Raw genomic sequence first — 144,179 nt, 5'->3', positions numbered from 1 at the left:
TGCAGGTCCCATCCTCACCTCAACAAACATTCTGGAAAAGCACTTTCTGCACAGCACGGGGAAGCCTGATGACCTTTACAACACACCAGCTAGCTTCCTGCTCACATTTACAGCCCCTCCACTATCAGCAGAGAGTGATTTCACACTTTACAGCATGAAGGGCCAAACTTCAGCCTTCTTGCTCTATAAACAGGCTTAATGCTTTCAGCAGGACATAACCCAGGTTGCCTGATACTGCTTACTGTGCAACCAACCATGTTAGCTTTCACTGGAGCTTCCCAGTGATTCTGATTCTCATGCACTGTTCTCCTTCCAAAGACATTCACATTGTTTCTGTGCACAAAAGAGTCAGATCGGAATGCAACACAAAATTCCTAATGAGGTGCAAAGTTGTGCTTCTGTTTGTGTTTTATCCCTGGGAGTAACAGGTCCCAGTGGTCAGCATTTTCCACTGGACTTGGCAAAGACTTGGAAGACATCCTTGGCATTGTCTTTCCAGATCTCTGGCAAACGTGTTTCATCCCACACAGAATGCTCTTTTTATTGATCACAGCTTTTATTGATTTATAGCTGTCTGTGTGATGTGCTTTGGTTATTTGCTGTCTCACTGACAGAAAGGGTCAAAATCTTGCAGTTTCTCTTTATACCGCTGCTACAAAACATTACAAGCATCAGTGGAGGCGGTCCTTTATTTTTATTGGCTTCAATTAAATTTCTTAGGGTCATATCCCAAGCTGAAGGTACAGGTGGAGAGGTCTTAATACCAGCACAGCAGTATTTGAACCAAAAATGTTCTGGCCTTGGAGAGTATCCTTACCCAAAACTAAACCCTTGTTTGATGTGAAGGCATATCAGAACACCTGTAACATCCCTGCATGGAGACAAAGGGGTTTCATCTCCTGAAAAGGAAATAAACCCAGTCTGAAAATCTAGCCAGCAGCTTTGTAGTTACCATTTTACAGTCATATCTGCTAAAACTGAGGATTTTTCTTTCTCTGGGATGAGGACTAACAGTGCCAGCTCTCGATATAGACGGTTCCTGTACATTTGCTGTAAGCTCCCCAGGAAACCTGGATGCTCTAGTCACTTTACAATACCTCCATCCTGTACAGAAATGTCAACAAAGGCTACCCTACCCAGGAGCAACTGAGTATGCACAAATTCTATACATGGTGCACCCACTTGGCAGGATCCTACAGCACAGAAGTTTGAAATACCTTCAGACTAACAACACTGGCAGCTCCTCCAACAGCCGTGCACACAGATGTCCCTCAGCTCCAACTCTGTGCTATGACCCATAGCTTCCTACTCTCTAGGTACAGGTTACATTTGGTATGTCTCACTTCTTGCCCTGGCCAGGTTCAGAGTTAAATCATAGAATCACAGATTCATATAATCATTTTCGAGTTAGAAGGCCATCTAGCCCAACTCCCCTGCAATAAATAGGAATACCTACAGCTTCAGCAGGTGCTCAGAGCCCCATCCAGCCTGATGTTGGGTGTTTCCACATCTGGATGCAATACTTCAGGTGAGGCCTCACAAGCGCAGAGCAGACAGGCAGGATCACCTCCCTCACCCTTCTGACCACACTTCTTTTGATGCAGTCCAGGATACGGTTGGCTTTCCGGGCTGTGAGGGTAAACTGCTGGCTCATGTCCAGCTGCCATCCACCAGTACCCCCGGGTCCTTTTCAGCATGGCTGTGCTCCATCATTACGTCCCCCAGCTTGTACTGATAATGGGTGTTGCCACAACACAGGTGCAAGAACTTGCCCTTGGATTTGCTGAACCTCATCCTCTGAATGTCTGCCTTCTGCAGAGCATCCCTCCTCTCTGGCAGCGTGCAAATGAAAATCAAATTGTAGCAAACTTGCTCCATGAGTCCCACTCTACCCTAAGCACTAGACACTCCTCAGAATAGCTAACCTTTTGCATTTGGAACAATTACAGCATCTGAAACTTTCATTCTATCTGCCTAAGACATTTCAAAGTACAAATATAAAACAAAACAAAACATTAAAACTAAGATCACCCACCCAACATTTAATAATTAACTGAAATCAGATAAAACCTTATCTGATATACAAGTTTAGATACAAAAAATATATTGATAGTATTTACAAACGTATACAAAATAATACAGTACTTATCTATAGCCTTTGTCCTGAAATGGAAGGAAAACAAAGGATTCTCAAGAGCAGAGAGGCAATTTCCCCTGGCAGGGTGAAGTGTGCCTCAATGACCATTTACATTTTTCACAATAGAAAAATACAAATGAATCCTCAGCCAGCTGCTCTCCTCCCATAAAGCACTTGTTTCTGGGATGTCATCTACAAGTCTTCCTGATTAGGGCAAAGATTTCTACCAATTACAGCGGGCTTTGAAACCAGCTTAAGCCTCTCCTGAAGCACACTTTGGGAAAACCATCTCATGCACCTGAGCCAAGCTTTTGCCTCCTTTGTTTCTCTGCTTTGAAACAGCAGTTATCTTACATCCCTAGATGCATTACTGGGAACTCATTTTAGACTGATCTTATTTTAGAAGTGCTGAGCACTTTCAGGGCTAGGGAGCAGCTGGGAACAATTCAGCCAGCATCTGGCCTTGAAAACTATGGTTCTTCTTAGTGGATTCAACTGGTTCTGCATGTGCTGGGATCACACTATGAGCACCGCCAAACCCCTGGATGCTGCTAAGCAGGGCTGAGCTACAGTAGCTGTTGTCCACAAAAAAATGCTGTGCAGAGCAGCACTGCTCTTACAGTGACAAAGGGAGGCAATTTGATTTTCATTTGCCCCACTTCCACAAAATGGGAATCCAGCCTGTTCAAGTGCACCATTCATGATTTTATGGTAACAGCCAACAGGAGAATCAAGACGAAAAGCTGCCCTGGACTTTGGCCTCAGAAAATAAAAGGCAAGCGTGGTAGGAATGTGAGCATATGTACAATTCCTTTCTGATTAGCAAAGCGATGTGTTTGCAGAATTTTCACAGATACACATCCACACTCTTCAGACCAGTTCTAGCTGATCCATATAATGTATGCAGAAGGCTCGGTTCTACCAAACAGAAACAGAAAGGAAGATTTGCTTTGGGAAAATATATTTTTTTTTTCCTTGAATATTAATCATTTCAGCTTTGATAGTGAAGTGATATGAGTAAAAAAAAGCCACAAATTGCTCCAGGGCTCTACACAGATGACTACTGTAGCAAAGACATTTGCTGGAGATAACACTGCTTAAGCTGAAAATCATTATACAGTACACAGTTAACTGAAATCAACCTGCTTGCTCCCCAAGTTTTAAACAGAATTAATGTGACAACCCAATTGAAGCTGGATCTCAGCAACTCAGAAAATAAAAGTGACAAATTAAAGCAAGTTCCATATGTGTTTTAATCTTAAATGGCAAAAAGAAAACTATTATGCCAGATGATAGGAGAGCAATATGGTCCCAATACACTGTTCATCTCCTTTACAGCTTTAACTAACGTTTGGTATGTTTTGCAGCAAGAAAAGCATGAGCACTGCTTTAAAAACTTCTACAAATATGGGATACAATCAGTATGTGCCACATGAATACACTGGTCATCTTCACAGATTGCTATAACATGATAAAAATCTTCACATTTTAAACTCAATAAAAAATCTTCAATTAAAAATGAAATTAAAAAAACCTATTCTTATACTAAGTAATATTACGAAGCTTCACGAGGTCACAGCTCTTAAAGGGCTGGTCTACAGGGTAAGTAGACAAAGGAAATACCATCATTGCTTTTCAACAGATACAGACTGAGGCAGACTGAGCCGTAAGCATAACACCCAAGGGCATCCAGAACATCTGTGGGAGAACCGGGAACCAGCAGCATGCACCACTCTTCTTCCACTGACTTCAGTGCACACTTACACCTCAAGCAGGTAGATGACGACTGCTTCAACAGGAAGAGATGAAAGACCACTGAAGTGCAACCAACAGAATGTGTATTAGCCATCGGTGCATGCCTTCTGTGCACCATGTGAGAAAGCATTACTGGATAATTGAGGATATGATGGTCAAAATGTGCACTAACAACTGATTATTGCACCTAGCTGGAAGAAATGACTGCTAATGGAACAAGAGCAAGATGTCTTAAGGAAACAGTGGATTGAAAAAAAAGAACCTTTGCTACAACTGATGCTAAACATTCTTCCACCATTAAAAAAGAAAAAAGAAAAAAAAAAAAAAGCCACAAAAAACAAACAAACAAACAATAAAACATAGCATAAAGAAAGGCTTTTTTATTTAGACCAATTGTTAATATTTTCTCCTACTACTCTTTCTTGTTCCATACCATCATCAGTTTTGCAGGTCATTTTCTCCTTCTCCTTCTCCTTCTTTTCCCCCACCTTACCATGTTTCTTTCTCTTGCTAATTCAGGGTAACAGAAGCAGCAACATGGTTTTCCTATTCGTCAGTGAAGAGATCTGAGCTATGCACCTCTGGGAACTGATGCATTCTTACAAGATCATGAGGAAGGCTCAATCACCATGTTGGATTGGACAGTTTGCACTCTGACAGCCACAAACTAATCAAACAGCACTGCTTAAAGCTTCAAAACACGAGAATTTTCCAAGTCATATCCATCCTGTAATTCCTAGGGAGGTTTTCAAAAAGGAGAAAAGTAATACTAAAAATGAAAAATGCTTTGAAAACTTTTAATAATCAGCATTTGTGTACTACAAGGAATAAATGCTAACAATATATAAGGTAGAGCACAAAGAAGGATCACACAAAGGCATAATGAGACTGATAAGAAAAATCACAAAAAGAGAGAGCAGTATCTTCTAACACATATACGAAACCTTTCACTTTGAAAAAAATTACAGCCTACAGGTAAAACTCCACTAGCTTGTGCTAGTATGAAATTAATTTTGACCTAGTTTTTTATTTGACATTATAATACATAATATGAAATTAAAAAGTCAAAACATATTTTTTTATCCTACCTTTTGAAGCACCGATACATTTCATTCTGACAACATGAGGATATTTTGATATTTGTCAGAAGTTTTTGGCTTGTTCTTCTTCTACCAACCTGGAATGAAACTGGATGAACCTACCATGACTTCAGGATAGATGAAAAATGCAATGGTATTAGGATAAGTTCTCCAGAAGTGATACAACACAGGCAGCTGATGAGGCAGTATAGAAAAGCAGAGGCAGGAACATGGCCAGTATACAAAGTTTGGATTTCTAAGCTCTGCTTCGTATCACTTGGACAAGACATTTGGACCTCAACATATATATCACACTGACTATGTTTATATGTACTGCCCAGAATCGGATTATTTTATCTGAAATATCAAAGAGAATTATAGGTAATGAAGATCCTTCCCCAGCTAAAGGAAGTCTTTTTAGGATAGCCCATAACCAATATCCACAACTCTAACAGCTGGCAGCAACACAGTCATGAAGCTCCATACTTGACATGTATATGCAACAGACAGATGCCATCCTTAATCTGCATTTCCCATAAAGAAACACAAGGTTAAACTACATAGGTAGGCTTAGCCTAAGGAGGAGCATCTTTTGACAACTGAATGGATAGGAAAGTATATGCAGCAGTAAGAACAGCACATACAAAAAAAGAGCAGAAACACAAATTACAGGGAGGAAAAAACTATAATTCCATCAATAAATGGTAGGTGGGCTGCAGGATTAATTATGTAGGTCCATTTTTTCACCAGTGATAGCAATTTCTCTAAGATTTTGCTATGGTAACTCTCTTTTGTGGGGGTAAGTAAATAACACAGCGAAAAATGCATTCCGGGGGCAAGAAAAAAGACTATTTAAAAGAACATTTTTCCATAAACACTCTACCAGACAAACAGAACTTGATAACAGTATCTTTAGAATCCAGCTCTTCACCTGGTAGCATTACAAATACAAAACAGTATAGGCACACAGCACAACCAAATATATTCCTGGCCTGGTCCACATCACCATTACATCAGTCCTCCTCAGTCTCAAATGCATATTCATATGACCTCAAGTAGGCCAACAGTTCCTTTCAGACAGGCTTTCCCTAGAGAGACAACTCATTTTACCTCCCAAATTGCTTCCAGTCCCTGAGAGTCTGGTGAGCCTTCCCTGTTCCAAGTCAAAATTCCTTTCCATCCCAGACAAATTCCTTTGCATCTCCCTAAAGTGGAGGTGACAGACAGTCCTTCTAGCAAAGAGCACAAATTCACCGTATCCCAGGTTTACAACCAGACATCTCTCTTCTCTGCTCTACTCTCTGCATCCCAGCTACACAGCGGGACCCATCTCTGGGCTTTGGCAGACTGAGATGCATGACTTCCACTTCCAGCAATTAACGATTAATGAAAAAACAGCAGCCACAACAACTCCATACCAAGATCTGAGACCATCTGTTATTTCCTTGTTAAGTGTACACATTCTAGAGTGACCAATCTACTTAATACGAACAGTGTGGTACATATCTCTTAAAGAAATTTTTACTGCATGGGCTCTGGATGGATTTCTGATGTGGGGAAAAGATGCAAGGAGAGCCAGAATAAACACTGGCTTGATTATTTTAAGATGTATCTCTGACTTAAGTCATGTCAGTAAATCTCACCCAACATACAAGAAGGTAGAGTTACACTGGGGAAGGCTTTTGGCATGTCATGGAAAGGATGCTAGAAAAAAATTCACATTTTTCAATTTAACTGTTTTTTAATGACCTATGCATTCACTCCACTTTTCACTTTCCCTGAATGGTGTTGAGCTACAACATGCAGCACAGCAGCAGAGAAAGGAAGGATTTGTTTACAACACATTTGGAAAAAAAAGGCACTGGCATTGTTGTGTGTCAATACTCACCCGAATGTGCCCATTTGATATTTTACTGACAGAACTGAAAGTATGTTTGAATTTCAAACTTGTCGAGATGGCTGGGATGCAGGAATTATTTTCCCCTGAGGGCAGATAAACAAGACGGATGGGCTAAACTCCGAATCGCCTAATGATCAAAATGCAAGGTAAGCTGTCATAGAGAAGGCTCTTCTCATCCTTGCTGACAGCATGAATTCTGCTGAAATATTTCTAGTCCTTCTGATTAATGGGCCTAGTGACTAATTAGTTCATGAATCTTGCTCACAAACAGAGCTTTGATGGCTGCCCAGTGTTCACTTAGAGAGGAAGACCCCACTGAAGTCAGACGGAGATGTGTTCTCCAACAAAACCAATCTGTGGATGATCCCGCTCCTGGCAGTGGGTGTGCAGATGCATCCTGGCCCTTCTGGTGGAGTTGCAGCTCCTACTCTCCCCCTCTGACTGCTGTCAGGCCACTGGTTTTGTGTTACTTCTGTGACTGCTGCAATGAGAAAACACATTTTCTCATGTACAGGAACCAGCCAGGATTGTAACATCTTCTTTCACAGAAGGTGAGGTCACTGCATTTTGGAAGAGACAAGATATGGTGCTAGGAGCACCCCTGAGCTGCATGGTGCTGCTCCGTGTTGTATTGCTCTTTCTAGAGGGAATTAGACCAACTAGTAGTCACCAACCAAAAGAGCAATGAGAACAACCAGGACCACCCCAGCCACATCTCTTTTCCTTCAGAGAAGGAAGTACAAAAGTCAAGCCCAGACAAGTTTCTGCAAGACAGACCAGCCAAGACACACATTTACTTGTATCAGAAGTAAGGAGAGTTCTTTGGCTAATACTTTCGAAAATAGTTCGTTGAAAGAGAACTATTTTAATATCCAATTAGTTCCAGTTTCTGCTTTCTTCCTTTCCTTGAAGAGCACTAGAATCAGTCCATTTCATTACTACATCAGGAAGACTTCATGTGACCTTATGGGAGGTTTTAGCAACAACTGCTCTATACAAAGCTCCCTACCTATAAAGCTACCAAGCGTGAGGTCAGAGCCTATGCCTACAGTAAAAGACACACAGACTTTGATTTTATAGTCCTTCTGAAGTACCAGTGGCGTGCTGGCATGTAAACCACAATATCTGGGGATTTTCTTTGCTTTTGTCCAGCTCCAAACCTGAACTGCAACACTGAGCAGAACTTCCTCTATCTACCCTGACTGGAAACATGCAGCGTCTTGTTTGCTGGTTTGATGATGAACATTATTTCTCCTGCAAACAAAGAGAAGACAGCATAAAATCCTATGCAATTAATTGGCTTTCTCTGATTAACACTGAGTACACTGAAAATACTTATACAAAAAGGAAAGGCCAAACCCCTGTGGTTCAGGATCAGCATGTTTAATCCATCTGTAATTGAGGCCAAGCACCAATCTCCCTTCTTTAACAAGGAGGAAGACACCATTCTGTTTTGTTACTAGGTCACAGACCTTCTTTCTGTCTCGCCCTTGGTTAATATAAGAGCAGTTAAGTCTTAACCTGGGTGAGATTTGGATCCAAGAGTGATGCTTCTCCATCAGGTTCTCCATCTGAGGACCGCTGCAATGATAACTTCTGCCAAGAAAGACAGATGCATGTAGTGAGGACAGAGAGTTGTCCTGAACCTGAACCTCATAGTCACACAAGCATCTGTAAGTCTGCTAAGCTATTGGAAGACTTTTCTTTATCACCTTACTTCAAGCTGAGTATTATCTATGCCAAGATTAGCACTACTGAGATCAGAAGTCCGTTCACCATTGCAAGTCTAAGCACAAATAATTCTCTCTCTGACATACAACATGTTCTCTCTTATTTTCTGATCAAATAACAGAAACACGACCTACTCTCATCTGCAAAGACTGCTAGTAAGTACTCAGCTGGAAAATTCAGCCCCCACAACAGCCTATATGACTGAAGACATGAAGCTATGAATAAACAGTCAGTCTAGAATGTTCTAGAGTTTAAAAATCAGCTTTGCAAATCATAATAGTTGTTCAGTCTTTGCTATAACACCCCTACCAGGTGTTGTCTTCACTGTTTATTTTGTGGTGGTAGCCCAATTCAGCTGAGCAGCTGTTAGGTTTTTATATTAATCTCAGTTAACTTACAATCTGCGGCCAGCTAGTCCTCCTGGTTCCTACCTGTGACAAGCAGATACTGTTGGAACCTTTCTGGTAGCCCAGAGAGAGCCCATCCACATAAACAACAAGGTATGTCAGCGGACTTATGATTAAGGCAGTTGTAGCAAAAAAACTGAAGTCCTTCTGTTAGCTAGCCACCAACATTCCAGCACTTACAAAATGTCAAAGCAAAACTTATACCAAAGATGCTTTCCAGCATTTGGATTTGTTTAGGCAACTCTGTAAGCATGCTAAAGTGGGGTTCTGGTGTGAAAGAACTCTTCTGAGCTGAGAGAATTAGAGGTTGGTAGAGACATGCATTATTCAGCTCAGTTCTGTTCTGATGACTTGTTCAGCTTGGTGGCTGTATTGCAAAGGTAAACAGGTTTCTAGCCATAATCTTGTTGTCTCTGAGCAGCAATCCATCTGTCTTTCATTTACAGTATCGTCTAGTGGTGTGTCTTCTTACCCAGGTGACACCCCCTTCAGATACTATTTTAATACCACTGAAGACAGACGAAACCCCAGATTTGCCTAAGCAAATTTAAAAGAGCTATTTAAAGATAAAGATGCAGCAAAGCTGAAGTTAATACAGTAAAGATTTCTCAGGAGGGCTCTTAAACGGAGAAATTACTGAGAAAGAAAATAATTCACCAGAAAGCTCTACCAAATAAATTGAAGTATTGCAGTTTCTAGATAGGACACCATGGTAAGGAATATATGCACATAAAGATCTCTCGGTATGGTAGATTTCAGTCCTGAGAGGCTTCCGTCTACTGAAGACAGATTTAAGTTTGACTCTAGTCTTCGATAAAAATATCTAATGCTCAATTTAGAAACTTCTCAGGAGCCTAAAGCTTGCCCTCTTTTTCAGACAGAGAAGTCCATACCTCATGGGATAAAGATGCTGAGAAACAGGCAGCAGGTCAAAGGCTGGAAACTCGAAAGCCTGCAAATATAAATGCTATGCAGGGATTTTGCATACTGCAGACTCTATTAAGAAAATGGGGTTTATTTGCCCTTTCTTTAAAGAGATAATTATCCATGCCATTGAGACAGAGTTCCTTGCAGAAAGAAATGGCTATTGTAGAGTTGAACCAGTTTTTCAAGTCTAACAAACAGATCTCCTCCTGAGGCTACATGGATTGTCTTGTTAACTAACCAAGAGCCTCCTTGACAAAGAGGATCTATACCTATAAAAACAAGGTGGTGCTCACTAGCCACTTCAGCGTGAGAAGACAGATGCAAAAACTGACTTCGGGAATGTGAGGAGTCTCCCGACCCTGGAGAACCATGCATGTGCAAGGATACTGACGGAGAGGAAAGACCCTGGACTGATTAAAAAGATCTGATCAAAGCCTAAAGAACACTCAGAGCCATGACAACAGTGAAGCAAGGTTAAGCATACACAGATGTTTTGCTGTTCAGTTTCAATCTCTACGAGACTTCTTGGACTATGTGAAGTAGAGTAAGTGTGTCTAAAAGGCTTTATGATGCCTTCTTGTTACATACTTGGCAAAGTAAACAGTAAATCAAAAATGCATGCAGAGTCAGAGCATTGGGAGGGGACTCGCTTAAAAGGCAAGTGTGTCTCTAGATGCCAACACTGGTCCAAATGCAGCTGGGGTCTGACCCTGTAGGTGAGCACAGAGAGGATCAAATTGCCCATATGAAGTAGTAGAAAAAGAGTGTCTACAGCCTGGTGAAAATGAGGGAAACTTGATAACACAATGTATATAGCTGGTGTAACTTAAAGAAAGCACAGTCATTTTGTGTCTAGCAGATGGGAGTCCAGGAGGGCAACCAGGCCACAGTCTGACTTGAAAAGGACACCATTATCTTCAGCACCTGCTGGATCCTGTCAACCCAGCACATCCAGCATAATATCTCAATAGAAAGAGGGGCACAGCATGCAGTGGAGCCACGATCTTCTGTCAAGTAGTTTCCCACTGACACAGCACTCCTACACTGCCCTATCTCGCAGAATCATAAAATTGTTTCAGTTGAAAGGGGTCTTTAGCAGCCAGCTAATCCAACTCCCCTGCAACAAACAGGATCATCAACAGCTAGATCAGGTTGCTGGTCACTGGTGAAACTTCTCTCAGAGCACAGCCAAGGTTATAATCAGACTCCAGAAACTGTATCTTTGGTCACAGCCCCAGTACCTAGCAGATTGCCTGATTCTCCAGATCTTTTATTCTCAGGTGATACATCCACATGCCCAGGGAAGCTCCCCACCTTCAAGGCAGAAACACCTGCAGAGCAAGCATGTAGATAGGCAAAATCCTGCCTCAGCCCTCAGCATTCCTTTGCCCAGAACCATCTTCTGACCGACCCACTGCTGGGACACATTGTGGAAGGATCAGTATGAAACCACATTCAAAAATAAGGCTAAATAACTGCACACAATGAGTACTAATCACATCACTCATGATACTTCTGGAAGATAGTGATATGATAAAGGATGGCATGGAAAAAAAAAAAAAACACCAAAAAATGAAAAACAAAAACAAAAACAAAACAAAAAAACACAAAAAACAGAGCAGGACAAAACACTCCTAATTTCCTGTCCCTTATCTTTCTTGTTGTTGTTGAGTGCAAGCTCTAATGTACAAAGGATATCCAACATTTTCCATCTGTACTGCACATAGTGCAAGAACGTGAAATTTCATTCAGAGCCTCTAGTCCTTCAAGCAAGACAAGCAGTCCATACCAAATGATAAATACATGAAACAGCAATTATTTTTTCCACCAAAATCTCAAGGGAAGGGGATGCTTTTAAATGGCCTTACACATTCAGTCCTTCACATTAATAACTCATCTACTGCTAACTTCTTTCACTTCAAAAACATTAAAATAAAACTGAAAAGGTGGGTTATGTTATGGTGCAGAGCTTGTGAGATAATAGTTATACAAAACTGGCCAAGACAATGAAAAAGACTATGTGAACTTGTGTCAAACCATCACAGAATCACTCAATTTTTGGAAGACAGGCACTCAGTATTCGTTCAAAAAGTAGGTCCCTTTAAAAGACATCAAGTATTTTTAGACCAAGATCTCTTCACATCAGTAATCTCTGCAGTATTTCAGACCTCTTGTTTTTTGTTCTTCTATTGTACCAGAAGTAAGGAGAAGACCTGAAGCATCTTCTATTAATATATAACCTCAGGATTATTTTTACTTATAGACAGCTATTTTTGGAAAGCTTCATGCAATACTTAGGAAAGATCATTACTTGTAAGCATTTTATCTGCAGTTTTGTTCTAAGTACACACCAAGGACAGAGAGATCTTAATATTTACTAACTAAAGAACTGACTTGCTATGAAAGGGGCAAAGAGCTCCAGAAGATATGGCTGAGGATACAATCTCTGCTGAAATGTGGGTCTGTTAACATGCAGAGGTGTATTTTATCTTTTGGACAAATCAGTAGTGTAGAACTGGTGCACAGTAGAAATGTTTTATGGAAGCAGTAGACCAGAATCTCCCACGTGGGATATTCCACTACTTGGAGTCATTATGGGAAGCTACACACTCTAACAGCCATTTATGAATCAAACCTGAGTCAGGAAGCAGGAAGCAACACACTCTGACCATTCCTATGCAGGAGGGCAGACTAAATAACATTCAAGAGACTGCAAAAGGGGCACTTGGTGAAGCAAGTCTTTCTGTACATACAAAAAAAAAAAAAAAAAGAGAAAATGAAAAATACTTGCAACAAAACTCTTTCTTCTAACTGCCTTAATCCAAAACACATTTGTGTCTTAGGAGAGACAAGACACTACCGCAACTTTTGGCCAAACCAAACACAGCAAGAGAAGCCACTGAGTTGGTCCACCCATCCAGCAGGAAGGAATAAAACTTATGCCGAGTATCTTTTGACCAGACACAAGTAAGTGAAGTTTAAAACTGTACCACTCTGGCAGCTAGACTTGAGACAGGAAAATCTCACACCTTCAGTCCTGGTTGTAGCCCAAACCAAAGTGCGGCTGGTGACGTAGCTGTACCACGTAGTTGGCAAAGCAGACTGGAGGCCTCCATCTCATTGCTTTTGCCTTGCTAGAGAAGAGGTGCCAGCACCAAGCCACAGCTGAACTGGCTGCTGGAAGGAGGCAGGATGGGATGAGGAGAAGGAACTGGCCGCATCTCTGTGTCTTCAACAAACAGTTTACGTCTCCAGTACTGGCCAGCTAAAGCCTCTTAACAGGAGAAACATAATTGAAGGTTTTCTCGTTGTTGTTTTATTGTTGGTGGTGCCATTTTGTGGTCTTGTTTTTCTTTTCATTAGGGTGTGGGTTTTTTTTTTTCAGCTCAGAAAGAATTCTGGTTCCAAATTGCCATGATAAACACTTCACTGTCTTTTAATGTAGTTTGAAACAGGTTTTTGCAATTCAGCTGTGATCATATCCCCAGCCAAGTGCCTATTACAGAAAAAAAAAACATGGGAGATTACTGTACAAGGAGAAAGAAAGTAAAAAAAATCATCATGTATGTGTATAAAATACAGGACACATCATCCTCTTTTTACATATTTACGTGCCACTAAGCATCAATGAGAAAAAAATAAAAATTAAATATTGAAAAGCAAATATCCTAAACCGCAGACAACCAAGGTTTTCCTCATGTCTAATTCTTAAATAAAGCATTTCAGAACACGACTGAGGTATATTATCTTCTCTCACAAAGACTGTGTATTAAATTCCTGACTGGCAAAGGAATTTTTATGGAAGGTTAATGCTTCCTGTAACATTTATCCTGGATAGTGTGGCTTCTCAAATAATTTTGTGGGCTTTATTTCCTGCACTGTTATAAAGCTTTATCTTCACTGTAATAGCTTTACAAATACCATACCTTCTCCCAGTACAAAGGCAGCAGTTTTTTCTCAATCTCACCACACTGGTTAATTAAACACACACACAAAAAAAAAGAAACCAAGTTAAAGTTATGTGTAGGGTGGACATACAATCCAGAACGAAAAGAAGCACCAAGTTGGTTGCCATACCCAGTGCTACATTAACTAGTCAAAGCCCTGCTTCTTGTTATGCCAATTAAATCTAGAGCAATCACATTTCAACCTGGAACCTGCTACCCTTTCACATTATACAGAACAGGCATTTGCTCACCTGCTCTAACACTGTCATAAAAAAAATTCTGGTGGCTGGGACTCACCAGCCTCTGCAGAGTCACTAGACATACCCTAACCAGAGTCACTACCCTAAGATGATCAGGGGGCTGGAGCACCTCCCCTATGAGGACAGGCTGAGGGAGTTGGGCTTGTTCAGCCTGGAGAAGAGAAGGCTGCGGGGCGACCTCATTGCAGCCTATCAATACCTGAAGGGAACCTACACCCAGGAGGGGAGTAAACTCTTCAGAAGGGCTGACAACAGCAGGACTAGGGGAAATGGATCCAAGTTGAAGGAGGAAAGATTGAGGTTGGATGTTAGGGGGAAGTTCTTCACAAGGAGAGTAGTTAGGCCCTGGAACGGGCTGCCCAGGGAGGTTGTGGATGCCCCGTCCTTGGACGTGTTCAAGGCCAGGTTGGACGGGGTCCTGGGCTACCTGATCTGAATGTAGATGTTTGGTGGCCCTGCTAGGCAGGGGGGTTGGAACTACATGATCCTTGAGGTCCCTTCCAACCCAGGTGATTCTGTGATTCTGTGATTCTGTGATAGACATATTCTTTAAGAAGTTCATTGCCAGAGAACAGGTGTAAATGGCAAAATAACATCAACTGCAATAATTGGGGATTCAGTTGTTGTGTAAAATGAGTGCAGTTGGCATGTTGAAGTGTCCGACAGAGCTGTAGCAGAACAGCAACTAAGACTAGAGTGTAAAGCTTAGCAAGAAATGCACACACACCTTCGTCTTCTACTTTCCTACTAGATGCTTTTTGGATGCATGCTGCCATTTTAGCAGGCAGAATTTGGGCCGGCTGATTTCTGCAACATCTGATGAGACAAAGATCCCCACAAAGTCCCGCTCCACAACACAGCCACCCCAGTGCTGCACAACTTGCCCAACACCATGGAGTAATGCAGTGGGAAGAGCACGCATGCCATGTGCAAGTAAGAAATGAACCCAGCCATACAGGCAGTTTCATCACGGATAGCAGAGCTTTGCAGGAACAAGCCTGGCATACCTTCTGTTAAAAAAAAAATTTAAAAAATTTTAAAAAAATCCTGAAATTCAAGTAAAATAGCAGATATGCATGCAAAAGTGTGTCTTAAAGCTATCCTTGACTCCTTCCACGTACTCCTTCCACGCTTTAGCATCAGTACTGCTGCAGCATCCCCTCCTCTGAAGTAGCCATCAGCCCCCCTAGGCCATCTTCATTCCTGATAACAAGCAGAACCACAGCTCAAATCCATGGTGATTGATGCCATCCCTGGAGTTGTTCAAAAACAATGTAGATGTGGCTCTGAGGGACATGGTTAGTGGGCATGGTGAAGATGTGCTGGTGGTTGGACTTGATGATCTTAACTCTCTTTCAGCCATAATGTTTCTATGATTCTAAGTCTAAATGTTTCCACCAGGAAACATTTCCAGAGGGACGAGAGCTGTGTTATGGTATGGACTGTGGATGAGTCAGAGCAGTTCTGATTTAAGAGATGTGGGGAATCAGTCACACCTCACAAACTCAACAAACGCAAGCATGAATTTACGGATGGTATGGTTTAAACGTGCTGGCTTATATGTCAGCACAAACACACCTTTTTAAAAACACAGTTTAGGCAAATATTTGTACATAAATAAAGGAAGTGGCCAACAAGGACACCATGCAATTGAAGTAGAAGCAGCAGGCAGCTAGAGGCTCTTCTGTTCAACTCCCATCAGGGCCTCATCCAGGTCCTGCATCACATCTGGGATGCCATAAGCCAGAGACACTCAGTGAAGGCCCTTGGGATGGTATGGCTGGAGCACTCTTTCTGTGAGGAGGGTCTGTGGGACTGGAATGGTTCAGTATGAGGCAGAGAGGGCTTGGGGCATCTAACAGTACACTCCACTCAACCATTGTGAAGCAAACAAAAGCTGCTGAAGATTAAACTAGCAGATAGTGCAGACCCAAACTACTCCCATCCTCCTTTTTTTCAGTTTAGATAACTGTGTTCTCATCTTGATACAAAGATACTCCTAGGGTCTGGAGAACTTCAAAAGATAGGCTGAAATTCAGTGAGCAGAGTACATGAAGGTGTATCAGTCCTTACTTCTAAGTCATGACTGAATACCGACACAGACCCATGAGATGTGCTGGACTCTCATGCATAGATCACTCTGAAAGTAATGCCTCCTGTTTATTTCCATGGAAACCACAACAGATAGAAACAGGACACTGACAGAATAAATTCTCAGCTAAAAAACAGTTTCTCAACATAGTCAGCACCATTTTCTTGCTATTTTGCTAGCAGCAAACAGGAACCTGCATGCCACCGTCAACAATCTGCACCAGCAGAGGTGACCCACTGTCACTGTCTCCACTACTGAAATACACCACCCACTGCCTCATTGTGCTCTCATCCATTGTTTGGTCTCCATACACATACACCAAGCATGGATGAATGTCAGTAGGTGCCATTTCCTCCACATGGAATTCAGTGGCACAATTATGTCAGACGCCATTCTGTCAGATTGCCCTTCTGCTGTTATCTGCAATGCGATACTGGCAGGAAGGTTCAGCCTCTATTGTAAATCACCAACATCTGATGTTGAAGGCCAACATCATAAAAAAGAAGGCATTACTTTCAGAGCAATCTATACATATAGCTGGAATGATAGGATATGCAGCAGTTACTATTATCTTCTCAGAAACATAAATCAAATGCAATTTGAAATATATCGTTGAGGTCCTATATCAGAATAGAGCATCAGATGATTAGGGAAAAAATTAATCAGTTAAAATTTCTTTACAATTACTTCCTATTATAAGTAAAGGTAATAATAATAATAATATCCTATTATAAGTAAAGGTAATAATAATAATAATAAAAATCACGTCCAACAAAATACTGAGCCAAACAGCTCCTCAGTTATGCTGACACTGCAACAGAAGTCTTCACTCTGAGTTGAGTTAGCCCCACTCTATTACCTGTCATGAAGTGGAATAATTCAATCTTCCATGCAATGATTTGATGACAAACCTCACAGTCACTTCTCTTCTTTATTTTCCCAGCTGTTTGAGGCTTGTGAATAGCATCACTACAGTGCAGTTTAGAAGGTGACTCACTGAACCCTTGGCCAAGAAAAAAAATACTGCTTTGTGTAAGTTGCTTTCCCAAAATTCACCACATTTCAAGCAGGTTTGCCCTCATAGTTTCTGTTTTTTTGTTGTTTTTTTTTTTTTTATTTTTGTATTTTTGTATTTTTGTTTTGTTTTGTTTTAATTAGACTTTTATTGGAAGGGGCTAAGGAAGAAAAAATAAGTCTTCTCTATCCCACTGTAAAAATCTTCACTAGCTGAAGATGTGGACATTTGATTTAATCCTGAGTTTCTCTTAAATCAAGACGTCATCTTAGGAAGAACCTGGCTTTGACCCAGTTTCCACAAACAGTACAGCAACTTGGGCTGATCTAGATTAAATGTGAAGAGGGTCATTGCTTTAAACGTAAAATGACACAGTGCAGCCATGAGTAATGCCATGTGTAGCACCACAGAAGCAGTACAGATGAGCTAACAGTAGGACAAACAGGTGCTTGGTAATGGGTGTTGCAATCTGTCTCCTTCAGCAGTATCGAAGACCTGAGATAAAGGAGGAGGGGGCATCTACCAGGGTTGCTACAAAGTCGGCTTTACTGCTACTGCCTTTATGACAACAATATAAAGTAACTCCCACAACACAGTGAAGATAAGCTCTTTAAAGAAAATATAAAAGCATTAGCTTGGCAATTCATCCGAACCTCATCATGCATCGTAGACATTTTTGAAGTTTAACAAAGAAAAGCACATCATTAAAGAATACTGCTCTATCACCATTCTTATGCAAATCCTTTCAGATAGTTGGGTGGAAAATTCCATCGAACATGCACTGAGAAATAAATGTTGCAGGGTGGAAATTTCAGCTATACCAAGTGCATCTATCACTTGTATAATCCAAACTACCGTATGTGCCCTGACTACAGAATTAGTATTGATCCATTCACCATGTAAACATCAAGTACTTTCTATTATTACTTGAAATAGCATGCTATCACAATTTCTATTTCCTCCCTCTATCTTAAATAGAAGTATTGCACATTAGCTCTTCCCTTCATGTACTTTTTTGCACAGCTATCTAACTACAGTGTTCAAGGCTGTGCTGGGTTTCCTGCAGACATCTGCAGTATTACCATCAAAGTACTTTATTTTCAAGTCATCTCTGATGGAAGGCAATACAACTCTCATTTACACTGAAACCTGTTACTGTGGTTTCTCTTGGTAAAACACTGAGTCCTTTGTTTTAAGATCTCTGTTGTGACTACCATTATGAAGGACTACTGCAAGCAGCTTCCCCAAATGTTACTCATACACCTCTCATGAGAACCACTAAGATATAAGTGGACTGCAAAATTCTAGATAGATATGTCATCAGAGCACACAGTAGTAAAAAAAAATAATCATGATTTCCATCTCATCTGTCTCAGCAAAGAAGCTGATGTTGCTAAGCATAGCCTTGCTGGAAGATGCTTGGAAGCATAATGCGCTTCACTTGTTAGAGTGCTTCTTTGTCTCCAAGCATGGTCAAAAATTTGAAATTGAAAGATAAAAGGCTTGCCTACATTAAAACTTTAAAATTTTAGACAAGAGGCAGTCCTAAAATCTGGAGACTTCACAAAGACAGCAATGCTGTTTGTTGGCTGCTCTTGCAGAACACCCATCCTATGCGCACTGCATGCTGCGTGCTGGGTCAGCAGTGTTTCACTTATTATCCTGTACATGAAGCATCTTAAAGCTATGCAGACAGAGAAAAACGTGATTCAAAGGTTGTTTATGGATTGCAACTAAGACTCCTTCCCAAAAAAAGGGATGAACTTTGGTGCCCACATCTTGCTGCTTCTTGGTGAAAGCTGAGTACTCTGTGCTCTTACTGGCTTGAAAATCCCCATCTGCAGCTTCTGAAAACATTCACACCTCCCTTCCTCTGATACGTATTGGTATCCACAGGTATAAATAATGCATCCTACTGAAACTTCAGTCACAGCTCAAGCTGTTGCAAAAATAGAAGTGCTGTGACACTCGATCCAGGCAAAGCCTACAAGGACTACAGTCCTTCCAGGTAGCTGCAAAGAAAGCATGGTCTGTAGGCCAACAAGGAGGCATTACAGCTGAAAACATTTCATTGATAATGCCCCGCTGCCTCCTTTCTGGAGCCATTGATTCGAGTCCCAGTCTGAGCTCAAACACTGTGCGTCAGATGGCTGAGATCATGTCTCCATGGCAGCCAGACCCCAAGACATTTACAGCTTTAAATGTCAAAGGAGACTTTGTGGACTGCATATGGGAGTCCTGCGGCCTCCAGGAGGAACAGCCACACACTGCTCAAAGCAAACCCCAACGCCTTTATTTTTCTCTCCAAAATGTGTGGTGATAAGCACGTTATGCAATATTTCCAAAAACGTCTGCTGAGGAAGGTGTTGCAGGAAGGAGAAAGTGGTATATTAAAAAATCAGTGGTCTCCTCTGCTTGGTGGATTCAATAAATGGTATGATCTGCTGATGGTCAAAGGCACTCATAGAATCACAGAATCATTTGAATTGGAAGAGATAAGAAAAGGTCACCTAGTCCAACTCTCCTGCAATGAACAGGGATGCCTACATTAGATCAGACTGCTCAGAACCCCATCCAGCCTGACCTTGAGTGTCTCCACGGATGGGACATCCACCACCTATCTGGGCAACCTGTGCCAGTGTCTCACTAGCCTTACTGTAAAAAACTTCTCCCTTATGTCCACTCTAATCTCCGTTCTTTTAGTTTGAAACCATCTCCCCTTGTTCCCCAGACCGTGTTTTGGGCACTTTCTCTGATCACACAGACTTGTGTGAGGCGTGGCTGTGCATAACTTCTGCATTGGGCAATACTCTACCTCACTGCAGATAAAAGAAATGGCGCCTCGTTGCTCAGAACTGCTTTTTAGACAAGCACTGACAGCAGAAACACTCATGTTTCTCTGCTCCCCATGACAGCAGCACAACTCCACAAAGTATCCATGAGAGATGAGTTTCCAACCTGTACCACACAGCCATGCAGTGGGCAATCAAAAAATGCACGTTCTTTCATCTCCCTGTTTGCAGTAAGACCAGAAGGTCTAATAAGCACATCGCTCACAAAGGCCATAATTCCTGAGGAGACACTGAGGATGCCAGGACTCTTTATTCTCAAGAGCACAACACCTCCAAGATTTCCCTCTGATAGGTCAACACAATAAGGCCTCTAGCCTCAAAGGTCACAGAAGAGCTTCTCACCACATTTCAGATGCAGGCTACCTGATGCCGCAGCACACCGACATGTCAGCTGCAATCAAAATTCCAGCAGCTCCAAGCCCAGAAACATCTGGACAATCTCAAGCCATGTAAAAGTGATGCAAGAAAGCAAAGGGAAAACAGGACCAGCGAGGAGTACTCACAAGCTGCCGGTACTCATGCACCTCCCATTACGAGATCATTTCCCTCAGCAGGAGGGACTCGCATGGAAAATAAAGGAATCAGACTGCACATGACCCTGGCTCAGACATCTTTCTTCTCAAACCTAGCAGAATGGCAGTGATTTATGCCAGTTTATACTGGCATATGCTGGGTTTTGGTGTGCTGGGGCTTCATTCCACCAAAACAAGAAGGCAATAATAAAATCTTGTTTCTGGGTAAAGTATGTAAACTTTAGAGTGAGACATGCTTCATACTGTTTATAAAGCATAATGTAGATCTGTGGTCCCAAGAAACAGCTGGTAGCCATCTTCTCAGTACGATTCTTTTTGCTTGACCCAAGCAAGAAGAACATTCTCAGAAAGGCAAGTAAGCCAGATCCCTAGGGTGATCAGAGGCAAACCTAAAAGTCAGAAGACGGTTTCCAGCTTGTCAGACATAGAAACGTTCAGACATTGACAGAAGCAAAATCCAACATTCAGCTTCCCAACAGTATCCCAGGACCAACAGGAGGTCCTCCAGCAGTTTCACCAGACCCTGAGTTCTCTGCCTGTTAGGAATATTACATATAAGCACAACGCCGGTGTCATCTGCTCTGTCGACCAGACATAGCTGCAGACTGCTGCAGCCATCTGTGACCAAAGTCAGAGATTGCTGAAAAGAAAACTGACGATCTAATAGTAGCAATGTGAGAAGACAAGGAGCTCGAATGCTCTAAAAATGTGAGGGTGAAATTTGGAGGCACATTGAAATGCACTGGCAGCTGGGCATGTAATTCCCTTTAGGCTTCCTGAAAATCCCAGTCTTTCAGGAAAAAAAATCTATAAGCACACCATTGAAAGAGGCAGAAATGAAGAGGCCACTGGTAGAAAAAAAAGAAAGAGAAAATGTGTATGGGAGATGCAGGGAGATCACAGCCCACATATATGAAAGCAGTTGTGCTTCACTGCCATTAGAAAAAGCTGACAGCAAGGATATATTGTAGTATGTTAGCCTACCATGACCAGTTTGGGTCTCTTACTTAACCTGGTGCCTCCCAAACTACTCTAATAATCACCCTGAGATGTTCCTAAGTATCACTGCTGTGCCTTCTGCCCAATTCACTCTTTGCCAGACCATCGGCTTTCTTTAATTTCCCAGATACAGTTCAGATGCCGTGAATCTCAGTAACAGAGACCTCTAGACCATCCCTTGTAATTTAGGTTTGTCTGTTTGCTTTCTTAAAGATGTGTTACAAAACACGCCGAAGTGTTCTTTTTTAATTAAGCAGTGTAAAAAAGGAAACCACGTTATCAGAAATGCTTTAGTAAGTCTTACTGTTAATCTCACACAAATGCTAACTATAAGGTCATAAAACCATTCTCCTCCCACTTAGGCTAAAATAATCAAGTCTTACACATAACCAGACACCCAAGAAGCAATTAATGCTTCTTCACTTACTTGTAGCCCATCTTCACCAACAACTGCTGCTTGAACCTAGCATGCTCTGTAAAAAGGCTGGCAGAGGAACACCTGTACCGCACCACTTCTCCTAACATTACAGTTAGGGTCTCTAAAGAATAGAGAGCAAAGGCTCAGTGCTCTCTGCTGCACTTAGGAATGTTGACTATAATGCCAGTTTTATTATTTAAAAAAAGAGAGGGGGGGAGAGGGGAGGGAGAGAACGAAATAACAGCAGAAGCAGAGATGGAGGCCAAGCCCCTTCACCAGCTCAGCAACTTTTCGAAATCACATCCATAGCCTTTAGCCATCAGTACAGCCCGCCGCTGCTCATCAGTGTAGTCTTCACTCCTCAAAAGTGGCAGAGCATAGAATTGTAGAATCAGAGAATGGCTTAATTTGGAAGGGAACCCTAAAGCCCATCCAGTTCCAGACCTCATCTGCCTCCCACCAGCTCAACTGCCCAGAGCCCCTTGAAGGCTTCCAGGGATGGGGCACCACATCTTCTCTGGGCAGCTGTGCCAGGGTCTTACCTCCTATGAGTAAAGAATTTCCACCTATGTCTAACCCGAAATTCTTTATTCAAAATGATGCATCTTGCACACATCAGGTGAGCTCTTCTGACGCCTTTAACACCATGGAAACTTGGGTTCTGGGGTGTCCCATTGTCTCTCCTCTATCTGCTGTTAAGAAGAGGGAGAATTCAAACAGCAACTTCTATTAGCACATCCACCCACTCACAAGGCTGGCACCTATCCTGGCTGTCAGGGTAGAAGGGCCTTTTGTGTTCCCTGCATCGGTCTCTGAAGTGAAATGCAGGCCATTATCCTACTGAATATAGGGCCTTGAGCTGTGACACAGCAGCTTCCTTCTCCAGATGCTGTACTCATTTCCAAAGGGTGTTCTCTGCTTGACCACTTCAAAACAACCACAAGCGTTCATTCAGGGTGAGGCACTTGGATGCACCTATATAAAGACCTGGGTCCATCACCAGCACTGCAAAGAGGAGAGACCACAACAACCTTGTGCGTTTGCAGGTTTCCAGCTGGCTTCCTCTTGGGTGCTCCTCACTCAGTGTGCAGCTTCCTTACAGCGCCCACACCTCACTGAAGATAGGAGGCCTGACCCTAGATGACAGCCTCAAGTCATGCCTGGAGTAGGTCCAGGTTGGATATGAGGAAAAAATTCTCAGAAAGAGTGGTGATGCAGTGGCACAGCCTGCCCAGGGAGGTGGTGGAGTCACCATCCCTGGAGGATCTCAACAACTGTGTGGATTTGGCACTGAGGGATGTAGTTGGTGGACATGGTGGACATTGGTGGACATTTGAAGATCTTGGAGGTCTTTTCCAACCTTAATGATTCCATGATATTCTATGATAATTTGGGCAGTCAGACAACTCAAAGTTTTGCTGACAAACCCAACACAGTCCTAATCCTACTCTACCCATTGCTAGGGTGCAGAGCACAGGGTGCTGCTATAAAACAGCTAATTCTCTCCTTAGACCTGTACTTCTCCTCTGTTCCATTGTGCTGGAACCCCCATCTGTTTTCATTTCTCCTTCTGCTGATTTCATCTAAAAGTCTCTGCATCTGAGCTCTGCAGATGTGAATTCCAGCTGCACAGGCATCCCAAAATGCAGTTCAGCTTCACCCACTATCCATCCTTTCCTGATCACTACTACAGCATCAACTCAAGTCATCTTGCTGTGGGGGTAGTTTCTGTCATGCAGATATATCATGGATGTGTGCCTACACAGAGGCTTTCCTCAGGAAAAAGACCACAAGATTATTCAGGAATGAACAGTCTGTGCTTGCTCTAAAAATAGGAGTGGTGTCAAGTTGCACCAGGGGAGTTTGGAGTTGGACATAAGGAAAAATTTTTTCTCCAAAAGAGTGGCAATGCAGTGGCACAGGCTGGCCAGGGAAAGTCTGGGAAGTCACCGTCCCTGGAGTGTTCCATAACTGTGTGGATTTGGCACTGAGGGATAGGCATGGTGGGGATGGGCTGGTGGTTGCGTGTGATGACCCTAGAGGTCTTTTCCAACAGTAATGGTTCTGTGATTCTATGGTGGTATTTGGTTCTCAACAACCTGAAATGAGAAACAAAGGCATACCAGTTGAGAAGTATTCTTTTTTATGTGTAAAAGAAACAGGGTTTTTTTTTTTTGTGCGTTTTACTTTTTTTTTTTTTCCCTTTCTGTCTGTGCTACTGTTTAAATGAATCCTCTGTAGACAGTTAGTTGGATCTTATGAAACAAGAAGGCTACATTTGGCACCTGCTGCATTACAGACTGTGCCTGTGAAATTGAATTTACAAGGACAAGACCAGGGAGAACAGCAAACACTGAGGAGCTGCAGAAATTATGTATTTGCCTATGTTATATTAATAATTTGTCAAAAAAAAACAAGCAAAGACTGCCATGCAGTTAGCAGAGAACACTCTCTTCAGTAAGTCTTCAGTGCTGGACCTGTGCTCTTTGCAAAACCAGTATTTTGGGAGAAGGGCTTTCTCTATTGCGTGTTGCCAACATGTAAGGAACAAAACCTGGTTGAATTGCAAGAACCACCATCCAGCTCATGTGCCTTAGACAGCGCCTGTGAGAAAAGGTTATGTTGTAACTGACAGGTGGCACATCAATGCAGCTTCAATCCACAAGACTGGAATCCACCCATGGCGCTAATTTGTACATACGGAAACATTACAGCCCTATGCAAAAAGAAGAGTGAGGACAACTGGCTGTCTGCTGCTGGGCTCCTGGGTGAGGGAAGTAATCCCATTACTGACTGAACATTTGTTGAAAAGGAAGAACCTTGTGCAGCTTTGCAGAAAGCTCCTCCAGGACTCCAGGGCAGTCAACTCTTTACAAGGGTGGATAATAGCAGAACAAAGGAAAATGATTTTAAGTTGAAGGAGGAAAGATGTAGATTGGATATCAGTTCCTTGCTATGAGAGTGGTGAGGTGCTGGAACAGGCTGCCCAGAGAGGCTGTGGATGCCCCGACCATGCAAGTGCACAAGGCCAGATTGGATGGGGCCTGTTCTAGTATTAAATGGGGAGGCTGGTGGCCTTGCATGCAGCAGGGGGTTAGAGATTCATGATCCTTGAGGTACCTTCCCACCCCAGCCATGCTATGATTCTATGATTTTATGACACACATAGCATCCATGCACATGCTAAGGTGTATGGAAAAATCCCTGGAGATGTTTAATAACCATGGCACTAAGGGAGAGTGGTTAGTGGGCATGGTGAGGATGAGCCGAGGGATGGATTTGGTGAAGCCAGAGGTCTTTTCCAACCTTAACAGTTCTGTGACTCTGTGAAAAAAGAACTGTGTGTTGCAAATGATGCTTTTCCAAGAAGAAAGCTTAATTATCCACACTGAGTGAGTGGGCAATTGCACGAGGGGTTGGTGACAGAGAAATTTTCAGAAAATGCTGTATTATAACACAGCGTAACACTGTGAAGAAGCACCAGTGACAACATAAGAAATGAGCGAGATGTACAGAAAATAATTATTAGAGAAGTATAAATAATTTAAAAAAAAAAAAAAAAAAAATCACAAGACTTGGAAACGATGACTTAGAAGCAAACAAAACCCAGACGCGTGGTCACAACGAGCCCGGCCACGCGGTCCCTCGCATCCCCGCCGCCGCACCACGTGCCGCGGAGTTGGGCTCGCAGCGGCGCGGACACCCGCCGAGGGACGGGACTCCCCGACCCACCGGCACACGGCTGCCGCCACGGGGCTCCCGCCCTGCGGACCGCGACCTGGTATGAGGCGGCGGCCGGGAGCCGCGCTTCCTGGCGCGACGGCAGCGGCACCCCCGTGCCAGGCGCCGCCTTCTCAATGCCCGCGCACTGCTGGGCCGTTCCGGGCCGGGCCGGGCGGCACCGGGAGGACGCCGAGCGCCGGGGGCCGTCCGGGCGGTGGCAGCGGCGGGCGCGCGCCACCTGCCGGCGGGCGCGCGACTGCGGCGCGGCCACGTGGCGCCGCCCGGCCGGGGGCGCGCCAGCGCGAGCGCGCTTTCCCGCGCCCGCCTTCCTGCGCCCCCATCCCCCTCTCCGTTCCCGCCCCCCGCCCGCAGCCCTCCTCCCGGATCCCCGCGCTGCCGCCCCCCGGCCCGGCCCAGCGGGGAGGGGGCTGGGGCCGCTCCCGAGGCGTGGCCTCGCAGGGAGGCCGCGGGGGATGGAAAGTGCCCCCTTTTGCCCTTCTCGCCTCCCTCCACCGCCCCCAACGAAATCCCAATCTCAGAAGTTTTCCTGTCTTCCGTCCCAAAGTTCAAAACCGAGAGGTGGCCGCAGCACGCGGCGGGCTTCCACGCGCGCCGGACCTCGTATTTCCCCGCCCCACCTCCGCCTCTCTTTGTCTCAGACACCACCGATTCACACAATATCCGTCCTCCTCAGGCTGTTGCCGCCTGGGCGCCCAACTCAGTGCATTTGTCCCGAAGAGTTCTGCACCGCACCCGGTGATGGTGGCGTTTGCTGCCAAAAGCGGCCTCGAAAACGGGGTTCTGCAGCATCCGCAGCCCGGTCAGCGTGCCCAGGGCACCCCGGGCACCGCTCGGCCCCGCGCCGCTCCGCCTCGCTGCTGCCGGGCCTTCCAGATGGCATTTTTTAGGGGGAGGAGGGAGCACTCTATCAAACCAAGTTCTGCAGAGGTCAGCCAAAGTAGACAAGGGATCAGCGTGGGGGACCTCAGCCAAGTAGGCTGTTTCCCACCAACACCATTCTTGCAGGATACTTAAACAAAGATAATTTTTAAGCTTTAATCCAGCACAACTGGAGAACCAGGGAATCAGCAGAGTCTGCGTTCAAGTGTCTGACTTGTTGGAAGTCTACAGGCAGTCAGTAGCCGTGTTCAAGCAGAGCCCTGGCATCAGGAACTACTGGGAAATACTTTCTCATCATATCCATCTTTTGAGATCCTTAATGCATGATTTCTTGTTTAAGTTCTGTTCTGTGTCACTACACAGCACAGGGTGCTGCTTACCCACCCACTGCAACTGCTGCAAAACTGACCTGGCCATTGGATTGCCTGCAGTCACTTCTGGCCTCATCATCAATCTGCTGCTGGATTGAGTCCTTCCACTGATTATATAATAGATTCATACACCATTGCAGTTGGGAAAGACCTCTAAAATCACCATGTCCAGCTTACAGCCCATCCTACTGTGCCCGCTGTCCACGTCCCACAGTGCCACATCCACATGGTTCTTGAACACCTCCAGGGACGGTGACTGCACCACCTCCCTGGGCAGCCTGTGCCACTACAGCATCGCTTCTGAACAGAAACTCTTCCTGAGATCCAACCTGAATGCTGTTTCAGACACTGAAAAACATTGAAAATAACCCAGTACATGCATGGAATACAGTAATGATTCCAGTCATTAGGATTTGCCTTAGCTTAGTACAAAGGTGGAAGGTTAAAACTAAGATATATTGTGCGTGTAGCCCATCTGTAATTCTAGCACATGGTAATTTCTAAGAATCGAGAAGAATTGAGTGTCATATCCACAGGTATATTAAGGTGACTGTCTCCTATTTATCAATCAGTCAGTGGGAGTTTCAGGATCAAAAGAGACTTGCAGTCAAGTTCCTGTTCATATCCCCAAGGCATTGCTTGAAAAGGAGATTCAGCATGCACAAAAAAAAAAAAAAAAAAAGAAAAAACAACCACTTGTCTTCTGCTCTAATAACTAAAGAACGTATGCCAGAGCCATCATCTGCAGAATGAAATATTGATGGAGAAGTCAAAGTTTCAGGCTTTCCAGAGAGATCTTCCGAGAAGAGACTGCACCAATGGCACCAATGGTACTTGAGGTGTTAGCAGTGGGGCTGAAGAGAGAGAGTGGGTAGGAGGCATCGCTGCATTACCAACAACTGCAGCAGTCCTTCGGTTCCTGAGACCCAGGGTCCTAAGGCCATGCTGGGATAACCAGAATGCCTTGATTGGTGGGTAGAAAATAGGTTACAAATGCAACAGTGGTGTATATACTCTTAAAAAAAATCACAGCAAAAAAAATCTTAGCAAAAAAAACCCAACATTTTCCTCAGGGGTCTTTGTTAGGTGAATAAGTTTAGGACTCGGACAGCACCATCACTCACTACACCGAGGACATGTGTGAAGGAGGAAGGACATCTGACTTGCACTGCTTGGGAAGTGCTGTCAGTGTTGTGTACAGCTCAGCCAAGTTTGTGGCAGACCTTGCAGCCTAACCAAGTGCCAGAATACATGACCTAATGGGTTTTGCAGTGTATATGGGCTCATATTTTATTTGGTGATGAATACTTGCCATAAAATGTTTGTGGAAACAAAGAGAATAAAGCAAGAGTGGTATTCATGCTGTTTGCCAAGAGTAATACCGCAATATTTGTTTATGTAGTTAGCCAAAAATACCAAGTATCACAATAAACAGGCATTAGGCCAAATTTATCTGTCACTGACACCGTCTGCTCAGCTGATACTTACTGAAAGCAGCATTTGGTCTTCTATTTTCAGTACTTAAAACAGTGTTGCAGGGCAACACTTTGATTTTTACATCAAATAGCTGTTGTGCGCATACAGGTGATACATTACGCATACACACCCCACTCTTTCGGGATACCCTTCCAGAGAGTGACACAGAACTAGAGCTGCCTCTAATTAAAGTGAACAAGGAAGCATAACCAGTACCTAAAGTGAGAGCATTCACCAACACATGGAAATCAAAGTGACATAACAGCAGTAGGAAGTTACTTTCATTGTTCTCCATCTTCTCTGAGATCAGCTAGCCCTGTCAGCCACATTATAAATGAGCCGTGTGATACAGACATATTTTAAGCTTGTTTACCATGATTTGCTCTTTCTTCTTTTTATTTATTTATATTTTTTTTTCCTGGCAGAGGGGAGGGATGACTTTGAGACAAAATGCTGAGCAACTTTGGAGCCACACAGAAATGTATTGACTAGACGTTGCCTACAGTGAGGTCTTGGGTAAAGTACTGCCACACTTTTGGGACAACTAGTTTCACACCCTGTTCAAAAATTACTAGGAGCAGGAGGAACGAGTAGTGTTAATGACTGTAAATAAAGCCAATGCATTTCAAATCAGATCCTGGTGGAATATGAGACGGTGAAGGTAAAATACCATTTGCAGAGAAAACCCGAATAGCAAGCAATGGAATAATCACGTCTGGCACATACATGTAGAGAGCGAAGTGATCCAAAGAGTCTTAGTTAAGCAGCAGTGATGTAAGGCCCACTGCTGCTGGAGTCAGTGGAAGCACTGCTCCTGACTATACTGAGATAATGTTCATGCAGCTCCAAGTTTGAAGGACAGATGCCGGATATCTCCGTGCTGATTACCTTGGAAAAACATTCTTGACTTCGAGGACTTTGAACCAACTGTGCCAGCCTGCTCCAGCTGGGGATCCAGCCATTTTACTTACAGCATGCAGTCATCAGTGGGCGAAATAATTATGGGAAAATGAGGGAGACAGTGGAACACAGCGTAGTTGTATTTATGTGAAATGAGTGTTTCTTGCTGATGCTGAGTAATATTTTCTCACGCTCTAAGTTCTGGCATCAACAGTGCTAATCAACGGGATAAAGAGCACTCAATCTGGCCACAAACAAAGGCTGCTGAGTTTCATTATATCTGAAAAGGAATTTCAAGGGAGACTTCTGGAGTCCAGATGAACTCTTGAAGAGATGGGAATCCCTCTGCTTCTCCTGAAGATTTATTCCTGAAAGTAATCACTTTCCCTTTTCAGACGTGTACTTTACACATGGCACCCGCCTCCCTCTCCAGGCTTTGCTGTCAGCTTGTCCTTTTCACCAAGAACAACTCAGGCTTCCCTAGAAAATATTTGAGCTTGAAGCCTTAAAATCCATTCCTCTCCCAGTTTCTTGTCACATATTTTCCAATAGTCATAAGCTATAAATAGAGACAGATGGAAAGAGAAAAATAAAGACACTCATTCCTTTGAAAACTTCAGGGCCAGAAGAACTTTCTGGCAGGAAGTAATGGAAGAATGATAACTATTTTGCTTCTAAAAACCTTTGAGTTGTTCCTCCTAAGTAGGGCCAGCTGATGTATAAGGCAGTCAACTATTTTAATACTGACATGGAGTTGGCCAAGGAGTTGCTGAAATGCTAATTCCTTCTGACATTAGCCCTGTAAGTCAACTCTAGGCAGTTACCTGTGGAGCTTCTCAAAAGACAGACCTCAACCATGGCAAATTTTATGTGCATACAGCAAGACACAGAGAAGGTGACTGTAACTAGTATTTTACCAACTCCAGGGATGCACAAGGGCTGCTGGAGACAAGTTTTCACAAGCTCATTTCTAGATACTCACAGTCTGGAGGAGACTTGTTTTGAAAACATGCTGTAGGGATGGTTCTATGGAGCTGGCATTGTCCTCAAGAGCCATCTCCATCTCTGTCCTGATAGTGCAGATTTCTGGTCTTCATCAAATTTCAGTCAAATTTTCTTCATCATCAAATTTCAAAACAGAACGTTTCCAAGCATGTATGGTTGGAGATATGGTTGGAGGTTGACCATATTTTAAATATCGAAACAGCCATGTGGGAGAAATTAGTAGTTACAAGCAACTTAGATTACGTGTAGTTTGCACACAGTTTAAATCACATGCAACTCTCTATTCTGATGCTGACCTCCTCCTTAGAAGCAGCAGTTAAACACACATGCACATAAACCTCTAAGCCTACATTTCCGCTGATTGCTTTCTTTCACCTTACCTATTTTGTACTGATGTAACATGCAACTTAGGTGTGGAAGATAAAATGTAAGGTTTTTGTTCTGTCAGCCACGGTACTGTTTAGTCATCATATCTTCCTAGCTTGGGAGAAGACAAAATTTGACAGCTTTAGAAATAGGTCACTTGCCAGAATGAGTTAGCACTGTATCTGTAAAGACAGTAAGTGTTGATGTAGTTGATTGTTTCTTCTTTGGAAAGGAAATAAGAAACAGTCCCTACTTTTACCAAAAGAAGCAATAAATTCTATTGCTTACCTATCCTATAAGTCTTTCAGATCTGCCAGAGAGTAGCTTATAATTGCGTAAGCGTGAGCCTGAACATGCTGTAGGCTGCATGCACCCAGCTCCGTCCAAATTAGAGCAGCAACTGTGTGTGCAAAATGTGCACTGACACAATTAAAGAGTTGGTTAAGCTGGAATGGGTGTCTATCTCTGTAAGTACCAGTCTTCTGTTAACCTGAATTGCTTGACATGTGTGATGTGACTGCCATCTCTGTCATTACTGTCTAGGCTGGCTGTGTCTCATATCCTGTACTCATCAAAATGCTACAATGCCTTCCACCAGCAGATGTCTCTCAGGTTGTGCAGAAGTGCAGTCTGAAAGCATGTGTGGTAAGACAGAAAAGAAATGGAACAGCTACAAGCCGTGATACAATTCCAGGATGTGACATACTTAAATTTTAATGAATGTGCTTCAGCAGCCTGACTGCTCTATAGGAAAATTGTTAGGGCAAAGCCTCATTCCATGCATCTCACTCTTTACACTAAATGTTGAATACCTCTCACTGTTTAGCATAAGTGTTCCTTTGCTCCTTGAATAGCTGCCACCACTTGTTTGCAAGATGCTCCAGGATTGCTTTCGGCCATACAAGATGAAAATTTAAACTGTTTTCAGGGCTGACAGGGATACCTCAGTGTTGCACAGAGTGTACTGCTTTGTCAGTACGACTACCCATGTGCCAAAGAAGGTTGAAAATCCCAGCACTAATGTACTTTTGGATGCAATCTGGGAAGAGCTGAGATGGTGGCAGGAAATACAGAAACGGGGCAGAAAAGACAAGAGTCCAGAAACAATCCAGATTCTTTTTTTTTTAATATGATATTTTCAAATAGAAAATTAAAAAATATAATCAAGGCTGCATGTGCAGAGAGAATGGTGATGCAAGAGGTTGCAAGGCAAAATGCTTCGCTCACACACCAGACCATACCAACTTTGAGGTATGGAAGCACTGACTTAAGCTACTGGAATTGTCGAGACCAGAATGGAGATTACCTCATAAAATGAAGAGGGTGGCTTAATGGTGTACTCCTCCACTTCAAGCTCAGCTTGTTTCCTACGCATGGCTCACACCGTTCAGAGGGCGCTGGTGCCACCTCTCCTTCTCAACAACATCAGTAGACAACAGCTGTAAATTGAGTTTGTAGTGATGGACTGCTTGGCCATGAGGCTGAGCACTGTTAGGCAGGTGTTCACCCTGCAAGTGAGCTGTCACTCCACAGATAACACTTTCCACTTTCTTGTCCTTGCTGTCACAATTAGGGACGAAGAGATACCTGCTAGTGCAACATCATGCCCTACTGGCAGGGTAATCAAGGTATTTGCTCTCCCTTATCCATGTGTTAGCCGTGAAACGCAAAAACTATATGCTCCTGTACTCCTGTGATCTTCAGGTTCACATCTGCCTTAGCTGACATCAGGACGACTCCTCCCTTCTTAAATCAAGCGTGTGGTGCATTTACAGGCTCATTACTTTCACATTCTTTCCGTACCTTTCTCCCTTACTTTGCAGGATGTCAGTGTTTCTTACATTGTATTCTATGTTGCTTGAGCCCCTGAGACAGTGTCTCACAGGCAAAGTCATTTCATTATTTTTAAAAATAATTGCCATATTGTTACCTTGTAATGTGAATGTCAAAGAGAAGTAAGAAAAGGTGGGAAAACAGATTAATTTAGCAGGCAATTAAAAATCTACCAGTCAGAGTATGGACAAAGGATTGCTATTGCTTAACAAGCTACAGTTCATCAGATGAAACGTGTTTAACTAAGCAAGCCACAAATATAAAACAGAACAGGTTAATTTAATCTATTTTTTGGATAAAGGCTCTCTCAGATGATAATAGTGAGCAGAGAGAGGGAGCATAAAATGACAGCAGTGTGTTGTTGGAATTTGCATGGCTTAATTACTAGCAGAGAAAATTTAGAGAATGCTCATTCCACAGGAAGAGGAAGACTTCAAAGGACATTCAGGCATCCAGCTTCTGTCCATGTCACTGGGAATTGTGGATGTCATTTCCCACTATGCTCTTGCTCTCTCCAAATCCCGATGAGAAACAAGATGTTCACAACAAAATAGGGCCAGGAACTGCTATGGCAGAGCCTATTCTCCAGCTGGATCCTCAGCACACCCATATGGGCTTGTAAATACATGTTGGAAAAGCCCTAAATGGAGCACTTACAAGACAGAATGAAACCACTCGAAGATTTCATGGCTGAGGAAATAAAGGCTTTAAAATGTGCCCAAACATGCACACAGAGAAAAGGCTGTAATGGCTCCAGAGAACTGTCCTTCTTCTTTTCCTTGCCCAGATCACTTCTAAAAGCAGAGGCACATGCAAACCCAGAACACCTCTCACCTGACAGGGAGCCAAGGACACTGAGTGCCTCACTGCATATACTCAGCCAAGAATCTCTGAGCTGCCTTGCAAAATTGCACTCCCAAGGGGAATAAAACAAATGCTTTCAGCATCTTTCCAAGTATCCTCTCCTGTGTTCAGGCTTAATCTATAAATGAGCATGGATGTATCTAGAGTCTTCAATTCATTGCCAATGCCTAATCACATGGAGCTGGAAACAGAATTCACTTTTTTTTTTAATTTTACTAATTGAGCAATATATTAAATGTTTTGGGACTTCTTTTTTTTTTTTTTTTCCTCCCCCCCCATGGAAGTGCCATCAGAGTTGGTGATCATCAAACCAAAGAAGATTTTGACCTAAACTTTTCCATGGTTTAACTCCTTTGGCAAAGAGGTTTGGTTATAATAGCAAAACTCTTCATGTCAAGCTCTCCAGACAATTCAACCACAGCATTCAGGCAGTTTCACAGGTTACATTACAATGAGGTCACCTAATCCATCCAATTCATGCTGCATTTATTGGCTGTATGAAAGAGCATGCTTTTGTGTGAAAAAGAGCATACAAAACAGCAAAGCTTCTGCATACTCATCACAGCAGTACGACACAAAACAATCCAAGTAAAGGAGAGGCTAGTCATACTGTTGTAGTTCAGATTCACTAAACAGTGTACCAAAGAGTAATACTCTGGATGCAAGAGTGCCATGTAGGGTGACTTCCAATTCTTTGTATCAAGGCCAGCCTTTGTGTTCAGCTAATGCTAAACATGATGGAGTGGCTTCCGGCCTTGACTCCACTGGGAGATGTCTCCCAGGTTTTATGGTCACACAAGTTGTTGTCCTGACACCCCTTGAGAGGGGCACCATGAATCACAGAATCATAGAATGGCCAGGGTTGGAAGGGACCTCAAGGATCATGAATCTCCAACCTCCTGCCACATGCAGGGTCACCAATCTCCCCATTTAATACTAGACCACGCTGCCCAGGGCCCCATCCAATCTGGCCTTGAACAGCTCTAGGGACGGGGCATCCACAACTCTCTGGGCAGCTGTTCCAGCACCATGGTCTGAAGAAAAAGAGGACACACTTTCCTTCACTGCAGATGCAGCTCCTGGTTGTCAAGACTGTTAACTGAGACAGAAGCTTAGAACTGCATCCACATCTCTTCCAACACTAGTCTCATTTTGCTTTGTTCTTCAAGAGTGTTTGCATTTCCAAATCACCAAGCAGAAGGCAGGTAAGGAAAAGGTCTTTCCACTTGCTTAAGTTGCTGCGTTCTTATAAAATGAGAAGTAAAATGACAAGAGTTTGTGTAAGTCAAGAAAATGAATACCTCTATCTGTTAATAAGACAATGCAATAGGCTAAAACAAGTACTCCTAATAACAGCTTAACATTTGAGAGAAAAATGGACAGGACTAATGTAAATAAAGCTCAACAATTCATTTTCCTTTACCTCATTTTTTGAGGCATTCCAACATGATAGTAACACATATTTTCATGTTGCTTACATCAAAAAATTAAATAAATGACTTTTATTACTGAACTATGGAAATACAAAATTAATTTGCAATCTGTCAAGGCAAGTAATCTTGCCACATGACCTAAATCTGACCTAAACCTGAACCTGATCTTAGTCCTGGTATGTCAAGATACAGTATTATAGAAATTTTTCAGATGTTTGATGATTGGTTCAGAAATATTTTTGAGCTGAAAAGAAGACAGATGTGTATTATGCACAAAGGAGATATTTACTGAAAGTCTCAGTTGGTCTGAAAGTGTGCTTTCTTGAAGAAAGGACAGCTTAAAATTTTCTGCTGATACCTAAGGAAATTGATAAACTGCAATTGAGGCAATTTACGAAAAATAAATAAACAAACAGAATCTTTGTTAAAATCCAAAACTTAAACTTTGGAAAAATCAGTTTTCAGAAAACAAAATCCATTTTTTTTAGAAGAAAAATATTCATTGGTTTTCTGTGCTACCCGGAGTTAACAATAATTTCCACCAGTAAAGCTTTCTTGCAAAAGGAGATTTCCTTTCAGTCAAATCCATTTTCAGCTGGAAAAAAGCCTCAACAGAATAACCATGCCCAACAATAAAAGTAATAATTCATGCATCTAGAATATGCTTTCATCTTAGCTCCTGAAAGCATTCTACAGATAACAGGCTGACTGCACAGAGGTGAAAGAATGACTTCTATTTTATAAGAGAGGAAACACTAACAAGGCAAGGGCCCACTTTTCAGAAGCAAACTCAAGCATTGCTGCTGCAACGCAGGGTCAGCCCAAAGGTCTCTCTAACTCATAGCCTTTTGTTGGCATGGTAGAGGAGACACCATAGTCATGGAAGGTGGGTTGTCTAGGGTGAAGTTAATTCTTCACGCTCCAGATGTGCAGCTTTCTCTAAATTCTCAAATGGAAGAACCTCAGCTGTGTAATTTTTGCTAGCAGGAGTCTGTCTGCATCCATCCCTGGCTAGCTGGGGCTGCCAAGTGTGGATGCCAAGAGAAATAGCTGAGAATAGGTCAAGCATGCACTGTGTAATGCACCCATAATATTCTCCCTGACAGTACACGATGAGGCTTACCTGAATCAGAACCAATATTTAATTGATTCCCATTTCTGGCATGAAAACTACTTCTAGTTATGCAATCCACAGCTTAATTATGCATTGCACAAGAAAGCTATAGTCGTTTCCATTCGTTTGCTCCAAATGCATTGCCTGCAGTTCTGCTTACAGTTGCCTTGTTGCTGCACAAGGAGAAAACCCTTCCCTGTGCACCTGCTCACGTAGGATTTTGCAGACCTTTGTGGTAGCCCATATTCTCTCTTCTCCAACACTCTTGATTTACTAAGTCAGGACTTTGTGCAGGTGACATTCAATAATTTTCTTGCTCTTTCAGCATTAATAACAGATCTGGTAGCTTCAGTGGTCTGATGCCCATGGAGAAGGTCCATATTGCCCAACGTAGGATTGCCTGACGTGACTACTTTACTGCACGACAAGAAGCAAGGATGTATTTTACTAGGAGTATTTTGTTCAGTGCACTATTTCTCTGCTGTTAATGAACTGCTCAAACATAATTCCACTCTCCTCCACATCATTTCAGCCTGGTTCTTAACACTACAGGGCTAAAAAAATAATAAATCAGTACTGTTTAAACATATCAGAAGCACATCTCATTAGTAACTTGAAATGCCTGATCGTGTTCTTGTAGTTCATGCTGCGAACATATCCCCAGGGGTCTTACCCAGCTTGACCTCCTTAATCATTGTTTTTCCTTACAGCATTGATGCTCTGGTTTCACAGATATCCATATAAACCAGCCACAGGCTCAGAAATGTGGTCTCCGCTCTTGGGTCAGCAACTGTAAAGTTGTACTAGCACAAAGAACCATACTGTCAGTTGATGATAGCAGCCTGAGTTTTCTCTTCTTGCTGTGTAACAGCATGCTGCATAGCATCTCCGGGAGTTATTCCCTGGTTTTGACTCCTGGTGTACTTTCAGCTTGTTTCAATTTGCTCTGAAGCTGATTTCTGTTGTACTCTGGTCAGCTTGCATTTGAGGACAAAAACATATATACAGCAATATGTAATTTTGGAAACTTCTTTCTCCTGTCCATGGAAAACAACTTCTCTCTATACCAATGATGAGTTTCTTCTCTGTGTTTCTTAAGTGTGGGCTTTTAGCACTTAAAAAATTTTGTTGCTATTCGGTAAACACTTTAGCATTTGGCATCTGTGGGAGATACTTTTTTTCTTTTTCTTAAAGATCCTGCATGTTTCAGTTTCTTCTGAACTTCTGAACTGATTATGATTCCTGCCAAATATACCCACGTTCAGTCTGAAATAAGCAAAAGCTTTAGGTAAAGATTAGGGAATGAAAAAGTGACTGATACATTTATTTCAGTGGAATTATTCTTTTGGCAAGACAGTTCTAATCTAAAGCCAGCTACAAGACATCTGAATTATGCTTGGAGAAGGCTCCATATGAATCTAATTGATCCTGAACTTTTTAATCCAGAAAGTGAAGTATAAAAATAAAGCATATGTGTGTTAGCTAAAGGGGAAGGTACCCTAATTATAGGAATGAAATCTTAGGGAACATGAAGTCTAAATTATCAGACTGAAGTCTAAACTCACCATTGGTGAGGCCTGCAATGAGCTAAACTTACCATGTGGAGTTACCTCTCCCCCTTTTCAGCTGCTATACTGAATTAAAGAGACCTAAAAATATATGGGGTAATTGGATTGAAGCAAAAGAACATGTCTCAACTAATGCAACAGCAGCTGCTTAGAAAAATAGGAAGCTTACTATGCTTCATATTTGTCTTTCACTTAATCTGGAAAAGCTCTAAGCCCATCTCCTGCTGCTTTAAGCATTTATAAATTAGAATGCAAACATCAAGGGAAAATCACCTTATTTGCTGGACAACTTACTGTGGGAGAGTCAGAACCAAGCACTGGTGCAAGATAGGTGACTCATAGGACAACAAGTTTTCATACTAAGAAGGACAGAAATCCATACTGTGAGAGGGAGCTGCCATGAGAGTGTACTCTCTTGAATACAACACTAACTTTTTCACCTTGGATTTTTCTGATATTCTGCTATGACAACACAAGAACCATATAACTTCATGTCTTCAACTTGTTCAGAACAATCTCCCTGGAAGTATCTTAAAGTCACACACAAATCTTACTGAAAGCATATCCCAGGACCATTTAATAATATAATTGCTAGAAAACAGAATGTTTATCAAAGAGGTTTGGATCAAAAAATCTCTCAGTGATTTTATTCCACGTTTAGCCAGAAAATAAACCAAACCCAAGACTATCAAATCTAACCTTTGTATTCAACTCTTTGATGTGGTCACCTTTCACAGAAGGAAACAATTGACAAACCGAAGGTGACACTGATTAAGTGGCTCTACCAATTTATATATAACCTGTAATGGTAAACAGTGTCAGAAAGCATGTCAAACTTTCACCCAGCGACAACAAAGTTGTCCTTTAAAGTCCACTCCTAGGTACGAGAGGCCACTGGCACTATCAGCTTACAGAGTCAGTAAGGCTCTCTCAATCACTTTGACAGCACGCTCCAACTCAAAGAAGTATTTATTTTATTAGCAAATTAATCTATTCATTCTCTGCAGTTAGCATTGGATGTAAGCATGCACTAGTTTATCAGACTTGGCCCCAGCAGTTTTTTCTTTGGTATGGCATTTTAATCATTATATTCACCTTGTTGACTGCAGGTAAAATCCCTTGCAGATCACTGTTCATCAAGCTGTTATTGCCTGAGAATTATTCTACCTAAGCATTCACTAATTCTACCTGTTCTTTGATGGACGATTTCACACATTTCACAAAGGGATGTTGAGTACTTAATGGGGCAGTTTTATCTTAACAAATGTAAAGTACTATTTAGATCACATTTTCAATTGACATTTTAATGTCAAATGCTGTTTCTCAGTTGCTGTTTTTTATAAGACTTTGCTTAGTCCTTATAAACGAAGATTCCCCTGAAAAATGAAAAGCATTTATTGAGTAAACCTTTCATTCACTGTCTAGCTTGTTAGAAAGACATAGAGATCCAGCACAACCCTTAAGATAAGTGAATTTATATTCCTACAGAAGATAGAAGTTTGTAATTCTTCAGCAATTCTATCTTGCCTAATAGTATACTGAAGAATCAAGATGGAAATGAAGTCACTGTTTCAGCTCATCAATTACACTTCTTATACTTCTTGTTATAGAAACTGGGCATATTTAGGAGAAATGAAGACCAAGAACAGCCACTGAATTAGCAGGCACAGGCCTTACCAGTGCAGAATAAGCTGGTGGAAGAACTCTTTCAAGCCTGCCTTTATATAAGAATAAAGCAACTATTTCTAATTTTGCCATACTGGTGCTAGAATTAGATACAAGCTACTAGTTCACATATGCAGTTCTTAAAAGCCTGACATTCTTTACCCAAAACAAAATATTTGAAAGGATTTCTTACCAGTCTCACAATGGGGCACTTAGCAGAGATACAGACGCACCAGCAAGAAAGTCAGAAAATAGTTGTTTATTTAAGGCATCCTGGATACACAGTATTAAAACCTCCCATGGAATTCAGCTTAAACTATGTGCAACTACTTATCTTTTTATATTAAAAAAACAACAAAAACAAAACAATTATTAGACTAGAAAATAGCTTAATAATCCCCCATAGTGCTTGCATGTAACTCAATGCAGAGTTCTTTTGAACACCCATTCTACAGAAAAGCCTCTGAGATCTTTAAACATGAAGGTTTGTTTTCAAGGCGCTTATCACAGAATTTCCTTCAGCATAACATATGTTCCTTCTCCTAATAATACACAATACATTATGTTTCATATCTGCCTTGAAATATTCAGTAAAACAGAAGAAAACCTATTTTCGTAGTATTGTAGTTAAGTACAGAGAGAATACAAAGCCACATATTTTTGTTCGAATTGCAAACTTGCTAAGAGAATTAGTCTAAGTGTATTTTCACATTTGTTTGGGATAACAGTAGCTAGTTATCAGGCAGCACTTCACAGCTGTGTAATTTCTTATCACAATTTAATTAGATTAAAGAATCCATCCAGAAGTCTTAATAACTGTAGGCAACAACTTTTGCTGATATTACTAAATAAACTAGTTGATTATTAAGCAGAAAGTTGGCTGCTCCAAGCTTACTTGTATATCCATGAGTCCTAACACCAAAAACCTAAGACACCCTGCAAGCAAGACTCCAAGTGTTTTCAACTGGATAGATTTTCACTGTAAAACAGTAAGAACATCATTACTACTTTGCCCGCAGAGCAGGATTCTTTTTTATTCTGTGTTGAATACCTGACTTTGTTTTTGAGGTAGCATACATTTGCTATACAGTTGAACTCCAGACTGAGGAGGTCGGTGTCTTTGGTCACTACCATGGAGATGTAGCTTGACAGGCGTAAGAAATTTCATGGATTCTTTTTTAAGTATAGCACTGGCGATGGCTTTTTCTAAATTTAGATGTGTACCTGGAACTAGAACTTTGCCTTTTCAAATCACATCTTCCTCCACATTCTCCTTGGCATTCCTGCACAAAGATTAACCACTGTCCTTTTATTCAAAAGTTCTCTTCAAATCAGCACTCTCCAAAGACAAAGAGTCTCATTCTGTAAAAGTTGTTTAATGTGTACTAAAAATGGCACATCAAATTGAAGACTTCTGTGAAAATATTAGAATCTTAAAAATGCAAGACCTGTGAGACCTTGGTTCTGAAGTAAAAAACTGCTCCAAAAAAAAGATGCAACGAGCAGGATGCAGCAAATAGCAACAAACATTAATATAGACTTTCAGTGCTTTTGGCAGTAACTCAATAGCACCAGAGGTAAATGCTAGAAAATAGTATTTGTGTGTATTAACAGCATGTATAACAGGGCATAACTTGTGATAAACAAGGCATATGTACTGTCCAGTGTTCTTTCTTTTAAAAAAAAAAGTTTGAATGTTTGACTTTGAAAAGATAAACTTGTGCCTAGATAAAAGTGCAGGCAAAGAGATGTCTCATCCCAAATTGAAAGACGCTAGAAACAGCATAAAAAAAAAAAAAAAAAATCACACGTTGCACAAAAGATAGCTAAATATTCAAAAATTTACAAAAAACAAAGCTAGCTCACAATACTGAAATGCTTCTAATTCCTAACTGTAAAGATTTTTAAAAGTGCCAGATAATTTTTATTTTGAAAAATACAAACAATGCAAAAAATACTGACTTAAGTAAATGACGGAAGTCTAAACTAGAGTAGTGGGAATTAAAACAGAATTCCATTATTTTTGTTATTAAAGGCATTATGTGGTACTTTTTCATAGTTTTACAGTGCAACGTGATTAAGCCTTAATCAGGCTTTCCTACTTGGGACACTGTGCTGTGAACACTTGGCAGCGCAAGTCTGGGTATCCAAACAAAACGTGAGAATCAAGAAGTAAAAAGAGAGGTGAATCATGTGATACGAAGAAAAAAAAAGTAACTGTCACGTTTTGAAAGTTATTTTAGCATCTAAGAATTTAAAGCTATTAATAAATACAAAAATGATCGAACTTAAAAGCACTATAAAAATGTGAACTTTTAGACTTAGAAATCCAACGTATGCACCTAGACATCTGAATACATTCCAAAAGCATACCATACAGATTCTGAAGGCAAACAACAACATATCATACAGCCTTAATCTCATCTCATGTACATTAAAAAAAAAATAAAATTCAATCAGCCTCATCTAAAATATAAACATTTTCACAGGTTGTCATGTATTGTAAGCTACTTATTCTGTTTTCTTTGCCTGTCTCTTCTTAACATCATCACGGGGCTGCTGTGAGGACGACTGGTCACAGACTGAAGAGCCATTGGAAGATGAAGCACCTTCACCCTTCACTTTGGGTGGTGGTTTTTGCAAGCCAAAGAACATATGGCTCAATGCAGACTCAATGGGAGCAAATGGAGAAGCTGTAGATCTTGTCAACATCATTGTTACCTATGAGAACAGTCAAGTTGCACTGTAAGTTTTAATGACTTCACAGTAGTTGAAAAAAAGTTCCGTGATAAACCAATGTATGGCACTTCCAACTTGCATACTGAGCACTAAGAGTCCATGTCATCAAGAACAGAAACATGCTCACTATAGCTTGAAATCATCAGCAAATATTTCCCTTTCTGACCTACACTTTTTAGATAGCTACATACAAGCAACCCTTGTATGTAGCTATCTAAAGCTATGTAAAGCTACATAGATTTACTAAAATCATCCTAAGAGTAAACCTTTATTGGTGTCATACAACAAGGCCTTTATTTGTTTAGGTGAAGAGCTGTGAGCATTAGTTTGAAGTCTTGTCTCCCTAAAGCAACTTCCTCAGAAATGAACTTGTCTACTACTTCACAAAAGTGAGACTGACAACAAACATTTTGCTCTCTAGTCTATTCAACAGCAGCTCAGAAGCTCTTAAAATTGCTAAACTTCTGCTAACACACACAGGCTACACATTTCTTATTAGCTAATAATCCTGAAGACAAGCATCATCCTAGAAATGAACAATACTAAATGAGTCAAGGACTGAAATTAAGTGATGCTGTGTAAGAAAATACTATTATTTACCTTTAATGTATTAACTGCATTGTTTTTACAGCATTGTAATAATATGTGATATGCATATACAGACTAAAACCTATTTAGTTTCTTTTGCAAACCCATCGATGACTGCACATATAAGGCAAGCATTCAGCAGCTAGCAAAAGGCAGAGGAGTGTTTCTTTCCACAAACACCAACTTTGTTTGAGTTTGTGTTAATAAAAGGCTACCATGCCAGCTCTTGGAAGCCAGAATTCATGATTTCACCTCACTCCATATGCTGAACAGCATGAGAATAGGTCTTCTGTTCATACAAGCAAGACTAAACAGCTTCAAGACTTCTGCAGAAGCCATCCACCCCTCCTAGAAGCAAGCTTTATAACTTGCAGCATAATGTTCAAGGACTTAAAAAAGGTATTTTTTAAAATCAGTTATTTGCAACACCTTCAGATTCTTACCTTGGAAACTACAAGAAAGATGGTGTATAGAAACATAAGGTTGTGTCTTGCGATTGGCAAGTACTGGCTGTGCTGCAGAGTGAAGAGAACTGCTCCTATCAAAGTTACCTTCACAGGACTGAAAATTAAACAAACAATGTTAATTTCTCTTTGCTACACTACTCTGACAAATTTCATGGCCTGGAAAACAAGTATTCTCAGCATGCACAACAATTATTTCTAAATAAACGAGACAAATACTTCCAGTGACAAAGTAAAAAACCACAATGTTATTAAACTATGACTTTCATTTCATACAACATTATTATGCTTGCTGCATTATAGACAAGCATCAAGTTCAACATTAATTTATACAGCCAATAAATTTCTATTTCACAAATACTCCTCAAATTAAAATACATCCTAATGCTTCTATTTAGATTCTACATACTAAGCTGCTCCTTTTCCTCTTCTCAACATGTACTTTACTGAACAGATAAATTACAAATCTTTATTACTCAGATTTGACTTAAAAACATATTCCTCCCCTATATTAGAGGAGTTAGTTATTCCAAGCAGTTGTCACAGGTGTCAAAGAGTGACCTTATTCAAGTCTCATTCCACTGTGACACTCCACCAGTTCTACAGTTGTGATCAGCTGACAGTTGGCTTGATATAGGCCTTTGTTACAGAGTTTTGTCAACATAGCTGTGTTGACTTGCAACACAGAAAGATATACATCTTTAATCTACCTTCCTCATGATGGTACTTGAGCTGACATGTATGCAGTCAGAAAACATGAGAACTTTCTGTCAAATGAAGTCATCCTACATTTTTGCTATAATGAATAACCAGTTTGCATCTTCTCAAATAATCAGAATCTTCAGTGGAAAAAGTGCTGGCAGAGAAACTAAGAATGTTCAAAGGAAGCCATATTGGTGACATTCAGAATGTGCACTAAAACCACAGATTTTACTCATGTATTTGTGGTGCTTTTCATTTTGGACGGAAGGCCGTGCTCCTCCATAATGTTCTCCAACAATTTCCAACCACTGTTTAGCCATCATATTGACTTCTTCCTATTTGGTATTCTTGCACTGCAAACCCCAAATGACCAAAAGATAGCTAAAATTACATAAGATCAACAACCAATCTTTCACAAGATAAATACCAACCATCTATTATAAACATTTCTGTTTGGGTTTCATTTTCTCTTTTTTCCCGTATTTTTAAATGTGAAGTGTCAATACAGGAAGTTATTAAAACAGCAGTTAACACATTGCATTTGTTTTTAAAAAACTTACTAGGACATCTTCAGCAGTTCATTGGTTTCAGGTTTCCACACTCCTCTCACCAACTGCTCGAAGTTGGAGATTAGACCACTACCAGCTCCTGAAATTCCAAAGATTAACAGTAAGCCTTCACTGGCATGCTACCGCTGCTGCACAGCCTACTGTTGCTCCAGCAAAACTTCTTAAACCAGGAGCCAAATATGGCACCCAAAGCTCAGACTTAAAGAGGTTAATCCAATCTTTCATATGTGCATGACTTGAGTGACCAAAAGGAAACTTCAGGGCTTCAGTTAGGAAGAACGCCAGGTTCACCTTTACACAGCAATCGGAAATGACACACTGATCACTGCAAACAAGTGCCTAACCTGATAAAGTAAATCGCTACAGAAGCTTATGCTATTCCATTCTTGTTAGCAACTAAGTACGGAGAATGTGAGTACAAAATAGGAGAATCTTCCACAACAGAAGACAGATGTGCGTTTTATATTACAGAGAGGCAAAACATAACCAGGTATTAGAAATTCTGGCCAGTAAAACTGATCTGTATCATCAACTGAAAAAGTTATACAACAGACAGATCTTCATATGAACACATGTTGTTTCCCAAAGCCCAGCAGCATTAAGCAAATAGATTCAAGATCTGCAGCACTACAACCTGACTTCTTACTTTGTCACTATAAATACAGCTGTTAGGAAGGTAGATTCCAGACAGCATGCAGGCTAGAAAAGTAATTCCTGTGTTTAAAATAAGCTCACGTTAGCAATAAAAAAAGCCAAGACAACCTGTCTTCTTCAGCCACGTGTAAGGAAAACATTTCGGAGGACACATGCTTTTGGAAAGGTTAGTGACAGCAGGAGATCTACTTCCTCATTGCCACCAACTGCCCATCCTAGAAGTCCTCACAAGACCTTCTGAAAGGATAAGATGAACTTGCCTCAAAGTCATTCAGTGTCACCCTTACCCAGGCAGAAAAGCTGCCGCACAGACTTCTCCCTTGGGGGGATAACAGGCTGTATTAGGACTATCATATTCATCACAGCAAGGAACAGTGCTAGAGTTATGCTGAAGGGCTAGGCATTTAAATACCACTCCAAAATATCATAACTCATCAGAAGAAGATGTTATGCATGTTACCTCTGGCCCAGCCCACAGCTATCATGACAAGCCAGGCATCTTCAAAATGACTGTCTGCATGCGCAACGCCAGCCACTATTTTCCAAGTCCTAGTCACTTCTTTCATTCCTGCAACCAGAAGCCGAAGAGGCAGAAACGCAAAGCACTGGTAGAATTTGTCTTGTGGGCAATAAAACACAAGATACCTGAAAATCATATTGAGAAAATCTGTTACCAGTGTTCAAATATTTCTGCTAACAAATTCACTAGATATTCCTTGAATGTGACTAGCAAAACTTGACACACTACTGACAGCTCAGTTTCTTATACTGCAGATATTAGAATGAATCTGAAATGCTTTTGAGCCTGTTTGAGCTCTTCTACCAAATCATGAAACATTACTATCGTTGTTGCCTCACTGTCCCAGCTGAGAATCCCTTAAAGTAATCAGAAGGAGCTTTAAATTTTCACAGAATATTCCAAGTCGGAAGGAACCCACATGAATCATCAAGTCCAGCTCTTGAAACTTCTTTCAGCAATGGTTCTGTAGTTTAAATACCATATTTAGATTATTCAAATTATTAAATTGCTGTCTGACTTTGTTTTTGTTTTTTTACCCCCAGAAGTAAGACAAGGTGATAAATTATGTGCTGACAGTATGCTTCCCTCTGAAAGTTGTATGGAATTACATAATTGCAGCAAGAATGCCTCCACTAGTTAGTATCACGCCAGACAAAATGCACAGCTATTTTCAAACCCATTTGAAACCCATTTCACATCTTAGTAACCACTGATTCTAGTTTTCCCAGTTTTCCAGTCACAAGTACATATTCAAAGTGTTAACAAAACAACTGAAGGTATACCTAAAATGTAATGTTTTTTTTTTTAAATCGGGTTATTTTCAAAATAAAATAAAGATACTTAACAATGAAATCCTAAGTTGACAGTAAATTGTGATTAGATTATGTGATGTTTTACTTTATCTCCTCAATTATAACCAAATTTGAATTCTTAAGCAGACAGTCAAGGTCTCCTCTAAACAAAAGTTAAAAAATAAAAACAACAAAAAACATAAGCATCTATATTAGAATAGAAATAAAGCAGCAACAATGAAGTGAAAGCAGAGACAACCTGTAAAAGACAGAAGATTACATCTTCATTTTTCTGAAAGAAATACCTGCCTCTTGGTTTAAGCTTCTGAGTTCAATCTAGTCTACCAAAGAAGTACAAGGGCTATATCTTTTCCCAGTTTTCTCAGGCAGCAAGGTAGAGATGTGCATCTCTTTCTCTAGTTCACTCCATCAAAACAACTATCACACACCAGAGCCAGAAAGAGTCAGTCATGTTTCTTGGTTTGAGATTAGAAAGTATGAGAATACTTAGGTGTTTTTCCAGAAATAATGCCTATCCTTAACAGCAGAATGCCATGATGCTCTATAGGAAAGCACAATTTATGCATTTCTTTTTGCTGCAGTGTACTAAATATCTAGAGTTTTCAGTATCACTGAAAACATATAAAGCTTTTTCTCTTTAAGACCTCCCAGACTGAAGCATACAATAGCCTTTTTCTCAAATACATGGAAGCTATTGGAATTTACAGTAATAGCTAACTATTGCTCCTACTCTATTAGTTCTAGCACTGTTTTCAATTGCTTAAATTTCTTCCTTTATCTCCTGTGGCAAATTCAATTGCCTCTGCAGCAACCAAACTTCAGCTGGTATGTCATAGATGTATATAGAGCACGCATTTTGGTGGCTACTGCAAATAGCCATTTAAGCCATGTAATCAATACACAACACTAACCAGAATTAATTTACAATTGCAAAACGAGTGTTTATGACATCAAAGCATAGATAACTGGATTGAATTCAAATTGCACTACTACTCCACCACATTTCTGCCTCTAACTTCTGTTAGTAAAGCTTGCTAACAGTAGATGTCGCTGTCCTACAGTCTATTTAGGACCATTTCTTGAGCCCAGCACAACCCCTTTCATTTTCCAGTTTTATGTGTGATCTGGGGAATTTTGGTTCATGTGTCTTGAGATCAAGAATTCAAGTTATTATACTAATGAAGAGAGAACTCAAAACTAAAACCTTAAGAAGTTTCATAACATTCACAGGTTCTCATTAAAACCTCATTTTATTTCAGCATGTCACGTTTGTCCACATTAAGCAAAAGTTACGCTCTCTTTACCTGTCCTGTCCGAGTTTCAGCTGTGACAGAATTTTTTTCTAGAGAGTATGGTATGATGCTATGTTTTGGTTCTAGGAGAAAAATAATGTTAATAACACAGTGATGTTTAGAGATGCTACTAAGCAGTGTTGTACAGAGCCAAAGCCATTGACAGTGAAGGCCCCAAGGAGATGGGAGGGAACTGAATCAGGATAGCTGACTTAAACTGACCAAGGGGATATTCCATACCATATGACATCAAGTTGTAGGAGTTTTGAAGGCCATGGGAGTTCATCTCACTCTCTTCCCCTGTTCAGGGACTAGCTGGATAGCAGTAAGGGCGTGGTAAGCAAATGCTTGCGCATCACCTGTTACCTATATTCATATATACATACATACTTTTTATTGTTGTTATTATAATTATTACTCTTTTCCTTTTCTCTATCTTAGTAAACAGTTTTACCTCAACCCACAAATTCTACTTTGTTTTTCTCTAGCCTTTCCCCCATCCCACTGGTAAGAAAGGGATTGAGTACGTGGTGCTGAGCCACCTGCCAGGTTAAACCACAACAGCTCATTTGGCACCCAACATGGAGCTTCTCACAGGGATTGGAGTGACTACAGGGCTGGCTGTGAGGATCACAACACCTGCAGGGCCTGTCAGAAGGGCTATAGTAACTGCAGAGTCTGTCACAAGGGAGTCAGAGCAACTGCAGGACCTTTTACAGGAGCTGGAGCGGCCACAGGGTCCATTGTAACAGTGGGAGCAGCCACAGAGCTTGCTGGAGGAACTGGGACAATGCAGCTCCTTGGGACCTTTGCTGTGAAGATTCTTGGCTCTGTACAACACTGCTTAGCAGCAACTACAACCATCAGTGTATTATCAACATTGCTTTTCTCCTAGAACCAAGCCACAGCACCATACCAGACACTGAAGAAAACCATTTTGTCCCACCTGGGAATAAGACACCTCCTAACTCAAGTATTATTTGTTAAAAGTGTCTAATATAAACCAGAAGCTGATTCTGTAAATATTTTATCAATACACATTTAATTGTAGGCTATTCATCTCACTGATCTGCTTAAATTTGTCTGCATCTTCCACTACAAACCAGAAGACTAACACAGATACACTCATGTAGATGTAAACACTTATTTTCATTTCTATGGTTTGCAATTGTAAAACTTAAGAGGCAACAAGGAAGGATTTCAAGCAGCTAATACTCCTGTAAAATAGGAATCCACTGCTGCTCACAAATTTTGTTAAATTTGAGGATTCCTTTCAAGATCAGAGCAACAAACTGATCTTTCAAACAACTGACTTCCACTGCAGTGTACCTTCACATGAAAATATTTCCAGTACTATTTACAAACTACAAAACAGGCCAAATTACTGCCATGTTCACATACCTGACTTCCCATTCAGCTCTCTATTGGCTTTCACTATAACCCCATCCTTTTAGGAAAGCAATATGGGAAAGGGCAAAAGACAGAAAAAAAAAGTCAGAAAGAAGACACAGGAAGAGAAAAAAGAATATCCATGTCTTAGCTCCCCAGCTGAAAAAAGTTCAAGAACTTTATTTCAATCATGTTCTGGTCTTCAGAAGTTACCACTGAAAATACCAGATGGCATTTATGACCTCTCTGTATCCAGGGAAGCAATAACTGAAGTCTGTTTTACTCTGGATAATCTGTTTGACAAGGAACACCATAAAAATATAAGGAAAATGTAGTGACTTAGTTATAAAGCAATTTGTAAGAGTTGCTCTTTTTGAACATTTCATTTCTACAGAAAGGGTTCAAACCAGCTGTTTTGCTGCAGTGACTTCTCTGGTGAAGAGAGAGCATCTAAATTCATCATATTTCTAAGTTAAGATTATATCATCAAGCTTACCATTTACAGTCAAGTACAGCTTCCTCAGAATAAAAACACTCACGTCACTCAATTGTGGCTGCTTACCAGACTGAAGATGCCAGTAGAATATTTGTGGTCTTTGCCAAAAATGCTACTGGAGGTTCTCCAAGCATCAAGGAAGACAAAACAGATCCACCAAAGCAGCAAAGCATAGCACTAAACCAGCAAGCAACTGGACTGCGGATTGACACTTCCACAGCTCCTAAAGCAAAGAGAAAAGATATGTAAACAGAAGCAAACACTTGAAAATCGTGTTACATTTGAAAAAACAGTATTTTTTAAGACACACAGTCTTGCACGGTTCCTTTGGATCACGAAAAACCATACACAAATCTGCAAGCCTTCACAGAAGAAGTCTTTGCTAAATGCAAACTTTCTACAACATGAAGTGTACACTATCTATAAAAGTGAAAAAATGACTCAGTATTCTCTTAGCATTTTTTGTGGGTTGGTTCAGCCTAACTACTTTGCTACCAGTAACAGCTTTCAAAGTGTGGTCTGAGAGGGTTTGTTGTTTAAAATTTGTTGTAAAGCTGCTTTTGAATTTTTATTAAGAATACGTAATTGCTTTGCTGACGAACAGGACTGGTATTAATACAGCTACTTTCTGAAGATTGTTCTACAACTTCTACTTCTGCTATGAATTCAAGTTTTTTCCTCTTAAAACCCTCCTAACAACGTTCACTGGGTAAAATAAAAGCACAACCCAAAGTAATTAAGCAACTATTGTTTTACCTGCAGTCCTGAACAGGCAAAAATGTTTGCCCAAAGACATAGAATAAATTTAAGCTTCACTTGTTATTAAAAGCTTCACTGTTTCATCTTTAAAATCTTAAAAATTAATTGCTTTTTAAATTGCAATTCAACCATACCAGAAGAGTTTTCAATAGCAGAAGATTATGCTGGAGTAAAGAAAAAAGGAATCTTTAACCATTTCTAAGGGGAAAAAAACACTTTATCAAAGCCAAAAATATCTTGAAATCATTGTTTTTATTTTCTTCCACTTCAGGAGCTCGCCACTTTCAAATCTCCCCCTTTAGAAGGAGGTAGGGCTCAGTTTGTCTAAACTAACTGTATTTTTTGTAGTCCAAATGCTAAAGGTCACAAAAGCAAAGATGAAAACTAGTGTCTGCCCCAAAGTGAAATGTAGCATTTGGCTAATGATAAAGCAGAATTATTTTACAAGAATTCTACGGGAAAAGAAGGTTCTTATCAAAAACGGGATGTGTAAATGTATCAGGGAGAATCAGAGAGCACTCTCACTACAACTCACTTTAGACAAGACTATCAACAATACTGCTCCAGTTTTAAGTGTTAGTGCAGTATTACAGCACAAGGAGATCACGTATAGAAGAAGCATCCCAAATTTTACAGACTAACAAGAAAAACTTGGATGATGGCAGCAGCCACCATAAATCACAAATCACTTGGGATCACGCGCCACAAGGGCACAAGGCTGTTAGTAAATATATGTCAGCAGTTGTGCTATGCACTACTTCAATTCCTGGCCTGATGTAATACTAAATGTAATCTGCACAGTGATCTGTTTTTGGAGCAAGACTGGTAATCACGTTATCACAGGAGGTTCCACACACAAGAATTGCTATCCTCCAGACCAGGTGCAGAAGAAATCTCTTATTTTATCCATCATCAGGTGGGCCTGCACCAACCTCTCCTTCATTAGCACAATGCTTCTCACCTGGCATTAGCAGAGAAGTAATCATCTTAACATCTTACTTGTGACCTCCTGGAAAATACTGAACTGCGCTCCTCCCTCCCCTAGGCAAGCACAGCTGAGAGCTAGTGAAAAGAAAGCCTCCTTCACCTCACCAGGTGTTTGGCAAGATTACTGACTGAAGGAAAGGAAACCATTGCAGGTGCTGTGTCTTCCTGAAAAAATAGGATTTTACTGATGATCAGTAGGAGAATTTTCTTAGTTAATATATCACTATACAAGTAAAAAGCAAAATAAGTTTATCCCAATTTAAAGCCTATATTAGCACCTAAATTACAAACGGGATGTAATTTTCAGAAAATAAATGGAGTTTTAAGTAGGTCACGTATTTTTTAAACAAGGAGTCATTTATTTTTGTCCTCTAGTGCACCATGAAAAACTAATGAGGCATCACTCAACCATGCAGGATATTATCTGCCAAAAGGCCACCAGTCCTGCAAATGGTGTATTTTAGAAAGCAGAGATAAGGTTTCAAAATACAAAGATTATCATTGAATGCAGTTTTAAATATTATTTCTAGATGATATTAATAAAAAGCTTTGCCAGCTTATTCTGTAAGTAGGTTAAGATCTGCTTTAGGCTTCCTAACGTGTTCTAAACAGGCAAACAAGAATATATACCACAATACATCTAAAGATCAAACTAGAAGCACTTCTAGAAAAGTTTTCCCACCATTCCAGTTGAACTGTACATACTGTGAATTAGGCTAAAGCCAGACTTAAGCCAAATTTTTCTAAGATTTAGAAAAAGGGTGCCAAAAGCATTAGTTCTCCTCACATAACTTGGATCCCATATCAGAAGACTTTCAAGACCAAAACTAGCCCGTTCCTTCCAAACGCTACATTTCCACAATCCTCAATTTCTGTTTTCTTCTGTTCCCCTTTCCTTCTACCTCCTCCAAGAAAATATGACCCTAAACTTACCATCTGGACTTACAAGCGGTTGGTTAAGCAACCCCAAATGTACTGAGCAAGAAATCTTAGCTTAATTGATGCACAAAGCAACATACTGGTTGTCTCTGCTGTAGTTCATCAGTACTCACTAGAGAGGAAGAAAATCTAGCTAGAAAGACTGGGAAAATTCCCAGTTAGTACGTGCACATCCATCATAAAAATACACCTAACCTGTTGTTAGGCAGTTAGTAATTTAATGAAATGCCAACTGAGATAAACAAACTTAGCTGTGACATGACTACATGCTTCCTGTGCCAACAGACACTTAATCGCTACCCAATTATCCATGTGTGGAAGAGAAATTTCTGAGAACACACAGAGCAGTGCTGCAGTGGCACAGGCTGCCCAGGGAGGTGATGGAGTCACCATCCCTGGACGTGTTCAAGAATCGCGTGGACACGGCACTGAGGGATACAGTTGATGGGCATGGTGGGAAGCGTTGGTGGTTGGATGTGAACATCTTGGAGGTCTTTTCCAGTCTTAAATCATTCAGTGGTACAATATTCAAACTGTCTGCAAGCAAGCAATAAACCAGCATGCAGTCACTGTAATTAGTTATTAATTCTGAGTATTAGGGTATACTCAAAAGCTCTGAACTTTACAGCTACAAGGTTGAAAATTAAATTTAAAAAAAAGCACAAACCATCACTTTTGCTGTCCTGAGGTTATGTCCCATTGAAGCTACACTACACTCAGCACAGCACTGCAGAGCAACTCCTACTGCTCAACTCCTCTCATGGGTGTTCATTCCGAAAGATAGTCTGAAGGCAATGCATTTTAACAACCTTTACATAGACAGCTCCTTAGATAGAAAGTTGCAGAAATGTACTGAAGTGTTGTGTGTCAGCACCCAGAAACAACTTCAGCCGTAGCAACAAGCCGTGGTGAAGATGCCAGCACTTTTGGTTGGCCTTCACTGCCTGTTAAGTGCACTTATGCAGCAAGAGGTAAACATTCACCTAGACACGCTTCACGAGTGACCTAAGAATCAGCTCTCAGTAAGCACACAGAGCGCTGCAGCTCCCAGTCAGCTCCACAATCCACAACGCCAGATCCGTTTCCTGCACGGTTATCAGCCCGAAGTCACTCCACAGGTGGCTACGCTAACACAAGGCGGTCTCTATGCTTAGGACAAGGACAAGGGGGATCTGGGGATAACAGTGACAGTGAAGGCGACGTGCTGGAAAAGAGCAAGCGGGGGCTGAAGCGTCGTCCCGACGTGCGCCACACAGACCGCCGTGGGACGCCTCTCCCATGCCGGGGCACAGCGCGACCCGCCCCGCTCCCCGCGAACCCCGCGCCGCTCACCCCGCTGCTCCTTCAGCGCCATGACGGAGGCCATGTAGTGCGCCAGGTCGAAGAAGGGGAACATGGGCAGGCGGGAGAAGAGCAGCGGCACCTGCTCCAGCTCCATGGCGGCGGGCGCTTGGGAGAAGCGTGGCCCTCGCCGGGAGCCGTCGGAGGGCGGAGCGGCGGTGCGCTGGGCCGGGTCTGATGCCGGGGGGGGGAGGGGGGAGAAAGTCCGCCTGTGAGCTCGCTGCTTTCCTGTTGAACTTTATTTGCTCTCGATTTTTTTCTTTCTGTGCTTGAGCGCAGGCATGAAAACCAGTTATTTTCTAGAGCAGCATATTGCTTTCCACAGCTGACAGGAGGTGATACATTAGTAGCTGCATCCTCTGGCGGAAAGCGGGTCGGTATGGTTTTGTCTCCCGCTGAGCGTTGACGTGTTCCTATGCAGCAGCAGAGGGTTTCCTGGCAGGGTGTTCTGCCCACAAGCTGTGGAAGTTGCCGTACCATTTCTGCTCCTTGCAGTACTGCTTCATGCCACGGAGCGGCACCGGCCTCGTTACCAGCAGGTGGGATCAACGAGAGCCAAATGTTCGGCAACGACCGCAGCAAAAATTGGGTGACGTGAAAGAAAATGTGGGCCAGCGACACGTGCGTGGTGGCAATGTTTACACCGCAGACATGCGTGCTGCTGTGCCTGCCCTTCACTTAAATAAGCTCAGCTGTTCTGAAATGGTAGCACACCTACTCATCTTTTCATGCCGCACCTCTGACAGCAGCAGCGCCTGAGTTACTCAGGTCCTCACGTACACGGCATCCTCTGCTGGGGGTTTTGCTGTCAGTATAACAAGATGGCATTAGTTTATAAGCTAGTTACACTCTGTGTATTATTAAAACATTGGCTTAGTGTTTTTTTGATTTTAAACTAGGAGGTCTCCCCTCATTTCTTGTGGGTGAGATGATAAAAGGAATATTGTGTTTATAAGAAATTTTAAAATGGGCTGATGAGTATTCTGCTGTGTTCATAGAATCATTGAATGGCTTGAGTTGGAAGGGACCCCAAGATCATCAATTTCCAACCCTCCTGCCACTGGAAGGGCTGCCAACCTCCAGATCTGGTACTAGACGAGGCTGCCCAGGGCCCCATCCAATCTGGCCTTAAACACCTCCATGGATGGGGCATCCGCAACCTCTCTGAGCAGCCTTTTCCTGCACCTCACCGCTCTCTCTGTGAAGAACTATACCCTTGCATCCAATGTAAGGCTTCCTTCCTTATGCTTAAAACTACTGCCCCTTGTCGTATCAGTGTCTACCCTTGTAAAAAGTTGATTCCCCTCCTTTTTATAATCCCCTTTTAAATACTGGAAGGCCACAGTGAGGTCTTCTCAAAGCCTTCTCTTCTCCAGGCTAAACAGGCTCAGCACCCTCTTTGCAGGGCAGGTGCTCCAGCCCTCTAATCATCTTAATGGTGCTCCTTTGCACCCTCTCCAACAGCTCCACGTCCTCTCTTGTACTGGAGGCCCCAGACCTGCACGCAATACTCCAGATGAGCTTCACAAGGGCAGAGTAGAGAGAGACAATCACCTCCCTGCCCCTGCTGGCCACCCCTCTTGTGATGGAGTCCAGGATACCATTGGGATTCCATGGTGCATGAGGTGTAAATCTCAACATATAATAATAATAATAATAATAATAATAAAAACAGCAACAACAAAGAAAAAAAAAGCAGTAGCTCTGCATCCACATATGCCAAAGTTTTTTGTTTTTTTTTTTTTTTTTTTTGCAGAAGTATGTTGGCTTTTTTTTCCAGTACAATAATGATAAATTAATAGAAATGTTTTCTGAATTTTCTTCAGAAAACATTCTAGCTATTTATGAAGTTGCCACATTTCTACTTACAAAACAGCTGTGAAAGTCTGAGGTATCACATGCTTGTCTGCTGTTCTTGACAGCTGCTTTACTTCATGTTATAACTGATCCTGGACAGACAGTTGTTATTAGTCCATTCCAATCAAAGCTAAAACCATTATGTAACATTGGGCAGTAGCAGAGTGAAGTGGTGAAGAAAACTGGTTTCAAAGTGAATTCAAATCCACATCTTTAGTCTTTGTAGAGCACGAGATTAGTTAGTTGTTATTCTGTACATCTTACAAAAGCCATGGAGAATCTGAACTAGAGTATTCATACCCAATTAATAATGTTGTATTCATTTCCTTTGGCAATTAAGGTGGTATAATTTTCGAAGAGAAGGTCTGTGTTCCTAGCTTGGAAGCACGATCTGGTTTCCTGCTTCTGCAGTTAATGCTGTATATGGAATATGCTTATTTAGTATTGTATTCCTTAATGTCTGGGATTCTACAGACACTGGCTTGGAATTGAAAGATGGTACCTTAGGAAAAGAGGAGAACTTATTTAATCATTAGATTGAAAACTTGCACCCCGCTTTCCAAAACCAGGCAAATAGAAATGTTCATATTCTGTGGACTGCTATATTTAGTTTATTCACCTTTCTTAGATTTTTCAAACTCAAATCTATTAAGCAAAATCAATCCAGGTTAAAATCTGGGTCTTTGCTACATACAAAAATGGACACTCCCACTGTCTGCCATCACTCTGCTTTGCTCATGATCTGTGGTCGTTTGCCCACAATGCTATCTATCTTTCATAGAGTCATAGAATCATAGAATGGCCTGGGTTGAAAAGAGTCACAATGATCATCCAGTTTCAACCTCCCTGCTATGTGCAGGGTCGCCAACCACCAGACCAGGCTGCCCAGAGCCACGTCCAGCCTGGCCTTGAATGCCTCCACATGGGGAGGCATTCCCCACCATCCATTCCATCCACAGGGATGGAGCATCCACAACCTCCTTGGGCAACCTGTTCCAATGTGTCACCACCCTCTGGGTGAAAAACTTCCTCCTAATATCTAACCTAAACCTCCCCTGTGTCAGTTTAAAACCATTCCCCTTGTCGTATCATTATCCACCCTCATAAACAGCTGCTCCCCTAAGAAGATCTTTGTCCTCTTCCTGTTCAGTTCCCCATTTGCTCCATAGTTCTCTGCCTCACTTGTATTTCCCTCACTTTCCCAACAGTCACTTATCCCCCTCAGGCTTCTTACTTTGATTTTCTAGTACATTTTTATCTCCTTCCTCTCTCTGTTGCACCCTATTTCTTTCATTATGATTCTTCACAGCTGTATCCCAGCTTTCCTTATTTTCTTGTTTGATCCGTGCATTTAGTCATAGTTTAGTACAGGTCTCAGCCTCCCATTTCACTCAGAACTTCATCTGTTCATCTGTGAGGTCTTTTTTACTTCTCTCTTCTGCAAGTTTTTAACGAATGCATGAATGCTGAGGCTATACCTTCTCTGTGGAGCTTCAACCTTCATAATAAGCTGTGCAATCACTCTCCTTCTTTTCCATACTCTTTCTCCACAGGTCACTTTCTCATGTCTCTCTTAAGTTTTTGTTTGTTCAATGTTTGCTAAAGTGCTTTGATAAAAATACCTGCAAGGAGAAAGCTCAGGAAGTTAGCACAGACATTTATTCCCTAACATAACATCACTTTATTTTCCTGGAGTGCTGGTTGATGCAAATCTGTACTAGGAAGCGGAGGCACAAAAGTGTTTCTTATCTGAGTAACAGAGTTACTCCGTGCATGAGTGCTCATCCCTGATTAGGTTTCAGCACTGGACTAAGCATCTGCATAGTCCATCGTGTGCTTTAATGAGCTGTGCTTATAGAACAGAGTTGATTTCTAGAGTGAGCTTGAACTCATACTCCAACTCCAGATGTATCACTGGATGTTTTCTTCACAGGACTTAAACAGGTTGCAACACTGCTCACAGAACTACAGGGTGGCTACGGTTGGAAGGGAGCTCAGGAGAACATCTGGACCAACCTCTGCTCAATGGCCACCTAGAGTAGGTTAAGGGAAAGCTCTTGTGCTTTCAGAAAGGTGTCCTTAAAGATCTGTCAGTGCAATTCCTATATCCCTAAGAACAGCTTCCCAGGTGATCGCATGCAATAATTCCTTAAATAGTTTAAAGTTTGCTGTCCGGAAGTGCAGGTCCTGCCTCTGCTCTTTGCCAGACCATGAACTCATTTCTGAAGGCCATGAACTCAACCTGCGTATGATCACGGCAGCCCAATCTTAGCCTCTTTAATGCTCTCCTCCACACTGGTGAGCACCAGGTCCAGTAACACTTCACCTCTTGTTGCTCTGTCTGATGCCTGGACCAGGAAGTTATCCTGGAGTCTCTTGGCTTGCTTGCAACCATGTTGCTTTTCCAGCAGATATGCAGCGGTTGAAATCCCTCATCAGGATGAGAGCCTGTGAGCATTCTTGTAGCTAAAACAAGAAGGCCTCGTCAACAGGCTCCCCTTGGTCAGGCATCCTGTAGTAGGCCCAATCACCAGATGTTCTTTCTTGGTCTGATCCCTATTTTTAACCCAAAGTTCTCAACTTAATCTTAGCTGCTTTTCAGAGGGAGCTCTTTGCTGTCTGTCTACCTCTTGACATAGAGGGCACTCACCCCTCCTACCCAGCCTATCCTTTATAAAAAAGCTTGTTGCTTTCAGTCATCATTGTATGATTCATTTTACCATGTTTCTGTGACAGAAATTAGGTCATAGTTATCTGTCATGGTTTTGTGATTTTTGGCTTTCCAAATTTCACATCATAACATCACGTGGGGCGCTGGGAGTTTAACTGTTAATGCTCAAGTCCTGGGTACCTGCCCAGAAGAGAAGAAGAACTACATTCCCCAGGGGACCTTGCGCTCAGGGAGAGGAGATACAAGTCCTGGCAAGGTCAGCTGATGCGCTCTTTTTCGTCTGCTCTTCATGGTCGGCTCTCGTCCTGTCTCCCTGCTGCTCAGGCGGACTGTGCATCTCACCTCAGCGTTGTGGTGAGGCCTACCCACCTTTCGGACATTCTCTCTCTCATTATATTTGATTTATTAGCTTCAATTCTCATTATATTTGATTTATTAGCTTCAATTCTGATTATATTGTATTATAGTGTGCTATCTTGCATTCTGATACTATACTTAGTAAATTAGTTTGTTTCTCCTCAGATTGTTGCCGCTGTTTTTAATTATTTTGGGGTCCCCTGTTCCCTTTTTCTGGAGGCTCGGCTGTGAAATCCCTCCGCCCCGCTGGTCACGGAACTGGGCCGAACCAGCTCGTAAACCGTTGACATAATGTAACTGCACCATGGCTTCTATTTCATACTGCTTATACTATACTATACTTCCTATACTATACTATGTACTTCCCAGGCACTTCTGCTGGGCTTCTTGGGGGAGTTTTTCCCCTTTGCTTCCTAAAGCGATCGGGTTCCCTGGCTCTTCCCTGTCACTCAGAGAATTTACTTCCCCCATCAAATCTAGTTTAAAGCCCTGCTATATACATTGTATTTTTTGTGTTGGATGCATCATCAGGGCAAAAGTCCAGACCTTTAAAGTTGATTGGATATCAGAGGGTTTTAGATGTTCAGTACTTTCCAAAATCTGGCCTCGAAGAAGCAGAGGATCTGGGATTACTTTGTCTCAGATATCATGCTGTTTGTTTAATGGAATGTATTTATGTACAATGTAGCATAGGTTATAAAAACACTGGTTTGGCTCATGTCTTATAAGCTTAAGTATTTATACTATAAGTATTTCCCAGGAAAAAGAAAAACAAATGAGATTTCCATGTGAAATCCAATCAACATGTAGTAATTTCAGAAAGTGTATTTTTTTCTATTTACACTTACTATGTTAATTTTGCCTTTCTGATTTTTTTTTTTTTTTTTTTTTTTTTCTCCTTTGCTTAGTAATTCCACTCAATATTTTGTTTACTGCTAGATTTGCTAAATACTGATTTACATGTTGTAATGCATGACATGCTCAGCAAACAAGATCTCAAGATACAGGGGAGCACTGCTGGCAAGGTAATAGATGTCTTCTGCCCTATCAAATATCTTAGATGTAATGCTTTCCCTGAAACATTGTACAAATACAGCTGAGCTGAGATGACAGCTTTAAGACAGTCATTTTTACTCTTCCATTTGTTTTCATAAAATGTTGCCCTAACACATTCCGTTTAGGGCTGTAGGACTGAACAGTCTGCTTTGCAGGAGAAATGAGAGCCATGCTACTTAAGGTGGAGTGCAGAACAAATATCTTCCTTAAATTTCCCGTTTTCTCTCCCAGCAACAAATAATTTATCTTTAGCAGAGGAAAGAATTGTCTCTCAGAAACCACCATTCTGAATTTCTGCCTGAAGTCGGTGCAGAAAAAAAGTAAACAACAACAGACTACACTTTAATATTTTCAAGACGTTTCTGTTCAGTGTGTGAAAATGCGTATTGGGAAGCAATGATGTAGAAGGACCTAGAATCCTCATTGTTGACTGCTGACAGGATGGTAGGCAATGGGCATGAATTAAAAACTTAAAACACATCTGAGCACAAGAAAAGACTTTCTTACTGTGGGGGGTGAATAAGCATGGAAACAGATTTCCTATAGACGTTACAAACCCAGTCTGTGGAGATTCAAAATCCGACTGACACAAGCTCTTGTGGGTAACCTGCTCTTGGTGGCATGGCTTGAGCAGGAGTGCTGAAACAGACAATCTCAGGAGGCCCCTAGCAATCTAAACAATTCTGTGATTTTATGATTGCCTAAACTCTACAGTAAGGTTGCTTTTATCTTGGAAACAGATTTTCTCTATTCTTGAAGAACAGTTTCCTCAGCAATTTCAATTACAGCAAAGATAATGCTGGTAAAACAAAGCTAAAGCAAAGAGATGTGGGCAGCTTCTGCAGCGGTGACTCCTATTTGCAGTTGTGTGTGCATGCCTGAAAACGCATTGCCCATTATTCAATAATTTTTGAGTGCAGCCTTAGTCTAGTTGAACAGATGAGGTTGTATCAGAAGCTGTCTAGTGCCATAGCTACCACCTGACTAACAATCCGCGGACCATACTTCAACTACTAGATTCTGGGAAGGATTAGTTAAGGAGAAAGAAAGGCAACGTTCAACAGGAAACAGACTTCCCATTGTGTGCTTTCATTGTATATTCTCCGTGCTCCCTTTTCTGCTCAGTAACGCAGTCCAGTTTGGAACACTCTAAGTTGTCAAGAGCAGCAAGGGGTTACCCAAAGTGTGCTTTATCTGACAATACAGACAGCTTTTTTTGTTAACTAGCTTGAACCCATTAGACAATGCTGTGTTTCCCCCTCCCACACCCTCAATCCTGTCCTCACCACCCTCATCCCCAGCCTGGCTCACCCTCCACAGATCCCTTACAGTGTTTGGGTTCATGAAGTACAAATTAGCATAATCAGATTAGCTTCATGGGGTTGTAGAGCTGAAAAGGAGGAAAAAGAAAAAGTGGTTCACAAAGAGAAGCCCTAAGGAGGGCAGAAGGGGGTGATATTGCTGTTGTGCTGTGGTGCTAAAAACTTGCACCTGCATAGCAAGCAGATCCTCTTCTCACTAAGGACTCTTAGATGGTATTAAAGCATAGGAATTAATTGGGGGGAGGAGGAGGAGAGGAGGAGAGGATGGGAGGGGAGGGGAGAATTCTGTAAATTGATTATCTGTTTTGGGAATGAAGGTTTGCTGACAGTAGAAAATATTGATTCCTTTCATCATGGAGAGGAGATCAGTTTGGTAATCTGGACTATCAAGATAAGAGCTTTAGAATCTCTGCAAGAGACTGATAAGAGACATTGTAGGAAAAAAGCCTATTGAGTGGGGGGTGGTGGAGTGTGGTGGGGATTTTTATTGCTTTGGTTTTTGTTGTTGTTTTTCTTGTAGTGAACTTGCATTGCTAAAATTGGTAACTAACCTGCTTGATTGCCTTAGTGCCTGCCCTATTTAGCACCTTCCTGCTCTTGCTGTGAAAAGAACCTTCCTACAGAACTGAAGACACAAATCCATAGTCACAGGTTTTAAAAGCAGCTAGAGACTATGCATTTTTATATACACAGAAAGCAGTATGAAATCACTGACTTAGTAAAAGTCTTCACATGCCTTCCAGAGCTGCTTCTGCACAGCCAGCTGTTCCATGTGGATTCACATTCATCTTTCTGAGGTATCTTAAAAGCACACATGGTCAGAAATTACAAGGTAAACCATAAAAGCTCCCTACCCAGAAAGCACCCCAAAAAGCACTCATGACAACCCTGAAATGTTTTAAGTTGAGCCCTCAAGATCAGGAGTTTTATTGTGAACCTCAGCCTTAGACTTCAGTACTTCAGAGGCAGGATAAAAGCAAACATAAATATCAGAGGAAGTCAAGCTTTCAGGCAGTATTTATGACAAGCGCATGGCTGATGCAAACCAGTAGATTTCAAGAAGAAATACTATTTGTGCTTCTATTTACCTTAACAGCACATGGTTGAGAACTGTTCAAAGTGTTTAAATGATGTAGTGAGAAGAAGTAAAGAAACGTGTTGTTTTTTTTTTATCATTTTACCATCATTTTCACTTATTTACCTTTAGAAGTAGGCAATCAATATATCAAACGTATAACAAAAACATAAAACGTATTAAGATATTAAAAATATAATTAATACTTTTATGTATTGTTTCAGCTGCCTGTGCTGCTGGAAAACACTCTGGAAATGTTTGAAATTAATAGGAGTCTCTGCATAGAGCTTTCTGAATTACCTGACAACTTGATTTATTTACTAAGTGTAGCAGAAATGAAATGATAGTGTTCTGTTTTGATGACATATACATAAGTAACGCAGAGGAAGTCTATGCACCCACGAGACAAGTGTGCCAGACATATAAGATTCATCATACATGCTTTCTCTCACTTTCAAAGGTATTTCCTTTTCATTTTTGTTATTTTTCTTTTCCCTTCATCTGAAAGAAGAATTAAAGACAAAATTTGCACATGACTGAAGTGAGCTTTAGCAAAGGTCCAATAGATGATGAGAGGAATATGTATACAAATGTCTTCTAATCTGCTCACCAGATCAAAGTAGATTGGTAAAATTTGTCTGCTAACACTGCCTGTAATGAGTGTTTCTCCTCATGCCCATATCCAGGTGTTGGGGAACACCCATTTGCATTGTATCTATGCAGAAACGTGTCCTTTGAGACTGGAATATCCTCTGCCAAATGCTTTGGCTGGGCATGTTCACCCCACAACAGCTGGCAGCTCTTCTGTGTGTGAAAACACAGAGAAAAGAGGAGCCAGAAAGGGCAGCTCGCTTCAGCACCAAGTTATTTCTGCTGCCTTTGCAGCAAAGGGAACATTTCCCACCCGAAGCAGTGCCAGTGCTGAATGCTTTTGGCAAACACAGCCTGCCAGGCTCACTTGCTCTGGTGCGCCAGCAGCCATCCTCACATTTGGCAATGGGCTTTTCCCATTCAGAGTGACAGAGATCACATCAGAAACTGTTACTCAGCTCTTAATAGGGCCAAATACTTTCTTCTGAAACATTTGTTACCCTACAGGCAGTAAAATACAGTCAGTTGGCCTGAATTTCTATGCCTAGTTTACTAGGTCTAATAACCTCCTTCCAGTCTGAGTATTTTTAGCCATTGTAGATTCCTCTTTGAAGTCCTCATATCTTTCCAGTATGTGTAAACCCTTTTAAAGCTTGAGTTTAATAATGTAGCCTTGAATCTAGAATTTCTGTAGATCATATTTCAGCTGGTTATATACCTACCTATCAGAACACAGTAATCCTCTTTGATCTGATGAAGATTTAATATTGATTGTTCCTAGCCTCTCTCAGCTCCTGGACATCTAACGTTTGCCAAAACCAAGAGAAAACGAATGCTATAATCCAACTCCACCATTAACAATGATCTGTATCCTGGGTTCACCCCTGTTCAGCATTGACAGGTTTCTTAAGCATCATACAGAGGTATTTCATGGCTAACCTTGAACAGTGTGAAGGCTCTTCCCCAGGTCTGAGCTATTCAGTGTTGTTCAGAACTAGCCAGGTGTAATGGAACAGAAAAGTGGGGTCCTGAGAAACTTCTTCCCTCTACCTGTGAATACCTCCCTGCTTTGCTTGCCAACACAAAAGTTGGAAGACACATCTGAAGCCCAACGTAGTCCATACTGAGACCCTAAACAAGGACTTCTTCCTACCCTTCATCCTGAGCCACCCCTATGCTCTTTTGTGACACTGACACTCAGCAGAAGAATTGCATACGCAGAATTTTAGAGTCATTAAAGTCGGAAAAAAACTCTAAAATCATCTAGATCAACCATCCATCTACCACTAATATTGTCTGCTAAACCATGTCCCCAAGTACTACATCTTATACTTTATACATCTTATACTTTGCTTAAAGACCTCCAGGGATGGTGACTCCATCACCTCCCTGGGCAGCCTGTTCCAGTTCTTCCTAATAACGTGAATCTCCCCAGCTTGAGACCATTCCCTCTCATCCTATCACTGTTATCTGGGAAACGAAGACAACCTTGCCACAACTCTCTTTCAGGTGAGTGTAGAGATCAATAAGGTCTTTCCTGTGCCTCCTCTTTAGTCTGAACAATCCCAGTTCTCTCAGCTGCTCTTCATAAGATTTGTGTTCCAGGCCTTTCACCCAAAAGATGGCTGCTCTTTGTCTGTGTTTTTGCCAGAGGGATCTCTTTCCAGAAGATGCTAAAGCTGGAACTTAGCAGAGGACCCTCATTTGTGCACTATTGGTTTTGCAATATGTGGCAGCAAAACAAACCATGGAGGGTTGGGATATGCAGTTGTTCACACGCATAGGAAGGGGGCTGGCGGAGAATACAATGGGATGAGTCTGTTTCTCACAGAGAAGACCTGGACCGACCCAGAGTGTGTTGAAAACTCTAGGGTTAGCTTATCAACAGCACAATGATGATAAATCCAAGCAGATGCATTTCTTGATCAGATACAGGGTAACCTGCCTACTTTCTGTTACCTCTCCACTTGTTTGAGCTTCTTCGCTTATATCCACCTTCCCCCTTTCAATTCTCATAGCAGCTGCTGCACTAAAAATACAATTATATCCCTGAAAACTGATGGATTTCTATTCTGACACTTTGTCTTTGGCCTTTAGATTTAAGATTGGCTCTCAAGTGACCTCTGCCCCACAGGTCAGTAGTTAAGTCGCCTATTCTCTCCACCTCTTTTCATCACCCAGCCTTCAAAGGACAAAAGTCAGATCTGCCTTGCTCACACTACTTTAGCTATGGTCACTGCATATCATTCTCTAGCAGCAGATAAATTCATGGGAGACAGTTAGATATGGGAAAGTAAATTATTAAATGTTTCCTTAATTGTGGGTCTCTGGAACACCTTGGTGCTGCATCTTCTACTTCGAGCTCAGAACAAGATGCTGAGATGTATCTTAGTGTCCTAAATAACACCTTTTTGCCATTTATGTTGGCTGATTCAGGAATCATGTGAGTCTCCCTTAAGTCCACTGTAGCCTCATCCTCGCTGATTTAGGCTCACTACAACTAATAAGGCTGCTGAGTGCATGTCTTACTGCAAAATTGTCCCAATCTGAACAACAACACATCTAGGTTTAAGAAAAAAAAAGAAAAAAGAAAAAAAAGCACCATCCAGATCTGTGTATGCATTGCACAACATGCAGTGCTAGATGCAGAATGTTTCATGTCAGCTAGGATTTGAATCCACTGAATCCCAGGACAAAACCCTGACTTTATGCCTGGCCTCCCTCTGACCACAGGCTGGCCCTCACTAGAATTCACACAACACTAGAGCCTTCTTGCAAGACATGGTCTTAGCACTTTTCTTCCTTTACTCAACCCCAGTCTCTAAGGAGTCTTCAGTTACGATCCATAGGCACGAAGCAGATACTGAGAATGTGGAAGACCAAATGATGAACACAAGTCTGGACAACAGGCTTGTTCTTAGGGGTGCTGTGGTTAACTTAAACTTCAGCTTCACTGGCAACAGTTCCCCTAGGTTCTACAATAGCAGAAGAGTGCCACTTCTCTACTGGCAGCCCTGGCAGCCACCCTCTGTAAAAGGTAATCCTCATTCAGTCTGAAATGTGGAGATATATTCTTCTGTTGATCTTCATGGAAATTCTGAGTAAAGGAATGATTCATCAGGATTTCTGCTTCACAAAGGCATGTGAGGACTCCTCACTCCACTCAAGCTAGCATGTACCATGAGTTGGAGAGAAACATAACTTATTTTTTAACCTTGCATTTGCTATCTGGAGACACCAAAAATTTTCTATAAGATGACCACCTTAATTAGTTTTCCATGCAGTATTAAGAGCCATGTTATTCCCCTTACACCTCTCCCTCCTCCCCCTGTCCCCCCAAAAAAGGAAAAAAGTGCCACTCAACCCACTTTAGCACTACTAGATACCTGTAGGAGACACAGTAGGGATCTTACTATTAGGGACTATTACTGTAAACCTTAGTATAAATGACTATTATGTCATTTATACTAAGGTTTTGCCACTGCCAAGATATGTGAGAGATGTTTTCAGCCAGCTACAACTGATGTGGTAGATCTCCATGCCACAGGAGCCATTATCTTCCCAGACAATTTTGAGTGTACCAACCAGTGTGGCATTACCTGCAGCAAGCAGAAGATCCTCTCTGAGTTGACATAGCCTTGCATGGTATAAATACATATCTTCAAGTTCACATTTGCTGATTTCATTATTTTTATATAGAATCTCCTGGGAAATCTTTCTCAGGCATGTTTTGCACAAACATGCCTCTCTTGCACATCATAAAGTACCACTGAATGTTTTGAGTTGGAAAATCACCAGAAAGTATTAGTGACAAAAACCAAAGAATTCCTAACATTGTTTGTCATCTGATATTACTTCCAACTTGTTTCTAAGATCAAGAATCTTGCATAAGGTCTAAATAGAAGAATGAATATTTACTGGAAATTACATTGCAGTGAATCTGATATCCTCTGCCAAGTGGTATGCAACTGTAAAACAAAATTTTAGAGAAATTTATGGACAAAGAGAGATTCATTTCTTAAATAATTTATTTGGAATATATTAGATGTTAAATAACATAATGTAGCGCAAAACGTGATCAGGCACACCATATTTGTTCCTGATCATACAGATAAGAAATCCCCAAAACACGAAGGAAAAAAAAACAAACAACCTGACAAAAAACTCTTTGGCCAATAGATTTAGTCAAATACACATGGGATGTGAAAGTAGGGGGCTCCTAAATGGAGAAGGAGAAGAAAGAAAACACTGATGAGAACCAAAACAATACTGAGAAAGGAACTTGAAGGAATAGGGAATATTACAAGCACGTTACATTGCAGAACTGACAGGTTTCCTTTTGCCTTCCCCAGGCAATAATTCTGCTGATGAGATGCTTTGACTTGTCTTGGTGACACATGTTTCTTAGGACAGCAAGTGGCTGATGGAACAAAGAACGCCATCACACTTCACCAATCAGTGCTCTGATTTATTTGGACTAATTCATTGAAAAGCTAGAAGAACATCTTGTCTCATTACCTTGGATGCAGAGGTGGGGAGAAGGCAGTGTTAGTTGCACAGACCATGCAAAAGACTCCTATGTGTTTCCACTCAGCTGCTCTCCTGTACCATCTTTAGCCCTCAGAACTCAGTAATGCAGGAACAAGCAAGTGGAGATTCACAGTGTCAGAAACAAGATGGTCATTAACCATTTAAACTTTTTGTTCTTTTGGTCAAAGGTTTCCACTGATATTCCTGCACCCCACAGCATCAACCCTGTACGGAATGAGCAGTGTTGTTCTGTCAGTGCATTAAGCAGCACAATATGCACTTCACAAGAACCAGACCTGTCCAAGGAGGAAGGAGAAAAGTATGCCTGCTGTTTGGTGAAGCTTTAAATGCAGCTGACCTGTGGGTGGCAAATACCCTCAGGTAGAAGGGCTGTATTTGTTACCTAAACAAGCCCTGTCTCCGCTTCCTGACGGCAGCTCCCTGTGTCACAAATAAGAAGAAACAGCCCAGGGAGATGCTTTGGCATGTGGATGATCTGTTTTTTTACCTGCCATAGAGTTTTTTCTAAACACTGCAACGTACCTTGTTTCATTTGGAAATAGAAAGGACTTTTGTCAAAGGAAACATGTGTTAACGTTGAAGAAGGTCTAGTTGAGCCCAATGTAATTTTTTCTCTTGCTCTCAGTAGCTTTGTACCTTTCATGAGCAGGACAAATCTTTTCTGATACAGGTTATAATTCAGGGAATTGATTTGTGTAACAACCCACAGTGATCACCCTCACAAAACTCTGCTCATCCTGCTCATTGCCTGAATACAGCATGGTGGTTGCCAAGACACCTGGCATGCAGCCTGTGCCAAACAGGCACTAGAGCACATTGCTCATTACATCCCACCTGTGCACGAGAAGGGCAGTGATCGCTTGTGTTCCATAAAGGTTTTCTGAGAGTGTCATTCAGGCCTTTTTCCTGAGACCTCTTGCTCAGAACGAGGGCTTCCCCTGTTTTTACAGCTGTTGAAGAACAGAGGCGTTTAGCCAGTAATCTGCTTGATGGGTTTTGATAGCAGCTGGAGTGTAGTCAGCCAGCTTCCTTCATGTACACATGCTGGGTACTGCTAGGTATGGGCTTCACAGATTTCTCTGAAATTCATCTTTGACTCTACCTTTATTTTAAAACAACACTTTTGTTTCAAGCTAATTTTAAATTTTGTTAAATAGTATTTTGCTGTAATATCAGGGATTCCTCCAGTCTGATAAAGATGTAGCCAGGTTCAAGGGTCAGGATTTGTATTTTCAAAGAAGTTCAAGTTGGAAATAAGATTTGCAGTGAATGCAGGTTGTTACTAGAACCAGCAGTGGAGGACTGGAGGAAATACGACCCTCAGAACCTTTCACTACCATGGCCAGGTGTCTTTCTTGGACATGTTTTGCGGCACATTCATCATTTCTTAAGCTCAGAGTGCTTCTTCAAAATGCCATGGGAGAATAACCTCTTCCCCTGGCAAACCACTGGATGGATTTCTATGGCCCCAACTGATAGAGGAGGTCAGGGCAGAGGCTTTTCTGGCTTAGAATTGTCTGTTACAGCAGTGAGTCCTTCCTAGTTCCCAGAGCATGACCTCTTTCAATTGCTCCTTCAATTGCTAACTGACCAAGGAATTCCTTTGCCATTGAATGGAAACTTAAATAAAGCAGTAATAAATACAAATAAATTATCATTGTACATAGAGAGGCAACCCACAAAGATAGTGACTATCAGACTAACACCAAGACTTCATCTCTCATTCTCTGCTAAGGAGATGAAGTCTCTGACCAGCATTCTGCAATGTTGCTGCTCATGCTGGGAGAAGAGGCACCACAGCTTTCAATGAGAGTTAGCTCCTCCATACTCTGCAAGCATGGGGCTTGCTGGAAGAATCCCAGGATGCTGCCTCGTGCCGCCACTGCTGTCTGCTGCAGGCCTGGCTCTCCCAGCACCTTGACAAGGAAGTTGATGTATCTCATAGCTAGCCGTAGTGTTTCATTCTTGCTCAGTTTTTTGTCTGGTGGATGGGTGGGAATAAGTTTCCTCAGCTTGGCAAAGGCACTGTTGACATTTTGCTGCCTCCATCGCTCCCTGGTGTTGGTGAAGATCTTCCTGGTCATTTTCAAGGTGCTGTAAAGTAAAGGAGATGGATATTGAGTGCTAGATATCCCTGACTTTCCTGCAGGCTGATGCTCTGGGCATGCTCTGTGGCATCTGGGCATCACCTCTGTGGCAGCTGTGAACACTTGGTCATAATGCTAGGAATTCTTAATTGTTGCCCTCTGTGGCTGATATCCTTCAGAGATTCAACCCACTTTTAGAAATTATGTCTCAGTATAAATCCACAATCATAGGCATAGCAACTGCAGACACCAGAGTCCAATAAAAATTTCACAAAAGAGTAAATGAATTTAATTTCCTTGTACAGCCCCGCAATGCTGCCTTTATCCCAGCTTCCTAAGGTTCTCTTACAGGAAAACTCCCTTTAGCCTCTATGTTAGTCCTCTCAGCAGGCTGTGTGGGGCACCTGAGCACTTCTTGCAGGGCGAGAAGGAAGGGGTGGGCAGGACCATGACAAAACACCCGTTTATCAAGGCCCATTTCACACCTTCTTGGGGGCTGTTCCCACCTGTCCCAAGTTTCAGAGTATAGCAGGAGATAAGCCATACATAGGTGGACCTTCAGCAGGGGCCTTCAGAAGGCAACAGCTGATGATAATGAACACATGGTTACTTTAGGATTACTTGAGGTTATTTTAGTAGATTTCTCCAGGGAAGCAATGGTCTGGTTCCCTGCCCACATTGATGGCTCACTGTTGGTGACAGGGATTCCCCGGTTCAGTACATTTAGGCTTCTATTTTAGCCTCTGAGATCTGCTAAGACTAAGCCACAAATGCCACAAGTGCTCCTGGGCAGGGTTCACAGACTGTAAAGGGACAACGTGATGCCTACAAAATGTGCAGGCATTCCAAAAGTCCATGCAGATGTTACTGGCCATGCTGCTTCACAGTGCTGAGCAACAACCCAGTGCCCAGAACAGACCTGGAAACAGGACACTGCTGTGCTAGGTGCAATGGGTGGTTTTAAATGCCATTTATTAGAAACGTTGTCAAAAACTTTTGGAATTCACCTAATCCTGCTCATTGATGTTTTCAGCCCATGGGAGACTGGCTGCCAGGCCACCCTGCTGTTCTTGCTCATTTCCATTTCCCAGGAAAGCCCTCAAGTTCTGCTCAGAAATATCTGATGGCTGTAGTTCCCTCTCAAAAGCCTTCCCTTCTGCCTCACAGCCGTGTGGGAGATATTCACTCTTCCATTTCTGAAGTGTTTTTTTTTATGCCAATGGCATGCAGACAGCTGGAGCAGAGAAAACTATCGACAGCCAAGGGACTAAAGGACAAATGCCTCCACCTTCTCTCTCATGAATGTGAAACCCTCAGCTCTTTATATTCATCGGCAAACTCACTCCCAGGGCAGTCCCAGAGGCTGCAAAGCAGGGGAGGCAGAACTCCTCACGCTCAGAACGGAAAACACTGGAGATCCCTGCTACGAAGCCATAGCCATGTGAAGAAGCCTCATGCTGTGCGAGGTGCTCACCTCCATCGAAGCATGTGGCAAAATTCTGGGTGAGTAAAGCAATCCCACTGTGACACAGAGATCAAGTGGGTCTTCCTTGGCAGGGAGGCAAGACACGCACAGCAGACAGGAAGTCCCCTCTCAGCACCTTCACTTCACAGTCTAACACTCCTTGCAAATCACCAGGCAAACACAGCTGTAGGGCCATAAATCATGTTGGAGCCACATTCAGACACCTCCATCAGAGATGCACTCATGTAGGCTATATATGGCTGTGCTCCCAGGCTGGTCTCATCTGTAGCCTCTACACTGCTACCACGCTGCTATTTTAGTAGAAGCTTGAAATTACCGTCAGCCCAGTTGTCTACACCGCCTTAAGGGGACAAGAAAGTTGTCTGATCAGAATGTGCTTGTTTCATGAGCAGCTCCTGTTAAAAGCTAGCTCTAATATTTTAGGTGGCTGAGGGTTCTTCCTGTTTTTGTAAACTTGCATTGAGACCCATTTCTCAATCCAAATGGAGATTGTCTTTTTAAACAGTATATTTTATTTTAAAAAAAATAAAATTGCCTTCCTACTCTGAATGTTACTTTGAGTTTGTGCATTGTGGACAATCCTTCTTTGTCCTCTGCACTCACCTGGAAGAGCTAGCATGCACCTTTCAGGCAATAATGCTGCTGAGTCAGGAAAATAGATTTCAAGCATTGTCCTCCAGTGCTTCTGTCAGCTGCAGCACGTTCATTCCCCAAGGCAAAATTTTTGCCATTACAATTTTATTCTTCCAAGCAGCTGCTTGGATTCATATGAAATTCAGAGCACCACCCACTTCTCTCCACCCTTTTCTGTTTTAGTTTGGTTCAGTTTGTTTGTTTGCTTGTTTTAGAATAAATTTATCTGTGTGCAAAACAGTTGCTTTTTTTATAAACTAGGGAAGGTTATTTGGGCCTCCTTGTTTCTTCTAGTGGTCTGGGTGGACTGTGTTCCATTCCCGTCCATATGCTATCATTCTGGTACCCTGCTCTGTTTGTTTGCATCTCAGTCGTGAATGCCGGTGGAAGCTCGACTCCTTCCTCCTGCTGCATAGCACCCGGCACAGCACTCTGTGAGAACAGGTCAGTGCTGCGAACTGGAGCGTGGTCACCTCGTCATTTTAGCAGCGTTATGGTGGAGAAATAACCCCCAGCCTGCTCCTTCGCACCACGCTGCCTTTGTCTCTCTCCTCTTTCGCTTGGAAAAGACAATGCTATATCTGTGGTCACAAGCCTCGTCAGCAAATAGATGCCTTTGTGAGACCAGTGCCTGCTTTACACTTCAAAAGTGTGTGCTTGTGTTTCTGACATTTGTTCAAGATCAGCAAACAGCAGCTTCCCCCGCCCCGCTACCTCCTCCTGCTCCAGTGCCTGTACAGGGAGGTCCCTGCAGCTGTAAATCACCTCCACAGCCTCTCCACCTTACATCTCAGTCCTCCTGCTCCTCACTGTCTTGGTGCTTCACATAATCTCATTGTTTCTCTGGGAGGTTCTGCTGGAAAGGTGAGAGAAGAATGTGCCTGGTCCACGACTGCCCAATGTTAACGTTTCAACACAGCTTAATTCCTCACATCATCACCAACACACCCTTCCAATTTTCTCTAACTATGGCACCTTCCAGTCAAGGAGCAGCGAGTTCACTGACAAAGCATCTGATTTCCATTCCTTTTGTCTCATTCCTTCCCTCCTCCTCCCTCCTTCTCTCCAGCCCTCCCCACCAGGCTTGGCTTTCAATGTGAAATTGCGTGCAGCTTCAGATCTTCGCTAATGCTGCACGTCTGAGCAATATATTCTTTAGCTTTCCTGGTGCAATGCGTAAAATATGTATTGGCTGGTGGCTGTGTGCAATTTGTATTGCACCAGCCCATTTTAAATCTCCGCAGAAATCACCACTTTGTTTCCACATACTGCAGACAAATTGCTTTATCCTGCACACCTGGATTATTCAGTGCTTTCTGGTCACCTCTGCCAGCTACAGGCTAACAGCCCACATTTATGTGATGAAGGAGGAAAATAGGAAGGCAATCCTGCCTAGATCCAGGAGGATTAATTCTGCTCAGAAGAATGTAAATCTGAAGGGTTACACCATTTTTACTGGTGGAGTAACGCTGCAGTTCAAAACGTTGCCATTGAGGACAGGATTTAACTGGGATCAGAGAGGCAAATCCAGAAACAGTAGTTAAGTGCATCTTCATGAGCTGAGATCCACATCTGCAGCATGTAAAGAGAATTGTGCAGAGCCATAACCACAGCCCAGCAGTGAATCCGCCCTGACAGCCAGCGAGAGAAAAACAAAACACTGCCACCCACCGAACAGATAACTGAAGCTCTTTCCACCTCCTGCCTACCCTTTTGAAAAGCACAAAAATAGGGGGGAAAAAAAATCTGGCTGTGGCTAGTGCAGCCGCAAGTGTCACCAGACAAAAGAGTAAACAATAGCAGAGATGAAGATCTCTCCCTCGGTGGCAGCAGTTCTCTCCGTGCAAGAGCTGCTCAGGCAATTCCAGCAGCAGCTGCTCCAGCCTGGGGACAGAGCACCATCTCTGCAAGGACTTCCCTGGCAAACGGCCCCGAGCCAGCATTTAATGTCCAAGGGCTGGCAGGGGACTCCCCAGCAGCCCAGCACTCTATCATAATTAGCAGGTTGCTATTAAATAAAGATCTTGGAGGAGAAAGTTCCTCCCTCAGTTTATACCTTTGACCTCGCTGAAGTTAAATCCATGTTGAAACTAGCCACTGGAGACCTACTCCTGCAAATCTTAATCAGACAGCAGATGCCTGCTGCCAGCAAGAATTGGAGTGCTGCTAGTAAACCCGTAATGCCATGCTGTTCTCCATAGGGGAAGAAGCCCCGTGCCTGCTAAAACTGGTTATTTAACACATCAATTTTGTGAAGTCCCTTCAGCTCTGAGGTAAATGACTGTAGAGCAGCGGGTGGTGCCTGGATCTGGCACTAGGCAGTGCTGGCAGCCTGATCTGCCACGGGGAGCAGAGATCGCCGATAGAGCAGCCCACAGCCATGCTTTGTTCACTTTGCATCAATGCAACATGGAGAAGAGGAGAAAGAGGAAGCTCATTGTTTTCCTCTTCAGCTTCATGCCAGCCGTGGAGCACAGGACTCAGTGCCGTGCAAAGATTGAGCATGGATGTCACAGGACATTACGCTGCCTATCAATAACACGTGTGACTTTTTTTTCTCCTCTCTGTAGGAGAAATAATCTTGAACTCTCTGCAGCTGAACCACACTCTGTCCGCACAGGTCTGAAGGACTTCCCTTGGGCCAAGAGGGGAAGGGAGAGAGGGGGGTAATGACATGCCCCAGCTCAGTGGACTGCTGGAGGAGCAGCACTCCTCTAGGAACTTGTTCCCCTCAGCTATCCTGAGTACTCCCATATCCTTCTCACGTGCTACATCCCCATACCCCATCAGAACACTGGTGGACAAGTCATAGGTAGAGCACAGCACAGCTCAGTGAGACAAAACCGTGCCGGCCATTAGGAGCTGTGCTGCTGTCCTCATTCCTGATAATTCTTTGCCCCTGCCTGTCCCTCCTACCCATCATTAGTCTGTTTCAGCTAGTGATGGGTTGTTAGAGTGGTATGGTTTGGTTGCGGTTGGAGTTGATAATCTTTAAGGTCTTTTCCAACCTGAGCAATTTTGTGATTCTATGTTTTTGGAGAGGAAGTTGTCTATGTGTTTGTATGACTCAGCTGGGGAAAGGCCCAGCTCACAGTGGCCCAACTACACCAGGCATTGGTAGTGCTGGGCCAGTGTGGTGAAGCTGAGTGCTTGCTCCCAGCTCTCACAGAGTGATTCCATACATCTGTAAGGGAGCTTCATTTTGTTTTAAGCCAGGTGTAGGAAGAGGAGCTACTTCAGCATTAAACAAGGGCTCCTTTCACTGCCTCGTGCCTCTATCAGGAGTGTTTTCTGGCAATCATGCAGTACAAAGTGCAGCAGAGGAGCAAAAGCACCATAATGAATGGTCAGCACTGACAGGGTGGTTTACCTTTTGTATGATCTGTAAACATGGGACAAAATGCACACAGTGAAATCTCTTGGAGCTCTCCTGGCTAAGAGCAGCTCTTATAGAGCACTCCCAGCTACACTGTCCTCTTGTCAGACCTTTTCAAAAATGCACATCACTGGAGCTATCTTCAACAGAGCACTGTAATGGTCACAAGCTTAAGGCAGCCTCTGCGTTGAAGGGTACTTGCCCAAGCTACATGTGATTGCAGTCTCAGAAGGCAGGTTTCTCCACAACCAGCCTTGCCACTGTTAGCCCTGGTTGCCCACCTAGAAGGTGCACATCTCTAGCAGAGGAGTAAGCTCACTGCTCTCCATCAGTCACCAGTGAAATTTCAGTGAAATCAGCCTTCCCTGCTGGCCTTTGAGCTTGGGCACCTTCCTGTTGTGTTGTCTAAGACTGCCTTGGGAAAGGTAGATTGGGAAAGCAGAGGGCTGTCACCCAACAGACATTTGGCAGGGAGCAAAATACGAGGTTGAGACCATGCCATAAATGTTGTGCACACAGGATTATTTTTCCTGTAGATTCTCACTTGTCAGGCTTTTTACGTTCCTTTGCAGTAAAACTGAACTACACCACAGCCCTATGCAAAGCAAAAATGCTCATGTGCTGTGGCAGTTTTGTTAAATTGATGTCTACTGTGTTGACTTGGACACAATAGCTTGCTATGCACCACAGAATAGAAAGGGACATTTGACCAGGAACTCTAGCTACCCTTTATTATTATTATTATTATTATTGTTTTTTGAGGCTAAACTTGCACAAATGTTACTGTCTATTCAAGAAGATCTGGGAGACATTTTGTAATAAATCTTCTCTGTCTTCCTCATCCCATCTCCAGTATGGCTCTCTTGAGACAAAGCCTCAATTACAGCTCCACTGGGTTTCATTTAAAAACAGTCTCTGTTGAGTTAATTTCCCAAATGTTAAGTGTGGACGCTATTGCGGTGCCACAGTATTAACACAGAAGGAAAAAAACAGATAAGTCTTCTTCCAGAAGCTCTTCAGGGACTCCGTTCTTTGCCAGACTTGTGTGCAGAGCCCTGCTGTACACAGACATCATCTACTAGCTCCTTACATAGGGTAATCCTCACTGGAGGCCTGCCACATGAAGATGGAGGATGATAAGATACCACCTGTCTCTCAGCTCAGCAAAGACAAGTCTGCAGCAGCTGGCTCTGTCAGAGGGAGCTGTGAGGAGCAGAGGGAGAAGGACAATGCCATAAGGGACATTTGCCTCAGGAGAATGTGGATGTGATGGTATTTTAGGATACAAACAAGATGAAGTTTGGCTTTTGCCTTCTATCCAAGTGTTCTCTGAGGTTGGTAGCAAATCTGTCTCTGGCTTCAGTAGGAGCAAAAGTTTGAAAAGTTATTTGTGTGCGATGTATCACCTTCCTACCAAAAATGACTTAAAATAGGCTACCATGGCATCATACCAGGAACTAATTGAGTCAGCCAAAGTGTGGAGAAACATACCCACCACAACAGAGCTTCACTTCCAGAGGTGTGACACAAATCAACACAAAACAAGGACTGTGGTTTCCCACAGGTGTCACACTACTAACCTGCATGGGACAGTGCCTTACAGAAAGGTCAGCATTCAGGTCTGCAGCCCACAGCCCTCTCTTGTGGGCACCTTTGTTTCAGTTCCACTTCATGCTCCAAGCTTGCTGGCACTGGGAGCTGCTCATTTATTGAATTGTCTGCTCGTGCTATGACCACTGTAATAATCAGAATCATAGAATCACTTAGGTTGGAAAAGGTGATTGAGTCCAACCACAGCCTAACCATACTACCCTAATTCTAACAACCCTCTGCTAAATCACATCCCTGAGCACCACATCCAAACAGTTTTTAAACACATCCAGGGATGGTGACTCAACCACCTCCCCAGGGAGCCTATTCCAGTGATTAACAACTCTTTCTGTAAAGAAGTGTTTCCTGATACCCAACCTAAACTTATATATTCAAACAGGCAGTAAGAGCAAGCTGTGTTTATTTTGGCCCTGTTTTGCTTTTTCTATTGTGGTGTTTTGTGTGTGTGTGTGTCTGAAATGATAGGCACAGAGTGGAGATGGGTTCTACAAACCATGTATCATCCTTTACCGTTTCATGGAAAGCAAGAAAAATAGGGATGACTACCTTAGAAAAAATGCTCTTATTATTTATTGACAATCTCAGGCAAATACAGCTCTATTAGCCCTGGAAATATTAACCTGTTCTGCATTGGGCAGCTTCAATTTTTTATTTTTTTATTTTTTTAGGTCTGAGAGTTGTTTATGTTTTACAGCTGAACTTAAATGAATAATGATGTCCTTAAACTTTTCTTGCTAAGTAAACTACTAAACTGGAACAAATTTGGAATGTAATGTATAGTGCAGACTCATCAGCTGTAAGACATATGACCAGTAAAGTAATGGGTTGTTGTTAAGTACATGAGGCTTGAAGTTTGAAGCTCTTTCTTTGCATCCTTATTTATTTACACATTCATAGGATTTCCACACAGTCTATCTAGTTCATAAACATACAACAAATTCTGGTAAATGTATGCTTCTCTGTGTTTTCACAAATAATTTGTTACAAATATCAAACACCGTAGAATTCATTTATTTCTCAGGGAGCTTGTGGTGCTCTATATAATCATTTCACCCAAATGCAACGACTGATTACAGCACTTTCTGGTAGTATAAATGAGTTTGCCTAATGTGTAATTGCAAGGTCATAATGTAAGGACATTTCTTCCCAGAACAGTAAAAACATAAACTAATTTCTCCTGGTGTGAAGCTGATTAACTGAGTCTTCTTAGTAGATGCTAAGAACTGGAAATTCCCGGCACAAAATTAGGGGAATACAGTTACTTTGCTTGATTAAACGCAACTGTTTCTGTAACTGTTCTGTCAGATAAGGTGCCTTACTTTTAGCTTTTTGATGAAAAGATTCTGAAGTACCATGACTATAAAGAGGAATCTAGGGAATGGTAAAAGGTAATTGCAGAAATTCCTTCCTGGAAGATATTCCCCGCTGTGTGTTTCAGAAAGGAAACATCGGCATTCCTAAGAAAATTGCAAGGTAAGCCCAGGAGATGGGATGAAGTTCTGCACAGAGGCAAGTAAATTGTCACTTACGTTTCACAGGTGCTTGAGGCTCAGCAAACCAGGACAGCAGATGAAGGGACAGCAAAATCAGACGCGTCCTTTTCCCGCTCCCTAGCAGCTCTTGCCGTGCCTGGCCACAGAGCTCGCTCTCGCTGGATGGAGTCAGCCTGGTGCTGGTCCTGGCTGCCTCATTTATACAATAGCAGGTCCTTTGTCTGGCGCGTGTCACCACTGGTCCTAGCAATCCAGGAGCTTGCTTTGCATCTCCCGGGAGATTTTCTCTGTCCTGCCTTTTCTCTCCTAGACACCACTCCCTGCCTCTTTCTGTAGGGAAAGAGGGAACTGTACCCACTAGCCCAGGCACAGCTCTGGCTGGGTCAGATGTCTAAGTACATCTGGGGGAAAAAAATGGAAAGTGCTTGTAGCAAGAATCAAAATTTTTCCTTAAAAATATTTGTTTATTTATTTAATTAGCTCTGAGCCTATAAATGTTTCTGGACATCCTCTGAGCTCGGTGACAGCAGCCAACAAGCTCAAATATGACTGCAAGAAACAGAACACAGACTGCCAATGCAGGAAGGAGGCACTGAGGAGTGAGCCTTATGTGCAAGGGTGCCCCTCAGCACGGGGCCGGCAGAGGGGATGCTGTAGGGTCCTGATGTAGCCCAGACCCCCTCTTTGTCAGGCTTACTCTCCAGGGAGAAAGTCAGAAGGTGTGGAGATGGCTGAGATGACCTCTGAACACCACGGTTATGTTGGTAACGCTGACTGATTCGTCCTGTGCCCCGGGAAAACGGTTCTCTTTGTGGGAAAATAGTCACAGAATTTCCCCAGACCCAAGCCAACTGCCTCTGCACAGCCTTGGTACAAACGCACGGTGTGCTGTTAAAAGCGCTGCACATCTCTGCTGAGGGCTGCCCCAGCAATCGGAGCGTCCCAGCGGTGGAAAGACGCGGCTGCTCTCAGTCCCGGCAGGGCAGCTCCTCCCCCGCGGAGCTCAACCGGAGCTTTAGCGCTTTCATGCGGTGAATTAACAGTGGCACTACAGCCTGAAAGCTTTGTCAACTGCTTCATTTAGCACAAGTGTTATGTTAACTAAAGGTCCTATTCCAGAGGGGCCTTTGGCTTCACGCTGCCTAATTTCCATGTAATTTACATTGGAAAGTTGCAGAGTGCTCCTTTTCTGTGCTGCGTCCCCAGCCTGTCGCTTACCACAGCCTGCCAGGCATCTCCTGGTCAGCACGCTGCCTGCAGCAGCGGGACTGGCCAGCTCAGAAAAGGGCAAGACTAAAATTGCTAATCCCTGAGTGCTTGGACAACCCTACTGCTCAGGGTTTTCGAGCCCTGGCCAAACACGGAGTACCCAGCCAGAAAAGTGGCTGTTCTTGTAGTGAGACGGGCTGCATGGGCTGTTTTATGTTCACGTTTATGTGTAAGCGCAGAGAGCTGGATCTTGCTCTGGCTGCTGTCTTGACATGGGTTTCACTCATGACCTCCACAGGGCCAGGTTCATCCTTCCAAGGGGGGCCACAACCCATCCTTCTCTTCCTGCAAGGTCTAAGTAAGCCCCAGCTGTCTCTGCATGGCACCCCTGCAGCTAAGACCAGGACACTGGGACAGCTGGCAGGCAGGGAGAAGGGAACCACGATAGTGAAAGCAGTAAGGGCTATATTGTGTTTTGGGCTCTTTCTCGCAAAGATTTCTGCAGGGATCCATCCATCCTGAAATCTTCCTTGGAATCTGAGGCAATTCTTCAGTGAAAGAAATCTAGGTTTTTCGCAGCCACTCATAATTAGCTCTTGAAAAGTCGAAGAGAAACAGAATAATATTGTTAACTTGCATTCTGCCTCTATATTCTGCCTCTCTTGCTTATGCTGTGGCCAGTTTCTCTCCTCAGACATACATGTGAGAGCAGTCCTGGTGCTGATGCACAGAGAAGGCTGAGAAGCACTTGCGCAGCTATGGGAGTTGGGGACATCGGGCTGCTGTATGTGCCCCATCCCTGGAGGCACTCAAGGCCATTCAAGGCCCTGGACAGCCCGAGCTGGTGGGGCAGCCCACCAGTCCCATGGCACAGCAATGGGACTGAGGGGGTTTAAGGTCCCTTCCAACCCAAAACATTCTGTGATTCTGTCCACTTGAAGGAAGCCAAGAGCATGTATGTGGGTGATTGCAAAGAATGAACATCCTCACTACTATGTTTCATGTACCCCTTTTGGAAATTTGCCATGCTAACCTTTAAATTTTAGCCCCTAAAACATTCTAGGAGAGTAATTCCAGTTATTTTTCTTCCTAAAAGGTAGAAAATCTGCTCCTGGCACATGTGACTGCACAGTACACAAGCTGGTGCAAAGGGCTCTGCCCTGCTGTGACACAGCTTCTGAGGCCAACAGAAGCAGCTCCTGTGCACAGCCATGGTCACATAGGAAAAAGAAAGTGTTTGTTACATGCTGAGCCAGGCCTCAAACGCTGTATTTCCCCGACAAAGCTCTTGCAGATGAGCAGGAAATCCCTGCCATAGTATGGACAACAATTTCAGGAGGTGGGCCTGGGTTCATGTTGTTTTGAGGGTGACCTCTTTCAGCTCGATGAAAGCAGCACACAGTGATGGATAGAGAAAGGGCAGCAAGGAGCTGTAAACACACAGTAACATCATTGCTGTGAGTTCAGAGCTGCTTTTTACAGATGGGAGCAATAAGAAGCAATTACACACATCTGGGTGTCTGCCCTTCGAAATTAAAATTTAGATCAATAGATTTTGAGTACAGCAAGCTGGAGGAGTCTGCGTGGGGCTCAGAACAGCAGCTGCATGCAGACTGCTGAAATATTAAACTTAGATCATCTGCAGCTTTATGTAACCTTTTGAATCTCTTATTAGTGCTAACAAAACACTCCCATCAGGGGGCGATTTAAATTCTGGCCACACTTTTCAGCTTAATTCCAGAAGCTAAAAATCTTTTCCTTTTTACTGCTGAAACTCACTGATAGTCTCAAGGAAAATGTTTTAGCCACAGAAGAGAGGAGCTGCAGACCCCTCTAAACCACACACTGGCAGCAAGGAGGAAGAGGCAAGCATCTCGTTTTCCTCTTGACACAGAAATATTCAGACGTTAAAAGTTCTCTGGAATTCACCTAAAAGTGAGAAGAGCAAGACACTCATCTCAGCGAATCTCCACTGGCACACAACATGGAGCTTGATCAGCTGGTGTGCAGCCATATGAAAGCCACCCCATAAACATTACTCAAAGGAGTGATTCAAACGAATGAGGAGCTGAGAGTCAAGAGAGCTCCTGACCATCTTTTAGGTCCAGGAGGGTGCCTGCCATAGAAGTGTTTGTGCCTCCTGCAGCAGCACTGTAACCAGTGGCAAAAACTAGGGACCAAGAGATTCAATTTCCAGTAATGTCCAGCAAATTCCACACTGCATTTGAGGTGCAGGGAGTGACCAGGCTTTTGTGCTGTCTAGCAAGTTCTCTTCCCTCATGTGCAAGTCTGTGAAACCATGTGGCTTGCTCTTTGATGGAGGAAGATTAGCTCTGAGTCTCCCCAGCATCTCTTCTGAGTGCACATTGCTGCACTAAGGGAGTGGGTGAGGTTGGAAAACTCAAAGGAGAGGTCCCATAGTTGGTGCTTGGCCCTGCTTCTCTGCAGGACCAGAAATGCATCTGTTGGGGGTTGGACTCGATGATCTCTGGAGGTCCCTTCCAACCCCTACAATTCTGTGATTCTGTGATTCTGTTTGCAAAGAGAGATGGCAACAACCCCAGCCTCTCAGAAGTACTTTATGATCTTGCAGTCCATTTCACATAGAAAGCTTGGACATGCTCACTATTCTCACCCATAAATACAGCTTTCTTCCTTTACTTTTAAAGATTTCACCATCCTATTTTTTAGTCAGCAATAAATGCATGTCCTTACTGCTGCCTTGATAATTGTACCATCTGTTTCAAATTTCAACTGCAGTGTTTCTACTGGTTTTACACACATCTCTATAGCTGAGGTCAACTGATGCAACTTCACTGGCTGCTGTGAAGCAGCAGTGGTGTACGGCATGCAGAAATCACTCCTCACTCTTTCCACTCTGCTGATCTGTAGTACAACTGCTCTACATCTTTCTGCTTTCCACAGGGAAGACAGATTTTTGTCAAGGTGAGAATTATAAGGACTGGGTAGCAAGCTCTCCTGACCATCTGTGAGTACTGCAGAACTAGTGGAAATCCTCATCTGAGTGGAAAAGCTCATATCCAGTGTGTTGCATCTGCCATGGAGAGGAGCTTCCGTCTTTGTCGCAAACAAAAGGGGCTGCTTTCAGCCAGGACTGTTATACAGCAAATGTAGGTCAGCTTAGCTTCCTGGGTGATTTCCAGTGGCCGCACAAAGAATAAATAAGCTCCTCTTTGCCAGTTGTAGCTGACCTCTATTGCCTTTCTCAGCTTTCCGCTCTAATTTGTGAAAAAATAGCAGTCCTGCCGCAATGAAAAAGTGACAGGCTCAGAGACCAGATGAGGACTGTAAGCTAGAGTTTGAGGCTGGTGCTCATTACGTTTGTAAGACACTGTTGTGATTGCTGGAGCTCTGGACAAGCGTTTCAGGGAAACACCACCCCATGTGAATCTCAGGGCTGGAGGATGTCATTACCTTGCATGCACTCAGCCAAAATGCAGGTTCAGGTGATGCAGTGCTACGTGTTCAGGCTCAATGGGCAGGTTGCCAACGATCATTTTTTATTATCTTAATAATAATATTTTATTATTATTTATTAGCTTTCATTTGGTTTGGTCACCAAAAGCATCGTCCCAGCTGTTAGTCCTGCAGCACAGGGGGGTGAGCACATGGACAATGCCTGCTCTGGCCCGTGCTTTGGTGGTGTCTCTGGTGCTTGCCCAAACAGCAGCACCCGCCTGCTCAGAAACAAAGCCCTGCGCTGCTGCTCCACATCTCAGCACCCTCTGCCCACCCCTTTCAGCAGTGCTGCCTTTTTGTGGTTTAAATGTTCCTTTTTAGAGTGCCTTTTATTTCCAGCTTGGAGAGCAGGGATAGAGATGGGATAGGGATGCTGAAGTAGGAATTTACATAATCTGATTAACGGGGGATTATCCAATGGCTGCTGAACAGCCTTAGTGTGCTTGAGCTAAAAACCTTAGTATTCATTGCTCTCACCACCCTGCAGGACGACTGCACCTGCAGCAGCAGCTAATTCTCTCCTGGGGTCTTCAAGGAAGGAGAAAAGCGAGGGCATCTTTTTATTATTGTCTGGGGGAGGACTGAGGAGCTGCAGCTTTCTATGGTGTGGTCTTTAATTGATCTGTCTGCATTCGCCTTGAGGATGCTAAAATGCAACCAAGCCCATTGGCATTACTAGATGCAGACACTATCTTTGAACATCGACGGCTTCTCCATGTCCCCCATGTGTCTGCATAGGGAAACCAATGGGATCCATCAAGCTCTGTACAGAAAGCAGCTGGGCAGAAGGGTCCTCTGCATGCCAGAACCGCATGTCAGCTTTCTGCTGTGCACACCCAGACGCAAACCAAACTCTGTCCTGCTCTAACAGCACCAATCAGCCTGTCAGGCTGTATTGCTCACACCTCTCCTCAAAGAAAAATGCCATACCATGACATGGGGACAAGCACAGTTCTGAAGACTCATGCCACTCATCACAGATACCACCTCCACAGATTTGCAATGCAATGTATCTTTCTCACTCCAATCAACGGCGGCGTGAATGTCTGATGCAGTACAGTTGTCTGGTTAAATAAGGATGTTGCAGAGCATCAGGAAGCCGTCCTGCTCATTTGTTTCTACAGTTTGTGCTCTCCTTCTGAAGGAAGTCACTTCTGATTTCTGGGGAAGAAACACAAGAGCAAAATCTGGAAAAGGGCACCAGAGGCATGCTGCAGGTGCTATCCTCACATGCAAAGTCACCTCCACTTTCTTGGAGGCATTTTCTTGGAGGGACTGGATGCAGAGAGACTCAGGCTCACATGCCCGGAGGCATGGGCTCCTTCTGGCCGCTGGCTGTCCTGCTTTGTGCAAAACTGGGTTCTTTTGGGAGGCAGCTCATCATAGAAGGTGCCCAACGTATCACCTAGCATCAGTGTCACTGTGTTTCATAGTAGAATTATCTCCAAGACACTTCTGTGCTTTGGTGTAATTTGCATTCCTGGCCTTAGTAGCTAACTATAATCATACAGGGGGATAAACAGCATCCCGGGTTACAAGAGCTCTCTTGCTTTGAGGAAGTTCATCTCTGCTGATAAACTAATCCTTCATACTGGCATCTGCCCAGGTGCCAGGAGGGACTGACAACAGCTCTGCTAGCATTCATCTCATGTTATTCTAGGCAGGGAGAACATCACTGCTGATCAAAAATATGTGCAGATAACAGCAGTTTCTCTCTGCTCCCAGATGTGGACTTTTATATGTTTATTTCTTGGAGTTCAACAGCCAGAACAGTAAACTAGTTGCTGTAACACCTGGATTTTAGGAAGCAGGATTTTAGGAAACATTTCTTCTCAGAAATGTGATGCAGTGGCACAGGATGCCCAGAGAGGTGGTGGAGTCACCATCCCTGGAGGTGTTCCAGAACTGTGTGGATGTGGCACTGAGGATGTAGTTGGGCATGGTGGGGGTGGGCTGCTGGTTGGAGTTGGTGATCCCAGAGGTCTTTTCCAGCCCTTGATGATTCTATCATTCTTATTGTCCTATTACTTTTGTACATGCAGAACTGTCTTAGCTGCCATTCAATCCCAGGTATACACAAACCTGACTCTTAAGAGGAACAGGAAATCTATATACACAATGAGCAAATTAAGCAATATCGCAATAAGCAAATTAAGAAATATCGCAGTACTAAAATCCAGACCATGCTTCTCTAAAGCCTATAGCAAACCAGTGGCCACCTCCTCCCCTTCAGCTCTGCCCCTCGCACTCTGGCACCCCATGCAATGGATCTACTACTCCGCAATACAGGACAGCTCTGCTCCAAAGCCCCTGTGTTATTTATGAGTTTGGAAATCAGAGCCACTTGGTTCACTGCCAGTAAATGGCAATGATTGGAAGGAGGGAGGGGAGGGCTTGTGTTCAGCTCTTCATTCTCTATTCATTGTGAAAAGGGGATCACTCCAGCTAACTGGCCCATGGAGATAAGGATTTCAGACAATCTGCGTTAGCCTGATAAGCCAGGTTTGCATTGCAGAAAGATTATTTGTTAAGAACCTCAGTAAAACAAAATACAGTCAGAAAGCTTATCAGCGCAGCTCATTTCCACTCACAGCTCTCTGACATCTCTCCCCCATAAATAAAAGCCCCAGTCTGTGCCTCAGCTCTTTGGTACAGAGCAGGGACTGAGGACAAGGAGCAGTGGGGAGGGCTGGGGGAGGAAGAGCAGGCTGAACTCCACTGCAGGAGGGCAGCCATGTCTGGCCGATGCAGAGCTGTCATCTGGGAGCCAGGCGTCAGGGCTGGCCAAAACAGCCTGTCCTCTATGCCAGCCAAGGGTCAGGTCAGGAAGGAGGAGTTCCTGCATAGAATCATAGAATCATTAAGGTTAGAAAAGACCTCTAAAATCACCAAGTAATTCCAACTGTCAGTGCATCCCCACCATGCCCACTGACCACATCCCTCAGTGCCGCATCCACACAGTTCTGGAACACCTCCAGGGATGGTGACTCCAACACCTCTCTGGGCAGCCTGTGCCACTGCAGCACCAGTGGAGATGAAATTGTTTCTTTTGGAGACAAAATTGTTCCTAATAATCAACCTGAGCTTCTCCTAGTACAACTTGAGGCCACTACCTCCCATGCAAAGCCATTATGTCCTCTCATAAAATGGTTTCTGTCCTGTGCAGAAATGATCTTTTGCTCTACTGTCTTTTTCCTTTTTCTCACACAGAAAACACTGGCCTCTAGTGTACTAATTCCTGGGAACTCCCACCTCCTTGGTAGTCCCTTCTCTTCCCCGACAAGCTGGCTGTGTCAGAAGGCTCCTCTTTAGCCAGTGGCTCTCCTAAAAACCAGCCCTGCTAAGCAATGCAAAGCTATGGGAGGAGCGCCATGTTCTCAGCGACAAAGCCCCAGGGTTCTTCAGTGCAAGTTGTGCTGAAACATTTTAAGAAGTGGTACAGGAGATATGTCCATCTGGTCATCTCTCTGACCAAAATGGAAAGCATCCAGCTCCAAATTTCCCCGTGTCAGCCTTCAGGAGAAGTAAAGACTGGGTAACGTCTAAAGGAACTCAGAAATGGCACTGGGGAAGATGTGGGAGATGGGGCCATGCTGTGGTGTGGGCCATTCCTTGGTTTGCTCACAAGAAATACCGTGGACTGTTGCCTGTAGGTTTGAACAGCTTCACTTGTACAACAGGAAAAAGCAGCCAAGATTTGGGCCAAGGGGCAGAATGATGGACTGGCTGACTTCAATAGCTTCTTGCAATGAAATGGCTGTAATCATTTGCTCCTAACAACAAAACAACAGGTACCTTTTAATGAAGAAATGCAGTGGCATTTGCTAATGAAGAGAAGTGGCTGCAGCAAGCATCCTCTGACTGCTGAAGGCAGCAGTGGTGTAAAGACCACCAAAGATGCTGATGACAGCACATTGTGAGCTCTGTGCTGGAGATAGGCCCAGTCCCTCACTATAGTGCTCCTGTGCTCCTGAGCTTGCTGCATGTCTCTGTCAAGCTCACAGAGCAAAACACCAGTGCCCAAGCACACCACAAAGCCATCTCTGACTGACAGCCAAAAATCCTGCTGACTTCTTTTTCCCACTTATTTCTGGGACTATAAGACCTATAGCTGTGGATTGGAAACTGACGTCCTATGGCAGCAGAAGCATCCAGGCTGCAGAGTAAGGGTGCTTGGGGCTCCATTTCTCCACAATGATCTGTTTGCACCTACTACGTCTGTTTGAACCCACTGCATTCCCTTACATGGGGGGATACAGGAGCATGAGCTGTACTGTTTTCATGCCTCCGTGGACCAGAATGTGAGCTAACACTGCATTTGTGTGCATGGTTTTCTCCTTTCCTGCTTAAGGTGTATCTGCTCTGTAGTCACTGCCCGTAATACACTCATAATTGCCAACATCATCACTGGTGTGCAGGGGAACACCATAGCTTACCTCAAGCAGCGTCTTTTCTGGCATAAAGGATTCCCTGGGGTTTCTGTGTGCTTCTCTCTGAACATGAGCTGGAAAGGAATACATGAAAATAAGTTTGTGTGGCATCCATATTTATAAATGTAGACAAAACGTTTTGCTGGGCAATAAGGTATGACGTGTTGGGTCAGTCATGGAGCTGGGCACAGGGCCATCCTTCTTGCTATGAATGTGTTATGGCTTCACAAAACAAAGTAGTTGGGAATAAATACTTCTGGCCTAGCTCCTGTCTTTACCGGCTGTCACCTATTTAATCTTCTCTCCCTTTCCATGTTTGTTCAGAAGTCTCTCTCTTTCAGTGCAGCTGGAAATGTTGTTACTAATGGGTGACCAAGCCTGAATGCTGACAATGTCAGATGATTACAACTGTCCAAAGAGCAAACACATCAACTTTTCAACAGGAGATGCTCCTGCTGCTCTGATGAGCTTCTGAGATACAGCTCCAGGGAGTGCTGGTGATAAATGGAGGATAATGCCAACTCAAGATGAGAGGCCATGGGGTTCAACAGTTGCTCTATGAGAAAGCTGCTGTACTTAAGAGTTTTGACTTTTCTGACTGGGGGTGACTGGCTAACAAGGTCTGTGATTGCTTTATTGATGTCAAGGAGGGTCTCTTACATTATTCTTGAAGTGGCAGGAACAGCAATGGCTGAGCTGGTGAAAAGAAAAGAGTGAAGTGCCAGAACTGCTTGGCATGTGTTTGTCGCATGCTGAGATAGCAGATCAAATCCAAACTGCAACAAAGTAATCATAAAAAAGAATCAAAATTCATGGGACACAATCTGCCATGTGTGAGTCCTTGCTTGAATTTAGAGTTTGCAGGTGACAGAAAACTGAGAGGAGTGTCTGGGGGTTGTGCTGCTATCCAGAGGGACATCCATGGGCTGGAGATGGGGCCAACCTCGTGGAGCTCAGCAGGGAGAAGTGAGAAATCCCATTTGTGGGGAGGAACAATACCAGACACAAGGACCGGAAAGAAAACAGCTCTGCAGAAAGGGGCCTGGGAGGCCTGGTGCACATTAGAGTGTGCCATTGCCACAAAGGCCTCTTGGCTCCTTTCGGCAAAGTGTCACTAAGCAAGTTAAGGGAGGTGATCCTTCTCCTCTGCTCATAGTGAGGCTGCATCCAGATAGCACTGTTCAGTTCTGGACTTCTCATTGTAAGTGAGATCGCCCAAGAAATCGCCACTAAGACGATGAAGGTGATGTTCATGGGTTTGGGTTGGAAGGGACCTCAGCACCCACCCAGCCCCAAGCCGTGCCATGGGCAGGGCTGCCCCCTCCCCTGCTCAGCTGCCCTGGGCCCTATCCAACCTGGCCTTGAGCGCCTCCAGGGATGGGGCACCACAGCTTCTCTGGGCAGCTGTGCCAGGGCTTCACTGCCCTCCAAGTAAATAAAAGCAAAATCTTTGGATGTAGAAGCCTTCCAAGAAGCTGTGTTTCCTAACTTATTTGACTGAGCTCCACAGAGCTCTGGAGAGGGACTGCTCGCACTCAAGCAGTCTCTGCTCTTGGCATTTCAGACTGGAGCTGTTTCTAAAACATATTTGTAAAATCCAGCCTGAGATTTTGCAGGCCTCTCGCTTTACATGGTGCAAAGCACACAGCTTTCCCCATCACTTCAGTAGCAGTGCCTTGGGTTGGCACTCAATCATGAAATTATTTGCAGCATCTCTTCATGAACTACCACAACTTGAGAAGCATCATCTGCAGCACATTCCTAAATCATTCATCTGGGTTTTTATTTTAAATGATGCAGTAACTGCTTTCTAATGATTCAAAAAATAACTTCAGTAATGAGAGCAAGTGTGCAAGAGAGCTTTCTGCTCAGCCTTGCCAAGCTTCCATATAGAATTGTAAAGGTTTCATTTTGGAGTGTCAAGATTTCTGCTTCAGAGACACAAGAAGAAAAAAAATCCATCACAGACCTTTAAAACAGTCATTCAGCTACTGGCCAGGCTGTTCTAGAATCCCAAGCACATTTCCTTTGCATTGTACACACTGACATTCACGCTGATGGTTAAAGAAGGTATTCATAAATGTTCAGGCCAGAGGGGGAACACTGTGAGCATGCAGCATGATCTGCAGTGCACCAGGCATGAAATTTCACACGGTTATTTCTGTATAGAATATTTGACTACTCTTCTAGAAAGATTTATTTCGGGAAAGCAGGTGCTACCACGAGTGTTCGTTTCCCTCTGTTCAGAACAAAACTGCCAACAACCCTTCATTTTTTCAAGGAGAGGGGTTTTACCCACACTCCTTAATTACAACTGTGACTTGGATTTGGTAATATGGATTCAGTGCTTATGTTGTGCTCTGTTGCAGGCTAGATCAATAGGACATTTGTGTATAAAACTAAGCCTCCACAGAGAATTCATTATTAGGCTAACTAATGCCATTAGGGAAAACCATCAACAGATGGAAATCAGATGCTGGTGCCTATTTACCAAAGCTGAGGATCTAGGCCTTTATATGCAAGTGGAGGATATCTTTCTTTTACATGCTTGTACACTGACCTCTAGTTTCTGTATTTTATTCAGCAATACACTGTGATATAACTACATGTCTATAAAGAAAATAACCTCAAAAGTAAGGCTTGCACCAGAGTTTCTTGAGTTGCTGTGTGAACTTGGAGAGTTCTGCAAACATACAATAAAGGACAGATCTGTTAGTGGAAGACTGGCTGGTATGAAGAAAGGTTTCTGTTATAACACTGATGCCACCCCTTCAACATCGCATTCATCTGTGCAAAATAAACAATTCTTAGTGATAGCAAAAAGCAGAGACTGTTGTTGTCTTGGGCTGGCAGACTTCACAACATATGACAAGGGAGAGAATTTTAAAGCAGCAAAGGATACAAACTGTTTTTAACACCAGAAGCCAACATCTGCCAGAGTCTGTTTCAAGGGAAAGGGCGTAAGAAAACCAGCAATTTATTTTTCATTCGGACGGCAGAGAAAGATTCGGGGCATATTTTCACAACTCTTTCATATCTGTATCATTACACAGTTTTGTTTGCCTTCCATTCCTTGCTTTAAAAGAAGTCTGGGATGAATCATACACAGATCATTCTGCTATCTGAACATTCCTTCCGGATGGCATCTCCCTCCAACGCTTATTGCCCTGCTCAGCAAGGCATCGTCTGTTCTGTGCAGGAATAGAAGCATTGTTCAACAGCCTCCGTCTGCCTTAGACATATCCTTCCAAAGAGCTGTGCTGCACTCTTGTAGTAAAGGGTCTAATTTTCACATGTTTAAGACTGTGCACTTTCTTATCACTTCCACAGTGGTACTGGGACTGGCTTCACCATCATTCCCACTGAGCTATTTAGGTGCTCAGCTCCACTATCAGATTCCAGAAATACCAACTTTTTTAGACTCATGCACAATGTTTTCAACTGCAATTTTGTAGAAGTACTGGAAGACAGGATTAGCTACAATTAATCTTTGAGTCTAAACCAACACATCTGATGACTTGATCTTAGTGACCACCAAAATCAAAAGCTTTGTGCATTTCCACGCGTAATATACCCCAGAATTCTCTGCAGGCAATCTTGCTGTGCATTTCTCTCATTTACTTTTCTCTTCTGCCAGTTGCAAAGAGAGTAAATGCATCCCTTCCTTTTTTGCAGCACCCTGCTATGGATTTTGGAAACGTGCTACAGTTCTTGTCCTACAGGCCTTCTCTTAAGCAACACAGTTTCTACAAACTTTCCTCGCAGAGCTTTAAACTACTTGTTATCCTCCACTTCTAGGCTTTCCTGAGCAGGCACTGCAATCTTCAACAAATGAACAAATGTAGCGTGCTTTGTTTGCCACATGAAAATGAAAGTGCTTCATGTATTGTTGGTTAAGACCTTAAATACATGCAGTGGAGAGAACTCTGAAGTTGCCCCCTGCTCATAACATTTTCAAAATGAAGGTTGTAAATTAGGAAGGTAAAACAGCACTAGAATTAGGAATGTGTCTGGGATTGGGCAATTCAGAGGAATATAGCAGGAAACGAATGCCTAAATCTGTGTATTTCTTTGGCATTGCATCACAGTATGCCTCCTAACAGAACAGGTTTCTGCTGTGTTTACACCACTCCTTGGACACAACCCTACAAGTAGGAAACATGCAGCTGGGTGCACGAAGCACGTCAGGAGACATGCAGAAGTGTAATGTGCTTGTGTAATTGCAAGATCCTTTTTTCTACCTTATTCCAACCATTTTTGTTGTGGATTCCTATTACTTGCAACATACACAAGCTTGGGCTCCCTTGTAGGTCAGTCTGACAGTCTTTCAAGACACAGTATGTGTCATCTTGACCACCACGGCACTCTTAACTGCCGGAGGAATCTGATTCCAGCACCAGTCAATATGCTGGCACACTGGCTTTGCTGCTGTTGAGAATTAACTGCAGAGTTATGCATAACACACTGCTGGACTGACAACAGCAACATAACTTTGTAGTTCTCTGCTTCATCATGTGCTCTGTTACGGAAACAATCCAGTATATCATTTTGGAATCATATGAGGTCAAAAATGTGTTCTGGTTTAATGAGAACCAACAAATGTTGTGGAACAGGTGCAAGCAATCCTTCTCAGTTCATCTTTCTACTCTCTGCCTGCTGACTTGTTTTGCTCCTGGTTTTCCAAATTCTACTTCTGAACTCAGAGGAAGTTCTTCCACTGCTGACAAGCAAGGCAAATACACAAAATATTTTCGGTAGGCAAAACAAAATCCACAAGGTTCTGGTAAGCACCAACACCTGATGCTATTTTTCATTCTTTTTTAAGCAAAAAAAATCTATTTGATGAAGGGGACACTGGAAAGGGAACACGAAAGGAGAATATATTAAATACTCCAATGTTTTGACAAACATCTTTGCAATAGGAGCTGCAAGTATAGATAAATGCTGATGAAGAATTGAAGTGCTCCTCTGTGAAGAGCTTTCACTGTGAAGAAACCAGGGAGCATTCCATTGCAAGTGGCATGATAATGTAATGATAAAACACCATTGCTAGGACACAGAAGATCAATCAGAATGCCAAATCAGATTTGGCATAGCTGAATTCTCATCAAGTTTATTAAAAATTAACAGCTCAAAATAAACAGTAAGTAAGCTGTGTAAGAAACAGCTCAAAATTTTTACTTTTCCAATATTTCACAGTAATTACAATGACTGTGTTAAAAATGTTGCCCGAGATGACAAAATAAAGCATGAAACCACAACTTGAGCAGTAAATTAGAATCTCATTCTTCTAATCAGTGTTAAATATTTATTTGTATCTTCTGAAAATATTTTAACTTGAATAACTTATATACAGTTATCATCAAATATTTCAGAGATCCGCTCTCAGGGACATGCATTTTTTCCATTACAAATTCTTTCCATCTGTGAAGTCAAAAATTTGACAGGATTACAACTTTCTGATAGAATCTGTCCTTTGACTCTTAGAATATCGTAGTTGTAAAACTTGCAGGCTGATTGTACACCTTTTAGTACAGAAGTCAGTGACAACAGAGTTCTGGGCACTAAAATCATGAGGAGTTGGCTTTTTCCATTTTAAAGAACAAAATACAAAATAATATATACCTGAGAAATTATCCCTTAAGATGCAACGTTTATGTTTGCAAGTAAATGGCAAGAGTAGGATTTCACATCTTGTTCTTCTTAATTAGGCAAAGTTACAGTACCACTTCAGAACAACAAGACAAGCTTTTGTTGGAAGCTGTATAATTCACTCCAGTGCCTCGGTGGCAGGAGAACTCTGGAACACAGAGAGCTAGCAGGGAAATGTATGCCACATGCTCCAGGATGAAAACTGCAAGGAAGACCCAGAGTGCACCTGCATACAGTGCTGGAACAGCCCCACAGCAATGGCCTTTTCATCTCTTCAGAACTGTATGTATCTGAATACAGAACTGAACATTGCACACCAACAGAATGCAAACCACACACTCAGTCTTGCCATGTAGAAGAGCTGCAGATCGATGATAGCCCTTCTACTTTCATAAGAAAAGAGGGAATCTAGATCTGTTGCAAGGAAACAAGACAAATGTTTAGTACCTTGATACTAGTTCATAAGTAACCCTGGATCTGTATCACATACATATCACCAGTAACACTAATGGTCTCATCTTCCCTGCACAGCAGGACTGGAAAATTCCTGCTCATTTCATATGAGCACAAGTTCATATGAAAGTTATTATCCCTCTCCAAAACAGAAAACAAAAAAGCTTATTTTGCTGACCAAAAACGTGACCAAAAATGAGAGCTGTCAGGCCTGCACCTTTCCCAGTCACAGCCTAGCATACACTTGCACTTCATTTGCAATTATGCTGTTGCAGATTTGATGGAGCAGTCGGTATTTGTACACACTTCTGTTCACACTTACGAAAAGAGCTATGATTCATACTGACCTTCTGTGAGCCCCTGTTTAACAGAAAAGTATCAATTCCCTCATTTCTAAAGAGCAGTGATAGATATGACCCTTTAAAGTCTGCTCAGCTCCTACAGAGGGAACACCAATTGGGACATCAAAACCAGGTGGTGTATTTTAATGGGAAATACTTTCCTGCAACATACGCCCCCAAGTTTTTAAAAAAGAGAAATAAACACCTAACATTCCCCATTGTTAATACATGTAATTAGTTCCTGAAAAAAAAAACCCAACTGTCTTTAAGATCTCTGATGCAGATTGTGCTTTTGATTCTTCCTTCACTTAATATTACATCAGAACACAACACTTGCAGAGCAGGGGGGTCACGCAGGTTCTGAATTAAAACATTTCATCCCAAGAGGCAACCCCCTCACATACTGTAGCAATACATCAATCTCAAATTAAATGCATTTATGAGACTCACAGATTGCATGTTTAAGAATTGTAAATCCATGTGAGCTCCTCAGAAAACAAACAAACAAACAAACAAAACCAGAATAACTTAAGGGTTTTCCGTCCTATCTTTCTTGAGAAGTGAATGGTCCCAAGGTTTTGATGATCCCCAGATCAAGAAGCTTGGCCATGGGTTTTGCTTTTATAGTCAACTGCCCATACACTTACTGAAAGATTTTGTACACTTCTACTTTAGGCTTTTCTTCTCCTTAGTTTCCACAATCTGCCTTTAATCTTTAACTATGTGGACAACTCACAATGAACATGTAAAATTATCTGCAAAAAATGGAAACTGTCTCTTCAGGAAACAGATGAGGAGATACAAAAGTAGCAGTTGGGAGACAGGAAATTACAGGCTGACAATTTCAAGGATACCAGACACTTTCTGGGAGCAAAGAGACGCTCAGTAGATTTGAATGACTTCATCCCATTCATCGACAGGCCAGACACCGTTGTACTGCACGTTGGATGGTGAGTTCTTCCAGTCCCACGTCTTGACAGGAACCTTCCAGTCTGGGCCATAGTTGGCTTCAACATACTGCAGGGTCTCACAGGGTACATGGACCTTGAGTTCTACAAATTCAGTCCAGCACAGAGTAAACTTCGGGAAGAGATACCTGCACCACAAAAGGACATGGTCACCAGCAGAAGACATGCTTAGCGCATGCAAGTCAGTCCATGGAGAAAGCAAGCAACTGCAATGAGTGGCCAAGTCACATTTGCAGATTTTTTTCTTATTTCATAGTTTCCTACCTATGATGCATCATTTACCAACTGGACGGGGTTTTTATCAATAGTACCTGGTTAGTATTTGCCACATGTTCTCAAGGAGGAGCATTTCTAATTCTACTGCTGTTTACTCCCTTGCTGTTCTCCCTTGTAAAAGAAATTAGTCCCTGTCTCTACCTTTCCACTTACAAACTGAAATTAAGCTACCTTGTTTGAAGGATATCAAGATATTTGACATGTTTTTTGGGAAGGAAGATTTCAAATACAGCATGAAAGACTTTTCTGTGAGTCAGGCGTGGAAATCAAAGGTATAATTTTTTATAAACAAGTTTTTACCTTTCTTCAATCGCATGAAACAAAGCATTCCATTTGCCTTCAGTGCCTGCTTAAACACAGTGCCAGACTTGGAGCAGCTGCAAAGAATTAAGATACAGCTGCCGCTCTGCACTTTCTGAAACCCCCGTGGCCCATTTAAATTAATATATATTATACCAAACCCACCTTGTTTTTTGCCTGTTCTTTTCAGCAGAGGGCTCAGTGTAGGCCCCACCTACAGATAAGCTGATACTACTGGAAATTGACAGCTTGGTCAGAATGACATCCGATGGGAACCCTATATGTTAAACCAAAGTGTATGCACCGTTCCTGCAGAGGATCATTCCTGCTTCTTAAGTCTTCCACAGGAAAAAAAAAATAAAAAGTGTTCTCAACATTATTTTTCACAGGTCAAAAATTGGAATTAGAAGTAGTTAGCACTTCTGAGAAAAGGGTTAAAAGATTTGTGCATTTGCATGAATTAAAAATCTAGCAAGTTCCTCCAAGTACAAAGCCAGTGTTTTATCTAAGAGCTGAGCAAACAATTTCAGAAAATAAAACAACCTTGCTTTCATGCTTTAAACGGAGGTGAAAAAGAGTGATCAAGCACTTTTTAATTTATATCTAGGGACTGACAATTAGCTTTAAACTGAACTAAAAAGAGAAAAAAAAAGCCAGCTACCAAGGGGGAAACAAGATAAATAAACTTTATTAGTGGGTCTATAATCATCAAGAAGATATTTACTTCCTATTTACCCAGGAAATCATTCATCTATCTGAAGTGGGCATGCATGCATAAGCAAAAGCTATCAGCACACAGCTGAAATAATACATCCTCCAAAGAATGAACTCTAAATAATCAATTTTAAGGAAAATGAACAGATAATTTAAACTAAACTATCTAATCTGCAAATTCAAAGCCAGTTAGAAACTCCATCAAATTATTTAACTAATTCTGAAATAAAATGCTTATATTCCCTAATGAAAAGTACTACTTTCGTTGAGGTATTCACCTCTGGGATCCTTGTTCACTGTTCAGGCATTACAAGTGGCTTGGCCAGGGCTGGGTGCTTTTGTGCACATACACCAATCACCATTCCTTCTTCCAATTTCAGTCTCATGAATCAGAAAAGATTTTATGCTTACAGAAAAGTCTCTATATTTAGCAATTACAGAATTAACTCATTTTAAGGATTAATGCATACAGCATACATTTGATTACTGGGATACATTTTTGTAAAGATATATTCTGTGCTAAGAATGAACAAAAATGTACATCTAGTACAAATCTTCTAAACAAAGAAAGTTTCAGTTCTTGTTACCTCAAAAACAAAATTACGGGGGATTTATGAGTTTGCCTGCCTCTGTAGTGTTGTGAGAGTATTTCTATACATAAACATGTAAACCACATAGCAAGATTTGTATGGCTTGGAAACCCACTTGCCAAGGAAGTAAAAAGAAAAACATCTACTGAAAAATATTTTCTAGACTAAATGAGAAATAATTCCATTCTTCATACTTTTATTTAGTAAGATATGTAGAAAATACATTGGCAAAAATATTTAGCTTTTTTGAAAAAAAAAAAAAAAGATTTTACCCTCCATTTATTAAAAACATAAATATCTCTGCATAGAGCCACCTTCCAGATCTGTGATGATCCAACAGCAATCAGTCTCTCTTCTGATACAAATGAACAGCAGGTGAGATTTAGGATTTAACATGACCAAACAGTCACTCCACTTTTGATTGACCTCTCTACTTCAGCTAGTCAAAATTTTGAAAGTGTGATGGCTAAGAAAAATGGAGGGTCCCAAAGTCTGCTACTGAAATGCAATTTTGAAAGAGGATGTCAACTTTACTGGAATGAAAACAGATATGAAACACAAGTACATTTCTGGTCAGCTGCCTGAAAAATACATTAAAAAAAAAATCCTCCATGATCTTGTACAGAAAGAAAAGAAGAAAAGACATTATACTTGCTCTCGATAACCATAAAACTGTTGTATTCTACAAAACATATTACATTTCCTATGCAGGAATATTCCAGTAATTCTTCTCCTGGTCTATTTTTAAGTGTACTTTTTGACTCTGCTTTTCAAAGTATCTTCCCCAGTCTTTGTTTATCATTTCAGAACAAATAAATCTACAGCAAGGAGTCACACACTATCACTGTCTGGGTGACAGTGCACAGCTCCTGTTAGCTAACAGTAAGCAAATGCAGTTCAGGCAAAATGTGAAAGATAATGATATCCTATGTAAGTCAACAAGGCTTTCAACCAGTCTACAAGTGTCTCTGGGAGAAGATGGGTAATGGAAAGAAACAAATCTAATTATCAAAACCTCTATTCAGCAAGCTGAATAGATTAAGAAGCTGTTGTACTTATTTGCTGTTTTAGCACTGAAAAGAATGAAGCAAGAAATGTGGTATTCTATTTAAAATCCCATTCTCAGAACTTTAACAACAAGAAGGTCTGCAATAATTATCTGCACTGCTGTCACATCATTATAGTCAATGAAGTATTCCAGATCATTACCACAACATCCAAAACTATGGAGTTTACTTTGGAAGGACAGCTGAGGCTTTCTGGCATAACACTTGTCAAGACAGATGCCTAAGGATTTGTTTTTCACTTAGCATGTTTGTAAAACAGAAAAAGGTTTAAGAGAATTGTTTCTCATCTTAAACCTTTAACTTAGCCCTTGCACACTCCAGACATCATCTGGCTCATACACGACATGACAAAGTTTCAGATCTCGCAAGAGAACTAGCATTCGACAGGCCCAGCACCTCTCTGGGAAGGCATGGTATTCTCTTTTTATTTCTGTAGTCTCAAAGTACAAAAAACTCCTCTGATTCTCCCTGATACGTACCACAAAAAGCACAGACTTTGCCAAATGAAAAAACCCAATACAGAACTCTAACACTAAAACCTAACTCGTTCAGTTTCTTTCCAATTAGAGGTATAAATCCAGTTCATACTTAAATTTCTTGCCCGACTTCGCCTGAGTTCCGCCATTCCAAATGTAGTCATCTTCTTCATAGAAGAAAAAAATATCAAGTTTCACATCATCATCTCCCTGGAAAGAGAGTTCCAAACTGTCTTCTACCTGCAAGACAGAAATACAGACTATATGCACTCATAAAAACACAAGGCTACTGACGCCAGCAGGTTTCAGGGAACAAATTTATTTTCAATAATGCAGTGAAAGTGTAGAAAATAAACCACCACAGCAATTTCTTTATTTTTGGTGCCTTGAGAAAACCACAGATTTTCTGCACCTCAGTGAGACTGACTTCTCTTTACCACCCCAAAGCTCTGGCACTATCTCCTTGCTTTCTGCCACTAAGTGAACACAGAGCTATCTATTCAATGACCAACTGTAATGTCATTCTGCCTAGGCAAGTAAGCCAGAACTCCAGCAGTTTTCCAGGAGAACACAAAAGAGCTATGTGCAGAAAGGCAGAAATCTAAAACAAACCATTTTCCATTTAGATGCTTTTGGTAAAACAGATGAAAGCAGAGAATGATGACCTTTCATTGCCATGAAGTCTGCTACTCTATTTGGAAAGCACCTAAACATAGCCCCTTCAAAAGAAAAGGTATTATGGTATGGGTTTAAGATAAGAATTTTAAAAGTGCCTGTGTTGTGTGTTAACCCCAGTATGCTGATAAACACTGCACAGCTACTCACTCACTTTCCTTCTCACTTCCAGGAGAACAACGGAGCAGGAAAAGATGAGTGAAAAGAAAAGCAAGAAAACTTGTGGTCAAGATAAGGACAGTAACTGGTAAAGCAGAAGCTGCACACACAGGCACATCAAAATAAGGGACTAGTTTGTTACTTCCCATTGGCAGCCAGATGTTCTGGAAATTCCAGGTAATCATAGCTTTCTTATGCTTAACAGATACTTGAGAAGACAGATGCCATAATTCCAAATACTCTTCCCTTCTTCCTTCATTATCCCAGCTTTCTTTATGGAATATCCCTTTGATCAGTTTATCTGCATTTGCCTCTGTCCTCTTCCAATTTTTGCGTAATAACACCATGCTAGAAGGGAGCATGATAAACAGAAAGGGCTTGATGCTGTAGAAGCGCTGATGAGCAACAGATAAAAACACTGGGATGTCCTTAACACTGTCTTGGTTGCAAATCCAAAACGTAGCCATACCAGATACTAAGAATAAAATTAACTGTACTGTGGCACAAACCAATATGGTTTGCCACACAAAACTCAAGTTAGCTCTAGCAGTACTGTCCACTTAACACCACAACAAATTAATTTTTACAGCTGCATGTGCTCTGCATCGGGAATAGAAAATGGCTTGCTTAAGGCTCCCAGCTACCCTCACACAGGTCACACAACAGCCTTCTGCAATCCATACAGAAATTGCCACCACCTGAGAATGCCATTTGCTAAAAAGGCTCACATAAAAGAGCAGAGTAATATCAGTGAATAAGCAAGTGATTAGTAAGTCTTTTCATTTAACACCTACAATAACACCGTCTTTGACAATAAAATGCTCACTAGCACCAGCAGTGATAACTTTAATTGTGGCTAAACCCTCACATCCCTGTGCTTTTGTTTGTCTTCTACCTTTACATTCCACTCTGCAGCTTACACTCCAGAAAAAGATAGTAAGGGTCCACATAAGCTGATAATGGACTAGCCCAGTACCTACCTCAAGCAATCCTTTACTTTCTGCTATCTTTGCACTCAAGACGCAGATAATCTCAGAGCTGTTACCAATCCACTCTTAGAATCAGCCATATCCAATATCAAATTCTATCTCAGTTTTCTCCAGCAGCACTCAGACAAATTAGACCCCTCCAGAATTTTATAAAATTTCTTCTGCGTAAAATTCAGACTCCCCAATCAAGATTGAAGCCAGAATGAAGTAAGAATGCTATCTTCTCACACAGTGTCCCAGAGAACATGAAAAATCAGAAAGTCTACATGTTTAGGTAAAACATTAGACTGCAGGAGATTTCAGATATCCATCTCTACATAAAAGAACTGCAGCAGTACTCAAACTTACTAACCTACAAAAAGACATATTAAGTGAATTCTTCCTTATCTATGTACCTTGCCAAATTTGTGCTTTAAAGGTAATCCTGCTTTCTGAAAGGCTGGGATGATATCAGCTTTGTAGTCCCTTATAAAGATCCCCAGGTCCACATCTTTGCTGTAAGGAATGACACTGCACTGTCTATACCATCCTGAGAAATGGAAAAAAGAAGAAAAAAAAAAAGAATTAGTTAACTTTGGAGCATGAGAAATATATCACAAAACAAAGGCAGTACAAAAATGACCTATCAAAGGGTAACCAGCCCGAAATCCTCAAATGAGGTCATAAATAAGACTCCTGCTTTCTCTGGTAACAAATGAATCACACTGAAGAAAACAGAAGGACTAACAGCAGCACTTACAGCCACCTCCTTTCTCTATGAAGCCAGGAATGAAAAAGTACTAACTCCTAAAATGAAAATATCTTCAGCTTCCTATTCTAAATGTCTTCAGGAAAGTATATTCTTTATCTGGGTCCAAATCTAACAAGAAACGAACAGCTGTAGGGCTGTAGCCATGCTTATAATTTTCAACAATTACTTTAAATAGATTTGGAGCGCTACTGCAGAACACTAAGACAAGAACTGAGACATTCTTTAGTTTGTTTTATTAATGCAGTTTCAGTAACTGTTCATTCAGAAAATTATATTCTCTAGGCCAAAAAATGTAAAGATGACTTGCTCATATGTGACACAACCTATTTCAGAACCTATTTCAGCAAGGAAAGGAAAGATACTTCTTTCAACTTTCAACAGAACTAAAAGCTTGTAGTGCCTATTCTACTAGGTTTTTTATTAAAAGACCTATGTTTAAAAATATATAAATAGATATCAAATTTATTTTATCAAATAAAAGCTCAGTGATAAACATGGGAAGAAAATCAGGTGACAGCCTATAAGAACATCAGAAAAATATGATCACTGTATCTTCCCAACCAGCACTTAACAAATTGTAAGCCACACAACTTAGAGAACTTATAATTACTTTCCAGGCAGAGAAACACTGAAACTGGTGGCAATCCTTAATGCTTGGAATACACTAACAATCTCGAAGGCACAAGTTTCTCAAGAGAAATCAGGAAATCAGGTTAAGAGAAAAAGGCCTTATTTTAATAAAGCTAAAACAGAACATCTGCTTCACACTTGACAGATAACCACCTTCCAGCTGCTAACCTCAGGTGACATCACTAATGCAGCAGGGGATAAAATGTTTAAGATTTCAGATAAATTAAAAATGTTTTACCAAGGCACGTTCCACTGCTCAGCCAGAACTTTACTCCCAAGTTATTCAGTGTCAGGGCAGCTAAATGCAACAAGGATTTTGCTCTTTTTCTGAATTCCACTGCATCAACAGAGGCATCATCAGGATACATCTGGAAAGCAAAAGTAAGCTGCTATGAGAGAGCAAATTTCTCCATCCATTTTTCTGCATCTTAGGAAAAAAATGACCTCTGAAAATTTATTTAATATCTGGGCATTATGTTTTCTCACACACATAGTTCAGTTTGAGAACATGCTGGAACTGGAATCGCAGGTCAAATTTCAACTCTGAAATGTCAATATTTGTCTTTTCCAAAGTACTGTAATGTAAAGTCACAGTAAAACAGAATAAGACTACATATATTAGACAAAGATAGTGGTAACAACACACACAACTCCTAACTCTGCTCACAGAGGAGCCAATACCCACAGCCTAGGGGAAAGCAGGGATGCAGTCACATTTGAGCATATTACAGGTTTATTTGGCGCCACCAAGTGTTAAAACTGGATGTTCAGAACTTCTGCTACATAACTGCAGCAACGCGAATGAAAAACTTGAAAAGAAAAGCCAAAACCATAGAGGCAGTCTGGGCAAACATTGCCAAGTCAAACATGTAATCAATGCACTGACCACTCAACTTCAGAACTGATGTTGCTAAGAGCTCCTGGGTGACAAGCACCTCGATAGGTTTCAAAATAGAAGCCAGCTGCTTATTTCAGTATTGAAGTTCAATATGTTTTCCCAAGCATACTTTCTCTACCTGTGGCAATTACTGCCTGGAGGCTTCAGAGAATCTGAAATCAGAACTAGGAACATAGTATTGCAATACATTGCTCAAATGAATGTAAAAGTAAGGATTGTTCAAAACTTTGAGAAATGCATAAGTAACATTTTAGAGTACAAGATGCAAAAGATCTCATTAAATCCGTTCAACAGTGAGATTATGAGAAAACTGTGGACAGGTTCGTTACCCCTTCAAAAAAGGGGAAAAAAACCACACAAGTCAAAAAGAAAGACCATGATTCTTCAGTTAAAGTTTTTGTCTATTACCATGTACTGAATTATTTTGAGTCCCAGATCCTATGGGTTAATTAGCTTTATGCACATGAAAGGTTGCATTTAATTAGAAAAGTGATGAACTGTTTGTAGGTTTGGGTCAACTGGTGAAAATGTGCATTATATCTCAGAGACACTACTTGATTACCACTAACCTGAAAGAAAGCCCGAGCTTCTCTGTACCTACATTCAAGAAATCTAGAGTGTGACATCTCTTCTAGAAAACTGGATGGATTTTTTGGAATTTGAACTTTTAAGTCATCAATAGAAACAAGCAGAAGTTCAGGCCTGCACGGAAAGAAAGATAATAGGTTACTCGACTCAACTCCTTTACAAACTACAAGCCATTTTGTCCTCTAGCACTACTCGAAATCTTAAAACACACCCCTCTCAGTGACTCCTCTGTCCAAACTTACTCAAAATGAATTAAGAAAGAAGAGGAACAAAAGCTTCAATACATCCTTATAACCTTCCAAATTTCATTTAAAAAGAAATTCTGTGCCTGTAAGCCCATACTTACCTTCTCAGATTAGCATTTCCTTTATAACTTTCTTAACTTACACTAAATTTGTTCAGACCTGCTGCTCAATGCATTGAAAATTCAGGTTATTTGGTTGTCTAAATAGGAGATAGACTTTTAGAATCAAATTTCAACCTGTCCACAGAGGCTGTTTGCCTTTGAAGTTTAGAAGCCATTAAGTCTTCACAATGAGTGAAAAGAGGTATTTAACATCATACACAGTCATTTTTAAATGTTTAGGAACACAGTCCATAGCTTCTGTGTTTTAAAAGGAAGAAAAAGTAGTCTCAGCTTTAAGGAAAAAACCATAAATAGATTTATTTTGACCTGTGAAATGTCTGGCTGTTTTAGCATGACATAAACACATGCCATACAAGAATACTGCTCTCAAAGCATAGTGGTACGTGCTAGGCTTTAAAAACAGTGACAAGATTTGCCACCATCTGTATTTTCTGAAACGATTGAAAATTGAAAAGTTGCTATTGAAAGTGCTTTAACAAAAGGCAGATATTTACAGTAACTTCACCAGTGGGATGCAAAGTTTAAGCATAAGACTAGGGACAAATAATTTCAAACATTTGTGCAAATAAGGAGTTGGAGCAGCACTTTACAAATCTAGATTACAAAGTATTTGTTGCTGCTTTTCTGCATGATACAAACATCCCTTCTCTTTATTCACATTCTTTAATACCGGTCATTTATTACATTATTACTAAGCAAATTTGTGTTGCCTCCCATTTTCAACTATGTCCTATATCTGCATTAAAAATTTTGGATGCACGTGACTGCAGGAAGAACACCAAATACACACCTGTTATTACTGTATCTCCTGCCACTTAGCTTTACCTCTCTCATTTCTCATTTACAAATGATGAGAAACTTTTGTTTTCAATAACCAGTATTGGATTTACCTTCATAAGTTTACCTTCCAGGCACTCCGAGAGCTAAAATATTCATGACTCATTTTAAAATTTATAGAAAAGGCCAACTTAATATACAAGAGAAAGAACTTATTTTGGAAATGATGCTACAGCCTTTTGCCCCCTTTGTTGTGAACTCACCTTTCATACGCTCCAGGATAGCGACCAAAGTGGAGCTTCCGGAAAGACACAAATTTTCTGTCCATATGTTGCTTGAGCCTTAGGGGGCCATGCCAGAGGAAATTACCACTCCTCTCATAGAACACTACCAGGTGAATGGCATGAGACGCCAGTTTAAAAATGTAGTGCAAGGGAATTTCAGTGCCAGACAGGTCATCCATCCCATCCAAGCGAGGGTCCTTGTTTAGAACCTTTAGCCACTGGAACCCCATCTTCTCAGCGGTTCTAAAAAGTCCCACCTAAAAATGGGAGAGACAGAAAGGCAGAAAGAGGGAGAGAAGCTAAACAGAAGAGAAACCAAAACTGAATGCTAATCTTATTAACTGACATTATTCCCATTTTTCATTTTCTAATCAGATTTAAGCATCAATCACTCAACAATTTGTTACAACCTAAAGATTAGGAACCATAAACAACTGCTGTATTTCCTTTTATTAAATTTTGACCAGCAAATTGTCAATAAAACAACACATTGAACACTGTCTTTTCCCAGCCACTACATTGTGCATTTTGTAGCATCAACAAAAAAAACTCTTTGTTGAAACTCTACATTAATACATAAAAAATATGAAGTGTAATCCATGATCTTTACCATAATTAAAAGCCATTTTCATTACTGCAATAAAGGCACTCACACAGTTATCAACAGATTTTAAAATTTTAAATATACTAATGGTAAGCCACTGACTTTCCTATTTCCTCCAAAAAAAAAAATTATGAAGTTATGAAGTTCTGCCTGGTAAGAACTAATCAATCAGCACCTGACAACCCTTTCAGTTACTCCTCTGGATTATACAAATAGCAAAAATAAGCTACAAAGGAATGTGGAGACGGAGTTCCATTACTGTTCTGCTACATGATCTTATTCTCAGTTCCTTAAATTTCTTTACAATAGTAAAACCATTGTCTGATCAGCTATGGAGCATCAGCACTGTTTGCTTGTTTAGGACTGCTTCAGTAAAATGGCTACAGATCATTTTAATATTTCTTGATGGCGTTGTGGAGAGGGACATGAATGAAAAAAGGAAAAGAAAAAAGCTGTTTATCACTGGCATCTGTAGTTTGTATAATTTAACCCCTTATGTATTTCCAGATGCCACAGCTGAGGAAATTATCTTGGATTTAATTTTGTCCTTCATCCCCTACTATATCTCCACTTTTAAATGCATCCACTTAAAAATCTCATGCTACTGAAGAAAAGCACCAGGTGCTACTATACTAGGTGACAAAACAAAATGGTGTGAACACACAGATGTACTAAAATAAATGTAAATGAGCAGATTATCATAATCTTTCCAGCCCTGTCACATTAATACTTGCATTTTATCAACAGATCTCCAGATTCAACATTTATTATGGCTCTATCTACATAACAGGCTTAAAGATTTCCCCTTCCATTTCAAAATATCAATCTCTTTTTCTTTTTGGGGGATGCCACCTTAATACAATTGCTTCCAAATACTGCAGATAGCCTCTTAAGAACCTTCTGTTATCTCAATAGGCTCTCAATACCTATTCTCAAATCAACTGTGTGACTTTCTTCAAAGCCAGGGTTACCATTCTCTTTCAACAATTCATGTGTTTCTAAAACTTCAAAGGCTAGTACGTGAATACCTTTTAATTTAAAAGAGTTTCATCTACCATCATTCTTTGGAGATTTACAGCAAATTCTGTGTCCTTAAAGCAAACATGGAAGCATGATGACACAAAATCCTAGAACAGTTAAATGCATCAAAATACACTATGTGAACTGAAGAAACTCACTTCATGTTTCCACGCTTTGTCCAGTAGTGCAAATGTAGTGAAGTCTCTTGGAGCACAGAAGTACTTGCATTCTGGACTAGGACCATCAGAAGAACTTCTGATCTGTTCAATGTCTTTATCAATAAGTCCCAGAATTAAAGGATCAATCAAATACACTGGTATATTGTGACTGGATATTAAGCCTAGGAATTTCCTAACCACATGCTGTTCAACAGAGGAGAAAACTAGAATTAGAAACATCATTTGTAAGTGTATATGAATCAGTACATTAACTCTTGACCAAATGATAAAAGGAAATCTTATCTCCCAATGTGCCTTATCTTATCTTATCAGAGTGTGCCTTTACTTCCATAAACAATTGCAGAAATTGAAATTTCTTCTTTCAGATGAGCAGCCTGCTCTCAAGCACTCCCTATCTCTAAGACCAGAGGAAAAATCTTCCATATTCACTTAAAAATTTCCAGAAATTAAAGCGCTTCAGAGTGCTGTAATCTAGAATAGCCTCTAAATTAAGCTCTAGATTTTTTCCAGTTCCAGATCAAGTTGGAAAGCGCTTAAGTAAACTAACAGATGACAGATGTAGATGGAACATACGGGCGCTGAGGGAACTGGCTGATGTCCTTCTGAGATTCCTCTGACACATTTCGAGTCTAGAAAGAGCTAAATTCCATACCAACTCCAGAAAGAAGGCTCTGGGGAACTCTGGTCAGTTTTATCTCAATCCCCAAAAAGCTTCTGCAGCAAAAGCCCCTGTAACGTTACATGTAAGCATACAGATGTCAAAAGTGTGACTGCGAAAGTCAGCCAAGTGCAAACTGCACCTAATGACCTCAGCTGCCGTGGAAGAAACAATTAGCTCTGTGAGCAAGGGGAGAGCAATGGATGCTGTTCACATTCTGATTTTAGCAAGTCTGTTGACCTACTCCCACACAGTATCCCAGAACCTCAAGTGGAGAGATATGTACAGGGTAAGTACAACAGAAGCTGCATGGAGAACCAGCTGACCAGCAGGCACAGGCCTGGTACCATGTCCTACCAAGCGCTGGTTACTACTGGCATCTCAGCAGGGTTCAGTCCTAGTCAACACTGCTTTGTAACTTTATTAATAATCTCTACAATAGCAAGGAGTGCATTCTCAGAAATCTGGTAGACTACACTGAACTAGAAGATCATTCAGTATGCTGGAGGGCAGGACTGCCATTCACAGAGACCAAGAAAAGATCCAGTGACTCATACTGATGGTGACAGGAAGCATAACAAGGACAATCTGGGCAAAGGCAAAGCCTGGCATGTGGCATGGGTGAAATTCACCTAATAGGAAAGGCTGGGGCAACTGAACATGAGAAACTGCAGAAAAGTACCTAAGTGTTCTAGGTTAAAACAAGGGCAGTCTACAGAGTGCCAAAGACCTGAATTAGGAAGACACAACCTGGAGATTTAGTTCTGCCTTTAATACCAGCACAACTAGGAGGTACAGAGAGGATGAAGCCAAGTTTTTCTCAGAGGTGCACTCTTGCAGGTTGACAGGCACATGGTTAGAAAACAGGAAAATGCAATCAGATGTTAGCAGAATTTTTTCCCAGTATATGTTCAGATGCCCAGAAAGGTTGCAATATTTATATTCTTAGAGCTATTGAAAGCTTAGCTGGCAAAAGTCTGAAGCAACCAGATCTAGTTGGCTCAACTCTGCAGAAAGTGCTGAACTTGCATCTGCTTCTGTGGATCTAACAGAATGCTCACACGGTAAATACTTAAAAGCAAGTACACACAGGTTGCCTGGACTTTATTGCAACAAATAGTTGTGGCAGATTTTCCACACAGACAGATCTCTCCTATCTCACCATTTTCAATTGAATTTATGCTTAACACCTTAGGTTCAACAGTGACCTCTGCTGGAAAGAAGGAGGCTAAGCCTGTTGGAAAAAAAAGGCAACCACCCAGCAACCATAACAAAGAATGGCAAATGAGAGAAAGAAGGAAACTTTACAGTCCTTACAGAATCATTAAAAAGACCCAGACAATCACATTTTCAGCTCATAAGTATAGTACTAATCCTTCATGGAATGCTCTCAAACAGTAAAGTTTCATGCAAACACAGACTGCATAATGCAGTCACTCTAAACCTAAAACAGGAAGGGCTTTAGCAAGTAACAAGTAATAAAAAATAAAACAAAAAATCAAGACTTGTATGAATCCTGAAAGCTTAAATCTTTGTACACAATTACAAATCAATCACTGTGACAGTCTTAGCTTAGTCTGCCAGTAAGTGGAGAGAATAAACTTACTCTAATCACAAAACATCCTCAGGAAATGAAGTTCTTTATTCCATGATTTTTCCTGAGAGACAAAGTCAGCTATGATTTACTTTAACACTACTAGGAATTGTGGAAATAGAAGATAAATTTTAGAACAGTGTTGAGCACCTGCTGTCATTTACACCACTAATAAGAAAGCAAGCTGCCCACCTTCTATCAGTAACACTAACTATCCTTGATGCACCTTTGGTGCACAAAGCGTGATTTGGCAAGGAGGCAGGAAGAACACAGGGCATTCAGCTGTGTTCACACTGCCTAAAGAGTAAAATATGTACCAAGAAGGCCCTGTGCGTGGGGAGAGGACTTACTAACTTGACTCAGAGGAAAATTCTGATCAAGTACATTTAAATGTCCATAGCACAGGGACAATTTACACCAATAACAACTGCAACTGCTATTAAAATTGTAGCTGAGATGTTTAACTGCAAGAATTAAATTTCATGATGGAAAACACAGTTCAAATAAGGAAAAAAAAATGTTTATAACAGCACTGCTAGGCTTTATGTCTGTTATATCTCAAGGTTTCTAGATGAGGCACAAAAAGGAAAAACAAAAAGGCCTGCTGTCCAAGCTACTAGTCCATCAAAATGACCCTGGTCTTCCAGCTCAAGCTCTCATACTCTTACAATGAAATTGCTGAGTCCATCCAAACGGATTTCATTTTCCAACATCCAATACTGGTACAGGATTCTGACTTCAGAGAGGTGAAAAAACACGAGTGAAGGCAGAACATGGATCAACAGATATAATCGGGAGAGCAGCACACTACATGTGCTTTACAAGCAGAGACAAGCCCACACCTTTAGTGATTTCCACTATACTCAGTCAAAAGGTAAGCAATATGCTAGCCTTATTTCTGTAATTACAACAAGCAGATCAGACTGATGAACAGGAAACTAATCTGTACAAAGATGTCTACTTTTTTTTCTTGTTACTTTTCCAGGAAAACAGGTGTTTCTACTTGGAACTTAAATCAGTAGGAAGAAATGATCATAGTATCAAGCAGAAACTCATTCACATAGAGTAGTTTGGACTCATCATGCAGGGACTCAAAAGGAAGGAGCTCTAAAGTAAAAAAATGGGACCATGGACCATTCTGCTCAATTACAGATAACCCTGTTAGATCAAGTTAGAGCTAAAGAGAATTCTGCCTACAGAATGGCAGGATGGAAGCTCCACTGTGACTTTATCACCTAACGCCACATTAGTGGTTCCAAAGAGGATCCCAACTCCAAGAATTGCAAGAGCCTTTGTGCCAGCAAGCAGTCCACAGAACAGCTGGTTTGGATTTTTTCCAAGTACGGTTCTTAATACAAACACCATTCGTTCTGCTCAGCAGAAACAAGGCACTTAAATGGCTGTTTTGCTAACTAGCAGCATTATTATCATCATACTGCACATCCAAAGCAAAGGGCAACCAGCTCCCAGCACAGCTTCTCCTTAATCACCTTTGCTGTTCTTGCAGGAGGAGATCTGTCAGTGAAAGACTTCTCTAAATAAATACTAACTACAAGTACCTGAGTATCTGTACTTAGGTACACCACATACAAATTTGTATTCAACTGACTTTTCCTTTCCCAGGACCAGTGTGATGTTCTAGCTGCAACGAATCCAGCACATCTTCAGTAAAACATAAACTAAAGCATGCAATTTTGAGTATGTAAGGGCACTCTTAACACTTGTCCTGAATGCTGGAATGCAGCAAGTAGCAAATGCTGAAATGCAAAATTTTCCTGCTTGTGAAGAACTTTATGATCCATCATAACCACGTAACAAGGACCACTTAGAAGCTGGCTAAATGCATGCAGCACGAAAGAAGTACTACCCTGTGACCTGCTGACTCTTCTATCACGATACTATCAAACAAGCTACAGACCAGAAGGCCAATCTTCTCAATACTTTGTCTTAAAGCACATGAAAGCCTAGATCAAAACTTCAGTCAGGAGACTTGATCCTAAGAGTGTAACGCAGCAAAGGACTGCACACGGAATAACTGTTAGGCTGCAACTCTGTCTCAACTCCACAGTGAACAGTTTTGAAACATGTAACCACCTCACTTCAGTTCTTAACACTAAAGCACCCCCAGTGAAGAGGCAAGAGCTCTAGGCTTTGCACGTGCAATTCTGTGTAAGTTCTCTGAGAACCGCAATGGAACCATGCAGTCAGTGACGTACGTACCCATCTAGTGTTGTCTTGGCCGGACTGGCTTCCTCTGGCTTTTGAAAAAACTGCTCCATTCTATTTAAAAAAAAAAAAAAAGGAAAAAAAAAAAAAAAAAAGGAAAATAAATAAGTTTCAGCTGAATACCTGCTTATGACCTCTTAACAATATTTTCAGGGGCATATATCCAGTTAGCCCTTTATGATTATGCCTACTGTTACCCACCTACAGCACTAGAAGCCTACTAGAAACCGAAGCCTATTGCTGTATTTATTATTTAGATAAGCTGACACGAGCTGTGCGGACAGGATCAGGTCTCGGGTTTGTGCACCGAGGTCAACAGCAGGGTGACAAACACCGGCACGTTAGGCAAGCACCACGGGGTGAAGCAGCAGGACAGAGCTCTCTCTTCCCAGACGTGGAGCAACTTCGCGTTGCTGGCGCTTATTGACGCCGTGAAGTCACGGCAGCTAGCGGCTCAGCTTTCAGCCTTCACAGACCAAGAGGAACGCATCACCACGGCCTCGTTCACCATCACAGACTGCGGGAAAGCGGCCAAAGGCGGGCGCCTGGTTTTACCTTCTGCGACAGGTAGAACTTGTAGTAGTAGAGCTGGAAGAGGAGGAACACCAGGCTGGTCAGGCTCAGCACAGCCAGCACCGCGTTCTTGTTGACCTTCTGCATCAGTCCCGGGGCTGCACGACAACGCCGCCCCACAGCAGCTCCGCGCCTCTCATCTTCCCCACTGCGCAACGCCCCGCCGTCGGCCTGCGGGGAAACGCGGGAGAGAGGCGTCGCACGGCCCTGCGGCGCCACTCGGGCCGCGGCAGCTGCGCTCAGGTGGCCATCGCAGCGCCGAGCTCCCAGCCCCCGCGCCGGGCCCCCCGCGGCACGGAAGGCCCGCCCTTACCTGCGCCTCCAGCACTCGCTCCGCGCCGCCCGCTGCGCGCATGCGCGCCCGCCCTGGCGCTGAGGCGCAACGCAGCCCCCGCCCTCCCTTCCTCCTCCCGTTCTCTCCCCGCCCCGCCCCCATCCCCGGGACGCCCGCGCGGCAATGAAGGCAGCGTGCTACAGGTTGAGGTGTACGCATCAGCTCTCAGCTTTATTCAGTAACAAAACGCTGGCAACACACACCCGTCAAAGACAGCGGAAGGCGCCCTGCCTCCAGCGGGCGGCGACGGGTCTGCGGGCAGGGGGCTGCCGAGGGATGGGCCGAAGCGTGATGGCAGATGAGATGAGATCCGGCAGAGCGGCCCGGCCCATAGGAGTGAACTGGGGAGAACGTCTGCCTCTGTCTGAATACGAGAAGCAGCGAAGGAGGTTTGTGCCATAGCTTCGTGCCGCACTTTGAGGAGAAAAAGCAATGAGGGAAGAAAGACAAGTCCCCTTCTGCCTTCTCAATTTGGTACTTAAAGGAACACCTCTCAGCTGGATGCTTTTACATCATCCTTTCTGCAATCCGTGTTCCTAAATTCGTGCACCTTCTCACAGAAATGAAGATAACCTTCTGCTTCGAGGGAAACCTCCAGTTCCTTACAGGTTGTGCTGAAGATATTTTAATGCTGAAATATTACCAGTAACTGCTCAAGTAAGTAGTAGTAAAATCTCATTTTGGTCATTTAGAAGATCTCCCCTGACTTGCCAACCAAACAGTCTGTCTCCAGAGCAGTGAGGCTCAGCATTGAAGTCACCAGCTGTATTACTGCATCGGACAGAAGATAATCCCCGCCAAAGAACCATCCCTCCTATCCCTGAAGCTTCCTCTGGGAAAAGCAGCTCCAAAGGCTGCATGCATCTCACTTTACCCTCAGAGCAAGTTCTTAACAAATATCATTAATATACTTTGTACAAACAGTGTATCAACTGTATCACTAATATATTGGTACTCAAGTCAAAACAGACACTAGCTCAAAAGAAAAAAAAGTCTAAAAAAATCTAAAGTGCTTAAGGCAATTCTTCATATCCCCATTTACTGGAAACAAAACAAAACAAACACAACACCAACAATGGAACTAGCTGTTAGCAGCAAAGATCTGAAATCTGTGCAAACTATTGTAACAAATTTATCTTTCAAGAGTACAAAGTCACATGTTAAGTTAATTTAGGACATTGGTTAGACTAAAACTTTCAAGTCAAAAGAATCACAGTATGAAACCCTTCATGCTGCCTTCAAACTAAGCATTAAAGAAAAAAATTACATAGGTTGCTCTGAAAGCAACGCCTCTTATTTCCATGGAAACTACAATAGATACAAAGATAATACTATTTGATAGAGCTCGTTCTCAGCTACAAAACACTTTTTCAATACAATCACCACCATTAGCTATGCATTTTTTTTTCTAGCTGGGAGCAAGAGTGCAGCATGCAGGCCTGTAAAAATCTGCTCCAGCAGAAGTCACCCTCTATGGCCACTATTGAAACACACCACTCATTGCCTCATCTTTACTCACATCCACTGTTTGATCTCCATACATATTCAGCAAGTGTCGATGAATGTCAGTGGGTGCCACTATTTCCACATGGAGGAATTCAATGACACACCTTTGCTTCACTCCCACTTCCAAGTCAGACACCATTCTGTCAGGCTGCCTGTCTGCTGCCATTTTTCATATGACAACAACTTTGGACCTGCTCCAGCACCTCAATGTCCTTTCTGTACTGAGATGCCCAAAACTCAACACAGTACTCGAGGTGAGGCCTCACCAATGATGAATACAGGTGCAGGATGACATCCCTAGTCCTGCTCAACACACCATCCTAATATAACCCAGGATGCCATTGGCCTTTTTGGCCACCTGGGCACAGTGCTGGCTCATACTCAACCGACTGTCTATCAGTACACCAAGGTCCCTTTCCATCAGGCCTCTTTGCAGCCACTTCTCCTGAAGCCTGTAGGGTTGCCTGGGGTTGCTGTGACCAAAAGGCAGGACCTGACACTTGGCCCCATTGAAACTCATACAGTTAAACTCAGCCCATCAATCCAGTCTATCCAGGTCCCCCTGTAGAGCCTTTCTCCCCTCAAATAGATCAACACTCCCTCCCAGCTTGGTGTCGTCTGCAAACTTACTGAGGGTACACTCAATCCCTTCATCAAGATCATTAATAAAGACGTTAAATAGAAGCAGTCCCAGTATTGAGCCCTGGGGAACACCTTGTGACCTCTCTTATTACACTCTCATTACAGAGTTAGATTACTCATGGTTGCTTCTCATTACACACTTTCTGCTCCAGAAAGAAAAATTAATGTTTATAGTAGGGTAAATTTAAACAGAAACTGTAGCTGGACATCCAAAACCAAGCAGATGAGCAGGTAGTAGGAACAGGCACTTGGCTATTTAGGAGTCTATTAAAGAATAAGTCCCAAAATAAGAAGCAAACATCATAATCCTTCTCTCTAAACACCATCAGGGCCCAGGCATGCAAATCTCACATGACAATGACATCTTTGCAGTTGAGCTCTACTCAGATGTTCACTGCAACTAAAAAAAAAAAAAAAAAACCAACAAAAAAACTAAAGAAATAAGGAAGAAATACTTGAGATTTGGATAGTAACAACTGTCTATGTGATAGCTTCAGATGCTGTTCATTTAAGGATTATGTCACAATCACAGAACCACAGGGGTTGGAAGGGACCTTCTGCAGACCATTGATTCCAACTTGCTGAAAAGGCAGGTTCACTACAGCAGGTTGCACAGGAAAGCATCCAGGTAGGTTTTGAAAATCTCTAGGGGAGACTCCACAACCTCTCTGGGCAGCTTGTTCCAGTGCTGGAACTTCTCTTGACTTGATGACCACATTCTTTTTATTGCAGCCTTCTTGGCCACAAAAGCACACCGCTATTTCATGGCCAACCTGTTGTCCACCAGGACACCTGGAGCGTTCTCTGCAGAGCTTCTTTCTCCTTTCTAGCAGGCCAGTCCCAAATCTATACTGATGCATGTGGTTATTCCTTCCCAGGCTTAACTTCTACTACCATACCACCTCCTCTGACACTGTGAGCCAACATAATAAACTAGGAGGCATTACTTTCAAAGCAGTTCTAATATGTAGCTGAAAAAATTATTTCTAAGCTCTTGGACTTGATTAGAGGGAAGCAAGCAGATTTTTTTTTAAACAGTCAATGATATACAAATAATTCTCACTGAAATGTTAACTCTTTCCACAAAGAATATAACATGCCTTTTTTGTTGCTGCTGTTTTTTGGTTTGTTTGGGGTTTTTTTTTTTTGTTTTTGTTTTTTTTTTTGTGTGTGTGTGTGTGGTTTTTTTGTGTTTTTTTTTTTTTAAGCTCTCCCACTAATAAATCATTTCACTACTACTAAACTTCCAGGTAAGAATTGAGATTAAAAAAATATTTTATGGGATTTGTAGGAGAAAATATATGACTACCAATCCAAAAGTAAATTAGGTGTTAGTTTTTGATTTTTTTTTTTAAATCAGAAAAAAAGCACAATTGCTCTATTTCTTCATATCTACCCAATAATCTCTTATATGAATAGATATTCTTTTGAGATGCCTGCTTGTTATCTCATGTTTGTATGGGAAGACCAGTAGTATTAATCTGTAGTCAAATAATTCTTGCTAGGAGAGCTAAAAAAAAAAAAAACAAAAAAACCACCACTATTTGTTATATTCTTCATAGAAAAATATTTGTAACAAAATTAATATTCAAGTCCATAACAAAATGCTTAAGTACAGTAATAGAAAAGTACATAGCTACAGCTCTTGATTTTCCCACCCATTTTTCAAACCAATTCTCAAGTTTCATCGCATAGCAGCCACACTGAAAAAAACATTCAACAATACAAGTGTTCAACAGACATTACTGAGCAATATTATTTAGATTACTAGTTGATCTCCTTAATCCATTTTGATTTTCCTGGAGTGCAGTGAAAACACTTGGCACCTGCAAACCAGTACTTACTGCAAGACCACCACACCAGATCTGAAAGAGAAAGGAAAAAAAATATTCACAAAAAATCTTAACACTATGAAGCAGTTATACTTTGCTCTCCCTTCCCATAGTGGAACTGACACAGAACTTAACCCACAGCTGCATTTGTTTTCTCTTTCTCTTTAGTCATCACATACAGAAACATTTTAAATCGGAAGCCAATTCTGAATAATCATCAAATAGCTTGGGTTGGAAAGGACCTTAAAGCTCATTTATTTCCAACTCCCCTGTCATTGCCAGGGTTGCCACCCACTAGATTAGGTTGCCCAGGGCCCTAGCATTACACCATAAAATCTGACATGCTTCACATTCTGTACTTTCCAAATAAGTTTATAACAAAAAAATAAAAAATAAAAAAAAATCTATATTTAAGACTGATATCCTAAGAGCTAAGCAATATCCTAACTTAATGACAGTTACAACCAATACACAAGAGTTGTCCAGTGTCTGAAAGCAGTACTTAGTTCTGTCATGTCACACTGGAACGATGTGAATGCGAATGCTGACATAGGTCAATGTGAAAAACAGTTTTGAGGAGATTCAGGGCTGCCATTGTAAGGGACATCTATTCTCCAACTGAATGATATTAAAGAACGTGTGCCTAATTGCACAAATAAATTTCAGTACAACAGCTGTAATTAAGCAGCTTGCCTTTTTTACTTTAACTATATTCAAGTTAACATCAATAGTGCAATAGAGACTGCAGCCAGTAACTTAAACTGTTAAACTCTGTGTGAGATGAAAACAAATAGGCTGAGTTGTACAAGCAAGTGTTCCCTTGCACGTCTTAAGAACTGATTTATGAGTCAGCTGTAGCAACGCATAATCAACTTGTAGTGGTATGTCTGACAGTAAAGTATGATGAGAAGTAAAGTTGCCTGGGAAATCTTCATTAATCAGCCTAATTACACAATAGAACTATAGTGCCATGTTTTCTGTGGGCTGGATTACAAGAGGTAGAAGGTCAGTGTCCAGACACCTGAGTTGTTACTATGAACTAAAGCGACAGCCTCCTCAGATGCCTAAGTCCTCCCAGGCCTATATCCTGCTCCCCAGATATGATCTGCTTGGTAGGCAGCTTATAATGCAGCTGAGGCCTCCATTTGTTCAAAGCCCTTAAAGGAAAAACAAGTATGCAGTAACTTATTCTCTTCTCTTGCATTTTTGCAGATTTGAATTTTCACAGTTAAAGTAAGTTTTCATTGATTAGCTTATAGGCAGAAAAAAGGCATGCAGACCAGAGAAATGACTAGCAAGAAAATCTCATTGCTTTTAAAACACTCTAGCTTTCAAATGTTTATTTCAGAGGGATGCATTTAATCTAGTCTTATCTCATGATATCTGCTCTGGCAGCTTTTAGCATATTGGGCTTTCGTCTGCATCACTTTGGATCAGTTATTGTAGCAGGATCATCAGGTAACAGAACACAATGAATTTATAAGGACTTTTATAAAGATGAAGTGCTTTGTAGTTGAGACATCTGTAATCAAGAGTTTGCCCCAGTGAAGTGTCAGGGTATAGTGTAAGCACTGTATGAAATAAAAAAGGGAACAAACATTTAAGTACTCATCATAAGCAGTAATCCACATTTCCACCCTTAAAACACAACTGTTAGTCTTCAGCAAAGTGAGTATTCAGTATTAGAAATGGATCAAAGTTTTGGATACTGACCATGAAGGCTGGTAACAACGGCTGTGTGAATTTCATTCTGAAGGTATGTAGTGGCACCTTTGAGATTGCATTGTAAAACGTGAGCTGACCTGAAAGAGGCAAAATGCAAGCTGAAAAACATGCTTAATGCTGCTGCTGTCTAACTTTCTGCAAGTTTGGTACTTTTCCAGGAAAACACCTAATTATTCCAGGAATAATTTTCCTGGAACAGAATTAGTTTATTCTACGACTGACGATTTCTCAGCAGCTGTGTCTTCATAGATGAACTTAGGCCATTTGACATTATAAGCATTATTGCACAAACAGCTCTGTCTCTTTTTGTAAGAGATTCAATCAGAAGCATCAGGAATGTACAACTTTGCCTTGCATTGCTTCAGCTAGATACCATTATTAAATAAGCTTTTTAGCTCAATTTAATAGAATTGTAGCTTACCTCCATCAAAGTTGCAGTATACTCCTAATCTGTCTGGAGCAGGTATATCCAGTGTCTTGGTCTTATTATTGTGTTTTGCTGCAAATGTGTTTTGCATCCAGTTGTTGACATGGACGCACCAGCTTACGTTAGTCTTTCCCAGCTGATCGTATTTCCCCAGAGTTTTATACGCCACACCCACACTGTAGGATTTGCAGTCCTTCTGTGCTCTCACTTCCCAGTAGTGCTGCCCACTTTCAATAGCATTGTTTCCTATTAAAAAAAAAAAACCAAACATTTAGTTGCTATATTCGTATCTTATTTTTACTTCCTTACAGGCATCAGTTAGGTTTCCCCTATTTTAGCTTCTTTACAGCAAAGACTTTGAAACAGAAAAATCTGAACTACTAATAACAACAACAACAAAAAAATGTATAAGTAGATAAGAAATATAAAGCAGAAAAAGGAGACTTACATCCACTGAGACAAGATACATTTAACATTAACTCATGTTGAAAAGCTGTGAATGCCAGTCACTAAGAGTTTTGCAACAGAGGACTTCGAAAGACCTGAGGTCACTCGGTATAGCTCAAAATTCTGGTGCTAACCAGCAAGACTACCCCTGTGTGGGGCAGCATCAAGTACACAGCTTTGAATGAGCTCAGATTTATCCTCAGATTCTTATCTAAACTGACTTCAAAGTCGTTAAAAAAAAGTTCACTTTACCTAACACGGTGTACGATTCACCAGCAAAACGATCTCTGCTGCCCTTCACCATGGCCTTTCCACCAATAGATGTCTTCTTTGGAGATGCACCACTTCTAAGAAAAGAACCGTTCAAGATTTGCACACTACTACAGCAATACACATCAAAACAAGTCTTCCAAGGCAAGAGCCAATTACAAAAAACATACACAAGCTACTGAAATGGCAGAGTCACATTCAGCCACTAGCAACACAAATCTAATAGTCAGCTAGTACACATGCACAAAAGCTGAGATGGAAAACATGACAAGGAAAAAAAAATATCAAGATGTAACAAGTTTAGAGAAAGGAAACAAATGGAAAAAAGTAGATGTGTGGCACACAGACTTCTACATACACCAGTATTCTGCCTGGAATACTCAGAACTTTGGACTGCTTATTTTTTGCATAAGACTTCTAATAAACCACATAAATCAGCTACAACAGTTGAGTGTGAATGCACTACTGATACTTGACGCAGAGATACCTAAATTTCAGTATCAGTGAACGGAGAAAATAACCAGTCTTATCTTAAAGACAGGTTTTTCAGTATACATATTGCTTGGATAAACTGAAAGAAATCCCAAGAAAGAGTGTAACCCAATGAAGAACCACAAAAGGAATAAAACAATAACTGTAATTTCAAAAAACACACAAACTAAAGATGATACAAAAGCCAGGAATATCAAATCTAAGCAGAATTAAAAGAGATTAAGCAAGGCTTCCAGAGTTTAATGTAGCACAACTCTCCTCAAAAAATTAAATATCAAAAATACATGTAGAACAAGGGGGAATTTTGTTTATTTACTAAGTCTTTCAAAGCACACACAAAATTAAGCTGTGCCGTAACACACTGTGCTGAGGAGCACGCAGCAACACCATAGGAATCTTTACAAAATTTAAGAGTCTAATCCTAATCAAGAAAGGCTTTGCTTTTGATCAAGTATGACCAGAAAATCTCCCTTACGAATTAATAACAAAATCAATGCAGAAAACTGTGTACTGGAGAACATATTAGTGAGCAACCAGTTGTTTTAGAGAATAATTTTTAACCCATGAGGTTTCCTAATGTTCCCAAACATTTTCTTTTACCTTTGTTATCCTTTCAAAAATATAATTCCTAAAAATTTAATTGTTAAACAAAATGGAAGCTATTAGTGAACTACAGTGAACATTAAACCTTGGTAATCAGACAATCATGTTGGGTCTTATTTTAAAAGTAATTAGCAGCAAAAACATTTAACTTCTCAGAAGCAGCTATGTAGCTTACAGCTTTAACTTCACTGACAAAACTTGAACAATACAGAAAGCATGTTACTTCTGACACATTTCAGGGAGATTTCCAAATCCACAACCCCCAGAGTCTAGCATGAGCTTATATACAAAAAAGGATGTTTTCCCTTTAACTTTCAAGTTCAGCTACAGTTTGGTAATGCTAATTGTACTAGGTACACTGTACTAGGACAAGTACAGTGAAATTGAGCTTGTTACTGCTCTGACTCATTCTACACTATTCTCTACTTTCTGGAATTGTTCTCAAACACCATTTCATTAGGGGTAGGAAAATGCCCCTTTTGCCTAGTATCACAGTTAAAATAAAGTCAGGTGGCAATGAAAAGCTGATTGGCATTAAACTATCATATAAAAACATGCAAGAATATCTTGTTCATCTTCACTTATTTTGATCTAGTCAAGGAAGCCTTCAAGAAATCATTGCTCTCAAACTGATGATTATTTTTAGCATCACAACCTAGCATATAAATTAGTAATACTGATCAGAAACTAGCCAACCTTCTAACTTGCTTGCAAGAACTATATGAACCAGGTGAGTAGCATGCAGTAAATCCAAACCACATCAAAAGCTTTTCAATGTTATTAAAATGAAAACTTGTCGTTTACTTACCAAAGAAAAAAAGAAACAAGCAGTTGCATAAAAACAAAACAAAACAAAGCAAAACCAAGAATTAAAGCATAATTTCAGGGAAAACACTGCAGAATCCATCCTGCTTTAGATAGGCCATTCATTTGCATACCCAACAAAAGCCACTGCAATTTTTCTGTAAGATTAGGTATAACGGAGTTAGGCAGAAAGCAAGTGTGGCCACTTAGAGAATGACTCCAAGAAAAGCAGGTACTTTGCTAGAATTTTGTGAAAGTCAGGAATGCATTAAAAAGTCTTCAGCATAATTTCTTTCAGATCTTCTTTAAATGGCCACCTGCACAGGCATTCTCAACTAAGTGTAACAGCCTTTACCAGTTCAGACGATGGCATTCAGTATTAAGCATGAAAGTTTTAAAAAAATATTGAAAGTTGTTTTTAAGTGCTTACTTCTCCCTTCAGAAATGGAAAGGCAGGAAATTTTATAGCAGTAAGCCAGTTTGGTGACCTCTTTCTAATGCAGCACAGATTTTATTAGCTAATAAAGTAACTGATGTATTTCTTCCACTCTTCTATAACAAAATCATAGTCTTATGACTATGATTGTTATCCGTAGTACAGCAGTTAACCTTAGTTTTTGTTTTCTTTGGTGAAAAAATATGACTTTGAGCAACATTCATTCTCTTTTGGAGAAGACTAAGGATAGATATCAGAAGTTACAGAATGGCTTAAGTTTGAAGGGACCTAAAGACCACCTATTTCCAACTCCATCATAAGCGAGGATGCCTTTCTCTAGATCAGATTGCACAAAAACCCTTCCAGTCTGGTCCAAGACATTAATACAGTCTTACAGATGTGTTACAGAGCATTAAGAACCTTACGGCCATCATGTCCTTCCAACCCTTAGAAGATGTCTATTTGCCATGTGAAACAATTATTACCACAGCCTTTTCACCAACCATGGAGTTAGCTTCAAATTTTATACCCTCTAATACAGACTAATTTTGCACTGGTACTTTTAGACAGGGAAGAAAAGCCTCCTGTATGAATCAAAGATCCTAAATCTCCTGCAAGAAAAGGTGAGCTTGAGACACAGTTGAACATGACCATATCCCACCAAACGAAAAGCAAAAACTAGGGAAGCTCTTCACTGATAGCTACAAAAACAAGAGACAAGACTCCCAAAGTTCATAGAGCAAGAAGTCAATCCCTGAAGCAGGCTTAAGACCTAGTTCAGCAGAAATTGATAGCTTCCTGTTGCAGAACTATAGGCAGAGCTTGTTTCACCTACACAAATTTTTCAGTACTGCTCATGTCAAACAAAAACATATCCTCCTGATGGATAGCACAGAAGAGTAATATCTATGTGAAATTAAGACCTAAAGCATTTGCTTTGATCCCACAACTACTAAACCAGTGAAAAAGTACAAGAGAGCAAAAAAAGTAATTTCTCAAATAGGAGTTCTAATAGACAATCATAACAGAAGTTCTAACTGAAAACACAGTTATACAAGGAATAATGGAATATTTTGACAGCCTTTTCATAACAAAAATGATGCTTTCTCATTTGAAAAGTTCATTCGGTAGGTAGAACTGCCATTAATTTTTTTTTTTTTTTTTTACACATAACATCAGGTTAATCTCTGTGATCTTGGAAGACATGAAAACATGTTTTTCCTGATCCAAAACAACTACTATACAAGTTCAGAAGCAAAAAATAGCTGGATTCAAAAATAAGAACTAAAAATATCAAGTTACTTTAAAATTCTCAGAAATGATCAATAAGTGCAGTTGGAAGAATCACCATTAAGTCACCACGCGGCAGAAGCTTAAAAATATATATTATGGATATATACAGGTTACGTGTAGATGAAATATCTATCTGTAAATAACAGGGGTTTTTGTATAAACTCTAGAAGGCACAATTCTACTGCAAATCACACATCCTGCACACCAGGAGGTACTCTTATAGGACTAGTTTCCAGTCACTAGAAAACATGCACAATCTGTAAATACACAGTCAAATTCTTAAGAATTTTATAGAGCACACATAAGCTGTTACTGATAAAGGCTATTAGATTGCTCACTACATCAAGCAAAGGGATTTAGCAAAGATTCGCAACAAAACTAGATGTTAGATCCTAAGAATGAGGTATATTATCACCTTTTACTGCTCTTCAGCACAGTATTCTGGCCACTGTCAGACAGAAGTATTCATTAAACAACTGTTCCATTATTACAATAAATTGTCCACATTTTTAAAATAGCACTATTATCATACTTCTGGCAGTATATGCCTATAGGGAACATATTGGTTCCTGTATTATTTCAAGCAGTGCTAACTATGCTTTGAAGTTCCAGTCGAAAAATTTGAGGAAAAATTAACCAGCTCTGTGGGCAACAGAAAAGTGACGGACACCATTCACACCTTTACTTTAGCAAGACTACTGACCTACTTTCACTTTTCACATATTCAATGGTGGGATATGGGATATGGACTGTGAAGTGGGCTAGAAGCTATGGAGAGTATCACTTGACCACCATGCTCACTGCTGGGGATGTGGTTTTCCAGGTGGAAGAATCCCACCCAATAGGAAAGATTGGGGGACTGCTGAATGAAGAGCAATTCTGCAGAAAAACAGGTAGGAGTCCTGGTGGACAAGTCTGCAACATGCCCTTGTGGCAGATTTGGCCAACCACATTTGTGCATGTAACAACAAGCCAACCTCCAGGAGGCCAAAACATTTTAAGAAAAGGTATGTTCTATTATCTTCCACTATCTGGTTTGTTTTATTGGTAACTTTTCCTCACCAGTAAGAGTTAAGATAAATTCAAACAACAATTATAGTACCAATTTCATTCTTAACTTCGGCTTCCCAAAAGGACACAGCAGCCAGATATTTCCTTCATTATTTTTACAGTAGAAAACCTGTCTGTTTACAAGTATTGATCTGCAAAATTATTGGACACAATTCTGGAGCTGAATACCAATTATTTCCCAACATTTACTTCATCTTATTTTAGAACTTCGATTGACGCCTTGGCAAATTTATTTTGCCAAGACTTACATTCAACTTAATATTTTATACATTTATGACTGATTCCAGAAATAGCCTCTACATCTGTTACAGGAGAGGAGAAACAAAGAATGAACATTCCTTGCAGAGAAAAAATTGAGTGAAAATTCTTTTCACGTTCCACTGTTGTACCATCAATTTAATTTCTCCCCACTCTCCCTTTTTAATTGCCAGATAATGCATTTCAGACAATAAATATATCTACAGAGTTCTTACCTGCTTTTATTTTCTTTCCCTTTTACTTTTTCTTGGCCTTTACCTCCAGTAGGTTCCCATTCAACATAGGAATCTTCAACTTTTAAGTTCAGATGAGATGAAGTATTGTCCAAATCAAACACAAATGCTAGTCAAAACAAAATGTGAAACAGTGAAGAAGCACCTTAAAGAACAATAATCTACCTTTAGTGTCTAAGTTATATTGAAATATTTTTTCATCTTCATAATGCTGCAGTGTTACTAATTAAATTCAACTGGCTCTTTCTGCTAGCCTACTTAGACTCTTACAGTTACAATTGGTTTAAAAAGCCATTCTCATTCTTATGCACCACAGCACTGATTCTCCAATGAGGTATTTGTGATTAATAAGGACTACAGTCGTGTAGGATAAAACGTAAGAGTTGAAATGCAAAGTCCATTACAGATATGAAAACAGAGGATGCATGAAACTAGAAGAGACCTGGCATTTGCTAAAGTCAACTTCTCCATCCCAAGAAAAGGAAATGAAAACAGCATGCTGAATCCCCTAGAGATAGTTATAAATAAACTGTTCTGTGAGTCCTAATACAATCAGCTATTATAGACTGATGCTGGAAGTATACTCGAGACTTTACGATTTTATGTGTGCTCAACAGCACACATCTTAAAAAAAAAAAAACAACCAAGCATGTGCATGCAGAAATTTAGTTTCTGTGGGCTAATTACTGAAGAAAGTAAATTAGATGCAGTGTTAAGGTAGAAAAATACCATAGATAGTCTAAAAACCAGAATTCTGTTTCTGGTACTGGATTAAGGAATGTAAGTAACTAAAGTATTTAAATATTAAAAATATGAACACGCTACAATGACCGTTGCTTAGAAGCATTAAAATGGTTATAAAAAAAGTATGCACACTGCTTCATTCAAGTTGCATATAACTTTGTTTTTATTCAGTGCTTACAAGTAACATAATTTATATCTTAATGGTCTATGAACAATTGTCTGTCTATTGTTTGTATCAGCAATTTTGTCCATTATAGTACAGAACTTGCACTAGTTTGAGTATCAGAATCATTATTTCCACCAGAACAACTAAGAATTGCATTCTGTTACAGAACATCACTGCCAGGGAATTATTCTTCTAGTTTATTGGAAAACATTGTCAAGGATTCATCAGTTTCAGATTACCTCAATTTAGATCTGCTTGTTTTTTTGAATAATTACCACGATTAGAATCTAGAGCTACAAAACTAAAATATCCATAAAGACTATAAGAGGCCAGGAGCACCCCTTCTGCTAAGACAGGCTGAGTCAGTGGACTTGTTCAATCTGGAGAAGTTTCCAGCAAGATCTCATTGCATCACTTAAAGGGAGCTTACAAACAGGAGGGAGACTGACTTTTTCACAGGCAAACTGGGGGAATGGCTTTAAACTAAAAGAGGAGAGATTTGCGTTAGATGCTGACAAATAAATTATTTACTAAGAGGATGGTGAGGCCTTGGCATAGCTGCCCAGAGAAGCTGTGGGTGCTTCATCCATGTAGCCACTCAAGGCCAGGCTGGATGGAGTCTTGGGCAGCCTCTTCTGATAAGGGGCAATCCTGATCTTTGCAAGGAATTTGGAACTGGGTGCATTTTAAGGTCCCTTCCAACCATTCAATGCTTCTTACAATATAAGACAAGGTTAGAGTCTTCCATATTTTACCTTTTGTTTCCAGAGTCACAGGATCTGAGTATTCCCCAGCCACAGCTTTGTTGCAAGCTCGTACTCTAATGTTGATATATTTTGTATCAAATTTTAGACCTAAAAAAGTAAAAAGAAAACGCAACTGAGATTAACCATTGACTACTTCACAAGACTAAGACCTATTTTATAATGCAGTCTTTCATTTATTTGAATTTGAAGAAAAAAAAAAAAAAACAAATTTATGTATCACCATGAACTCAATTTAAAAGGTGAGTTTTTATAAAACGTCATAGTCCAAATATGAGAAAGAGCTGTCACTGTTCAAAGCACCCAAGACCACAATAAAACAAATGACACTTCATTACATACAGACAAATGGATACTCTGCTAAGCTTCAAAGCAAAAGTTACATCAATACTCTTAGATCTTAAGTATAAACAGCCTTTACCTGATAATATATATTCAGTAGCTTTAATATAGTCTATCAGTTCCCAAGACTGTTCATCTTTTACACGAGCAAGCCCATCAAAGTTGGTTTTCCTATATTCCAGTACAAAGTGATTAACTTTGTTGTCTTCTTCAGGCATTCTCCATGATACTGTTATACAGTTATCAATGACTAGACATGCTGCCAAATCAATCACTGGAGCTTTAGGAACTGCAGGAAAACAAATACACAAATCAGCTCAAATGAGAGAACAGAGTCAACATAGTATGTTCTCCTTGTACTTATTAGAATTCAGAAACTACCTACAGCCCACTAACACTCATTTCTTCTAGGGGATAAATTCCATTATCAAAGCACAATAAATGACTATGCATAACTTTCATTTAATATGCACAACTGACATCAGAATTAACATTTACATCATATTTTACACAGATTTGGGTTTTGTTAGTAAGTTAGGTTAATCCTCTTCTGCAAGCAATAAGCATATATAAGAGCAGAGAGGAACTGAGCCCAGAGTTACGATCATATGTTTTGGGTAACATTAAAAAGCTTCATAGCTTTATTTTTCTGAGTCTTTCGATTAATACCAATTGCATCCCTCAAACATTATCACTTACTTTGCATCCATCACCACAGACAACAGTAAAATAGTTCCCACTAGCCAGCTCCCAGTTATCTAGTTCTTCCCTCTTTATCTTTTGTCTTAAAAGAAGGGGAGAGAATTCTGAAGATCTACTAAAGAAGATGCAGTAGCTTTGTTTATAAACAAAAGTCTGTTTTCATGAAATTGAAAAGCACTTAAGTCACTTGTTTGAAGTGACTTAAAGTACTTTGAAGTTTTTGAAGCACTTCTTGCTCAAAGCTTTTGGAAATGGGATCTGCAAAAGATTTTTGTTGTTTCAGCATTCACAAAAGCTTCAAAGAGGCCTGAAGTCAACATATCAAGCAGGAACATTTGAGAGAAGTACAATGCTGATGTATCCACAGGACTTGCAGAACTACAGATGTTGTAAAAAAAAAATTAAAAAAAAAATACCACACCACTTTTCATATTACTCAAAGACTTGTGCATTTTTCCACAGTTATGACCAATTAACTCAATTTCTAATTATATTTAGGTTGTCTTTGCACTATTGAATCTATTATTTCTTGAAGAGATTCTTAGCAGTGATTCCTCCCAGTAACAACTAATGACAGGCAGCATCACTTTAATTATACTGAAGTCACATTTAGAGATGTGAATGATGAATTTTACTGCCTACATACAATCAGCTTCTAGATAGAGCATCCCCACTAGAAGGAGGTCTAGTTTGCTTTATGCACATCACACCTTTCCATGTTCACTTGTTCAAATATTAAGATGCACTGCTGGTCTGTACTCTTCTCCCTTTGGTTAAGGGAAGTACACTCAACCAAGCACAGGTTTGAAATGCTTGAGAACAGCTAAGCTGCTCAGAAGAAAAAGCAAAAGTTTAAGTCTTGCTCCACCACAACACCAAGATTGTTTTCAACTTCCCACATCAGGTCACATCAGGAAATACCACCAGGTCAATTTTGCTTATAAATTTGAGCTATCAGGTTTCAGTGCCAGAGTTACTTGATAGTTACTTGATAGCTTAGCACTACAGAAAGTAGAAAGCTATATCCAGAAAACTTTCCAGCTTACAAATGAACAGCCCAAACAATATCAACTTTTTTGCATTTAAAAAGAAAAAGAAAAATTCATGCATATAAGGAGGGTCATACTAAATTGTATCTTTGCCCAGATATAAGATTATGAATGGAGTCAGATTTTAACACTCTCATCCTTTTCAAGTGTGTACAATGTGATCAGATTATCTAGATTGTTCCCTTATATGTAGAATACAAGGCAATGAGTAACAGAGTCTAAGAATACAAATTGGAATTTCAGACTAGACAGTGCTAGATAAGTATGAAAAATATTGATAATTATGCCTGCTACTATGTACTGTATCTGCAGCATAAAATATAGATGTGCAAAATGTAAACTGATGCTGCCAAGTCCTTCACGGATTTGGAATAGTGACATATAGCCCTGCCAGCAGTATTCTTGTTGATGTATTCTTAGTATGAGTCAAGGGCAAAGTGGAAAGAAAGTAGGAAAGAAATGAGTAAAATATGAAACATACACTGGAATATATCATCTAAATTTACCACCAAGCAGTTGTGATAGCATTCTGTCTCAGATGCAACAATGTTCATGTTGGCTGCTATTCATACTACCTAGAATGGTGCTTGTGTCTTGGATTTAAGATGAGAATAACACTGATAACACATCAGTTGAGCAGTGTTTATACTACAAAATTTGATTCTTATGCTTCTTTGACAGTGAGGAAGCTGCACAAGATAGTAGGAGGGGACACGGCCAGAAGAGCTGGCTTAAACTGATCAGAGGAACATTCCACACCATATGATGAAGTCTTCAGAACAGCTCCTGTTGTTCATCACATTTTAAGGTTTCTCCATCACCGTCTGTGGAGTTTGGCCTCTGCTCCCATGTAACTAGCATTAACTAGAGGAAATGGCCGCAAGTTGTGCCAGGGCATTCAGATTGGATATCAGGAAAAATTTCCTCTCACAAAGAATGGTCAGGCACAGGAAAGGGCTGCCCAGGGAGGTGGTTGAGTCACTGTTCCTGAAGGCACTCAAGAGACATTCAGATGTGGTACTAACAGACACAGGTTAGTAGGGAAATACTGGTGGTACGTAGATGTTTGGAGTAGATGATCTCGGAAGCCTTCTCCAACCTTCATGATTCTATGACTCTGTGTCAGTGTGAACAAAAAAAGCTAGAAGGAGTTGTCTTTGTTAGGGTACTGGCACAGCATCAGCCAGCTGGTGACAAGGAAATACACCTTGCACCATTTGTTTTTGTATTAATTCTTGTAGGGTTTTCTTTGTTTTCTACCCCATTCGTTTTAAACTGTTCTTACTTCAAACCATAACTTCTTGCTCATTTACATTTTTCTCAATTCTCTATCCCATACTGTTCCAGGCAAGCATAGCAAATGGCTTTATGGTGCTGAGGTACAGGCCAGTTTAAAACACAACAGAAGATTCAAAAGTTCCACTATCATAGTAGATAACCATTACCATGTATTTTATATCATATCATACGATACGATATCATATCATATTCACATAAGTAACTTAATAGATTGCAGTTCCGTGCACAATTTACTACAGGTTATTAGGACTTCAGTGCATCACCAAGCATCAAGCTACCAGGTATAGCCTTCAGAAACTTCAAGTAGCTTCATAATGTACAGAACATACAACTCAAGAAAAAAAAAACCAAAACACAAAGCCATGTGACCTGGAAGACGTATTCCCACTTCAGAAAAAACATAAATATCATTCTCAGAAGTGCCATGTTATGCAGAAATGAACAAAAAACTGGAAAACTTTTACCATCAAGATATTCTGCTTAACATCCAATTAAACACTGCTCATTAGGATGCATGAAGATTTTCTTTTTTTAATATAGTCATTTACTGAATTAGTAACAAATTAAACTCACTGCATACAGTTTTACCTGGCAAAAACTTAACAGCCTGGAGTGCATGCCTTTCGCGGGTGAAGTCCACCATCAAGTGAGTCATACTGTCACTGACCTCGGGTTTCAGAGAGATGCGAAATGCTGAAGCCATTGTGACTCTAAAGTCAGGGAAGCAGTATTAGCAAAACATGTTTTGCATTGTTTAAAGACCTATAGTCAGTTTCAGAAACAGCAATCGGATCACTTGTATTTTTAATTTCAAACTGTTAGCCAAAAAATGTTCTAAACTACTACAAAATGTTCTAGTTTCTCATAACTGCTTAGCACAGATTCCAAAATAGTCTTGATGTCTAAGACATATCAAAGCACTACTCCATTTCCCCTTCTGGAATCTTAGTTTAGACCTTATTATGAATATTCTTAGGACACCTCAGTACTACTTGGACTAGACCAAAATAAAAGAGTAAGTCTATTTTCTGGTTCTTTAATACAGAAGTCATTCAAATTCTGCCGCATGGCCTGATGACACTGATTTGAGATGGCACAAGGGTCTGTCCCTGCTGTAAAACAAGTTTAATAACAAAATAGACATCATTAGCAGATAGTCACCCAATCTACACTCACAGGTCTGATACATCTTTAGAACACCTAATGCATATCACTTCCCATGAAGTATTATGTTCTTCACTGGCATATAATAACAATTGTGTGCAAACTGCAATTACATTAAAGAATGATAAAAAAAAAAAACATTTAAATGTTAGGCAGTGAAGAAAGAAGAATAAATATGGGAGGTGCATATTAAACATACAAGCATGAGAAGATTATCGTTTGGGGAAACAGAAGGCAATTATGACAATGAAATGAGCACAGTAAAATAGACGATATCCCAAGGCACAGTTAACTTCCTGAAAGTCAGTATGGGCAGGTAACAGCCAGATTCCACTACCTGACCTGACTGTACCTGACTAAATCTCCTCTTAAGAAAAAGAAGCGTTCTGATTAGCTATAACAGAACATTAACTTAGTTTCAGACATTATAAACTTCTCTTGAAGTGCCAGTACTATAGAGACAACCTGTCACAATCGGTTTAAAGGCAAGGCTGCAGAGCATTTCAAGAAAACAGAAATGATAAGAGGATACCTTCTAAGTATTAATGGTGAAGTATTAATTAACTTTTAAAGAGCTAAGATACCTATCATTGCCACCATCCATCTGATTTGTTAACTACTTCAATTCTTTACCCTTGGAAAAGTGAAAATTTCTCAATCAATTATTCATTTTACATTAACATCAAGACAGTTTAGACAAGCAGATTCTCCCTTGAAAATACATAAGCTGAAAGCAAACCAATTTGGTCAGCAGGAGTAACACACATAGGTAAGACCCTGTGAGCAGTCTTACAAATCGTTACCCACAGCATAGGAAACTTTCTGAACCAGGATGTCAGACTCTCAGAGTACTATCAGCACTTTCAGCTTAAGAAAACCTTAGTATTTATTTTGAAACAGAAACATTCCATTTCTAAGCAGTAGTTTCAAGACACGGCACAATGAAAACCCAGTAGAAATAGCAAATTTAAAACAGTTCAATGATATCATCAGAAATACTTGAAGTTAGCTAGCAAAAGTCTCTAAGAGGTAATTAATCAAGACTTAATCACAATTTAAAGGAGCAGAGTCAGCTTGAAATATTATTCAATCTCACCCACCAGCTACTAAAACAAACAGAAGTTTTGCAGTAGAGACATGTTTCCCTGTGTTAAAAACATCTCTTTTTATCATGGGATGAAAGGTCTGGAACCAGCAAGAAACACTGAAGAGGAAAAAAGTTTTAGTTCTCTTTCATAAGTTGTGACGTCATGAGGAACACTTAAGAAAGCAGAATCCATGAATTTGATTCAAGCTGACTATGTTCCTTAAAAATAAATGCATTTTCAAGGACAAAACTAATTCAAAGAGACAAAAAGTGTAGGCTTTGTACTGTACCTATCTTTGATCTGTCTGGCAGCCTTGGGGCACATCAGGGAGAAGAGAGAGAAGGTAGTTAGCATTTTCATGCAAGTCTCAAAGGCAGTACCATGCAAGAAGACAGAACAATCTCAGTTCTATGCTCAGGTTTGAGAATCAAAACAGGTTCAACATTTGCATTAAAAAAAATTCCATAAAGCATGTTAATAGTGTTAGTTAGAATTGCAACAACATATATTACCTGGAAACAAATCAGTCTCAAAAACCACAGAAAACCAGCTCCAACTTCCTGTCCATAATTTTGTCCCTGCATTTCTCTGTTAAGTTACCCTCCATCATATTTCAAAAGAGCCCCATGAATAAGTTGGTAAAGCTTAATGATTGTTATTCTCATTTAAATTGCTAAGTGTTTAGTGGCATTCAGCCATACTTGACTTATCTATGTTGTACATTCACACAAAAAATAGGACTAACATGTTCCCTTTGAAAGTCACTGCGCTACTCCAACACCACTTCCTAAAAGGCAGTCACTGTATGTCAAAATCCCAAAATACAAAACACAGCTTTTCCTCAGCATTTAAGCAATAACAATGAAGAAGGTGCAGAACCAATGTCATATTTCAAAGACAAATCTTAACCAGCATTTGGAAAAAAAAATCCCAGTCCCCCACCAGGAGGAACTGAAAACATTATTGTAGAAGTCTTAGTGATGGCTTAGTGAGAATTGCTGACTCACTGTTTGGAGTTAACACTGCTACTAAGGTAGTATTCATCTTTACTACCATCCTTCCCAAAGACTATACGTAAACTTGCAAGCCAAAGAAATGAGGGACCTACAGTTTTTTTTCTAAGTATAAATGAGTGGGGAAAAAAAAAAAAAAGATCTCCCTCCTATACAAAAATAATGTTATGTTTCCAAAGCAGGAAGTAGAAAGAACAAATATTCATAAATAATTTAGCTTAAGAGATAGCTTTGTTTTATATCAAACCAAAGTTCTCATTGGAACTATTATTGATTATGTGACAGCTGTAGACAAGTCACTGTTACTTACAAACCCTTCCTCGTAATCTCTACAACTGGTGGAATATGTGGCATTCAGGATTCAGTGAACACATTTCTCTGCAAGACAGCCCTGTCTGAACTCCTTTGAATTTAGTTTCCAGACCACTGACAAAAAAGGGTTCTCAGCCAATTTCACGTTGGCTGCACAGCAGTGTCAAATCACATCCTATCCAACCACAGCACTCTTGCATGTGTTTGGTATTCATGCTCTGACCTCCACGTTACCTAATTCATTAAAAGTATTAAAAAAAAAAGTCTACACTAAAAAATACAACCTAGTCTTGAGCTAGTTTCTCTTGAATGGATTTATTGCAGGATCCGAAAAAACACCAATTAAAAAAGGTATTCCAGTTAATAGTCCAGTAGATTTAACTAGCTAATAGTCAATTCAGTATTACTATGCCTGAAACACCTGAGACATTGTTAAGTTCAAGCTACTGTAAAAAGATTCTGAATGTTGTGAGCTCAGTGAACTGGGCTCCTGTTAATCCTCTTAAGCCTCAAACTCCAAATTTAAAGACCTTTTCTCCTAAACATCCAATAACTTGCCTTTGCATATTTGATTGGAAAAAAAAAAAAAAAAAAACCAGTACAGATTATCTGTAAACAAACAACCTAGAGAGAATTCAAAGCTACATTCTACATGCTGATCAAGAGTTAACAATCTCTGTACATCACTACAAGTCAGAAAAGACAACCCAAATTGAACGGCTAGGAAAGACATTTAGTTTAGGAATTGCTACTTTTCAAGGCAAATTAATCAAAACTGACATTCAAAGCAAGACAGCACACATGTTGCCAAGAGGTCTAAAAGGCATTGTAAGACAGCCTTCCTGTCCAATCCTTTGTTCCTGTTCCCATTAAAAGATAGAAAGACAAAGTAACTTGGTCATGGATTCGGTGGGGCTGAGCCTGCTATTATTGTGAGAATTATTAAAGCAAGTTACATTAGAGAACCTATTGTACTGGATCAGTGTATAGCTAGAACAGTTTAACTCGTCTGTAAACATATCCTTCTTCCAGCTAGGCGTATGTTGGCTCTCATTTGTAAGTGTGCTGAGATAAAGCTTGCATTTTTTGTATTAGAATCGCAGTGCAAGGCCCAGATCTGGCTCCAGCCTTCACAGCATACAAATACATTAGCAAGTTCTGGGAAATATACAAAAAGCTGTCCTGAATTCAGTTTCATGAGATCTTTCAGAAAAGCCGAAGGGTTCAGATCATAAATATGAGTTCCGTGGTCTTAAGGGCTGATTATCACAAGGTTTCATCAATACTGATTTGCTGAACTTGTTAGCTATCTACAAAAAGACTTTCCTTTTCCTTCCTCCTCACACTAAATAAGACAGCATCTATTTTAGTAGAGATTGCATGTTGTAGCAGTTCTGATGGACCGATTTAGAAAGGCCTCACAGCTGTGTGCATAAGGTCTCAAACTCTTTTAATACTTAAGTATCATTAAGTGATACTGATACTAGAATAATATAAAGACAACTGTGACAGGTTAACTGTACTTATACAGGAACTAAGTGGAGGCTCTGCAACTTCTTTTTGCCCGATCATCAGCATCACACATCTGCAATAGAGCAACAAAAGTCCCAAAGTTGAGTCCACCATGGCCCATGTTAAAAGCTTTACTACAGATGTTCAGGTTTACCCTGTACTTTCAATGTAGATACTAAAGCTCCAAAGAACTGCCTGAAGATTTGCAGTTGTATTGCAAGCCCCTGCTAATTAATCTGGAAAAGTTACTGGACTTTATTCATATAGTTCTGTGAGCACTCTCAGATGATCACATCTGAGCTTGACCACAAGCTAAATTTCTTTGAACACCACATCTTAAAAGGCCAGCTTGACAAAAGCAAGTTAAAACTCAATACTACAGGCTAAACAACACAGTTAGTACTCTGCTGAGTCCACTACCACAACACAGAAGCTACTAGAAATTAATCCAAACACCAGCACCTGCCTAACATACATCCATTTAACATTTTCTACCTCTGAGAATTCCACAGGGTCCTTTATGTCCAGCGACTGCGCAGCAAGTTCCAGCAGCTCTTCAGAACTCTCCAGGGCACTACTACACTGGCTAAGCTGATTCTGAAGAAAAAAGAATATCTTTATGCATTCGTACTTAAAAAGTTATTTGCTATTTGTTACAGCTACATGGCTTTGCTATGCCTCTTTAATTACTTATAAGGTTACCTTAGTTAGTCAGTTGACATACAGTGAGTTTTAACTAGAACTTCACTGTGCTTAACACATGCACAGTGGTATAGAGCACATTCCACAAACCCAAAAGGGGAATAGAGCTGAACTGGTTTATAAAAGGCAGATTTGACTTTTAAGACATGTTTCTCACAACACTAGGTTTACAAAAGCTATGAAATGCCAAAGTCCATGTACGCTCTTATTTCTACCTTCAAAATTGTCCTTCATCAATGAACTTGTAGCTGTAAGGCATTTTATTCCTATCCTGCTCTAATTGGCATAAGTATCTTAAAAAGAAGCACTACAGTATAATGAATGATGGCAAGGAAAGAGGAACCGAGAAAGAAGAGCAATAAGAAACTTTTTTGAGGATCAATTGACAATTACCATTAATAAACTACCATTTCCAGTAAATTAAGTAGTCCATAAGGAACCTCTAACATAACTATGGATATACCCTCCAAGCAGATTAATTACAGACACTCCACAGGACTGTAAACAAAACGCAGGTCAAACAACATGCACATTTTACACCTGGCAGCAGCTTTTCTACAGCCATTCCACATGTCTTTCTATCCATGTAATAATACACTGTAATAAAACAATTTAATAGCAAGTAGCATTTTCATAGAACAGCTTGGGATGGAAGTAACATTAAAACCTACCCAGTCCCAATTCCTGCTGTGAGTAGGGTTGCCACCCACTGGATTAGGCTGTCCAAGGCTGCACCCGACCTGGTCTTAAACACATCCAGGAACAGGGCATCCACAGTTTCTCTGGGCAGCACGTTGCAGTGCTTTACCACTCTGAGTACAGAATTTCCCCCTGACAACTAAGCCAAACCTGCCCTCTTTCAGTTTAAAACTATTTTCTTTGTCCTATCACTAACAGACTTTGTATAAAGTCAGTCTCCTTTTGAGTGCCCCTCAAGTACTAGAAAGCGTTCTCTTCTCCAGGCTGAACAAGCCCAGCTCCCTCAGCCTGTCTTTGCAGGAGAGGTGCTCCAGCCCTTTCAGCATCTTTGTCACCCTTCTCTGGACCCACACCAACAGCTTCACATCTTTCTTGTGCAGAGGGCTCCAGACCTGGACATGGTACTGCAGATGGGGCTTCACAAGAGCAGAGCAGAGGGTGACAATTACTTCTCACCCTGCTAGTTGTCCATCTTTTGATGCAGCCCAGAGTAAAATTAGCCATCCAGGCTGCAAGCACACACTGCTGGCTAGTGTCCAGCCTTCCATCCACCAGAATGTGCAGATCCTTTTCCCCAGGGCTGCTCTCAAGGAGTTCTTCTTCAGTCTGTATATATAACTGGGATTGTCCTGACGCAAATACAACTTGCACTTGGCCTTGTTGAACCTCATTAGGTTCACGTGGATCCACTTTTCAAAGAGATGGCATCCCTTCCTTCTGTCCTATCAATTGCACCACTTGGCTTGGTGTCATCTGCAAATCTGCTGAAGGTGCAGTAATCCCACTGTCTCTGTCCTTAATGTTGATGATGTTGAAGAGCACTGCTCCCAGGACAAACTTCTGGAGGACACCACTCAACACTGGCCTCAACCCGGACACAGAGCCATTGACTCTGGCTGTAATCGTCCAACACGTTAGCATTAATAAAGTACACTGCCCTAAAAAAAAAAATTATCTTTAAAGCAAGGAATAAGAGTAATTTCTGGACTTTCGGCACTAACATCCAAGAAAATTTGTGAAACCAGTTTAAAAATGAAATCGTCAGCCTTTTAAACTGCTGTGCAAGACCAATATAAATGTTTCAGGACAAATTAAGAAAGTCCCTTAAGTTCTCTTAAATATGAAATTTAGACCACACTGAAAGCTTTTGATTTCCTCATACAAAGTTTAATCCCAATCAATGGTAATGGTTTAGATTGATGCGTTCAACACAACGGTTTTTGTCAGTTTGGTTTAATAGGTTCATTGTTAGGAAAAAGCACTCTTGCTGTGCACCTTAGAGGAATTTTGATCTGTCATCAAGAGAACATCCTTTAGACCAAAAAGTTAGATAACAGCCAAAGCTGAAAGATAAATAAGTGATCTAACGACCATGTCAGTTATCTGCAACACTGTATTTGTTTTCATCCTCATCCAATGCAAATAGTAGCTCCCCTGTTCAACACATACCAGGCAGTAACAAGCTTTTAGAATGCGTTTAAATCATACCATTCAATCAAATTAGATTAAGCTCCAGAAAATTAACAGATATTAACAGAAAGTTTCTCAGTAAAGTCAGACAGCTTGCCGACTACCATCTGACTACCGAAATAGCTTTCCCCTCCAGAAGTGTTACAAGATGAACCTCAGCTTTCACTAACTATATATATGGTAGAATAAACTTTGTAAGCAGCAGCTGAATTCCTCCTAGAAGTTATTCACTGAGAAGTACTAAATACTTAAAGTTTGAGAAAATTAGAAGCACGTGACCACCATCTGTTGAGGATGTTCAGAAGGTCTTAAAGCAGACATGAAGAGAAAAACAAAACTGGACATGGGAAAGCAAAACTTGAGATACATACCCAAAAATTCTGAAATGCTTTATCCTCCTACTTAAAGACTGGTGTAAAGCAGACATTGTGGAATTTGCATTAAACAATTCCTTGAGCTTCTTTAAAGTTATGAAATAAAGGCTCTTTTTTTTCCTTAATGCCATGTATAAGCAAATAAGGAAAAAGATTTAAGAGGCAAAAGAAGAATACAAGTTAGATCATGTAAAAAAAAAAAAAAAAAAGCTAAAAAACCAGCTTCTGTTTATAGGATTAATTATCATACATATCCCCATGTAGCTACGCTTTCTGACAGCTAGTGCTAACTGGCTACTCTCTACTGTAAATACATGGATTTTATGCCTATTTCAAGAAGCTGCATTTTCACTTCTGTATCTCTGAAGTTCATTGCAAAGATTCTCCTGCACTAAATCATACAATCATAAAACTGTGAAACGTACTTAACAAATTAAACTGGTGCCCTCTACTAAACATGTTCCTATGCAACTCTCATACGTTTTCCATACAAATTGAAATAAAAAGGTCAAAAAAAAATCACATCAGGCATTAAACAGATTCATATTCCTATATGGAGAAACAAAGCAATCTCTGTCCAGAAGCTGTTCATTAGCTCGAAAACAGAAAGTATATGTCCTGCTCCTATGGAGCCTTTCTTCACATGTAAGTTACGCATTATACCACTTCCTTGATATACAGTAACACCCAGAACATAGACTGGAGACCAGAAGAGGCCAGAGAGACACAAAGACATTTACCTTGCAGTTGCTCCATTTCTTGCAACACTGTCAAAAATCTCATTTTCAGGTAAGGCTTTAAATAACAGTTTAAAATTTCTTGTACCCAGTTGCAAAGAATCTCAGAGACGTTTTACACTTACCTGAAGAGCTTGAATTTTACGAGCCTGTTCCTGCTGAATAGTGCCAGCCATACTCCCCTTCATCTCATCCAATACAGAATACAGAGCATCAAATTCATCATCCAATTCACTAATCACATTAGAAGAATTTATCTGAGAAGAGAATTGAAAACAGCTGCAATCTCTAATGGAAGCAATGCTGATTTCCTTGTCTTCTAGACTGAAAATCATGTGGTTTGCCTAAACACACTTTGCCATGACTACAATATACCTTCTTATCATTCCTCACTTTATCACTAAATATTAAAGGAGGGCCCCCTTTCAGGCAGACATAACATCACCAAGCTGAAGACTAAAATTCACAAAAACTCTAATACTCAAACTTGCACAGAACCAACATTTGGCAACTGTATTCTGTGTCTAAAAGCATAGAATTCACCCCCCTCTCACCATTATGTATTAGCTCTCAGACGTTTGTAAACAGGATATTAGACAGTTCCATTTCATTTGACACTAAACTGCACTCAGAAAGCCATCTTAAAGATTTGCTGGAAAACTTCACTTTCTGAATTCAATTTGGCTCAGTTTTAGCAAGAAACAGCCACTTATTGACAGATAAGAGAAACCTTAACCTCAGCTGAGAGGTAAATGGTTTAAAAGTTAGGTTTAACAGTTAACTTTAACCCAACAATTTGCAAATACTAACTATGGAAAGTGCAAAGAATTCTCAAGCGTTTAGATGGTCTCATTTTTCAGTCTGCCAACAGAAGTCTAAAATAGCAGACAACTTGCAACTAACATGAATCCGAGGTCACACATCAAAATCAGACACTCTCTTCCAAACAAATCAAAACCCCAGACTGCTTTCTGCAAGAAAACCAAAACCGCTACACCTTCCAAGCTGAGGCAGAACTTTGGAAATGAAATGTTTTCCTACTTGGTTCCAACATGAAGTTATATTTTACACTTGATTTTTATTGCCCACCCCTTACACACTGCACAACCAGTCTAAGGCTGACAAAACCTGATAAGCAGCTCCTCCCACCACATAGAGGCTACGAATCCTAACAAACACACCTGAACATTTTGTATTGTTTGGTTCAGCATGCCAATGAAGTTGTGAATTTCATCATTTTTGTTTGCAAGAGTAGAGATGATCCTTTGCAGAGTCTCCTGGAATTACAAAGACAAGTAAGAAATGATCAGAAGGTCCTTTTGCAGCTTAGCATTTCAACACATGAATTAATAAGAATTCACCATGCATGTTCTAACTGTAAATTCAACTCTTCTGATACAAGACCACTGTTGCAAGTTTATAATACAATACTACAAGACCACAATAAATGTTTTGTAACGGAAAAAAAGATTAATGACCTAAGAGGCATTTTATTAAATTAAATAACTTCAATTATACTGAAGATCCCAAATCATCTGAACAGCCAGGCTACTTACTGTCACCACACTGCCCTGCATAACTTCTCTAGAAGACTTTGCAAAGCAAATGAGAGAGAAGCAATAAAGAAAATAAAGCAGTTGAAAAGAAAAATTAACATTATCTGCTATATAAAAAATAAATAAATAACCAAGCTAACAGCTTATCCTATGTGATCAGCAGAGTAAAGTTAGTAGGTTAGTAGCTATTTGTAAGCTTATTTCTGCAGTTAGTGAAATATTTTGGTAAATGCTTTGTGTACTCTGATTAAGAGCAACCTCAAAGACAAAAGCTCGGTGACAACTGGGAAGGTTCTCTGTGATACACTGCTGCCAGCCATTAAAAAGCAGAAGATTAAATTTGCAAAATACGTACTCAGTATGAAAAATTGCTGAGCACGTGGGTTTTTTTTAATTATAACAGACTACAAGCTTAATTTTAACAAGTCACCCTCGTATCTGAAGACTTTTATTAGTCATCAAGAATAGGTACTTAAAACTCAGCCTTATTGTAAAGTTCGAGTTCTGAACAAATCAGAATACCAAATAAATCAGTTCTTGAAACACATCTGAATCTACAGAGCTTGTTTATGCCACTTGTTAAAAAAGTGAAAGCTCTAATTAGGATTTATTTATTTATTTATTTAGACTCAGTTTCGAGTTGCTATGCTTAACATTGCTACTTGACAACACAGGAAATCAAGGCAGATGGAGGAGCTTGTAAGCCAGTTTTTGAGGTGTGCAACCTAAAAGATGTCACAGAGGTCATTATCTCAATTTCCACCTCCATCCCCATAAGCAAGTTCTTAGCTCTTTACTAAAGACCTCATGTCTGCTAAAAAGTAGAAGTTTTTTATCCTTTGACAGCATCTACTTCTACAGTGAACCCTGCTGTCACCTTGCCTTTAAGAAACCTTTCCAATATTCCCAAGCCCATTTTTTTCCCCGATCCTCTTCCTTACAAGTTTAGTTTAAAGAATCCTCTATGATGCATTTACTGTGGCCCACTGCCTGTTTGCACAATGTCATGCTTTATCAGAGGAAAGTAAGAGTTCTGCTGCCTTACACAACACTATCACAATGCAAGCTGTAAAAGACATAATGCAACTGCAAGCAATGCCTGGAACTCAGACCGTCAGGTGCAAAAACAAAGCCAGGTTGGTTTCTTGCAGAAACAGTGAGTGCAGCAAGTCTTCATCACTTCATTACAGAATTGCTCATTACTGGGTTAAAGTCTAACATATTTAAGACACCTTTGTGTGCAGACTGCCAGATAAATGCAATCATCCAACCAGCTGCTGCTACATTCATTACCAACCAGAAGCAATTGTTTTTGCATGTCAGCCCACAGTTAAGCCTTAGATCCTATAAACATAACTGTCAATTTGGATGAACAAGAAAACTCCCAATCCTCTTTCAGCTGGGATTTTAGGGCTTACTCAGTCTTACCATGCAGAAAAAAATTACTCTTCTTGTACATAGTTCTGAACAATGCTTTTGGCTTTTATAGATGTGTGTGACTAAAAGAAAAGATCTATGCTTGAAGAAAGCCTGGTAATCCTTTAAACAATTGATCTAAAGTACAGCAGCAAATCTAAGCAAACTAGCAAACAAGGTTTTCTATACCTGAAGTTACAGCGACCAATCAATCAGTACGTAACTTTTTAAATAAACCACAAATTTCTCCAAACAAATTCCACCCAGTATGATGAAACTTGAAGAGTAACACACCTTCTGCAAACACAGATGTAAGAGGCCTAAAAATACATTACAGTGTACTTTTCTTAACCACCTGAGGCAGGTTAACCTTGGCAAGTGGTTAGGTGCTCGCCAAGACACTCATCCACTCCCTTTGCTTAGCAGGGCAAGGTGACAAAACGAGGTGAAGAAGCATGTGGGTTAAATCATGGACAAAGAGATCATTTACCAGTTGCCACCATGGGCAAAACAGACTCAGCTTGAGAAAGTATAATGTAAATTATACAGATTATTGCCAATCTGGATAACAGATTAGGAAAAGGAAACATTCCTTCACACAGGCTGCTCCACCATGGGCTCTCCCATAGGTTGCAGGGAACTCCTGCCTTGGCACCTGGAACACCTCCTGACCTCCTTCTGCACTGACCTTGGTGGCTGAAGGGCTGCTTTTCTCCCATTTTTCTCACTTCTTTCACAGGAGAACCTGAACAGTGAATTTTTTTTTAATTTTTAATTTTTTTTAATTTTCTTACATGGTGCTATCACAGAAGCATTATCTGCGCTGATGATGATGACCTCCACGCAGCCAGCAATGGGCACATTTTGGAGCCAACTGGAATTGCTCTTGTTTGACACAAGGACAGCCCTGGTCTATTCTCAAAGGCCACCCCTGCAGCCTCTCTGCTACCAAAACTTTACCACCACATTGATCCAATATACCACCAATGCACAAGCCACTAGAACAAAGTCAGCTTTTAATCACTGCTAGTATCCTTTTTTTTTTTTAAACATTTATTTGATCTTGTGCCATGTGCTCATGTACGAAGGATGAAAACATAGAAGGGCATGAAAGAGGAGACGAAGCTGTGCAACATGTAGTATCTCGTAGTTTTGATGGCAGTATAAAACAACATATCCTCTGAATAACCAGTAACCGACACTGCATGACACCTGTTGAAGCAGATGCAAACCTGGCTGAAGCCGAAAAGTAAACTTCAGTGAAATTACATCAGTTCTGTTTAAATAGCAAGTTGTCAGCTTGCTCAAGATCACACTGAAGTTTTGTGACATGGCTGGATGCAAAATGGAGTTTTTAAAGCAGCCTAAATTCAGTCTCATATCAACCACGCTTCGAACAGGACACACTTCCATTGCCTCCTAACCTGCTACACTTCATCACAATGAAGTTGCCAGAGTTTGAAGACAGCAACAAATTAGCCGATGAAGTGCTGTGAAATCCGAGATGAGCTGCAACTGTACTACTGTATCCAGAGCTCTGAAATCCAAACAGGGCGAAAGGCACCAGGCACACATCCTGCAACATCCAGAACAGCCGTAGCCCCCTCAGCAGCCCCAGACTCAAACAGAGGCACTGCTTGGCAATCTCACCTTCAGAAGCACGGGTGAGTATGAAGCATCAGCACAAAAACGCTTACAGATCAGAAAGATAACACAGATCCCTAACCCGAATGATGTAAGCCACGAGTAACGCAACGCTGCTCACGAGGCAGCCTCCAAGCAGGGGAAAGCGGAGCAGCCCAAAGGCCCGCAAGCCGAAGGGCTGAGTCAGAACTTTCTGCAGAGCTCCGTATTTAGACACCCAGCTCCGGGCCAGGCACATCGCCCTGCTCCCCACTGACTCCGCCCGGCCGGCAATGCACGGCCCCAGCCCCGGACAGCGGCATCGGGCGGCAACGGCACCAGCGGGCGGCAACGCCAGCCTCCCCATCCCCTCGCACAGGCCGCCCGGGCATCCCGAGCCCTCCGCCAGCCCCAGAGTCAGCCGGAACCCCTCGGGACCCGGGGACGGCCGGCCCGGCAGCATCACTCACTTTTTGCTCCTCCATGGCAGGGGATCGCGGCAGCGCCGCACCGCGCCCCGCACAAGTAGCGCGGCCCGAACCGCCCACGGGCCGCCTGCCGCTCCCGCCCTCACGTCAGAACGGATGCGCGCATGCAAACGCTTACTCATGCGCGTTTCCCCCTGCTCCCTCCCACTCCCCGCACGCCCACTGCACGTGTGCCTCGCCAACCCGAGCATGCGCAGTTGGAGCCGGCGGCCGCGGAGCCGGGCCCTATTGCATCACTATCGAGGGTTCGAATCCCGGACACGGAGGGAGGGCGCTGAGCGGGGTTGGACGGTACTGAGATTTGCCCTCTCATACTACTGCGAAGAGTGAGGTCTGCCCACCTCGGGGAGGTCAGAGCCGCCAGCGGCAGCCCCCGCAGCACAGAGGGGTGTGGGTTCTGCTCGCCTTTGTGCCCCAGCATTATTTAGGGAGCTGGGTGTTCTGGCAGGCAGCCTTGCTTCATCTCAGAGACTGCTAATCCAATCTAAAAAAGAAAAATAGTTCCAGCAGAGTGCTCGCGGGGGAATCGTAATTTCATAATGGTGATGTTTCACAGAGCTGCTGCCTCAGAACAGCTGCTGAGTTGGAGAGCAGCTTTGCTGCGCCAGTGCAATGGAAATCCCTCACTGCTGGGAATGCTTGCTGCCTAACAGTGCAGGAATCATTTTATTCAGGTTTCCACTCTGCAATCGTGTCTGTGGTTCTTCCATCTGCCTCAAAAGGCCCACAGGGCAGCAGCCCTTGGGCAGCCAAAAAGGCTGGCATTCCACGATGCCTTTCACTATGCATGAGCCAGGACCAGGCTTCAATAAAGAAAACATGAGCAAAGTGAGGCGGTGTGATGCACCAAGAGTGCAGCTCCAGCCCCTTGGAATCATCCACAGACCTCTTGCAGCCATCTCACCTCATGCAGGCTGGGCCTTGGCTGACACTGTAGGGTTTATTGTAGGATTTATTGTTTTTACTCCAGCTATATGGTATCTCCTTTGTTCCACATAATACCCACAATCAATGCTAGCATATTTCCAGGTTGGCATGTTCTTGTGGACAGGACTTAGCTGTTTTCCAGTTCCAAACTGTTAATTTTGCAAGCATTTCTATGTTAACACTTCCCCCACTGTTTTGAAGCATTGTCATCTTTGCTAACAGCTCACAGGCCTAAAGACTCCACATAGAAATTCTAGGAAATAGCCCTCAGTTTGAAGTTTGTGTTTTCACTTTATGTGCTCATAAAACTCACAAGTAGAATCTACATGTAAAGGAAGAGGTAGAAAAATCTTGTCAGTCACTTCCTGATGAGAAGCAAGCAGTCATACACCCATAAGGAAAGCACTTACTGGTGGAACTAAGACCCCCCCACTCGCTACCCATTTCAGAACAGCCAGCTCTGTCTTGCACACTTGCTGATTTTGCTAGCCCTGAACAGAAAAAGAAATCAAACAACAGGCTTTGGTTTGAGGACACCCCAGAAATCTCTTGAATTGTTTCAGACCACCACTAGGAAGTCAGCAGCCTGCAGCTGCTAGGCTACATGGCTGGTGATGGTGAATGAGTAAGCAGAACTGAATGATGACTGAAACTGCTCAAATACAAGCCACCTGGTCATTCATTCATACATACCTATATACATACATACCTTTCCATACTGAACTAGTAACAAGCAGTTTCAAAGTCCAGAGATATTTCATCTTCTAGGTGATGGCATTCAGGATAGGAGTATTTCTTTAAAACTGCACATTCTTTCTACAGATTAAAAATCAATCAATCAATCAATCAATAACTAGAATCAGTGCTGGAGTTTTGTTTTGCTTTGTTTTTTTAAAAAAAGCAGCTGTCGGTTTTAAAATAAATGCCTACAATTTCAGGCACAGCTTCTCAAGAAGACTACAGACTTAGCATGACCAATACTCCATGAATCAAAAACAAGAGTCTTCAATGCCATTTTCCTTGAAGAGTCCAGAAACAAAACTA

General features: G+C 41.3%; 4 protein-coding genes across 9 annotated transcripts; all 4 read right to left on the bottom strand.

Annotated features, from left to right (window-relative positions):
* Nucleotides 1–40,588: 40,588 nt before the first annotated feature.
* Nucleotides 40,589–58,712, bottom strand: TMEM38B (transmembrane protein 38B). The gene is made up of 7 exons (XM_052701352.1): nt 58,676–58,712; nt 53,513–53,749; nt 49,562–49,718; nt 45,447–45,631; nt 44,324–44,411; nt 43,041–43,158; nt 40,589–41,991 (listed from the first exon to the last, which is right to left on the bottom strand). Exons 1-7 carry the CDS (start codon nt 58,710–58,712, stop codon nt 41,782–41,784), a joined length of 1,032 nt encoding a protein of 343 aa, XP_052557312.1. The 3' UTR covers nt 40,589–41,781.
* A 9,034-nt stretch (nt 58,713–67,746) lies between these two features.
* On the bottom strand, nt 67,747–69,370 carry TAL2 (TAL bHLH transcription factor 2). The gene is made up of 2 exons (XM_052700566.1): nt 69,191–69,370; nt 67,747–69,095 (listed from the first exon to the last, which is right to left on the bottom strand). The coding sequence occupies exons 1-2, from the start codon at nt 69,217–69,219 to the stop codon at nt 68,732–68,734; spliced, it is 393 nt and encodes a 130-aa protein (XP_052556526.1). The 5' UTR covers nt 69,220–69,370; the 3' UTR covers nt 67,747–68,731.
* A 22,500-nt stretch (nt 69,371–91,870) lies between these two features.
* On the bottom strand, nt 91,871–110,963 carry FKTN (fukutin). The gene is made up of 10 exons (XM_052700565.1): nt 110,929–110,963; nt 110,598–110,786; nt 110,037–110,096; nt 105,544–105,747; nt 103,741–104,018; nt 102,315–102,447; nt 101,086–101,215; nt 99,862–99,995; nt 97,756–97,883; nt 91,871–94,348 (listed from the first exon to the last, which is right to left on the bottom strand). Exons 2-10 carry the CDS (start codon nt 110,700–110,702, stop codon nt 94,135–94,137), a joined length of 1,386 nt encoding a protein of 461 aa, XP_052556525.1. The 5' UTR covers nt 110,703–110,786; nt 110,929–110,963; the 3' UTR covers nt 91,871–94,134.
* Nucleotides 110,964–111,093: 130 nt separating this feature from the next.
* FSD1L (fibronectin type III and SPRY domain containing 1 like) lies at nt 111,094–143,888 on the bottom strand. 6 transcript variants are annotated; one of them, XM_052700563.1, is made up of 14 exons: nt 143,845–143,888; nt 138,307–138,402; nt 137,251–137,382; nt 133,639–133,740; nt 130,596–130,618; nt 128,643–128,764; nt 125,084–125,293; nt 124,654–124,752; nt 122,971–123,097; nt 121,842–121,874; nt 117,781–117,875; nt 117,076–117,327; nt 116,643–116,731; nt 111,094–114,962 (listed from the first exon to the last, which is right to left on the bottom strand). In XM_052700563.1, the coding sequence occupies exons 2-14, from the start codon at nt 138,334–138,336 to the stop codon at nt 114,840–114,842; spliced, it is 1,437 nt and encodes a 478-aa protein (XP_052556523.1). In that variant the 5' UTR covers nt 138,337–138,402; nt 143,845–143,888; the 3' UTR covers nt 111,094–114,839. The 6 variants fall into 6 exon arrangements, with proteins under 6 accessions (XP_052556523.1, XP_052556519.1, XP_052556520.1 ...); XM_052700559.1 differs by lacking the exon at nt 143,845–143,888 and adding an exon at nt 142,191–142,321; XM_052700560.1 differs by lacking the exon at nt 143,845–143,888 and adding an exon at nt 142,191–142,321 and having other exon boundaries at nt 117,781–117,872.
* Between the last annotated feature and the right edge of the window lie 291 nt (nt 143,889–144,179).

Source organism: Tympanuchus pallidicinctus, unplaced genomic scaffold, assembly GCF_026119805.1.
Source record: "Tympanuchus pallidicinctus isolate F22 unplaced genomic scaffold, pur_lepc_1.0 scaffold4, whole genome shotgun sequence".
Lineage (NCBI taxonomy): Eukaryota > Metazoa > Chordata > Aves > Galliformes > Phasianidae > Tympanuchus > Tympanuchus pallidicinctus.
Note: the sequence above shows the minus strand (reverse complement) of the source record. Positions and strands in the feature narration are given on the sequence as shown.

Coding starts and splice junctions, on each gene's coding strand:
- TMEM38B (XM_052701352.1), bottom strand. CDS start 58,712: ATGGTGCAGTTACATTATGTCAACGGTTTACGAGCTG. Junction 43,159..44,323: donor GAACTGCTGAAGATGTCCTA/GTAAGTTTTTTA, acceptor TTTAATTTTCAG/TCCTGTGAAGGTAACTTTGA. Junction 41,992..43,040: donor TCTTTCTTGTAGTTTCCAAG/GTAAGAATCTGA, acceptor CTGTTCTCATAG/GTAACAATGATGTTGACAAG.
- FSD1L (XM_052700559.1), bottom strand. Junction 125,294..128,642: donor GGCTGTTAAGTTTTTGCCAG/GTAAAACTGTAT, acceptor GTTTTCCTGCAG/TTCCTAAAGCTCCAGTGATT. Junction 114,963..116,642: donor CGTTGTTACCAGCCTTCATG/GTCAGTATCCAA, acceptor TTTCTCTTTCAG/ATCTGGTGTGGTGGTCTTGC.
- FKTN (XM_052700565.1), bottom strand. CDS start 110,702: ATGCAGAAGGTCAACAAGAACGCGGTGCTGGCTGTGCTGAGCCTGACC. Junction 99,996..101,085: donor GAGCAGTGGAACGTGCCTTG/GTAAAACATTTT, acceptor TCCATTTCTCAG/GATGGTATAGACAGTGCAGT. Junction 97,884..99,861: donor TAAAGCACAAATTTGGCAAG/GTACATAGATAA, acceptor TCTGTCTTGCAG/GTAGAAGACAGTTTGGAACT.
- TAL2 (XM_052700566.1), bottom strand. CDS start 69,219: ATGACCAAGTGTTCACAGCTGCCACAGAG. Junction 69,096..69,190: donor TGTTCACAGCTGCCACAGAG/GTGATGCCCAGA, acceptor TTTACTTTACAG/CACCTTGAAAATGACCAGGA.